This window comes from Symphodus melops (genome assembly GCF_947650265.1).
Source record: "Symphodus melops genome assembly, chromosome: 18".
Lineage (NCBI taxonomy): Eukaryota > Metazoa > Chordata > Actinopteri > Labriformes > Labridae > Symphodus > Symphodus melops.
In genome coordinates this window covers 5,529,593-5,644,501 of record NC_136708.1, presented here as the reverse complement: position 1 = coordinate 5,644,501, position 114,909 = coordinate 5,529,593, and the positions used below count along the sequence as shown (strand labels likewise).

Sequence of the window (114,909 nt, the reverse complement as noted above, 5' to 3'; positions counted from 1 at the left end):
TAAGACAATAAGACATAGCATCAAACATGCCACATCCGTTCTGTCTGCTCGTCAGAAGCCCTTTGGGAACAAAAAGTAAATAAAGCACAGATTCAAGGATTAAATATTATATTTGGGTTTCGTTCGATCACGGCTTGTAGTGGATATCAATGAAGTCAAAACTGGGAGATTATCATTTACTGTCAATGTCTCATTTGTTCCTGGCAGTCAGGTACTGCAATTAAAATGCCATCTGTCTTGGTTAAACAGAATAGGCTCTTGTCAAATAAGGGGGAGGGGAGGATTATGCAACTGCACATGAATAAAACGTCCATAAGCTGGGGCCCTGTGGTAACTGTGTGTTTAACAATTGTCAACAATAGTAAATGAGTTTTCTCTACCAGCCCCTTTATGTGGTATGTGTCCCTAATGGAAAAAGACAGAGCATGCAGGGAGAATTTTCTACATTTCCTTCTCTGTTCCCTGTTTCACCTTCTCAAAACCCAAAATCTGTTGCTGCTTTTCTCTCATGGCATTCCGCCATAAACTCCAAGTACTCTTGATTAAGACAGAAGTGCTATTGATTTTTTTTTTCTCCTTCAGATGGCTGTCAAAGCCCAGATGACCATTTTACAGTCTGTGAAGAAAAAAAAAAAGAACTGTCAGAAATCTCCACAAGGTTACTTCACAAGGGTAACAATTTTCACAGTTCCTTATCAAGCTTAAATGATCATTTTTGGTCTGTTTTAATTAGAGGCAAGAGGATAACTTTGGCTTGTGTTGTTTTACCCATGAAGTGATTTTGCTCATAATTTCATTTGGTTGAAAAATGCACTCTGTTGGTGTAATATGAAGAAATGATTTCGGCATGTCTGCTTGTCTCAGCACAAGCGATATACAGTAGTCAATAAGGGGGTGTGTGAAAAATAATGTACTGCACACACTTGGGACACTTGGGACAAGTGTGTGCAGTACACAAAATCTCAATAAATGAGTTGTGATGCTTCATCACAGCAAAGTTCTTGTCACCAAGCGGTTTGATGAGGCTGGAAAAGATTTGATTGCTGTGCTCCAGCTATCACAGTGAACAGACCTAATGGGATACAATCCACCTGTTTGTAACTGCATTTTAAATGTCAATCAAATCAACCAGACGTTAATTGGAAGGTACATGATTTGTCAAATCATCTTTTGAGCTAGGCTAACCTAAAAAATAATTTTTTAATTGTATTGGACCAATTCCTGACCCTTTACAAATAAAGCCCAAATAGAATATTCCCAGTGTGACATCATTAACAGATTTTCACACATCAGACCCTAAATCTGCCCCTAACATCGCCTGGTGTGCAGCCAACCTGAATCCACATTAACAGATTGTGATGCTAATTATTTTAGCACACTTGGCAATTTGCATTATGCATTAGCATCTAGCTAATTAACTAAGCTGGACATGGCCTATTGCTGTATACTGTATATATGAGAAATTGTGGAATAATACATTTATAGTTCAACTGCTGATCTTACACAGCTACAGCTTTGTGAAGCTGCACATTACCACACCGGACACTTCACTTGTCAGCTTTTCTGAAATCCAAAATCTACCTCGGTGCAAATTCAACATTTCCACATGACTTTAATATTGGATGGACCTGAGCAATGTGCTGTAGCTTTGTGACCATAACACTCCTGATTTGTTGTTCTGAGTTTTTATTCGAACAAAAGTATCAAGCTGTACTCTGACTGCAGGGCTTCATCGTCTGTGACTCCAGGTCACAAGTGTGCTAGTCATGGGGCCTGCCACATGGATGGATAATCACAAACTGTTTTCTCTTTCCCTCTGCCTGCTCGTTCATTGAAACCATGAGCTCTCAATTATCCAGGCTGGACACATAATCTGTGTGCCAGGTCTCTGAGGAGGCCCAGTCACTGTATCAGGTTTCCCTTACAGCTCTCCCACACCACCATTGTTGGGTAGATATAGAGCAGTCAAATTTAGCAATAGGATACAGTAACACGTAATCCTTTACCGTCATATTATTGGTTGCAGTAAACTGCAGAGTATCAGTTGACTTTATATTGAACTAGAATAGCATATTATATAGCAAGGACAACAATTGCCAGGATCAATAAACCAAGAAATCAGAATACACACACAGGAACAGTCTTAGGAATAGTTCCATGCTGTGGCAAGCGTCCTCATAACAATATAGCCAAGTCCAGGTGGTCATTACGCTCCTGGATAGCAGTTGTTATCTCTTTTTCAGACCACAGTTGCTTTCTTTTAAAGCAGCTGTGGCAGCCCTTTGTTGCACATTCATGCTTTGAAACACACAAAATGTCATTTACTTCTGGGAACTGGCAAATTGTTTCCTGTCACTCCGAAATGATTGGGGCCGAGAACCTTTTCGTGGACAAGAATCTTTAAGAAGCATCAAAATGTTTGCACAAGCCAGATAACGTCAGAACAATGCAGAGTATTAACTTTATTTATTGGGGTTAATGTGATATTGTCATAAGAACATGGGCCCATTCCATTTTGTTTTGCTCTCAGATCCTCTGAAGAGCAACCAAATCAACAGATCAAACGCCATAAAATCAATTACATAACATGCAGGATGCAGAAACAGCAGGTCTGCCTGAGGCCCTCCACCTAATAACAAGGCTTTCTTCATGTCAACACTGCAGGCCAACATGCATTCTTCACCCCCACTGATGAGTACAGATGATTATGAAATCCACATTTCATCACTTACTTGCTTTTTCTACCCTATTCCAACGATAATTATGAAGAGAATTACATACAGGCATACGTGTCATTAGGAGGCACCGTAAAGACAAGAAGCGGGGGGAAAGGGTGGGTTGGAGCTACACATGGAGGCCCGTGGGCTCCTGCATCTTTTTAAGTGTTGGTAATAAAATGTAGCCACCACCTCCATAACGGCTCTTAGCCAATAGGAAACCTTTGAACAAACTTTTATTTGTCCTCAGAAAATGCTTGAGCATCTCCTGTGCCGCTTCTCTGCCTCAGTCCTCAACATGCGCAGGTAGGACTGACTTCTTGGAGGGAAATTTTCATCTCTGTTGCTCCTTCTGCTCCTGTGAAATCACCGCTGTGCCTGGTTGCTGAGCCTGTCCGTCTCCCGTCACAGAGGGGATTGAAACATGGCCTTCAACCGCTCTGGTTCGACAAGGTAAAAAGGTTACATTTTCTTACAGGTCTCTTCATCAACAGAAGTTGGTCTTCCGGCATTGTATGGCATTTCCATGATAATGAAAACTCAATTCAAACTGTGTGCTCTCTAATTATGACATTTAAATATTCATATAAAAGAAGTGAACATCTACATTTTCATTCAAACTCAGCACTTTTGTGCGTGCAAAGTGATCTGCTTAACAGAGATTAAAGAAGATTGCTCTATGCCTTCAATGTGGCCTGAACATGTCCTCATGTTGCCTTTTAACATCAAACTGGTACCCTTTAACTAAGTAAAAGGGAAAAAAGCTCTTCAATGAAAAAAAAATAAAAACTTGGCATCTCATCTTTTTTCTTCAGTCTTAATTAACAAAAACATTGAATGGCTGAGAAAAAACTGATAACACCACTTCTTATCAGCTGAAGAGCCTTTCCTTTTGCATACTCTCTTTGTATGCACATTTTCTGTAATTGTCTAACATAACATGACCTGAAACAACACAAGATTGCTAGAAACTCCAAAGTGATCCATTTTGAGGTAATTGAGACAAATGAGAAAGCAAAAACCATGCCAGGAGTGTTGGCTCACTCTCACATCCTGGGAGCACCTCAGGGACATCACAACATGGGTGGCAGTGCAGGAAAACCCCCAACAAATGTTGATGAATGTCAGGGATTAAAGTAGATGGCATGTCATTAACTAATTGATTTGGCTGATTGATGTGCTGACGGGACATTTACTGGAATATATATATTTATTTTTAAAAACACTTTTGTTCATCTTTGAACCATGGCAGCATTCCATTTCTCTGTGTGAAACCAGAGACAGGACCTTTAATCTCAGAGGATGTACATTATACACTTTTATACTTACAGTAAATGGGATTTAGATTTACGTTTGACAGCACTGAATCTTCGTATGGGGGTGGTATAATTTAAGAAGCTGTGCCGGAAGCTCAAGGCCTTCATTAAGACAGCTTTCAGCTTTATAATCCATCAGTTTTGGATGGCTTTCATGTCATTATTTGCAGTAAAGAAAAAGGAAAAAAAAGATAAAACTAACCCGGTTGTGATCTAGGCCCCCCTTGGAGAGTCGCCAAAGATCTTGTCAAAATGAAAAGAAAAAAGGTTAGGAACCACTGCTTTAAACCAAGCAAATGAAAAATACACAATGCAGGGATTACATTTGTTCAAATTGTTCTTTGTTTTTATGTTTATATGAACATATTCATTCACGTTCTAGGTGAGAAATATATGAGAAGATTGATATCACCTTCACATCTTTCAGATATCTCAGACACGATGCTTTGAGACAAGTTAAGATCAAACTAAAAGTACAAATTCAGGTGTTTGAATTCATATTTCACTCCAAACAGAGTAGCTCTTGATTACTTGAAATTCCATTAATATACTGTGGTAGCTTATATTTAAAGTTGTTGTCTTTCTGGCAGCATTGTAGATCATTTACACATATCTGTGTTTTTTCTACTTCAACCCAGTGTAGATCTGTGTTAGAGCATGCAAAGCTTTTTCTGAGGATTGGCATGGTTAGCTCTCAGATGTCTAAGTTGCATTTGTAAACTTCATTAGGTGACCTATTATTAAACACCTGTTCATAATGTCTGAAACTACCTCAAGACATAGTTTAACTTAGAAAAAAAGGACATAGGAGGAACGACAGTTGTTTCTATGTAGCTAAGCAACAATCTACAACTTACACATATGATAAACAATGAGCAGTGAATCCAACACTTCCATCACCGTCAGCAGGCCTTAATTGTAGGTTTCCCTGTCAGCTAAAATAATGACAGCCACCTAAGTTTCAGTTGTATTTTTGTGTTTACGTAAATTGTGTATGTTGGTTTCTATACCCACAATCCACACAAAAAACACTGTAACTTCTGAATTTATTAGCATGCTATCATTACCATATTCCAGTATAATGATGGGTTTGTGAGTGAAAAAGGTTCGATAAAGCTTTGCTCTTGTCTGCCTTCACCATTGACATGTTGTTGCAAAAGTCAAGACTGTTGATGGATTTGTGTGACAGGTAGACAGCAAACCCCACTGAGGATTTGTAGATGCTCCTTTAACTTGAAGGGCATAAAGTTAGAGCAGAGTGCTTGTTCTTAAGAGACCTGGCTGCCTGAGCCATTAGTCATTTCTCTGACAGTGCACTCAAACACACACAGTCTCATCGAGCAATACACATTTGAAAGAGAGTTCAGACGCGGCAGATGGGCTACGCCCACAGAAACCTTACCTCCACCTTAATTTTTTTCTCAAATTGAAGGGCTGCAATCTTTGCCTTCCGACAAGTCTCTTGTCACTATCAGTCATGGGGATGATGGATTTCAGATTTCTGTAAAAGAGTGCTAATGCTAGTGAAAGTGTGGCAAAAATGTAGCATTGCTTTCACACTTGTTCTGCTGTGTAAGAGCACCTTGAAACAGTCGCAAAGCTTTTTTGGTCATCTATCATCTCCCTTTCCAGCATTTAAAAGTGCACAAAGAGATATGATCTGTCCCTGACTCAGAGTGAAAGCCGCAAAGTGCTGAAAAGTTATTGTTGGTTTAGTTTGACCTGAGTTATCAGAGCCAAGAACCCCCAGTTTGTCTGGCTGAAAAAAAAACAAGATAAAAAAGGTCAAGAGCATGAAGAGACGAGATGTCCTGGCCTCTAAACAAGTCCAACTTTATAGTTAACTTCCACATCTTCCACTTTTGTGAAGTCTGAAAGGAAAACACGGCTTGGAGACTTTTGGATATATTCAATCCCAGGATGAAGCTGCTGGTTTAAATATAATCACAACATGTCGTAGCATAGAAGAAGGAAGACAACAGGAGCGCTTCTCATATCCCTCAAACCACCGATGCTCATTGAAGGGAACAAACATCAAACTTCAAAAAAGGTGGAGGAAAAATTAAAACTTCAAAACATAGGTGTGCAATCCTGGTTACAGGTCGAATGTTATGTTTTTCTGACATTAATGTGTCAAGAGTCTGTCTACAACCCCCCCAATGATGAGAAAAGTTCATCCACTCCTTCAGTTGCTTGTTCCACTTTTCACAGAATGTGTGCTCAAACAGGCCATTTGAGATTTTCCCTTTATGACATCACAAAGGATAGTAACTGTGTGGTGACACTCCCACAGCTAGGTGTTTGTGCCGTTCTCTAAGTCTGCCTTTCCACCATGAACAGCTGGGTATGAAGAAAGCCCAAGCTATCTAAGCCCTTTACAGAGAGGGGCGTTAAGAATTTGGGTGAAGGAAATTTTGCCCACAGTCAAAAATGTGTGACTTTTTGCATCAACCAAGTTAGATAACCTAAAGCTACACCTGAGGCTTTCCCAAGTAATAGCTAATGGTAAAATTCCCTCTATAGTCTTTCAGTGCCGTGTTATATCATTACTGTCTCACTTGGAATTGACTGTTGGATGGAATTCACAGTTTCCACAACTTTTATATTTTCTCTGAAAAGCAAAGCAAACACTTTTGAAGTAACGATGTGAATATGCCCTTTCTATTTATGAGCGCAGAGGACACAGTTTAGTGCTTCATGTAATCCCGTTGGTGTCTTTATTGACTGAGGCTCAAAGAGACTGTCAACGAGAATTAGGTACATGACTAGATTCTGATTTTCTCAATCATTCCTCAACAGAACGCAACTGTCAGGTCTATTGATGTCGGCATACTCTCCTGTCTGTTTGGCTCTGCTGTCCCTCCTTCTCGCTCCAGCACTTGGCCGTAAGTCACCCACAGACAATGCACAACCAATGACTCATCACAAAATCCCCACACTGTGTATTGCATTATTGCCACCAATGCTGTAACACGTTTTTTTTTCCTTCCCTTCTTTCTTTCGTATAAATACACACACATGAGGAGAGATGATTATGTCTATGCTGCGTGCTGACTGGTGCAGGGTCATTCTCTGTATCAGGACTCAAAAAATAAGGGCCAGAAATAGCAGACACACTGCGGATCTGTTTTGTGGGATTAAATCAGATTAAATGCCCACTCTGATAATCACAACAAGCCTTTCTCTGCTGTTGTTTGGGGACATGATAAAGCTAGCATAAAGGCACACGGAGTGCCAGACACAGCGTGTGTACTGCTGTTTGAAATTTACCTCACTGTCAGGGCACACACACATGCAACTGCATGTGACATCTTAATTGTGGTTCATCTCCCGCTCATTGCACTAATGAGTGGCTTTCTAAGCGTAATGCTGCGGCAGGCAGTAACTTTAACAACTTGAGGCCCACATGCACAGTCAGATAAGTGTTTAGTGGTTGTAAATATGGGATGATAAATACCGTCTCACCACTTGATCTCATTTCTCAGCAGTTATGTGGGATCTGGGAACGGCTTCCAGATGTGTTTTGTTCACGCTGCTCACTCTAAATGAGCTGACTCAGGTTATTGACTAGGAGAGGCCCTCCAGCTGTCACCATCCTTGTTTCGTGGAGTTCTATGAGATGAGGCTTTTCCCCTTCAAAAAACAGCAGTCTGGGAAAGTCAGGGAAAGCGCCCCCTCCTGACACATCCCAGGAGTTGACTCTCCACAGAATTCAATCTTAGTTTCTCTAAAATTCCCAGACAGCCTCAGTTTGATAATAAAAACAAGGCACAGTAGAAAGGTGTCTTTTAAAAGCTGAGATGATGAAATCTGCAATGAAATAAGGAGTGATTTATAGGAGGTCACAGTTTTCTCCAAAGGAAGCTTCAATCCTGATATATCATAAATGTAAATAAAGAGGAAAGTATCTAACCTGCCATATTGACCCGTCACAGTACCATTAGTCTGATGATGGTTTGAGCTGCAGTCATGCAACATGAGCTGCCATATTTATCAACATTCTGTTTCCTTCTATGACAACCAATTTGGATCACAAAGACTGTCTGAGGGAGCCTGCATTGAAAATATCAAAGACATTATGTTAAGTTTTTGGGCATGCTTTGGAAAGTGGAAATATGTCAACAACCATAGTTGTAAGAACGCCTCACATTAAAAATGCACACAATGCATTGTGATATTAATAGGCTCTGACATTAAAGACCTTGTATTTTTCTTCAATCTGTCTCCTTGAGAGCTCTAACTGAATAAGAATGACTTGTTATATATTGTATTTGTCAGCTTCTGCAGGCATAACAAGATTAATGTGTTTTTTTGTGTCCTATCAGAGTTAGACCTCAACCGATTGGATGGCGATACCGTCTGCCCACCAATGAGAAGCGGACAGGATGACCTTCCAGGTAGCGACCCCGACGGTTTCTGCCAGACAAAAGTAAAATAAGCAGTCGAGGCTGTAGGAAAACCACAAATGTAACCATTAAAACACCAGTAGATCTTTTCAGAAGAATGTGGTGAGTTTAATGAGTTCATAGGGTTGGCCGCCTCATGCCTCAAGTCACCCCTTTAGATTTCAATGAGGCAAAAAAAATGTTCCGCTCGAGCCGATCAGAAGTTTAGGGGGAACGATTCAAACTCAGCAACATTGTTATTGCTCACCACAGGCCTGTTTTAAACAATAAACACATCTGTGCACATCCTGCTCTACAAGAACAGTGTGCATTGCGGAGGTAATTATCTTATCACACCTATTCTCATTTATTATTTTGACTCACTATATTGCAATGTAACCATAACTATGCTTTTTTTTATGTGAAAACTCGTCTCAGCTGGCTTTTTAGATAGATTCAATTGTTGTAATTTCTGCAAACGTCACCAGTAAATGTAGTTATCTCCTGACTTTCCCTCCCCATTGAATGCCATTCTATTGAGAAATGCTAAATGGACTCTTCCAACTGAGTCACAGCTTCACATGGTCATGAGTGATGGGTCTTAAAAACAGTTGTAATAATTGCGCATGGATTTCAGTACACACAACACATTAAATACTCCTGTCAGAAATAATTTTAAATGATAACAATACAATTTTAATCTTTTCTGTAATATTCTTCCCAAAATGTGTTAGCTGTTTTTTTTTACTTTGGGCCTGCATATGTTGCCCGGTTTGCTCAAGCCGGCATCAAGTCTGGTTCTGCCTAAGACCCATATGGGCAATTAGGCAGTCATTTTGGGACCAATGGACAAATCCATTCTGTGCGCATTTGTCAGCCTATTTAGTCCGCACAATGGCCCCGCATACAAAGGTTGGCTAGAGACATCAGCATGTGCATATGTCAGCAAGCTGAATTTATCATTCATCTCAAAGCACTGAGCCACAAGCATGGCTGTGAACTTTTTGTCTTGTTATTTGGCTACAAGAAGAATAGCGCATATGCTAGCACCTGAATTATATCATGGACTATTATGAATTATGAATCGTATAATGGAGCTAATTGTTTACATGTTTCATTGTAGGTTTTGATCTGATAACCCAGTTCCAGCTGGATGTGATTCCTCTGAAAGGTGTGAGGAAGGTGGACGGCTCTACTACGCTCCAGGTCGCCTACCGACTCGACAAGGAGGCTAACTTCCAAATTCCAACCATGTAAGTACAGTAAAGAAGCAAAACAGTTCAAATAAACACACACACACACACACATATGTTGAGGAGCAGCAGTGGTCTTCTGAGACAGGTGTTGCATTATTACAGGTCCGGCACAGATGTTACTGCATTGTGAGCAGCATATAATTGTAAAAGAAGAGCATGTCTGAACCTATTTGGCATCTCTGAGAGCCGAAGCTAGACTAAAGGCATTTTTTGTGTTTGTGTGAGGGAGTTTGGAGTTGGTAAAACACCCCCTGGACATGACTTGAAGTCCTTTGTATGTGCAGGAAATGCTCATTAAAGAGACATATTTCATGCAATGCATATGTCCACATAATGTGTATGTTCTGGGATGTACTCCTTTAAAGATTTAGAATGAAAAGTATAGTACTGGCTTCCTGTCAAGATTGTTCCTTTTTGTTTAATTAAAGGTTGGGTGTAGCAACATAGCCGGATTAACCCTCCTTTAGATATGGGCAGAATTAAGATGTGGTCCCCTATAGAGAGACCTACCACTTTGAAAAGATAAACATGTTCAGTGACAGTCTTTAATAAAGAAAATAACATCAAAAGCACCCCAACAAAAAAAATACAGCTATTTGGAATAGCCATTTTGAGAATAGTTAGGTTTAATTTAAGAGGGAAATTTTTCACTTACATTTAAATGTAAGTATCTTTGGTGTAAGTCATCCTTGCCACTGAATCTTCCTCTACTTACGATGTAACCAATTAAATGTTTTCCTATGGATTTCTATCCAAATCGTTAGAGTTCTTTGCAACAGAATTCACACGCTAAGCTAGAATATCTAATTTTGAGCCCAATTTCTTTGAATAGCTTTGACATCATCCAGGTCATTGAGTGATGAAGCTCCGAGGCCTGAAAGACGTTATACAAATGCAGAGGCTTAATCAAATCAAATCAAATCAAATCAAACTTTATTTATAAAGCGCTTTTCATACTTTTAAAAGTAGCACAAAGTGCTTTACATGTTAACATCACATTAAAATCACATTAAAATCATTCCCACCCTCCCCCCATCCCCCACGCATACAGACAGTATCACACTCACAGTCATACTCACAGTCACCCCACGCTCCAACACACACGCGCAGACCTAAACCCATACACACACATGCACACACACCAGCATCAATGATATGGACAGAAGGCTGAGTACGGATGAACCAGGTAAGTAAACGCCAAAGAGGAGCCGTCTGCATCGAGAGCGGCAGATCGGCCGCGGCCATCAGGGGCACCATCACAGGGTGCCCAGGGGAGGCGGGGCCGGGACCCCTGACCTCCACCCAGACACCGCAGGACGGCGCCCAGGCAGCCACAGCCCTCCACCGCTCCCGACACAGAGGGCTCCCTCGGAGGAAACACTGGCAAAAGACGTAAAATACATAAAACTTTTAAAATGAGGCCAAACAATAAACTGAATAAAGCTAAAACCAATAGAATGATGGTAAGATATAAGTAAACATAAAATGCTAAAATCATAACAGATAAAATGAATAAATATTATTTAAAAGCTAGACTAAAAAGGTGGGTCTTGAGCCTGCTCTTAAAAATATGAGCGTTCTCTGCGGCCCTTAGGTCCTCCGGCAGGCTGTTCCAGAGGCGAGGGCCGTAAAAACTGAAGGACGCCTCGCCGTGGGTGTGTGTCCTGACTTTTGGGATGACTAAAAGACCTCTGCCGGAGGAGCGCAGGGACCGCGAAGGCTCATATGGTAAAAGCAATTCTGACAGATAAGAAGGCCCAAGACCATTAATACACTTAAAAACCATTAAAAGAACCTTAAAATCGATCCTGAAAGACACGGGGAGCCAATGCAGTGATTCTAAAACCGGAGTAATGTGAGCCCGCCCTCTGGTCTTCGTCAGGACACGAGCTGCTGAATTTTGTAGGAGTTGTAGGCATGAAATATTCTTTTTAGGAAGACCAGAGAGCAGGGCATTACAATAGTCGATACGACTGGTGATAAAAGCATGCATTAGCGTCTCCGTGTTGGCCCGAGAGAGAATGGGGCGGACTCTGGCTATGTTCTTTAAATGATAAAAACCTATTTTGGTGATGTTCTTGATGTGTGGAATAAAAGTCAGCTCAGAGTCTAAAATCACCCCCAGGTTTTTCACCTGTGTGGATGGATTAAAAGATAGTGCCTGTAATTTGGGTAAAAGTTTCTCTCTCTGAGCCTCAGGACCGAGGACTAAAACTTCAGTTTTGTCCTGGTTAAGCTGGAGAAAGTTATCTGCCATCCAGGATTTGATGTCTAAAATGCAGTTAAAAAGTGCATCCATTGGCCTTGTGTCATCAGGAGACATGGAGATGTACAACTGTGTATCATCTGCGTAGCTGTGAAAGCTGACTCCATGTCTCCTGATGACACCGCCTAGAGGTAGCATATACAAGTTAAAAAGCACTGGGCCTAAAATCGAACCCTGGGGCACACCACATGTGACTTTATGGACCTTAGAGGAGCAAGTATCTAGACTTACCATGAATGTCCTGTCTGTGAGATAGGAGGTAAACCATTTGTGAACAGCACCGGACAGGCCAATGTGCTGCAAACGGGTTAAAAGGACAGTGTGATCTACTGTGTCGAAGGCGGCGCTCAGATCCAGTAGGATCAACACTGTCGGCTTCTGTGAGTCATTATTTAATCTAAAATCATTTAAAATCTTTAAAAGGGCCGTCTCGGTGCTGTGGTTTACCATAAAACCAGACTGAAATTTCTCCAGGACATTATGTGAGTTAATAAAATCATTCAACTGAATAAGAACAAGTTTTTCTAAAATTTTGCTTAAAAATGGTAAGTTAGATACTGGTCTAAAATTATTAAAATCATTAAAATCTAAATTGCTCTTCTTCAGCAGGGGCCTCACCACTGCCCTTTTAAAGGCAGCAGGAAAGACCCCCGTCTGAAGAGAGGAATTCATCATGTTTAAAAGCTCTTCTCTCAAGGATCCATAAAATAATTTAAAAAATGAGGTTGGGATTGGATCTAAAAGACATGTGGTGGGCCTCACTGAGGAGAAAACTTTATCAAGGGTCTCAGCATTAACCAGGACAAAACTGTTCAGTGTTTCCTCCGGTGAAGACAGACACCCAGATGTGCTTAAAACCATATTACTTTGGGAGGATAAAATGTTACATCTGATAGTGTCCGTCTTCCCCATGAAGTGGTCTGCAAACTCCTCACAAAGGGAGTCAGTGGCGTTAAAATGAGGTTTGTTAAAATCTGGATTGAGTAGATTGTCTATTGTTGAGAAGAGAATTTTGGTGTTATTTTTATGGTTATTGATAAGGTTTGAGAAATAATTATTGCGTGAGTTTCTTATTGCTTTATTGTATATTTTTTGCTGTTCGGCATACATTTGATGGTTTATTGTAATTTTGTTTCTTCTCCATTTTCTCTCTGCGACCCTACAATTACGTTTCAGTTTCAGTTCACCGTAACTCCAGTTCTATTGCCCTTAAAGTCATTTATCATGTGACAACTTTTTTTTAATATCCACTAGTTATACTGTCTGAATTGTGATTATGTGTTGTTTTTGTTATATAACGGTTATTTTAATACTTTCAGACATAATGTGAAACTTCAAAGCTGCAGAATCTGAGATAGTTAGACTGTGAGTCCTCAGTTAAAGTCAAGCTCTTAAAATAATAATTTTTTTCCCACTGTGCATCTTAACAGTATCATTAATCAAACACTTTAGGTGAAGAGATCATATCTTAAAAAAAAAAAAAAATGGTATGACATTTTCAAAATCTCCGCCAATAGACAAACTAACGCATTTGAAGAGTAAACCTAATGCCATTTTTAAAACTAGTAAAGTGCCCTTGCTTTTAAATTGATAAAATCAACGTGAAAAAAATTACACAGGAAGAGCTTTGAGCCCCTTGAGGTCTGTGTTTCTGGGGCAGCTTGCCACTTTTCACTTAACAACCAGATTCTCTCAATATAGCCATTAGCACTTAGTGACGCAAGTTAAAGACCTGCATTAGAAGACATCAAAAATTGGTTTCAGTATGTGTGTTTCAGAATGTGCAGGTTAGTGACTTTAACACTTTATATCTAGTGTTTCCAAGTATTCTTGCTTTTTGGGCTAATCGTGTTGCCTTGGGCCACCTTTCCTTTAGACCCTCTTATGTAACCTGCTGGCACCCTGAATCTACGCCACTCAGGCCTGTCAAACAGAGAGTAAATACATGTTCATTTCCTCATCAGATCCAGTGGCACAGCCTATGCTTTGATGTTGACACCCGCCAGTGAGCTTTATGCTTCACTTCTTCCCTTTTCTCTTCAGGGCAGGAGCAGCACATACTTTACACTTTCTCACCTCAGGCTAAAGCTACAGTGTGGTGTTCATTTGTTTTATTGGCTAACAGGAAACTCCTTTTATTGCCTCACCTTGATCGTTTACAAGATGGTAAAAGTCCAGCGGCAGCGCCCATCTATGAACGCACCACCTACTGAGAATACTGCTTGTAAAAAGCAGTCCAGACTGGGGATGCTAACCAGGACTGCATTTGGTCACTGAAGAAGTGGTTAATGAATTGAGGCTGCCTTTTACACAGCATCTCATTTGCAGTATAATGACATGCCTAAAATGTAGTTGTAGTCAACTATTAAAGACAAAGATGGGGCATCCTTTGAGTTGTCTGAATCCATACAGTAAATTAAACCTATTTTTTTCATAGTCTCATTGGCTGATGTTTATTTCATTGATACATTAATTGAAAAATATATATACTGTGAATCTTACTTCTGAACTTGCTGGCTGAGAGAAGTCTTTGAATCCATTTTAAGTGTTATTTAATGCAAGTTTGTAAAAATATTCCCTTGAAGTTTGACGGGCTGGAAAATTCTACCCCGATAACTCCGCTGAATTGAGCCCCTTTGCTTATCTTCCCTCTCAGGCTGAACTTTCCCCGTGGCTTCCCTGACGAATACTCCTTCATGGTGACCTTCCGCATGATCAAAAACACAGTGAATAAAGTGTGGAATGTCTGGCAAGTTGTGGATGAAGATGGCAACAAACAAGCCGGACTGAGGCTGAATGGTGACCAGCAGGCTCTGGAGTACTTCCTCATGGGCGCTGATGGCAACCTGCAGACTGTCACCTTCCCCGGCCTTTCTGTGCTCTTCAACACAAAGTGGCACAAAGTGATGATTGGAGTGGAGCGTGACCAGGTCACTCTGTACGTGGACTGCCAACCTGTGGATAAGAAACCCATCAAGGGCAAAGGCCCTATCAACACAGAGGGAGACACTCTTATTGGCAGACTTGATACTGATCCCGACACCTCTGTAGTGGTAAGAAAGGGATGGAGGGTTGTCTGCTGCATTTTATCACATTCACTTACTGTCCTTGCTTGCTCTTTGGTAAAGTGAAATAGTGCTTTCTGCACATAAACACATTCAGGTTTATATGTGTGCTGAGCTCTGCTATAATTCTGAAGTGCTGCTGTCACAGCAAAGCTGCTCAGCTGGGTTCCAGTGGGAAAAAAAATAAAAAACTTAATCCCTGCAGAAAATAGCATTGGTGGAAAATCAAGCTCAACATCTCACACACGGCATGGATTTAACTCCACACTGCCACATGGCAAAGCAGTTCAAGTTTATAATGCAAACATACAAAGCGTGCATACACTTATATTTTATGACATTAACAACTTTTTTTTCTTCTTACTTTCAGTTTGAGCTCCAGTGGATGTTGATTCACTGTGATCCAAAGAGAGCACAGAGAGAGAGCTGCAACGAGCTGCCTTCCACCGAGGTACAGTTACAAGAATCTGCTCAGCATCTGCTGTGGTTTGTGGTTTTACTCAGGTTGATAGGGTTCCCAGCATGCTGGAAGCAAACAAGGCAGAAATGCTGAGATGGAGTTGCAGAGGTGTAGCAAATAGCCGGACAAGCAGTTTTTCTTTCCTACAAGAGGGCAGAGGTTCATCCAAAACGATTTCCAAGTTGAACAATTCAACGTTTTTTTTTAAATTTCATGTCAACAGTAGACTGGAGTTACAGGTCTACAAGCATTTCTTAGAGGCTTAAGAACCCTGCAGACATTATCTCATTGGTTTTGTTAATGTGCTCCTTAATGCATGGAGCCAAAACGCAAATGCTAACTGGCCAGCTTTAGAGACAAAGAGGAAATCTTGTTCAAATTAATTATGAGAACCTTCCTTCCACCAGATGTTTGTGGTTACAATTTAATTTAATTTCAACACAGACTACAGCATGTGCCACATGTTGTGTAACATGAAAACAGCGCAGTACCTTATAAAACACAACAATATGATTTGCATGGTCCATTCCAAGCTGAACTTTTACTGCATTGACTTTCCTCCGACAAGAATAGGAATAGTACTGATAGTGATAAAACTGTCTTTTTATTATGATTTAAAACGCACTTAACCAGGAAAAAGTCATTGAGAATAAGAAGAGTGTCCTGGCAATGTTGGTTGATATCTACAGTATGTCTAAAGTTTGTTTTCCTACTGCAGAAACTTTACTTGCTGCTGCCTGATCATCAGCTGTCAGGAATGCAATGCAACACCTGCTGCCTGCTGTTTATGGCCATTACATTTAAGCAGAAACAGCATTTTCAGATGTTTTGCTATCATGAAGGTTTAGTGTGAAAACTGTATGGCATGGTAAGAAATCCCTCTGGGGAAACACTGACAGCTCCAAGATTGAGACAAAGTCCAACATAGTCTCCCTGTATAGTAGTCAAAAATCCAATGTATAAAATAATTTCAAATCCACAATAATATATCTCATCTCAATATCTCAATACCATCTCAGGTCACCTCATAACAGTTGTTTCTCAAAATGCTGTCAATAATAACAGATGCACATTAAAACGTTTTGCATTACAAACAGACACACAAGTTAACGTCACTGTTAATCCTTTCCAGAATAATGTTTTTGTAAACCTGTCCGTGTTGGTTCCCTGAGATCTCAGAGGTGGCTTGATGCTTTGTCTCCCCTGAGCTTGACCAAATTATTTTTGCAAATTAAAGTTTAATCATGAAAACAAACTCACAGGGTAGAAAAAAAAACATAGCCATGTGTTTACAGGCCTCTTCTGTTTGGAACTGTTTAAATGAGAAAACAATTGATGTTCATTTTTTTAACCAATGTTTCACTTTTTTTGTTGTGGGGATCCTCAGTGTTCTTATGCAGTACAAGCAAGGGGTTGCTGCATTGGAAAAAAAAGGATGGGAACCACTGGGTTCGGGGAAGTCCAAGGATTCTGGACCCATTTGTGACCCTTGAATAGCTGTTTGACTAGAAAAGGAGATTTTCTTTACCTTCAACATTTAAGGTTTCTGCTAGACTGTTTATCTAGTTTAAACAGCTTATACGAGACTGTAGGCCAACAGATGTTAGCGACAAGCTAGCTAAAACTGACACTGATGGTGTTATGGTTAACCTTGTCCTCCTCAAGTCTTCTTCTGAAGGATCTGAGATCTCACAGATCGCCACAAACAAATCATGTCATTTGATTTGCAGGCCCTTTTTGGTTTCTGTAGGTTAGCTGCCTATTGCTTCTTCTATTTCAAATGTGTTTATTAAACTTATGCCACACATAAACATTCAAAAATGCACAACAATGTCCCATCTTTTGATTTGGCCTCTGTCCCCTTACAGACAAAATGACAGTGCCCCCATTTGTTGTGTTTTTACCTTTTATAGAAAAAACAGAAGTTAAATAACCGCACTTGAACATTGGCTTGTTAAAATTAAGCATATTACACATGAGGGAATTATGTTGTGAATTTCAGCACTGCTGTGATAGGTTGGAGCTACCTTGTATAACAGGCTTTGTATCATTTTGCAATGCCTGGGACAAATTTGTACAAAATCCCTCACAGTCCCTTTCTGTCTCAACAATTTACCAATGTAAAGCCAAAACATAATTAAAGTAGATTTGCTTCATTCATGTGACATGTTATCGTAATAAGCAGTTTGGGATTCATTGAAAATGTTTTTGTTACTACATATATGAGATAAAAGGTAACCCTTTCATGTAAGCAACCTGGTTCCAGAGAAATGATTAAAATATGGATTTCTGAGGTCTGGGATTCAAACAATGGCATCCAAATATGCTCCCATAATTTCTGCAACCAGTTGGCTATAACTGTATGTCACTTTTATGTAAGATATCAAATGCAGCACAGGTAAAGGAGTGACAATCAAGCTTTCCGATGATAGCAAACACACTCACAAGCATGTGCACGCCACACACAAAAACATGCACAGAGAGACTTAGGCATACACACACGTGGTGTAAGTCTGTGTAAATTTAGTTGGCTTTCATGTTGGAGAAACGTGTTTTACATCAGTTTAGTTTTAATGAGATTTCTGCCTCTGAAAAATACTGTAGCCTATAATGGAAATGCCACTCTGCTGTCTACCATCTGAAAGTCTGCAGTACTCCTGTTTTTATTCAATCACTTCAAGATGCAAATGTTCCACTCACTATAGGCGGAAACATTTCCTGGCCTGGTGGGTTCTAGTAGATTTCAGGCTAACATTTCTGCATCCAGCTGTGAGGTGGTTCTGTAGATGGGGAGTGTTGGTACTTTGGGCTGTACATTTAAACGATAGCATGAAATACTCACTCCTATGATTATGAACTGATGCGCTTCTGCTGACTCTTATGGTGAGGGTGGTGTAACTACTTTCACTAACTCCTTTTTTTCTGATTTCTCTTGCTTCTTCAGATGTATGCCAATGCTGAGGTATTTATTTATCTTTTCTACTTCCCTTTGCTTTGAGATTTTAAGCCAATAATCTACTTCAGTGCTTTATTGCCTAATGACCTCATCTCTTTGTTCTTAATCTTATTTAGAAATGGTGTTTTTTTGTTTTTGTTTACTGTTATATGATTGTTCTTCTTTGTTCAAAAATCTGAAACATGTCTGCCTGTGAATTACCAATGTGTCCTTTTTTCAGCCTAATTCAACAAAAATGTGTTTTTAATAACCCTTTAAAGTAATAAATCATATTGATGTTTATAAAATAATTTCATTCTCATTTTCTGATTGGATGTCTCCTCTCTCAGCCTGACAGATCACTCCAAGGACCCCCAGGAGCCCCTGGCCCAGAGGGTCCTCGGGGACCTGCAGGAGAAAATGGCAGGGACGGAAGAGATGTAAGCAGAAACTTATTCTTCCCGCAAACCAGTACAGTCTTGTATTTTTTGAATCGTTTCAATCAACATGGAGAAAGTTTTATTTTCTTTAACTCTTTGGATTTGTGCTATCTCTTCAGGGTCTTCCAGGTTCTCCTGGTAGCACAGGGACTCCTGTAAGTATGAAATACATAAACACACTGGCAGAATACTATGCAAGCTGTTGATTTATTCTCCCTTTTTGTGGTCTTTTTTGGGGGGTTTTCTGCAGGATTCTGCAGGGAATTGATAACTATGTTAAGGCATTCACAAATATTCACAATGTTTTTTTTTACCAAGACAAGACTAATGGGAGTACTTATTTTAAGATTACACTTTAAAGGAACAATTGCAAGTTTCTCCAACATTACAAAAAATATTAGATACAAAGGCATATAGTTTTAAGAAAGCTGCTGCTTAGTTAGAAAGAATCCACTAAAAAGCAGGCTATTGCTTTAGTATTCGTAGTTAGGCTATAGACACTTTAGCCAACATACTGTAAAGTGGTACTTGTTTGTGTTTTAGATGTTTCTAAAGTTTTAAAGTAACCATCACATTCAATTCTCCACCTAAGTCCCAGTCAATGATGATCTACAACTTAGTTTTATCTGAAGTCAGTATATATCCTTACACTTTGTCACATCTCATATGGAAACACAATTCACCCATTTGTGTCTCACAAATATGCTCCTCCTCCATTGGCATCTGATTTCTTCTTTTGGGGTATAAATGAACCAATCTCATGTGGTTATATTTAGGCCAGACTTCATGTAAATTTAAGGAAAAAGTTGGCCAAAAACTTGCCTAGGATATCTGCACATCACAGAGTTATCAAGCCAGGCTTTGACCCAGATGCCTAAATGGGTATGCAAGCATGCTGTTTTAACTCCTGCCTTTGGATATCACCATCAGCACAAGTGAAAGTGTGTGTCTAATTTACACCAAAAGTCAAGTGTTGAGTGCATACAAAATGTTCAGAGTTGTAAAATTGTCCATGTTTTTACTATACAATATATTCGACCAGTTTTACAATTGTTAAGTTGATTGTTTGGAAAGTGACGTAATAATTCAACCAGTAGAAAGTCCAACAGAAACTAGCTAAAAGGGGACATATAGCTTCCTGTCATACAGAGTCTGTCAGTCAATCAAATACCCCCAGTGTTTTACTGGGACATACAGTAATGCAATTAATTGTCCAGATCCAGCATGAACCATTATTTGGGTTAATTGTGCATGTTAACATACCAAGTGAATTAAAGGTCATTTTAGAAGACATTTTTATAACACATAACACAAGCCACACAATTTATTTGCAATTATATGTTACAGAGGTCCGATTTCAAAATAGCTTTCACTGACTGAATTGAGGGTTAAATGGAGGCAACATGCTAACTGCACTCTCTGTCATCTATGGTTGCTATATTACTGTCCAACCCATTTGATATTTACACAGCCCTACACAAGCTTGGGTTGTTGTTGATCTAAGGAACAGTAAAGTGGCCCACCCTTTCATCTATGAAATGTTGACTACCACTTTGTATCTTAGCAACACAGTGCTGAAAGATGCAGGAAGAAGATAACGTTGTTTTACTCTTGTTGTGTCTGTTTCCCAGGGCAGCAAAGGGGAGCAGGGAGAGATCGGTCTTCCTGGACAGAGAGGTCTGCCCGGCCTTCCAGGATCTGCTGTAGGACACTTACCCTCGTATGCATACACAGAAAATGATCTTCCTGTATTGTCTGTTTGTGACTATTTGTTTGTTATCTTCAGGGTCAATCTGGTCCAATGGGTCCAAGAGGGCCTGTAGGAGAAAGAGTGAGTTACCAAGTGCATCACTTATAAATCAGTGATTTAAGCATACACCAATGTCAATGACTTGGTTCTTTCTTGACTGCAGGGGCTTCCTGGCTTTCCAGGACCTCCAGGTTCTCCTGTAAGTGGAAATGCATGATAACAAGATAAATGTATGGAGATTTCATGCAATGTAACTGAATATTACTATACTTTGGAATAATCATTTTTTTATGTAATTTCACAGGGCCCAGCAACTGAAGGACCTGCTGTACGTATTCATTATAGTTCAAATAAGTTTTATATATTTGTCTTTATTTCTTGAACAATCAACAGTGAACATAAATGTAGATAGTTGTTGGCTTTACACAAATACAACAACTTGCAGTCCATGGCAAATAAGTGTATTGTATCATATTGTAGCATAGCATAGCATAGCATACTAACTTTTCTGTGTCGTTATCTAAAGGGACCACCAGGGAAACCAGGAATCCCAGGAGATGAAGGAAACATTGGGCCTGAGGTGAGTCTTCGTACGGCACAAGATATGCTGCAATACAAAGAACCTTAATTCAAATAGATGTTTGAAAAGTCTGTTGTACATTGTTTTGTACTACTAGTACATGTAAAGGTCTTGTACATTACACAAGTTTAACCTTTTTACTGTATTTGATACTTTTCTGAAATGTGAAAGGTTTTTCAAGGAGAAAAAAATACATTTCTCGCCACTACATTTCTAACACCTTCTTTTAAGAGATCTTACATTAAAAAAACCTGTTACACTGCATTTAATGCACCCAAACCCAATGCTATTCCCTGAGGGTGTTGGGCAAAAAGCCCAGCAGCTCCATTTATTGACCAGGCGCATCAAGGGTCTGGCTCCAGAGTGAAGCGAAGGTTGGGAGTGAGTCACTGCCACAAGCAAAAGTGTTCAAGCATCTTGGGGTCTTGCCACAAGCAAAAGTGTTCAAGCATCTTGGGGTCTTATTCACAAGTAATGGTTAAAAAAAACAAGAGAATGACTAACATTTTGGTGTTACACGATACCATCAAATACAGAGGCAAGTGACCGACAAAGTAAAGCTTCTGAGTTAGACATACCCTGACCTTTGTCCATAAGCTATTGAAAGAGACACGATCTTAAAATTAATATTCAGCTATGTAATGGCTGGGCTCAGCCTAAAAGATGCAAGCTCGGAGCGAAGTTCAGACATCAAGAATAAGTATTGGTGTAGAGCTGGTTCCTGTGCCCCGGAGGGAACCTGATTTAGTGGTTCTGGCAACTGTTTAGGATGCCTCCGGGTACCTTTGACTCGCTTCTTTTTCTGCACAAATCTCATCTGGTAAGAGCTCCAAAGGTAGTCACAAAACACACTGGATAATTTATCTCACCTGGGACACCTTAGGGACACCTCAAGTTACCCAAGGACTATCTGGATGTCTGGATTTATTTGCTTACCCTGCATCCAACAAGACATGTCCAGAATGGGTGAATGACAAATGGAGGCATGGCTATATTCTTTCAAGAGAAACATCATAAGTGTTGCAGATTTTTCAAACAGGGAGAAGTTCCTTTACAATGAAACAAGAATCGACTTTTTGGAACTAAATCACCAAACAGACTTCATTCAGATTTTGACATTTTCTCAAGTGGTTTAAGTGTTATAATCCTTTCTATTTTTGTAGGGTGCACCTGGACCTCGAGGGGATGCGGGAATTGCAGGGCCTCCAGGCCCTCCTGGCCCACCAGGGCCTGTGGTAAGAACTAGAGAGCCATGTTTGGTATCATTTAAGTAACATAATACATCAACATTTCTTTCAGGATACATATTACGTTTGTATTTTTTACATATTCCTTAACAAGTGAATATGTTTTTTTGAAATTACACCTGCTAGTTTTCAATATTACCTGATATATCAGTGTGACTCTTTTCATGTCAAAACTTATTATCATATTGTAACCAAACAATAATTGTCTGGAGAAAAAAAAAGCCTCTGGAACAGATTTAAACATTGTGACTCCCCTCCATAGATTCTCCTGTTGTTTTTATCTACTCATATTTTGTACAGTGGCAACTCATTATAGCATACCAACGTTTTCCACGTGCTCAGTGTCCACATACTTAACAGTGACTATCTTCTGAATAGGTGTAACCCCTAAAGGACTCTCTCTAATCTTTCATCTCTATTTTTTGACACTTCTTCATCTTGAGAAATCTTGGGTGTACAAGACGATGCATGCTTGCTGTCTTTTCACATTATCTCTGTGGGAATTTCTGCTGTGGTGGATTCATGTGGACATCTAAAAAACCCCCATGGATATTTTGGATGTCACTCTGCTGTGTTTTAGGGACCGCCTGGTGCCAGCAATGAGGGAAGTGGGGAAGCTGTGAGTGTTTTACTGTCTCACACACTGCTGAATGTTTCCTGGCTGCATGGCAATTGGAGTGGTGACAGTGCATGTTTGATTAAACTGAGTCACTGAAGCTAAGAAGCTTTGCAGAAGCAGCTATGCTTATTGAGGATTTGTTTATTTATTCCATTTCTCATTCCAGTCCTTTCTGTCCGGTTCTCTGCATACTTTTTAGTGTCCTGCTGCCTGTCCTGCAGGACCCAGGGGGTTGGCCGGGCTACCCGGGATGAAGGTGAGGAATTTCAAACATACTGTATATTCATCTAAAAATCCAATCAGATTACATTATAATGATGCTTTGTTGGTTCCTCTCTCCATGAAGGTAATATGTCTTAAATATTTGGGTTCATAAATTGTACAAAGTGAAAAAAAAACTTATTTTGGTAAAACTAAGCCTTGCTGCAAAGCAAGGAATTTGTTTATGGCTTCATTAGTATCACACAACATTTTTTAGTATGCTGCACACATTTTATAGTCCTATACTTCATGATGCAAACAGTGACTTTATATTTAAAACAAACTAAATTTGATCATTTGTAATGCTTAAATATGTGAGGCTAATTATCTATTCTGTGCAAGTTGAATGGTGGTTTTTCATTCAGTCGCTTTATATCTTATTCACTAGCAAGGTCCATGTCACAACAATATTCTTTTACATATTTAATGTGAATACATATGATATATGTATACCTGAACTGATTACAGCTGAGACTTTACCCAGAATAAGAGAGAGTAGAAAGGGAATGAGGAGGGGATGGTGAACGGATGAGAGTGAGGGAAGGGAGGGTGGGTTGAAATGGAGTGGGGTGACCAGGATGTAAGTAGGCCTGTCAGGTACTTGAACGTGTGGGGTTTGGGCCTGGTTCTGTTCCTGAGCCTATGTTAAGATATGAACTTCATTTAAAACATAGCATGAAAACGATGTGTCTATCTTCCATGCCGTTGTTGGGCTTGGGAAGTGGAATAAAGGGAGATGCAGATAGTGAGAGATGGATAGAGACTAACAGACAGAGCAACAACAAGAAAGGAGTATCTTATCTTATTTGAACTGCTAATACAGACCTTTGGCTCTAATGCAACACATTACAGTAATGTTAATCTGCTGATGATCAAAGCCTCAGCAAGCTCACACTATGGATATGTTGTTGTCAATTTGCAACTATATTTCTTAATTCAGGGACACAAAGGTACAGATGGAGAGCCTGGAAAAGATGGAATACCTGGAGAGAAGGTATGTGATTTCTTTCCGACACATGCTCTGTGTTAACTAGTCAATTTGAAGATACCCAGAATGACCCGCAATGAAATCATTTGATTTTAGCCTCTTAACAGCATAACATGATTATGATGATTATCCAATAAGCACATACGCACGAATCAACTTAATTGTGTTTCTCCCACAGGGGGATGATGGAGCATCAGGACCTCAGGGGCCTCCAGGTCGCATGGGAGATGATGTAAGGAAACAGTTCTCACTCACCTTGTGTTGCAAGAAGTCCAAGAACCATCATGAATGATTTTCCTTTCAATGCTCTTATTTTGTTTTAGGGACAAAGAGGGCCCATTGGATTCCCTGGAGCCCACGGAGAAAAAGGAGACAAAGTCAGTTAAACATTAGTTACAACAAATGTGTGTGTGGAAGGGGGTTGGGGGGTGATGATGACAATTTAGAGCAACATATTTAAACTAACTTCTATTTGTTCATAGGGTCCTCCTGGATTCAACGGCGTCCCAGGACCAACTGGTCCACCTGGAGCTCCTGTAAGGAAATCCTAGTTTAATCACTTCTGTGTGTTTTGCAAAGAAAAAGGCAGCATGTGATCGAAAACCAACTCACCAGAAGTATCTTTGATTTAATCTCATGTCTCAGGGTGTGGAGGGAATCCGTGGACGTCAGGGTTTGGAGGGGCCTAAAGGTGAAGAGGTGAGTTCTGTTCTTTTAAGTCCCTTGATATTATTGCCACTTTACCTGAAAGACTTTCAATTAAAAACTTTAATTTGATTAGGGAGCAGTGGGTCCTCCAGGGGAGCAGGGTCCTAAAGGGGACAAAGGAGAAGTTGTGAGTATACTGATGGGATTGGATTAACTCTTATTGTGGTTGATGGAACACACGGATATAACAATGTGTGATGTTGCAGGGAGAGCCTGGTAAAGACGGTTTGGACGGACTTCCTGGAGTTGATGGAGCCAAGGTGACTTCTAACTATCAGCAGATTAAGAAATATCAGAAGTTCTTGTGTTCATTATATTTCCTTCTTCTAACCAGACATATCCACATATAGGCTGTAAAGTATGAGATACAGTGTTTTCACTATTACTGTGCACTAAACCTCAACAAGTAAACTAAATGTAAATATTGCAGCCTATACAACAGATGCTTCAGCCAGTTGTTAATTTATCTGGAATAGGAACATGGCCATACCAGACCATGACGAAATGAATTTGCAGAGATGTGTTATTTCTTTTAATTTAAAGTGAGTATAAAGATAAATGTCTGTAACATGGTCTTTCCTTTAAGGCATATACTTCTTCACATTTGTATGCAGTGTATATTACCTTCCACATATTAATCTATTCTTCTCATTAATATACTTTTTACATTTCTGCTCAACAGGGGGAGGCTGGTACTCCTGGAGCTGTTGGTGTCAGGGGGATTGTGGGTATTCCAGTAAGTCTCGCTACATTTTTTAATTCTCTTTTATTAAAAAAAAAAATATATATCTATTAAACTTAATAGCTATTGTTAACTTGGTAGTTATGACTCTCCAAAGTTATATTCAAAGTAAGTTGAGTCAAAGATAACTGATGCTGTACATGCTGTAGCTCCTCTCTGGTGCCACAGAGCAGGTCCATTAAATAAAACATAAAACCCAAACAGGATGGATCATCTAATGTCAAGAGTACCATTGTTTGTTAGACCAGGAAGTCTAATGCCAACTACTATAGCCTGTGTATGTGTGAGGGGAAAGTTAACAAATAAGACCTGTCAAACTGACTGTACAAACAACATGGTCGAAAAACAACCGTTTTTTTTATAGCCCACATTTCGATAGTTTATAAAATGCAAGTAGTAGCAAAACAGAAAAATGCAAAGCTAAAGAACTTCTAAGGATTTAAAAATGGTTGTTTGTTTTTTTTTTAGGGGGGTTTTTGCTTTTATTTAGACAAAACTGTGGACATAGCAGAGCATAAGGACAATAAGAGAGTCGGGAATGACATGCAGGGAAAGAGCAGCTGGTCAGATTTGAACCTGCACTGCACACTTGGAGGACTATAACCTCTGTAAGGGGGTGTGACCTAACCGCTAGGCAACGGATGTTAGCATTTGTTATACACAAAAATAAGTGTGTTCAATCCTTAGTAGTGCAGCAAAGACTGTTATGTAGAAAGTGGACATAGTCACTTGGTTTCAAAAGTGAAGCGTGTTTGAAGTGCCAAACATTCCCTCTAATGGCCTGCAGGGGTGACACATGGAAGAAGCCAGATTTACTGTAGACAAAAATGATGGTTTTCACAGCAATAATGCATGCACTTAGTAGGGCAACAACAGTGAGTGCGGTCAAATGGGACCCATTCGGAAGTTTCCTACTGTCATTGCCAAATTTGCAAGGCATTAGGGGCCCCCTGCTGGTCTGGGGTCCCAAGCAGATGTCTGCCTTGATAAGCAGCTTCTCTGACCATATCTCTTTACTTTGTTCCATAAACATGAAGATATTGGCAAAAGTGAGGAGTCAGTTGATTCCTGATACTTTTGTATAACTTATTGGTTTTGTTATAATTACTACATGGAAGTTGATGTAAAGCAATTCACAGTTAAGGAACTTCTTTATACAATAGATTTTATTTAACTTGAATGCAGCATATAGAAACTATTTATTGTTTTTATAGTATATATTCACAGAAGGGTGTAGATTATTTTATTTTCTAATTTCTTTTTATATGATGCGTTGTTGCTTTTAGGGTCTTCCAGGCAAACAGGGAGTAGCTGGACCCCCTGGTGAAAAGGTAATTGGATTCATCTTACATTTAATGAGGCATGCTGAAGAACATCCAAAATGTTTCGGGTGCACTATTGAACTTGAACAGAAAAACAGAAATTAGATTTCTAAACTTACAAAATTCCTGTTGTGCGCTTAGGGCGAAACAGGTGCTGAGGGACCGACCGGACCAGTTGGACTTCCTGGAAAAGCTGTAAGATCCCCTTTGCAAGCCTTTGATAACACATCATAATGATATTACTCTGTTTATTTGTTAGTTTGATGCCTCAAGTCAAACTAATGTACTCAACCGTTTGCAACAGGGTGAGCCTGGAACAGACGGAGAAGATGGGCAAACAGGAGCTAAAGGATCAACTGTGAGCTGACTTTCACTTTTCAATTAGCTTTCGGGGTTTCCTGCTCAAATAGTATTTTCATATTTCAGTGTTATTTTGGATCTAGCTTTCAGTTAAATCAGTATTTACTCATTTGATGTGCTAACTGTGTGTGTGATTATTCTGCAGGGTGAAACAGGAAAACAAGGACCTGTGGGGCCTGCAGGTCCTCCAGGCATACAGGTGAGACACTAATAATGTGTATGTGTAATAAAGTTTGTTTAGCTGCATACACGTATTTAGATCATATATTAACATTTGTATTCATTTTGTATCTGGACAAAGAAAAATAGAAAATGTGTTTATAAGTAAACATTAGTGTTTCATAATTGGACTCCATGGTATCTAAGTGAGCCCTGTCCTCGAGATGTATGATATATTGGGCACTAGTGTTGTATTACTCAAAATCTGGGTTTGGTCTTAAGACCTCTGGAAAAGAGACAACTTTTGAAAAGGTCTGGTCTCAGAAAAGAAAGCATTTATTACTCGGTCTCAGACTGGGTGGACTCTGGATTTAAATCAAGACCGCTTTAGACGACTACTGAATGGCTATTTTTCTACATTATTACTTTCATTCAAAGGAAAGGCCCATTTCTAAAATAAATGATAAGTTCATTGCATTCATAATGCAAATTTTTATCCCCTTGTTACACTTGCAATCTTCCCAGCTTTATGGTCTGATTAAGTGACACGGCCCCTAACAAAAGATAATGATTTTTCATTGATATTTATGGACTTGTCTTGGTCTCACCTTGCCTTGGTCTTGGTCTTGACTTAGTCGCAATCCCTAAATGTCTTGATCTTGTCTCGGTCTTGGCTTCAGTTAGTGAGGTCTTGACTACAACACTAGTAAATACTGGATCTTGATTTGTCCAGCTGAATAATAGTTATAATAGCTTGTTCTCACAAAGCTGCGATGTTTCACACATATGATCTGATAAAGTTGATGAACGTTTGACTACCCGCAAGTTTGTTTGTTTTTTAAGTTAGGTCATTGTTTAAAAAATCTACATGAGTACAGTAGGTACATAATACCTAAACAAAGGGGAAATATTTAAAATTAAGATGTGAAACTATAAATCTAGATTTAATGAATGTTCGTATCTAGGGCGATAAAGGAGACAAAGGTGACACTGGTGCCAAAGGAATGAAGGGTCACACCGGATACAAAGGTGACCAGGTTAGACAAATCTCATTTTATTTTATCAATGTTACTTCAACACATTTAAAACTATGAGAATATGTAGTCTGAGTGAAGTTCATACTCTGTGTTATGTGTTGTTCAGGGGCCTATGGGACCAGAGGGAGAAAAAGGAAGTCAGGTAAGAATTACAATCATTCCCATTTGTTCTTAATTCATCTGTGAGTTAGCTACAACCAGTCCAACGACATGCTACTGTTCTGAACAGGGTGACACAGGAGTAGCAGGAGACATCGGAGTGAAAGGAGACCAGGTAAATAGAGCTGATTTTGTTGAATCAAAGTGCATCAGCTTTTATTGTGAATCTTTTTTTTTAACTTATACAAATGTTTACAGGGCCCTCCTGGTGTTCCTGGAATCAAAGGAGAGGTATTGAAATACGTCTTTCTGTACTTCAACTCTCAATCTCTTCTTACTAAACAGTTGCCTGAGGACTCCTGTCTTCAACATGCTTTATTTGTTTTGATGGCGCGACAAGAGAAAATAAATGTGCATACTGTTGTACTCTTTTTAATGTCTGACTGGGATGATAATTCCTTTTCACAATAAGCGAGGGGAGAAGGGCATGAGGGGAGCTACAGGAGATGAAGGCAGACCAGGCCTGCCCGGACATGAAGGTTTGACTGGTCCAATAGGAGCTCGAGGGCTGGAGGGAGAACCGGGCCTTCCTGGAACACCGGGCCCCAGAGGTCTACCTGTAAGTGTGCAACACTATTTACGGACACAAGTAAGAATGAGTTCAGCCAAAAGTGAAGCTAGAAAACTGAGCAACATAGATCTTCAATAAACGAGAACACTCTGTACTGTCACACAATACCAAAACTATAGTCTGTGTAATTTGTAAGTGTTGAAGTAATTACCAGCATGATTACCCAATGGGAGTAAGGCCTCTCTAAACCAAAAGGAGGAGAATAGATGTAGGAAAGAGGCTGCAGTTCCCAGCAATGATGCACACAACCTTTCACTTGGACATTGTGTGTCGTTACACAAAGGCAAGAAAATAACTCTTGTTGAACTGACAGTGCCATGGAAGAAGGGAAGCAAATATGACCATGACAGAAAGACCATGACGTGTCATTACTTTTTTAACAAGTGCAGGGTAAGAGATTGGATAAATGGTTGTTCCCTGTGAAAATTAGTTGCAGAGGTTTCCCAGCCAATCCAGCATGGTAGCTGTTGTCAGCTCTTGGCCTTGATGAAATGAGCAAGAAACAAGCAGCTCACAGGATGAGGAGGAGGACGAGTCTCCTGCTAGATATGGAGTCGGCAGGATGATATTTGGCAAGCAATGCCCAGCCTGCCAATGCTCAGCCTGAGTGATGAGGTTTAAGGTAGAACAACACTTAGTGATGGTCTGGTACCACCTGATGACATGTGATCCTGGCCAAAGGCTCCCAGTACCTTGAAAAGTATCTAGAGATTGAACCCCAACTGGTGCAGTTTCTCTTAAGAAGACTGACAATCACTGACAGTAGTGTCAAAATCATAAAGGTTTTAATGATCTGTGCTGAGGCCACTTTGCCTTTATCCTCTTTTTTTTTGATTATATGTAGGGAGACAGGAAACTGGGGGTGAAGAGTTGAGGATGACATGCACCAAGCATCATCAGGATTGGAAGTTGAACCTGTAACCAGTGCAAAGAGAAATAGCCTCTGTACATGGAATACCTTTACTGTACAAACAAAGCAAAATGCCTCTTTGGTTTTTTTTTTGGTTTTTTTAATGTGATGCCTATAAAAACAGAGTTCTCATTTTTACCCTGGTAATAGGGCCTTCTGCCCCAAGAGGCTTCCGGACATTTTTTTGTTGCTTCCTCGCAGACACAAGTGACAGAAAGGCATCTAAAAGCAAACAATGAACAGTAAACTGTTCTGCCCCCATCGGGTTAATTATACTCAGTGCTATATAAAATAACTCTTAATAGGCCTTTGTTTAGCTGATCAATGTTGTAGTGGACATGTAAGTTTACATTTCAACCCCAAAATATTGATTTTGTCTCCGAAGAATTGGTTGTAGACCAATTAATTCATTTTATTCATTCTCCTTTTCCCGGCCTGGCCAATTTGTGAAACATTTTGGTGCTACCCCTTAAAACAGTTTTTTCTTCCCAATTCTAAATGCTGCTGCATGTTAAGCTCATGGTGGATCCGTGTTTGGTTTATGTAAATAATGTAATAAATGGTATGGTGTAGACATGCCCATCTTGTTAAGTGTCTTGAGAAAGTATTTGTCATGAATATTGGTTAATTACGCTGTTCGTCATTTCAATAAAACCTTTACATTGACATGTTAGCTTGTCACTGGAGCATGTTAGGAACCTGGCATTAGCATTTAGCTTGAAGCATTTCTGTGCAGACCCACACTGGGTCTTGCATGGAGGTAGATGAGATGCATGGTAACTGTGTTCGAGCAGTGCATCATGATATCATTTCATAGAGGATTATTTTGGTTTGTCTTTAAGCTTTGCAAATATTTACTTTATTTGCAATGTGTATTCATTTATTCACAGGGACCCAAAGTGACTGATGAGAAGCTTCGGATGATGTGCTCAGCTGTCGTTGAAGGTGCAGTTTGCCACTTTCACATCAATGTCTCTTCTGTTCAGACGACTATAGTAAAAACCCTTTCTCATGTTAAGCGGTTTGTTTTTCTCCAACCAGAACAATTAGCAGAGTTTATGAAAGAGTTCCTGAAGAAGCCAGCAGCCATTGGTGCACCTGGTACTCCTGGACCGTCAGGACCTCCCGGGCCCCCTGGACCAGCAGGAGCAGCAGGAGCAGCAGGAACCCCAGGGGCAACAGGTGCCAAAGGCCATCCTGGCTACTTTGGAATCCCAGGCACACCGGGCAAGAAGGGTCAGTTTACCTTTTTAAATCCTCTCTATGACACTCAATGGTGCACTCAAACAGTCTATCATAAGATTTCCAAAGCTGCTGACAGATAAGCTGTGCTGCTGTCACCATGTTCACCCTTTGTTTCTTGGTGAGTGTTTCACACCGTGGATGCAGTTAAACATTACGTTAAGCTTTACAGAAACAATGAAGTGGGCCCAGGCGGTATACATTTGTCTTATAGTGACAGAAGTAATGCACAGTGCAGCAGTGCTCCACAGATGGAAGGGATTCACCTATGCATAATATTATACAATTAATGACTCACTAAAAAGGGTGGAATAAGAATGGACTCATTAAGTTTCCTAACTTCATCCCTATAGCAGTGAATATCTGTGCCTCTCTATTTCACATTAACATTAAGTTGTGTTTCCTCTGCAGGTGATGCTGGAGAAAAGGGAGAGAAGGGAGACAAAGGAGAGGATGGGGTAGGAATCAAAGGGAGCCAAGGCGCACCAGGGGCACCAGGTAATGTCTTGACACGATGAGAACCATAGAATTACTAAATGTCTTGAGTACCCTGCAGTAACGTGGCCACTGAACATTGCATAATGACCTTTTTTAATAAGGAAACATAACCATAATGATGCTGCTATTTTTGAGCAACCTTTTAAATTTAAGAATAGAAAAAAAAATGCTCCAACGCTTGTAGATGATCGATAATGGGTTCTGGGATAGCACTACAAACCTGCAGTCTTTTGCTGGTACTGTTCTTATTAATACTGCCAAAGCCAGCTGAGTGGGCGATTGCAACAAATATAGATATCAGGCTATACACAGGTATATCTACACATTTGTCCATCTTAATTTCGTATACCAACTTCTAAATCTCCTCTGATAACTGTTATTGGACTATGCTGTAATTTTTGTTTACCTGCCATTACCTCCAGGATTTCACAGACTTTTTGGGGGATTGTTGCGGCCTAAAATGCCTGAATTCGCGGCAGCTTTTCCCAAAAAAATTGCAATGCATGTTGCGATTTTTGTGTGGCCACGCCAAGCTCTTTCATCTTTTCTGAAAGGCGCTGTTGACTTCACGTTTGCTCTTTTCAGTATGTCTGTATTCCCAGTATTTTATGTCTTCGTATCTTGTACCCAGATCGTCTATGCTCTGTGTCTCCTGGGTTAAAAACTGATCAAAAATATCAAACATGCAGTAAAAAGAGACTGAGCAGTTTCAGCTACACAGCGGCACTTTGTCAACAAAATGTTGTCATGGAGACAGGACGGTCCTGCAGCGCTTTTCTTTACAGCACACAAATGCTTCAGGCACACTCTCCTGAGTGCAGATAAACAGGGAAGTGAGTTTGGTCCGTTGTCACTAAACTTTGGTGATGTATTGCTCGCTTTGTTTTGTGGGGGACTACTCTGATTGGTGAAAGTCGTGGGAAAAAGTACTTTGATTGTTCAAATTTGCAGAAAAGTTGCGGTGATTGGACAAAATTGCAGGGTCGCCCAGAAATCACGGGGATTGGTTGAATTTGCGTGAATTGTTGTGATTGCAACATCACGACTTCCTGGAGGAACTGACCTGCGGGGCAGAGGCAAGACCCACCCTATTCTGTGTCCAATTGGCTTGTTGTTGTCTGTCTGGGTAAAGGCATGTTCACAAATATTCCATGTGCGCCACGGTCCGTCTGTCCACAGTTTTGTTCCGTCAGGTGGCGCGTGCCCATTCACACCGGATCTATTTCTGAAACATCAGAACTACAATATCATGCAGGAATAAAGAGGAAAAAAACATGCAGATGTTTCTTTGTCCTTCTGAGGATGATTTGTTCGTTTGCTGCTTGTTTTGATATTACGTGCTGGTGGCACGCTTCACCCCTAAAGTGCAGGGCCTAAACTCCAGGGCTTGTATTCACAGAAATTCTGAGAATCCTCTGAGAGCTCTTAAAGTAGCTTAAGCACTCCTAGCAAGGAGTTTTAGTTTAAGACTGATTTAGAAACCATTTCTTGAAACTTTTATCTTAGTGAGGAGGCGTGGTTGACCCCATTGCTAAGTATGACACATTTTTTCAGAAGCTGTTTTTGGTTAATCAAAAAATATGAGATAAAAAGTCAAACTTAGAATCGGGGGGGGGGTAAGCACGGTACAAGACAACATTGCTAGTGTAAGTAGGCCCTCAGTGTATTCAATCACAGGCAGAGGAGGGCGTCTTGCCAATGCCATCCTACGCAAAAAAAAATGTCACCTGTGGACAACCAGTCTGCTCGTTTAGATAATCAACTTACACAATATGGCCTTTTGCAGTATTCAAATGAATGGAAGAAGGCAGGAAAGATGAAGCACACAGCAAACAGAAAAGGCATTTCCTTGAATAAAAATCAACTATGAGATATGAATACTTTCATGGTGTAAAGGCTGTTCTTGTCTTTCCTGCCACCTTACTGGCTAAACAGTTTGTGTCAATGTGAACGTAAACAGGCATTGAAAACAAGAACATCAATTTTTTGCATTTTCAATTAATTCATCTTCTTAAGAGGCAATGATGACTCAGCATACTCAAAATTACACTTGTGTCTGTATGGAAATTCTAGAAATATTACACACTTTTGAAAATTGTTTTCCACCACTGTCTTCACTCAAGTGATGCTCTGAAAGTACCTCCATGTAGGTCAAGCAGCATTTCACAATAAAAGCACAGGGCGGGTATTGTGGCTTATTACTCAATAAGCTCCCACAAGTACAGGAATCAGTACTGAATGTTCTGCTCAGGATCTATCTTACTGTGAACAATAAGAAACAGAATCCTTCAAATTAAAGGTTTTTATGATCATTTTGAAATGAAAGTAAACTTAAAAATATAAGAGGTTCAAAGGGAATATTTTCAATAATTTGCTACAGGCAAACTGTACCTGTAGATTATTATATTCCTTTTCATTATGAAATCTCACATTTTGACTTCTCTCCCTTAGGTGCCGCAGGGGCTCCTGGCATCGGCAAGGATGGAAAAAATGGAGAACGAGGTGAAACAGGAAATCCTGGTGCCCCTGGAGCAGCCGGTCCGAGGGGACCTTCAGGGCCACCCGGACTTTGTGATCCATCCACCTGTAACAGACTTCCACCTCTCTATATGGTCAGCGGAAAGAAGTCTGCTGGATACAAATAACCATGAGACATCCCAGCTCATTGAAACAATCCAGATCTCATCCGGCAGAGACCACGTTTCAGGGCTTTTCATGAGTCCAGACGTGGTCAACTTTGGGAGTCTTCACATGTCTCCATCTGAACCACGGCTCTAAGAGGTGTAGAGGGAACAGAGACCATGCACAACTGTAGAATACTGTATAGACATTTTATCTTGTATGTGATTTATAGTGAAAGCTTATCTAATGTCCAAAGATAGCTGCTACTGATGCCAAAGAAACTTCTTCCAGCTGACGACAGGCAAAGAGGCCCACGAGTTGACCAAAAATCTCTGCGGTTATATCTGCAGAGCCCCTTCTTTCAGGAAAATACACCAGCAGGTTGTAAAGCATTCTAGATGTTCATCTCTAATTTTACTCCTTTGCATGTACTTTTCCACTACCTGGATAAGCTCCCTAACTTACTTCTACTCTTTTAGCCACATGTAAGACTTACAGAATGACAGGGGACATTTACGACCCAATAATTCACCACTGCAGTCATGTGCCAAATAAAAAAAAATAAAAATAAAATGAAACATGAATCTTTGATTAGTAAAAAACAACAAAAATATGAACGGACCTGAGCTGACATTTACAACAATTTGCCATATCATTTAGGATCATAATGTTTTGGTTGATTTTCTCACGATAATGTTCTCAAAAATGTAATAAAGTGATATGTTTTGGAAGTGTGGCTTAGTAATGTATTTAGAATTCTTGGATTTTCTGAAGCTCAAACTCTATATCAAACTGCTGTAGCTATGTCGTAGTTAAAATTAAACAAAACTTAAACATACACAAGTGACAGTCAGCCATATAATTTCATAGAATGATTAAAAGATTTTGGTGCATTCTGTGTACACATGGAAGGATCAATGAAATTCCACACGGAAATTGTTTTGAAACCTGTAATCAGGGGGACATGTCACTGTTGCCAGGAAACAAAGTGAATTCGACATCTTCCCCACCTGTGTCTTCACAGTACAAACACATTCACAGATCAAACATGACCTTTACCTCACAGCTGGAATGAGCAGACCTTCAAAAGACAGCTACTGAATAGATCTTATCTGGGCTTAGAGTCAGTGGGTTTAAAGCATAGGCATATAAATATATACATTAAGTCATCTACTCCTAGCGTCCAAAAGTCAAAATATCCCTGGACAGATACTAGCAAATATACCAAATATACTAAATTGAAAGTTCGATGACTCTTGCGTCAGTATTTTTTTCTTCTCTGCCTCCCTGCTCGACTTTGGTTGTTTTGTAAAGAATACTGCAGAGGCCACATTCGTCAACAGAGTTGTCAATCCTATTATCTGTTCTTTTTAATATCAAATCATTCATCAAAACCAAATTCATCAGGAATGTAATTTATCAGGAAAGAGTACTTGGACATTAGTCGGCATGATGATAACCTACATTTATGAAGGGTACCGTGTTTGAGTAAAGTTAATGTGACGTCTATTTGCTCAATGTGTTTGTTAAACATGTAAGAGGCAGTTTTTATGACCTATAGCAACCAATCTGCAGAGGGAGTTCTATATCTTTTGGCCTCACCTTTCACCTGTTTCTGTGCTGTCCATTTTTTTAAACGACCTGGTTAGAAATGGTTTGAAATTGTGTGAATAACAAGAAGTTGTTGGGATTATCAACCAATCCATCCATTCACTTCATCCAACCCTTTTCTTTAGCTTAGTCGAGGTCGGGTCACAGTGGCAGCAGACAAATTATTCAACCCAGACTTCCCTCTTCTTAGAAATGATTTCCAGGTTGTTACCAGGCCAGACAAGATTTACACGCTTGGCGCCCAGTAGGCATCCTAATCAGATGCCCAAACCACCTCAACTGGCTCCTTTCAATGCAAAGTAGTAGTAGCTCTACCTTTGGATTCTTCTCGAATGTGGATGAGAGAAAAAAATATATATACCTAATTTACATGTCGAGTGATATCATTATAGCAGACTAGGTTGGAAATGGACTTTTCAGAAACAGAACAAAGCAATTGTTATAAAATGAATCCATTCCAGTCTTTATTATACAGTACAGTACATGTCTCTTTCCCATACTTACAATATGTTACTAATTTAAAATATTCTAGCACCAATTCATCAGTAAAAGATAAGGAAAACAGCTTTACAAATGTGTGATAAGGCATTAAGACACATTTATTTTGGTTCAAATCCTGAATAATTTAGCACTATAACTTAAAAGATGTTTCAATGTCTTAAAATAGCTCATGAGTGATGAAAGATGTGTTTATGTTATATGCATAGAAAAGTTTTAAGCCGTTTAAAGCAACTTCGAAGCAACCTGTAGTGTATTTGTAACTGTAACATGTATGTACAAAGCAAGAAAGGGCAACACTGCAACGGTTTAAAAGCTCATTACTCAACCACTGACAAAGATATGACAATGACAAGAAAGCAGGTTATTTCTACCAATCACGCTTTGAAGAGCAGTTTGGTTCGACTCTACATTTGAACATTATTGCAATTATAGCAGTTTTCTGCTTTAAAGAACGGCACCAGTTTGTACTTTATAATTACAAACGCTTTTACAAAGGTTTAACAATAAGAATATTTCTCAAATGCTGAGCTACTTTAAAGGTAAAGGAATATATCATAAGTTGAGCTGAACCTCAGGGCCCATATTCACAAATATTCGGAGAATCCTCTCAGAGAGCTCTGAACTAAGCTTAAACACTCCTAGCGAGGAGTTCTAGCTTGAGGGTGATTTTGGAACATTCTCAGAGCAACTCTGAGCGAGGAAGATACAGAAACGTTAATCTTCGTGAGGAGGCCTGGTTCACCCACTTGCAAGGTATGACACATTTTTTCATAATGTGATAAATTTATCCAAAAAGACTGAGAAAAAATGTCAAACATAGACTCTAGTCAGACATTGTGTAATTATAAACATTTTGAAACAAGCATCTTTGGGATAATTTCATTTTTTTCAAGTTGTACTTTAAAAGTATACATCCTAAAAGATGTTTGAGATCACACGCTCACATGTGCAGCAGCTTCTTCACCTGCAGATCGTTACATCATCAGGTGAAGAGTAATTAGTGATTGGATACACCTGTGGAGCTGACCACATTCAGAGAAACACAACATGCACGTCTCACTTTGTGCTGAAAAAAGTCAGAGATGGATTGAAATGTCTGCACAAATCATTTGTGTCTGTTCAGCCCATGAGTGAAAAATACTCTTCATGTAGTGTCAGTTCATTTTCTTCTCAGCTTCAGAAACTCTTAAGTCTTGTCAAAGTCCTTCTTACTCCTCCTAACAGTTTTACACTTTAGGAGCTCTCTTAAGGGCTCACTTTGTAAACAACTTTAATATTTACAACTTTCATTTTTCCTAGAAAATGTCCTCATTCTAAGATTGACTTAGAATTTTGTACTTACGAGGCTTTGTGAATACGGGCCCACAAGTGTAGTAAAAGGGTCAGGTTTAGTTTTTTGATTTTGCCAAATTATATAACTGGGAAAGAAGCTAGTTAGCTTCTTTGCTAATTACAAACCATTAGTATTAACCTACTTGGTTAAGTGTGTTGGATGTTTAAGGCTTATTGCATGGACATCAATGGACAGCAATAAAGACTATAGTCATTTTCAGCTACGTGTTTTCCGTCTTCAGATCTCACCGTGGCTATGAGTCGGCCAACTTTTTTTAAAAGCAAAAAAACCGTAAATAGCAGGTCTAGTAACATTCTTACGTTAAAACCTACACATATAAGGGCCTGTGTCCTGTGTAGTTCACCGTTTTTAGGGCAACAACGCATCAGTTGTTTTTTGTCGGTGCCTTCACAGCACTCTCAGTTGAAAGAATTTCAACTTTTAGAACAGCCCCACCCTATTTAATTTCATTCCTCTCAGACAAATCCAAATCAAGAAGTTGTGAAACTTTTGAGATCAGCTTTGTCAACAACAATGGCGGAGGAGACGCCATTCTGACTAATCTTTTCAAGGGTATAATTTCCAGGTTTAGAGAGGCTGCTAATGCCATCGCTCCTTTACATTATTTTCATGTTTTCTTGCTGATACTGTAACAAATACTAAACACAGAGCTATCTTAATCACATCTAAAAGTAATTACCAAGGGAAGCAGAAGTTAACTCTGGTAACCTAGCAACAGTGAGCACTGGTAAGAAGGGCTCTGGATGAAAATTGTTCATACTGCCAGCACAAAAAGCCTTCTCTGTGGACGCAGGCCCTGTCTGCTGTTTAAGACATGCCACCGTCCACATCATGTAAAAATTGTCTGTTGTAATACTGGTCAACTTTAAATTGAACCTTTTGCCAACAAATTTTAATTTAGCCTCGAAATACTAATGGATATGCAAGAGCAAATGAAGTTGTACCAACAAAATGTCAGATAAATCTCATTAACAAAATGTGTATTTCATTTGATATGAATCCCATTTACAGGGGAACAGTGTTACTTCTCCTTAGAAAATGCACAGCCTTAAGAGTCTACTACCTTCAGAGCAACCATAAAAAAAGTTAAGCTTTAACCAATTTGCTGTACATACATTAGTTAATCTGAGAAAGACTGCTCATATCCATAATTGCACATATTGTGGATCTTAACTCCAGCTAATGGTGAATGTCTTGCCAACCTACTCTACTTTGAAGGATTGTCCTCTGACTTCCTTCTTGTCTATATGTGTATAAGGTTTTCTTCATGTTTTTTTTTGAAGAAGACAAATGTGTTCCCTTCTGTGGAGGGGCTAATAAATAGGTTCTCGGTGACCAGTAAGTTTGAGACTGGGGAGAGGTTTAATTGGTCCATGAGGGACGAAAGGCAAAACATCTTTGAAATGGTTTTCACAATGCTCGTGTCATCAGGATGCAGGGAAGCAGCTCTCTAATTTAAGGTTCCAAGGGACAAATAAGAAAGGCAATGTCTTTTCACAGCGGCACTGAGCTGCCCGGGCACTGCCACGGCGTAGGCACTTAATAAGCCTCAGCGAGCAGAAAGGAAATGGCACATTAAGAGAGAGCACCGTGAAACAGTCAGCTTTTCAGGAAAGGTGAACAAAGGCAGCAATTATACCACCTCCTTAAAGCTGTTTACTGCTCAAGTCTATGCATACCTCAACGACAGAATGACCAGAGCCACTTCATTAGAACATAAAAAGTAAAAATCAACGACATTTCTTCCTGCGTCCACTTCTCTCCTTTACACTGAATAAGCCTCAAGTGGTTGAGTTTCAAAGAATCAATCAATAGTATGTTAGATTTCTGTAAAGTTATTTCACATATTTTCAAAATATACTGTACTTCTGATAGACAGTTATTTCCAGAAAAAAGTCTGTTTTGCTGCTGACTAGATGTAACTGACAGTTTCACATTTAGCATTATTTGTAAAATTTGGTTAAGGGGGGATTTTCCTGAAGTGATTTTGTTCATCACAGTTTGAGATGCCAGGATAACACAAAACAGAGCTGCTTAAGAACACTACCTCCAGCTTGGAAGCATGGAAAGCACAAATGTAGTCATTCATCGCTCCCCACATTTACTCATTAACACTCGTCCCACATAAAATCACTATTGGTATTTTAAATTGTGCCTCACACTGTCAGCACCCACCGTTCCCATCAATGACAATACAACAGATAGTTCTCTTGACTGAGTAATTACCAATAGACTGGTAAAGGATCTCTGGAAGAAATCAATTTAGTGTGCAGCAACTCACATCTATTACTTCATGCAGGACAGTGTGGGCTGTGAACAGTAATTGATGCAAAATAAATGGAGGTGCAGACAAACCTTGGGAGAAATGCCCGGCTGAATTTTTAGATGATTATTGATGAAATGACACAATATCGAATTCCAAGTCTTTACTCCTGATGGGGTTGTTCAGGAGTAGAGAATTGCATCATCCTTGCTCTCTCCCCATATACTTTACAGGAAGCATGCAAGTGAAGAGAAAAAAAAAAAAAACGGTTTAGCTGCCCTCTTTACCGCATATTTAATCTGATAAAGTCCCTCAATGCTTAAAGCTATTATCCCAAACGTCATACCAAAAACAAACAAAACAATGAATCTGACCGGCAGCACATATTGCTTCAGCCCTCCATACTGAGGTGATATTGAAAAGTAAAAAGTTTTTGATTCAGACGGACACAACCGAGTTCATAAATACAGCTGGACTTCAAGCTTTTTTTTGTCTCTTCTGTTGTTTAAGTCCCCTTTACGTTTTTGGTGTGGGGTCTTTGTGCCAGGCTGGCATAGTAGGCACACTGGCTGGGGTCACATTGGCCAGCAGGACCTGAAGGTCCGGGCTGTCCGTGGGGGCCGGGGTTTCCTGGCTCTCCCTGGGTTCCAGCTTGTCCTGGGCTTCCATCTTTACCATAACCAGGTAGACCGGCTGGACCTGTTTTGAAAGAACAACAATTAGAGATGATTAAAAAAATACAAACCTTGGTGTTTTAACACATGCACAAAACTCCCTGAATGTTCCAAGTGGGCTGCATGTGTGCACCAAATCATCTTCTAGACATCAGCAAGTTTGACCCACCTCCGACACAGATTTCTTTCAACATTTGTTACAGCCACCTCAAGTCACATTTCTGTATGAAGTCTGGGCGAGCCAATGTGTAGCGCAGCAGGAATTATTACGAAGTGGCTGATGGCGTTATTCAAACGTAAATGCTATGATATTGCTTCAAACACTTTTCTACTAGTCAGTATGTTCTTTCCCACTTGTCCTGTGATACTGTGAATCCGTCCAATTGCACATTCCATTGATATAAAGGCCAAAGAAAAGGGACAGACTCTATTGCTTTGTCAACCATTTAGCCACGACGTGTGCATAAGAGCCCACATCCTGTTGGATACGGAAAAGCTCCTGCTGTGAGGGACGAGTGTAAACAAGCGACTCAGGAACATTCCAGGGGCTCGCAGTCCTGGAAAAAAAAACAATGTGTGAAGAAAGCTTAAAGGTGTTGTTACCTATGGGGCCTGGAGGTCCTTGCTCTCCTCTATCTCCGATGCCAGTGTCTCCCTTTTCTCCTTTCGTTCCTTTCTCACCTGAAAAGAAGCGGGGAAACAGAAAAATGATTTAGTTTTCATGGAACAAACAACATCTGTGTTCAATAAGTACAGAAAGAGCCTTTCCTGGCTGTGTTAACATCTTGAGTTAACTAGCGAACTAAAAGAACCCAACAGATATCACCTACAGAATAACAGCTACTGTACTCTACATAAACCAAGGTGTTCTATTAGAAAACTGTTTCACTGTTATTTTACATATACAATGTTTTGAAACTGGTTAGATGTATCAGCAGCACAAACGGATAAGCCTTGTATCGAGCTAAAGGCAATTGTTGAGAAAATTCTGTTTCTTTTAAACGCTTACTCTACTTTAATTACCAGAAACACAGACTGCACTTGTGCAGCAGGTTTCGAGGATTGAACCTCCAACTTTCTGGTTGAGCGATGACCAACTCTACCACTGAGTCACAGCCATTCATTCCAAATGAAACGTGACAAATACAATAGAGTTCGGAAGAAAGAAAAACCTAAACTGTCTTGATATGGTCCTACCTTTAGGACCCATGGGTCCTCTTTGTCCTTCTCCTCCATTCTGTCCGGGCATACCAGGCTCTCCAGGAGGCCCAGGTCGTCCAGAATTGCCATCTTTACCTGGAGGGCCTGGAGGTCCAGGACGACCTGCTGTGCTCTTCACGTGGGCCGGCTGGAACTGAGCCATGAGGTACGCCATTTTAGCTGGACATCAAGAAAAAGTTAGGTTAACCTCAAAGAAGCCCACTGATGTTAACCTATCAGACTCATTGAATTCAATTTGTATAGCACAAATGTAAACCCACTGTGCTTTACAGCAGGACAAAGATAAACACACAAACACAATACAATCTCATTAAACACAATAAACAAAACAGAAAAAGATCAATTAGCAGCCAAAGGCACGAGAGAAAAGCAATGTTTTATGAACACTTTTAAAAGAACTTAGATTTTCTACAGAACTCAGATCAGCAGGTCGTTTATTCCATAAAAATGCCCCATGGTGACTCAATGCACCTTCACCAGATTAATTACTGCCTTTTGTAAATTCAGCAGAACCGGCGCTGCTCATCTGAGGTTTCTTATTGGGCTTTATTCAGGAAGATATTGACTAAACCAAATTAAATTCTGAAAAGATGACACCCTCTTTACCATCTAATTGTTTTGACATCTCCTCCTGGATGAGCCGTCTCATCTGCTCCAGTGATACCGACTCTCCCTGAAACACAGAATGATTTTTTCAATTATTAAACAGGTAAATTCAGCATCTTTAGATTGGATAAAACTCAAACAAACAACAGAAGTTCATAGCCTTCCATGATATGACTCACCCTTTGTCCTGGGATACCAGGGTTTCCTGAGGGTCCTTGAGGACCTGGAGCTCCTTCTTCTCCTGGTGGTCCTGACATGCCCATCATCCCTGTGTGGCCCTTTCTGCCAGGGGGTCCAGGGTTTCCAGGAATCCCTGATTCTCCTTGATGTCCTTTATCTCCCTTTGTACCTGGATCTCCCTGGATAAGATGAAAGTGATAGTAAATGTTCCAGTTTTGAAGGACTCTCAAAAAAATGGAGGGATTAGAACATCTTAAATAAAGTGTGGCAAGTGTGAAAAGGAGTAGAGTAGATTTCCCACATTGCTGCTGCATATCCCAAATATGTCAAAATCACATCTGTATTTATATTTAGAATAAATCGTATTCTAGAAATGAAAGGCAGAAATATGATGCCTTTTTAAATAATGACTTTGATGAGTCTTTTGCTTTGCTGATGAAGCGGGGAAAGAAACAGAGAGGAGCAAAGTTCAACCTGCTGGTTTGTATTGAAAAAAAACCTGCTATGTATGTTTGTAGTCTTGTAATAGTGATCCTGCATGGAATGCATTTCTTCCAAAATTGGACGGTTGATTAATAAACTATAATTTCATATGGGAGGGTTTCAGACTTTTCAATCTCTCCAAGTGTTCAATTTATTTTCCAATGTGAGGACTTGGGGCAAAGAAAGGAAAGTACAAGGCGCTCATTCTTCAAATCTCAAAGATCAAGGACCTTTTTTGCCAGATATTTAAGAAAGAATGTGCAAGTAACGGGAGAAGAAGAAATCAAGTACATCCTTTGTGAAAGTCTCTCTGAGTGATGAATGTCTGCAATGAGTGAGAAGCGTGAGTCCTGCCTGTTGACGGATGTGTTTGCATGGACAAGCTACTTTAGTCTAGGACTAGAGAAAAGAAGACTAACAAAGCCCACTCGCTGGTTATTTGGCTGTCACAAAAGTGTCTTTAGATCACGCTCATTCCATGTCAATATCAAGCTATGCGTTTTCCTAAGAGTGCTAACATTCGCCTGCTAACACAACAATGCATGCGACAGGAAATTGCAGCTCGAGCAAAGAACAATATCCTCCTGTTGCTCTTAATGGTGCTTAATTACGGTGAGTTCTATTTGATAACTCTTTTGTGCGAACGCGAGTGGAAAGAGGTTTAGTTGGAGGTGTGTCACTGGAGGAGAGCTGTGGCTTCAGAGCAACGGAGATGTGGCCAAACTTCACTTTGTTTTGCTTTAAAGCTGGTGCTCAAGGGCGAAACATCTCCTGGATCAAAAAGGCAAAACGCTCTTCCTTTAAATGATTGGCATCACTGTCAATCAGGTGACATGTTAGCATCTATTGTGGTTACATTGTATTCAAATAATCCCTTGTGTTTTTATCTTTAGAAATCACCTTGTCTCCTTTGTTTCCACGATCACCAACTCTGCCTGGCATCCCCTATAAACACGCCAAGAAAGAGTCAACCTCAAGTCAGACATCTGTTTTTATTACATAATACTAGTCCTCTATTTTGTAAGTTGCTTACCTGTTTTCCCTCTGGGCCAATGGGACCAGGAGGACCCTGAAAATCGTAAATCGTAAAAATAGTAGTAATGTCAAATCAGCAACAGACGGTCATACGTGTGGGCTGCAATTCATCTTTAATGAAAATATGCCAAAGTTTGGCACTCACCGTGGGGCCTTTAGGCCCACTAAAGCCGGGTAATCCTGGGCTGCCCGGCTCTCCTTTGTCTCCCCTGAGACCCTGAATGACAACAGAGACATGGCGGTTCATCACATGGCACACACGCAGAGTTCTGCTTGTATTTTAAAAGCCTCACTCATTACTGAGGATTCAGCAGGATTAACGTTTCGTTCCAGTTCTTATCATCATGCGGCAGTGCGCTGGATCAAAATCTCACAAACCAATCTTGCCATGGAACATGCCAGCCTGAAGAGATTTAAATATATACTTACAAGGGACATGTGGGTATGAGGACTAGCTGCCAACAGTAGCTACAGAGTGAGGGAGTGTATTCATACTTGCATAAAGAGATGTATTCATCTTTACACTCATGAATGAAAACATTGTCTACTCTGCTTCTTTTCACTCTTGAAACCCTCCTTTCTCAGCGTGGTTAATTTGCCCACCTGATAGTGTTTTTGGCAAGATCTCATACTTTCACCCTCCTCTGAAATCTCCCTCTATCTCTGCTTCTAACCTTTCTGCATGGAGCTGCTGCCCTCCTCTGCACTGGAGGCTATTTCTGATAATCTGCTCCCTCTGCTGACTGATATCATCAGCTCCTCTCTGATAGCTGGCTGCATATCGTCTGCCCTCCTGTTAGCAACAGTTACTCCTCCTCCCAAGAAACCCTTCTTCAGCCTACGGACCAGTGCAGCTCAGTCTATTTCTTTCCAAAGCACATTGTGAAGCACTTTTAAGGTCTCATTTAGATACTTTCATCTTTCGTGGAGACCTCTCATTGCCTCACTTTCCTAATAATTCCCAGGCCAAAGAACCTGTCTCACCTGTAAAACTTAGTCATCAATGAACCCCTTATTAACCTAATTTATGTGCACAGCATATTATATAAGTATATGAAGTTAAAGGGCTTAAAGTGAGCTAAAGTATAAGGACAGCACTTTAAATACATCTTACTAGGGCAAGATGATTTACACAACAAATTACACAACTCATATAGCATGAAGGGCTTGGAGGTTATACCTTGTCATTGTAAACTTGGCCTCTATCATTACATATTTTGGGGTTTAAATGAAAAAAATGGGGAAAAAAGTTTTGGAATTGCTTTTCTAAAAGTGCTTGTTTTTTTTGTTTTTTTTCCACTGACTGGCACAGACTGCTAATTAAACCATCTGACCATAACAGATCGATGCTTTTTGTTAAAACCTGAAACAGCCACCGAGACTCCATTGACCAAAAAAAAAAAAAAAAAGTAATTTAAACAGTATTATTGTTTGTACTGCAGCTTGGCACAACCCAGTGATGTTTATAACCTTAAGGCAGCCACTCTTGTTGTTCCTGCAAGGAAAAGGGACCATTTTTGCCAATGGAGTCTGGTGGCTTTGATGAACGTTATCAAACGGAAGAAGAGATTATGAAACAAGGTTACTCAATTAAACCCAGGACACTTCAATAAAATTAACCCGGACATTGAATCTCTTTCATCAAAGAAGCACATCAGATGTTCTGAGCTAGATTGAGGATGTGAAATGCAGATAAAGAGCTAAGTATGGGAGCCCCGTGACTCAAGTGAGGGACAAAAGATCAACATGCTGTTAACAAGAGATTGAGCATTGATGTCATGTTTTCTTGTGGCTATAAATGTTTCGTGTTTGAATAACAGCTTTAAAATGAGCAGCAACTAATTTCAACTGTCATTGTCAGAAATGTGCCAACTCAAATATCATTGGTAGCTTTCTTTTGTTTGCACTTCCTGGAGATATATTCACACTTTCAGTCCTATCAAGAACACTGGATTGTTTTGCACTTCAGTCATTTGGGGGCAGAATAAGTATTACTGACATTTTTTTCATCAGCACAATGATAGCAAAAAGAATCCTGACAAGTCTTTTCAAACATCTGCTCTCACTCACTTATAAAAATACATAAACCGAGGAACTTCCTCCCACCTGGCAAAACTCTGAAGAGCACAGAAATATAATACTGCAACATCTATTTATTGACCTGTACTCAAGCTGTAAACAAAGAAAGGAAGATTTCCAAGACTAAAAACTACAGTTTTGCATTAAAAAATCCGATTGGTCGAAAAATATCAGAAATGCAGTTCAGGTTTATCTTTAAGGGAGATGTTGGTCGGTTCTGAGGCAAGACGAGTTGAGAATCACTGCTCTCGACCATGCATGTTCTTTTTCTCAATTGCCGCTTTTTTTTTCATTTCAACTTTTCAACCTAACTTGAATTAAATTTCAGAAACAAAAACAAACTAGACTTTAGAGATGACTCCGTAGGCGGATATGAGTTCAAAAAGATAATGAGATGGATACTGATGTGTTTTATGTCGGAATACACTCGTTGCTACGCAGAATTTTAAAAATATGTATGTTATGTGTTTCACTGTGATGACTGAGTTCATTCATCTGTAGTCCAGTCAAGAATACTTCATAATAAAAATAAAGTGACATGAGAGAGGTCAGCATCAACAATAGCACTTTTTCCATTTATTTCATCTGAATGAATCAAGATATTAATGCCAGTTATGAAATGACCTGAAAAATACTATGTCGTTTTCCACTAATCCTAAAACCCTTTATTCAACATGCAACTCTTGGCTTAAACCTTCAGATCAAGGTCAACCTTCACAAGTCTTTTTCTTCTTTTTTTTCATTGCAGCTTCAGCGCTCCAAATCCTTGGATGACCCTGTTTTCAATCTGCATCATCAATGATTCAGACATTTGTCACAGGGGATGTGATGTCAAGTACTTCTTTTCTAAAAGCACACAGACCTGCTTCGAGATATATTTATTTTTGTCACTCCATGTGACAGTTTACTACACTCTACTCCCTCTGCTTTGATCAAACGTAGCAATAGGTTTTGTTTTTTTTCTTGCAGCAACTTGGAGCATTATGTATAAACAGTGTGTACTGTACGCACTAAAATGTTGAGTATGCTGTGTTTCAAGCAAAGGTTGGGATGTTAAAAAGAAAGGTATGCACTGTTTTATACATGTGGACATTTCTGTGCATTAGTACTTCCTAATTTTGTGACAACACCATCTTTCAGTGGTCATTGGTTTCGAAGTAAATTTTGCCTCCATTTGATGGGACAGCTGAAGAGAGACAGGAAACGTTGAGAGAGCGGGGGACGACATGCAGCAAAGGGCAGAGGTTGAACCTGAAACCCACAGCCGCTGCATCGAGGACCACAACCTCCGCACATGGGGCAGAGTGAGGAGCAAGGGGGGGGGGGGGGGGGGGGGGGTTTCCACGAGACAAATGGTGCCATAAAAGTGCTGCACTCCTGATACGTGTGCGTGAGACAGATTTCAGGGTGTCATTTCAGAGAAGTTCAAAGTACAACCTCCGCACATGGGGCACGACATAACCGCATGGCCACTGAAGCCCCAACCACTGAAGCCCCAAGGCCACTGAAGCCCCAATCTAAAAGGTCAGCCTGATGTTCCCAACCCTGGTCAAGACAGTATTTATCATCCAAAATCTTTATCTAAATCTGACATCTCACGTCTTCTAGAACTATTTCACATCCTTCCCTCGCCTACAGTAACATCCCACACACTGGAACTGCTTTCTCTTTTAACTCCTAAAATGCTACTTTTTCAAAATGTTCCTTCCTGCCTCTTGTTTTTTTTTCATTTATGTCCTCCTTCTGTGAGAAAATGATATTAGTCACAGCTTTATCATTGAGTTTGAACAACATCTCTGTTGTTTGTTTGCACCGTTAGCCATCCAAGAGTCCATAGATAGTAAGATTAATCGTGCACAATGAAGAGATAACTTACTGGGGTTCCAGGGAGGCCAGCTTTTCCTGATGGTCCAGGCTCACCAGGCTGTCCCTAGGATGCAAAACAGAAGAATGAGAAATAGAATGAGACAACTTATTTGGAAGGATGGCAAGAGGAGTGGTTAGAGTGCTACGTTAGGTTTGCATCTTTCCTTCGCTTGACAGGGGAGCTTCATCTGTCTCACTGTTTCAGTCAGACATCGCAACAAGTGAAGGATAAAAAAAAAAGGCTAACCGTCTCGCCTCTATGCCCGCTGAGTCCTTCTCGGCCTGGAGGTCCAATTGGGCCCTGTGAAAACAAAACAATAAAAAGGCCATTTTATTATCTTGTCCATGCTGAAAACAAAAGGCTCTTAATCAAATCTCCTCTTTAGGATATCTTGAGAATTAAGCCTTGGGCAGAAAACAGCCTCAGCCGCATTGTAGTGGTGTATTTAATCTTAGCTCCCCTTTTTATGGGGGGAGTAGATTCTTCCTTTAAGAGACTAGCTGTGAAAACATTCTGTCTCCAGAAGCCAGATAATGAGTGAGGTAAAAAGACGGGTTTTGGTGAGGTGTTACTTCCGAGACAAATGGTGCTATAAAAGTGCTGCACTCCTTATACGCATATGTGAGACAGATTTCAGGGTGTCATTTTGGAGAAGTTCATAGCGATGAAACTCACACAATGTCCAAAGATATAAATGGTTTCAAACGTTTTGCTGCTAGTCCTGGACCACTTGATTTATATAACCAGGAGTAAAGATTCTTTGGCTTTCTGGAAGTTGAGCATTCTGTCCCCAACTTTCATTTTTAATCTAAGCAGCGTTCTATCTGCATTCTATCAATCAATGGAGGACTGGTTCCAGACAGCTGTAATGATCACTCGCAGGGACTGGAAGGTACTTTCAGAGTGGAAACTTTTCAAAAGTGGATCACTGAGCCAAGAGTGGAAACCTTATAAAGGGAATAATAAGGAGGCCTGCTTCCCATGTAAATCAGATGCATATTAATTGGCTCATTGTTAAAGGTATAATGTGTAACATCTTACACAATCATACAGCAGATGCTAAATATAACTAAACTTAATAAAACAGTAAATTATGACATCCTTAAGAGCAGTCTTTCTCTTTTTTTGCTCTCAGCTCTGTGTTCATACTGATGAGATGGCGCCTCCTTCAGTTTGTTTATGTTTCGCTCAGAGGCTCAAAGTTTCTCTGGCGTGAAGCCAGCTATGTCCAACTGCTAGCCCAGCCACCATGTAATGGAGGAGAGACGGCCCCAGCTAATCAGGGATGAGTTTTGGGGAGGTTTCATCACAAGGGAACAACTTAAGGAGAATCACTAGACTCTCCAAACCACAGAAGAACTTTTTTTTTCTGTATAAAATACTTAAAAGAAAAGACCGATGCACAAGTGTGGCATCTAATGGAAATCGACCCTGAAAGTCCTTTATTGACCTTTCAGTGATTTTTTAAGGTATTTCTTTGCAAATCATACAATATGTATGCCATAAATATATATGTATTATAGTCATTGTCTGAGAACCCTTGTGTCAGTGTTTAGTACTGAACATGGCTGCAAGTGTTGAACTTTTATTTTTACAGATCAGTGAAACTGAAATCAAATGCAAAAAAAAACAAAAACACTGTAACATTTAACCTGTAAGTTTAAACAAACCTCTTTCCCAGGTTTTCCGTCACGCCCAGGTAGTCCAGACTTTCCGTCTTCTCCCTGTTGGGCACACAAAAAGTACATTAAAAAGGACATAATGGACATAATAATACAGTTAAACTGTGGTTTACTGTTTAAGTCTTAAACATTCCAAATATTTCCATCCATTTAAATCACCACCTCCTGATGTCACCCATGTGTATCTGAAGAGGCGTTATGAAGCCTAACGATGCTGGTTGCCATGGAAATGCTATCTCCAACTAATTTTCAACCAATAACACACTCTCATCTGCTATCACATTCACAATTAATGTTGGGATATGAGAGCTCAGCCGTATACAGATTATTGTTAAATGCAATTGTCAATTTTCGATGACTGATGTCTTTGCTCAGTAACTCAGATGACCTTTAATTTCCAAAATCAATCAATCAATCAATTATTAAACAGTCAAACAGGTAAAGCTGAGGCAGGTCTTAAACCTCTTTGAAAACTACAAAGCCTCCATCTGTCAGTCAACACAGCCACACCTATTAACGTGCATATTGATAACTCTTAGCCTTCATCACACTCAATCACCTTTTCAAAAAAAGTATTTGAAAACAAGGTTGTCAACATATTTATTTCTCCCCTTAAAAATACAGCAGCCTCAAGTGGACACTCGATGAACTGCATATTTGTGAACTTCTGCATTGGCTCATTTGCATCACATTGTAAAACACTGTGTGGAGGGTCTACATCACTTGCCTACTTGTAGTTTGATTAACAGTTGCTAACCATTCATTTCTCATAATATCATTTAATTGAGCTTACATATGTGTTTGTTGCTGGGATTTATTTTTACTTAAGTTATCCTTTAAATGACTTTTTTTTTCCAATTTGATTCTTCACGTGCTTGAATTTCCCTCTGGATCAATAAAGTATTTATCTATTACCTCATGATCTATTGTGCAAAGGCCTTAAGACCTAAAGAAATCCTATTAAGAATCAGTATTACACTGCTGCATCATACTGAGGTAACTGGGCTCAATGAATGCTTCTTTTTGCATGCACAGGCTTTCCTTTCGCTGAATAACAATGAATATCATTTCCATATGAGTGACACTCAGCGAGTGTCATTATAAGCAGCGGAGGAGAATTCAGTGTGTCTGAGGAAACACTTCACAGTTCCTCTAATAAGTTGTCTCCTGTCTGTTGGGCTGGGAGGCTTCCTGCCTCTGTGCAGCTCAGTCAGCACTGTCTGTAATGAGCCCTGCTATTGGTCATGGCTCTGCAGCAGGAACTTTTCCTGCGGGTGTGTGCTGTGTGAGAGACAAAGCAGCGGGTGCAGTGATTCTCATGAAGAAGATGTGTGTACAGGGTGCTTGACATTGTATTGCAGCATGTGAAGCACTGTATGTGGCTGTGAGTTGAACTCCTGTAATGAATCAATCATGTGATCATTTAATTTGGAGCACTTATTTTTGTCAATTTTTGTTAATGGTAAATTGTAAATGGGCTTTCTAATCGACTCAAAGCGCTTTTACACTGCAGGTCACACCTACACATTCACACACTGATGACAGAGGTTGTTCTGTAAATTGACAAACAACAGAATCCTATTCATACACATGCATGTGCCGTCAACGAGGCGGTGGAAGCAGTTCGGGGTTAAGCGTCCTGCCCAAGGACATGTTGCTGTGTACATGTTCCTGTCGGAGACGGAACCCCAACCAACCAAAGCCACTTCCTCCCCGGCTATCTAGTGTTCCACACCAATCAGATGAATCAATTTTTATACATATATATATATATATTTTATTATTATTATATATTTTTTTTGACATAAGTTAAGTGAGACGTTCGTGGAGGAAATATGACCACAACAGGCCTGCATTGTATAGACACTTGTAGCTTCAAAGGTATACACTGCTTTCATAGACTGTAGTTGCATCGTCAAGTCGAACTGAAATAAGTCTTGATGCTGCTTATTGTCACTTAAAAGCTGTGTGTTCTTCATGACTATGCAATTAAATGTACGCTGCATTGCAACATTTGGGGCATAATATGATTGTAGAATGATGTGAAATATAAGCCCTTTGAGTGGTATGCCACATGTTGTCATGATTTTCTGTGTCTTTATTTTGTGTTCTTATTTTATATCTGTTGTTTCTTCCTGTTTCGTTTTGTAGTTCTTTCCCCTGTGTTACGTGTCTAGATTTACCTGCGGGCCTTGTGTGTGTTCCTTCCAGTTTGATTGCCCTCATTAGTTTCACCTGTCCTGTTTGACACACCTGGTTTTGAATAGCTCATGTCTATTTAGGTTCATTCCCTTCAGGGTCCTTCAACTTTTTTCTGTTTGGCCTGGCATGCACTGAAATATTTTTTTTAAATGTTTTTGAAAAAGTGAGAGACCCCAGACATCAGGTCATGTCAAATTAACGGCTCAGTTCCTAAAGTGTGTGATGTGCAACGAGACGACCAACTCAGCTTAACAAACACTAACCTATTCATTTAACATCAAGCAAAGTCTCAAGTATCAAAAATATGTAAGCTTACGTGGTCAAACCAGCTTAAAGGGGACATATTATGAAAAATACCCTTTGATATTGTTTTTTAACTTGAGTGTCTACTGACTCACCAAATGTGAAATAAATCCATCCAGTCCTTTGTTTGTAGTCTGCTTAAGTCTTACAATACAAAGAAAATTGCTCCATTTAACCCCTCCCAAAAAACCCTTCCCTCCCTTGGTATATCCAACCCCAGCCTAGAGAAAAAAACCTTTTTCCCCAGGTCTGCATTTAAAGAGACACACACCAGAACAGAGCTTTCTGAGAGAGCTGGTTTCTACAGAGTCACAAACCTCCACTGGGGCTTGATTTATGTTATATTCTTAACAAAGTACAGATGTTTCATTTAGACCACAGGGGACTGTTTGAAAAGATGAAAAATGGGTATAATGTCCTCTTAAAGAGTAAATGATGGTAATGGTCAAGTTAAATGTTGCTAGCTGTTAGCAAGTACATCCATAATAGTAAACATTTCGGTCCAACTCCTTTGGAGTGGGTTGTGGGTTATTTTTTTATTTGCCACGAATCAACATGTTGGTCCTAAATGTATGACAACCATGTACTGTAACTTTGTTTGTTGTACTTTTTCATTAAGTCAGCTTCTTCTTATCGGCCACTGTTCCATTTCACCTGACCATTCACAGAAGTCGTGCTTCCACACAGCAGGTTTCTGATCCTAAATATTTGACGTTTAATATTTTAATTCAGGGCGGTCAGATTGTCTTCCGAGCAGATTGGGGAGGTTAAAAGCATTATTACCAGGCCCTCCAGGATTTTACAGACTTTTTGGGGGATTGTTAAGGCCTAAAATACCTGATTTCGCTGCAACTTTCCAAAAAAATTGCAATGCATGTTGCAATGTTTTTTTTCTGCAATTAAATTGTGACGGGAAGCAAAACTTGTAAAACTAGTTGCAATTTTTTTCACATCAACTATTTTCTTGCACACACTTGACTTGACTTCACCAGAGCTCTTTTCAAAATGTGTGATCGTATCTTGTGCCCACATCGTCTTTACTCTGTCTGCTAGTTGAAAAATATCAAATATTAAAAGTGCAGTAACGGAGCAGTGTCTGCCATACAGCGGCCTAACAAACTGTTGTCATGAGACAGGATGGACCTGCAGCAGTTTTTTTCGTGCACTAAGTCCCAAGAGCAGATAAACAAGATAGTGAATTTGGTCAGTGGTCACTAAACTCTGGTGACGTGTAGCTCGCTGTTTTTGCAGGGTACTGCTATGATTGGTTGAATTTGCGTGGATTGTTGCAATTGCAACATCACAACATCATTGAGGGACTGATTAACACAAATCACACCATAAGAGAATCCCGCAAGATAATTTTTAGAACCAATAGCTGGACACCTTCACTGACTTTAATCGGAAGGGGGAATCTGGCCCAAAATGTACCCGTTGTGTACTCTGCTTAATGCATTGATGTTGGTTAGCTTACCACTGAATGCTTTGTTGAGGATTTTCTTGCGGCTCTTTTCATTTCTCCTTTTGGAATTTTTAGTTTGACTCTGTAGTAACTTGGACTTTTGGAAAATAAGCATTATTGTTAAAATGATTACTTTTTTGTTATCTGCAAATGGGATCAGTTCTTTCAATGATTCAAATAATTGGATGAAATAACAGATAAATAAAAATGCAAAATTATACCCCGAATTAAATTGCAGTGGACAAAACGTTAAATAAAGCTAACTGTAGGTCTGTTGTAAAGTAGAAAGTCTTTAAATACAAGAAATACAGAAAGTAGCAAACTAACCTTTGGGCCTGGAGCTCCAGATTCTCCTCTGTGGCCCTTAAAGCCCTGCAAAGGAGGAGAGATAATGATTAATCAGTCACACTAATTTGCCTCGCCAGACCTGTTTACTGGTGGTTGCTTACCGGGAGACCTCTAAGCCCCGAATTCCCTTGTGGTCCTGGTTCACCTTGTTTGCCCTGAAATGGAAGCACACTTAGTTTTATGCCCACATCACATGATACAATCAAATCTTTCTCACAATAAACAGTATCTTGCTGTTGTTGTTGTTCAACATGAAACCTTTAGATAATAACTATGTTCATCTACTTACAGGTTCTCCGATTTCACCAGGTCTTCCATCTTTCCCCATTTTTCCAGGCTGACCCTAGAAATCAGTAAAATAATAGATTTCTCAACTCAGATTGTTTACAGTGCTGTAATATTCCTGACACTGTACTTTTTATTATTTTTCTTACTATTAAACCAGGTAGTCCCGGTGGACCTTGGATTCCTTTGAGACCCTCTTTACCCTGGTGTAACAAACAAACATAAACAGGTCACAGTCACGGAAGAAAAAGAAATGATTAATGGCCACTATTACCACACAGGCTGGGTGACCTACATGGTAGCGCAAAGAGGTTTGTAAAATAATGACACATGGGTAATACGCTTTCTGAAGGGAGAATACATGAAGTGCAGCCTGACCTTTTCTCCAGGGGTCCCCGGGGGGCCAACAAGGCCAGGCTGGCCATCGTTACCCTGAGGAGGAAAGAGGCAGTGTCAGAGGAGGTCAACCGAAATAGAAAGTCTGTCTGTTTACAAAAAGCTGTCAGCACTTAGCTCAAAGACAAAATAAACCCAAAGTAGAGACGTACAGGTGCACCCATTAAGCCAGGTGTACCAGGATGACCAGGGGGTCCAGGGTGACCCTGTAAAAAAACAAGAAAATTATGAATATCAACTTATCCAATTCATATAAGGCAATGTTGTGATAAAAATGTCTGTAAGCATAGAGGACAAAATATATACCTTGTCTCCTTTGTCTCCAGGGTTGCCCGGAGTTCCTTTATCCCCTTTAAGACCCTGGGGTTATAATAAAAAAAGAGAAAACATCAAATGGTGCTGTAACTCTTGAGATAAAAGATTTATCAGAGGAACTACTTGCCAACTGAAACAATCATCTTAAATGTTCACAATGTTACTGTGGAGGAGAATGTGTAAATATCAACAGTGTTTTTAAAGTATGATTCAACCCCTTTTGCTGAGTGGTGTTTTGATAATTAACTTTGCCTCCAATTACCTGAACCCTGACAGGTAATAAAAAGGTTGACACAAGCAATCAATTAGCTTTAAGTCCTCTGGGAGCATTAAGAGTGCAGTTAGTGTACAAACTTGCCTTTCCTCCATCGGTTCCAGAGGGCCCTTGAGGTCCAGCCGGTCCCGGCGCTCCCTGTAATGACACCGGCAACGCATCAGTCTCTGTCCAGACAAACACCGTTACTGGGTCCTAATCGCTTACTGCTGCCCCCAGAGGAGGCAGAGCTAATGATGCAGAGAAAGCCGCTCCATCCGTCACACCAACTCTGATTGATGATGACTAACGTGTAGCCTTGGACCTCATGGCTCACTTAGGGGCTAACACATTAGAGGCAAATACTTTACAGTCCTTTAAAAATGAGCATGATAATAGCCTGCACATTACAAGTGAATTGATGTTAATAGCAGTGATTGTTTAATATTAGTTGCAGTGTTACCTGGAAACCATCTTGGCCATCTTTTCCTGGAGGTCCCGGGTGTCCTTTGTCTCCTGGGATTCCTGGGAGACCTGGTGGTCCAGAAGGACCTGCAGGGCAGTCTGAGCAAACATCCTAAAATACCATGGAAATATGTTTAGATTAAGCCATCCATATGTGCAGTCTATTCTGTTTAGGGAAGGATGGAAATGCTTCTTACCTTCAGATTCAGGTCAGAGATATCTGCAGCCTTGCCCTGAGACACAGAATGAAGGGTTTAATCAACAAGAGAACAAGAGATAGGAGTTCTTGATAGGCAACCTAGGCTTCAAATAAAAAATCATCAAGTTCATTTTTAGTTTGAAGACTAAAAAGGTCCAGCACAGGAATGTGGGGTGACTACACTTTGGCCATGGACCATCTTTCAAATCATCCAAAGATAGACAAGGTAGTTCTTTATGGGCCGGCTCTTCAATAGGTAGGCAAACACCTTATATTCGTAAGGTATCATGTGCACGCAATTTCAAAGTGTAATGTTGTGTTATTTGTACGCACACTGTGAGACTGGGTTGGTAAAAAGATAAAGACTCAACAGACTAATATTTTACTGCAAATCTTTACGATTATAGTTTTAAACAACTAAAAAACAACACTTTTTTGTTAAAAAGGATTCAATACAACTTAATGTCACAGACTTGCTTGCTATAATTGCCATTGTCAGTACTCACAGGCTCTCCTTGTGATCCCTTTTCTCCTGGCCTTCCTGGTAGACCCTGCATTTGGAAGAAAAGCAGGAATTTAAAAAACTCAAATCCATTTAAAAATATGAAATATTAAGACATTTAAGATTTGTATTCTCCATTTATAAGTATCATCACAGCTTCGACTTAATCCACTTAGTTATTGTTGCTGATTTGTTCTTTTCACAATAAAGACATTTGAACTAAGTATGTAAATGCCATTTGGTATGTATTTGATTATTATGATCATTCTAAGATGCCCGTCACAATTATGCAAAGGACTGCTGATTCAGACGAGTTATTTTGAACTAACTTTGACACATTTAACCAGCAAATGCTTTTAACTGACAAATTCATCTCATGGGGAGCATCGTGGCTCAGTTCTGGGTCCAACTCTATTTTACATGCTTTTACTCAGTAACATCATCTGTGAAAACAATGTCCATTTGCATTGTTTTTAGAGTTTCATTTTGGATTAGACCTGGTGACCAGTGAGATAAAACAACTCTCCTTAAATGTCTCACACAAGTTAAATCATCAGACAACTTCCTACCAATTAAATGACACAACATCGGAAGTTATCATAATTGGACCCAAAGATAAAAGAACTGCAATCATGGCAAAGCTATGTGATCAAATAAATAATGTTAAGCCCAATAACCTTTGTGTTCATTTAAACCATAGACGCTATATTAAGATAGACGGGAAAACATCCACCAGGGAATAAAGCCAAAGTATTTAGAGCTCCCCCTGCTGACTGACCACAGTATAAAACATAAACTCCTCCTCCTCTATATTAAGAGATAAAACCTGTGCCCATGCTTGTGCATGAACTGTGTTGAAGCACAGTTTGTGCTTGAGCACGAATTGGAGCACTCGCACGAGTCAAACAAACTGGACTTACAGGGTAAAGCATGCATAGGCACAGTACTGATTGCCTTGTGTAAGCGCCCCCTTACAGTCCTTGAATGTCAAGACCGACACAAGAATCTGTTCCACACCACTACCAAAAATGTAAGAGATATAGACATAAAGAGCGAGTCATGCTGATTCACTGGATCAGAGCTTAGGCTGGTCATTAAGGTACAATTTGTGAACCATTTAATGGGATTTGCAGTGTGTGTTAGCAGCAAGCTTACAAGCGATCTGTAAGACTCACGTTATGTCCAGCTGGGCCCTGAGGACCAGCTACTCCTGGTGGACCTCTCAAGCCCTAGAACCAAAACATACAGAAATTACAGAAACAGGTTTTAATGGAACAGACATAGTCAACATCAATCATTTGAAAATATTTTTACCGCAGCTCCTGGTTGCCCATTATTTCCGGGAGGCCCCTACAAAAAAAAACAAAAAAAACAAACAAAGGTTTTATAAGGCTTTGAATAAATTGCAAAAAAGGAATAAAATGAAACACCACTTGAAATGCAAATACCTGTGGTCCCACTTTTCCTTCTCCTGCAGGACCCATGTCTCCTGGTACCCCAGCTTCTCCTCTTGACCCTGGTTGGCCCTTGAAGGATAAAGTAAAACGTTTATTTTTTCTCTGTCATGCTCCTCAAATAATGTCAGTTCAGCCATAATGTTTGGTGAGGAGTCTCAGTTGGCAAAAAAAACCTGACACATTCAGCAATGCCTACTGATCCCAGAAATACCACTCCGTTTTTAATCTTTGATGGAGAAAAAAAAACACAATCTGCAGTTGACATTTTGGTACTCAGAAGGGAAAAAGTATCGATGATGAGGGTGAGTGATCTGACACCATAAATCCAGCAACGCCCCCTGTCCAGCCTCACCCAGTCTGGGCCCTCGACATCAAGCTCTTCACAACGGAAAAAAAAATCCGGTCATAATCAGAGCAGCGGTCACAGTGCAGTGGACATCGAAATTGCTTTTTCTGCTTTCAACAAAAATGAATTGTTTTTCTCAACGGTGTCAGAAAAAAAAAAAAAAAAGTTTTTCACATCAATGAAAGAGCACCTGTGCAAGATAAAAAAAAAACACCTCAGGCAACCTACATAAACACACACCCACACTTTCCTGCAAACTACTAAAATTACATTACCTTTAGCCCTGGGGGTCCTTGTATCCCCTGTGGTCCTGGGTCTCCCTGTAATGTCACAAATCACATCAATCAAATTGCTTGCTACGCAAACACTAGAATTAAGCCTCTTTAGAATAAACCATTTAGAGTTGCTGTTCATCATGCACATGACTGATTCGAGGCCTCAGGGCCGCACCTGGCAACTGTAAAAAAAAAAAAAAACACAACTGCTGTGTGCTGCTATAATGTGATATGTCTTAACAGTGTTTTTCCTGTTTGTTAACGCTTCGTCAGCAGGACGGCCACATGTCTGAGGTAAAAAATGATGATGTTGAGCTGCAAGCCCCAGTGTGCCTACTTAGGCTTGTTTGTTGCCCATGCAGACGGTCATATTGTACTGTTGCTCAACATGTGTTACAGGCAAGCAGATGTTTACAAGCAGAGCACATGTGGAATGAATGAGACTGATCAGAGGCTCAGGAAGGAGATTTCTATTACTGAAAGGGAGATTTCATTAAAACAATATTTAATGGTAGCTTACATAATACGCATCAATACCTAGTTAAAGGTGTACATAACTTAAAAAATGACCCCTGAAAACTTTCAAAGATCAGACTGAATATTTATAATACTGAAACTTTGATTATTTTTTCATGATTTTGGTAGAAATCCTGATATGCAAATTCAATTGATCTTTCTCCTTTCTCTCAAACTTTACAAGTGTTTCTGTTTTACCAGTCAGTACATAATCGTGACCCATGCAATTCATACAAAAGTAAAGCTACTTCAGGGACATTAAAGGAGTAAACCTGGAGGATTTGTAAGACAAATCAAACATCACCTCAGAACTAAAGCACACAGTTACGTTTTATAATTTAAAAACAGTGCTGACATAGCAAGGGCATTGTCACACTAATTGCTGGACCTTTAAATACCCTAATGATAAATAAATAGCAAATTAGAAAAAACTATAACATTGGCATAATGTTACCCTACAATTCCATTATACACTTAAGGTTTACCTGTTGTGAGATTAGAAAAAAACGTGTCTTACATTTTGGCCATCTTTCCCTTTCCCCGGTGGTCCAGGTGGTCCTAACATACCGGGCTCCCCGGATGGGCCTGCAGGACCTGCTTGTCCTGGTTTACCTGGTTCTCCCTTAAAATAAACGTTAATGGCAGTGATTGTAAAGAAAGTAAAATGGTGATGTTATTCTCTTGAGGCAAGTACAGTACATCATTAGGCACCTCAAAGGCTCATTTAACTTCTGTTGTTTATAACTCCATATTAGTTTCTACTTTCAAGGTTCATTTCAAGGATCTCTTTGCAGTCAAAGATTTAATGGTTACATTTGTAATGTACGTTTTCTATTATACGCCCCAAATTTGTAAGCCATTATCTTCAAGTCGGCAACATAGACTGTGAACAATAGCTAACAAAAAGTGAGTGATGTCACCCGTTGGTAACTTAAGAAAGCTTAAGAAGCTCATCGGTGGTGGTCGCCATGCTGGAAATGCAGTCACAAACTAAATTACAGTCAAATTAAAGTCATGCAAAGATCTGGAGCTGACAAACAGTTAGCTCGTTAGCTTCGTTAGCTGCAGTACCCACGTCCCTATAAATAACTCCTAAAGTCCTGTTTCTGAAGGACTGTAAAAATGTCAATGACTTTAGTGCTGAAACCCAAACCGAGCCCAGAAACCCAACCAAAGGAGTAAATATTTACTGTACTAATTTTGACAAAGTACTGACCTTGTCTCCTCTCTGCCCAGCTGGACCAGGAGGCCCAATGATCCCTGGTATGCCCTAGAAGAAAAACTGTTTTCAGTTTCATACAGAAATAGTATTTTTCATTTTTCTACAGATAAGTTACAGGAACTACTAGCAGGTGATCATATCAAATCCCTAAGTACATTTAGTGAAGAGACTTACCACATTCCCTGGTAATCCACGAGAACCTTGAGGACCAGCTATGCCAGGTGGACCCTAGGAGGAACCAATCAACAGTTAGACTACAGTTCCTCAACAATCATTCTTATTTGGCCTTAATTTATACATGACTTTATAACAGACAACTCACAGGGTCTCCAGCACGCCCTGTCTCGCCTGCAGGTCCACTGTCACCTTTTGGTCCCTATAATAAAAGGGTAATGAGTTTCAGTCTAATTACCCTACAGTATAGTGAATTTGGGGAAGAGGATCCTAAGCTTCTTACCACTGGTCCAGCTGGTCCCTTGAATCCTTGTTCACCAGGTAACCCTCGTTGACCCTTTTAGAGAGAGGATATTAATTATCATATGTATATAAGTAGAGTATCCTGCTTCTCAGAAAACTTTGTTTTTTAAATTAATGAGTTCAGATGGCTACTGACACTGATGAAGGTTGGGTTTCATAGAATAAGGTGTTCTACAATTTTCTGTGACACTATTGAAAAAGGATGCAATGACACACCCGACCCACGGTGCCATACGTACCGTAGCATGATAGTTGGTCCACAATACTGTACTATTGCGATACTCAGTTCAACTCCAAAGTTTGGTAATTACTACTGACTCTAACAATTTAATCCTCAGCCCAAATCCTAAAGCAGCAATGTCTTAGATTACTAAAATGGCTATGGCTCCCCTACGGTTCCCAAAGGGGCGTCAGGACACCCTAGGGAGTTGCTAGACACTCGGAGGGGAGTTGTGAGATGCCTTCCGAAAAAGAAATATAAATCTGAAAGGACTTTAGTTTGAATATTTTACCCTTTTATTGTGAAAAAGTCCTGGTGAGATTTGTGCTGAAATGAAAGTCCACATTTGTAATAATGTAGGGGCTGTATCTGTTGTGCTCGTTGTCACTAATAAGGCACACTGAAATAATTATGCTAAGGCTGTAGTGTTGTTCTAATGTCAGTGTTTGGATAGGCCTATTCCTGTGTGCTGCTGTGTGAAACGTGAAATGCTAACGACTTCCAGAGACAGACAGGGTCTCACAGTCTGTCACTTCATTATTTTTAAGGGTTGCGGGATGAAAAGTTTTGAACCCCTGGTTTGTGCAGGCGGGCACAAGATATTGCCATTTCTCACCCTATTTCTGATTTTTTCAAACAAAGACATACTTGCCCAAAGGTAAATTTATTTATTAAAAAGCCAATATTTTTAATCCATTCTGAATTGAATTGTGAGGTAGCTCTATTACTAAATGACATCAGCAGGTGAGGAACTCAAACACAGATGAAACACTTTTGAACGTTTTTTAAAAGTTTGCGATAGTAAATATCATAAGATAAGAATTATATACAGCTTCCAGGTCCACTTTAATTTAAATATGCCATGTATATTGCATTATACCCTTAAAATAATGTAGAGCTATAAACTTTGTTCCTATATGTCTCCAACAGTTGTATTTAAATGATCAATCTTAAGAAGTCCTTGGAGCATTTTCTCGTTGCAGGGTTGTGTCACAGACTTGCTTCCCACATCTGTGCTGACATCTAGTGGACTCTGCATCCTATTACAAGATGATGTTTGGCCTTACAGAGAAGAAAGCAAGAATAGCTTACCGGCTCTCCTGGATTCCCTTGATCGCCCTTATCTCCTTTTACTCCATGTAATCCCTTGAAGCGAGAACAGTAAATATAGGAGTTTTAATGAGAAAAAAATGAGATGGGAAAGACAAAGGGAGAGCAGAAGAAGGTTCAACTTTCATCTTGTAAAGAAAAAACTCATATTGTTTGCAGTATGATCTATGATCACAGTTTTTCGGAAATATTGCTGGAACGTGGCTCTACAGTGTGTGAACATTCAAAGAGAGCAGCAGGTATGTCACTTACATTTCCTGGCACGCCGGGCGGTCCCTCTGCTCCCACTTCACCCTGAGGCAAGAGACAATATGGTCACATTGTCTGCATGCTAATAACCTTATTACAGCTAATACAGCATGTCCATTACTGAGAAAGACGAACACGCTGTGATTACTGTAAAACAGTTGGAGAATATAGCATTTTAATATACATTAATAGGTGCCATATTTCTTATTTACCTTGTCACCCTTTTCCCCTTTTGGTCCAAATGGTCCAGCCTGTCCTCTTTCTCCCTATGAAAGGGGAACAAAATATATATTTAAAAAAGTCTACATACCTTATTAATAGTTATAAACATGAAGCCAGGCATATTTTCTAAGTGGAACTAGAAAGTAAAGACCAGTGTGTCTCAAAGTGGTCCCAGAAGCCTCTGGCTCCCATGTGGATACCCAGTCAATTAGGAACAGTTAGTTCTACTACAGTTTGTTTTAACAGAAGAATTATGTGGAACAGAAAATTCCACATATTATGAGGATGTCCCAACATGCACTGTTTTAGAAATAACACAATGCTTTCAAGCTTTATGGATGGAGTTGAGCTTGTAAAGTGCTGTCCTAGTCTTCTGACTATATTCACACACTGATGGCACAGGCGTCTGCGTAAAGTGACCATCAGTATTAGCTAATTCACTCCCACACTGCTGACCAAGCAGAAGAAGCAATTAGTGGTTCAGTGTCTTGCCCAAGGACTTTTCTATATGTGGTCCAACCCTTGACCCTTGGTTAAAAGACGACCGATTCTTCCACTGAGCGCTGCCTCCCATTAGGCTACTATCAGCAATACAGTATATTTTGTAAAATAATCCATAACCCTGAATGAACTACTGAATAAGTGGACAAAGTCTCCAACCGACAACGTAAAGCTTTCTAATCCCCAGGAGTGTACGATTTTTAGTGGTTGCATATGATGTCAAGTTGGAGGAGCAAATGAGAAATAATCACTTGATTCTTATATACTACGGTCGAGTTACTTTAATTACATTGCAGATAATTCAAAATTAATCTTACTTGCCAAATTAGGGTTATCCTTTTTATTCACCTATCACTCTTCCCTGGCTGCACAATATTGACAATATCATCATTAAAACGTAGGCTGTGACCGAAACCACATACTTTTCCTACAATTCATACTTTAATGTGATGTCACATTGAGTATGTGGTATGACCCCAAATCCTACTGAGCAATTTTGTGTATGTAAAAGATGTTTGAGTTTTAAACAGGAGCATACTGGTCATACTTAACAGCGTTGTTGTTAAATTATATTTACTGACCGGTGGTAGACCTAGCTTGATGCTAGCACATCGAAAGCAACTTGGACCAGAAGTACATTGGGTGACATGTATTTAAGTACACAGCCCTGGTCACTTCTAGCTAAAGACATAAGAAGATGGCGGACTTCAATACGTCAAATTCGAAGCTTTAAAAACGAATGATGTCACATTTGCTAGGTTAATTTTTCATACAGTCTAGGGTGGAAATTAACATAATTTTCATGGTTGTTAAAAAAATAACTCTGAGGGGTACAGTCACACTTACTGGAACACCCCTGTCTCCCCTTGATCCAACTGCACCTGCTGATCCAGGAGAACCAGCTTCCCCCTGTAAAAAGAAAAAAAACAAAGAGACATTGTACATAATAATCTTGCAATATATTAATCCAAAAAAGGTGAACAGCTGTTAACTCACTCTCTCCCCTGGAGGTCCTCTGGGTCCAGGAGGCCCATCGTCACCCTTAGTACAAAATACACAACCATTAAAATGTCAGATTTGCATATGGAAAATGCTCATGCTATCTCATAAGCCTCATATGTTTGCAGTAGTGTCGAGAGTGTTTCTGGGTAGGATTAAATGACAGTACCTTAGGCCCAGGCTTGCCAGGAAAACCATCTGCTCCACGCTCGCCACTGGGTCCCTGCAGAGACAAAAGATTTAAAATCGAGATGTCTAACCTGCAGAAATGTGTGTATGCTAGAAACATCTGCACAATTACTGCATGCAATTAAGTTAACTCCAAAGCACAGTGACACTGTACAAGCATACTTTTGATAAAATAAACCTGTCTTGAATAAGCTTTTTCTTCAGACAAAAAAACACAGCCTTATAAGGGGCTCCGCTTCACAGGGGGCCACATAGAAAAACACTGTCCATCATATAATTAAACAATGATAATGAAAATGTTCTTACATCCAAAATTCATACTTTACTTAGACAACTACATCATGTTTCTTGTTGTTTTAATAAATTATATCCTGTTTAAAAATACAGACCCTCTCTTCATAAAATGGCATAAGCCTTATTGTGATATCAATGTTGAAGACGGGCCTATTTAACTTAACTGTCCTGTGATTGGTCGACTGAATAGCATTGTGTTTTAAGGATTTATAACTGTTCTGATGCCACTGCCTTTTTCTAAGATAAAGATAAAATGCTCCAAGCCAGTTTAATAAAATGCTGCTTAATATTTATCAGCTCCTGCTCGAACATAATACAACATGATTCAGTCTGTACTCAAACAGGCAGATATATAGGAGATATAACCAGCATAAATAACCCAACAGCCTTTTAGTGGTTGTAGGCAGAGTATTAGAGAACTAACCATGTCAATTCATATGTATGTTTTGCTTACAATGACATGGACCATTGTGACACTGATTTTTTGAAAAAATATAAACCAGGCTTCAGGCCAGTAATGTCAGACTCATATAGCATATAAGCACCAGCTCCAAAAGCTGAATGGAGCCAGGCAGAGGAGGCCAATGTTAGCCCAGGACAAAGGGAAATAGGATTAAAAAAAGGAGTCATTCTCAAGACCAAACTGACCATTGCTCCATCATTTCCTTGAAGACCATCCAAACCGTCTTTACCAGGAAGACCCTTTGAAAATAAGAAGGAAATGGTTGACACTTCATTTACTTTTCAGAGAAAGGAAATTATATATTCAAATCCAATCACTAAAAGTACCAAGGGCCAACTCACTGGTTTTCCAGGTTCTCCAGGTTTTCCTGAAAATCCAATTTCACCAGGTAGACCCTACATGAAGGAACATGTATTTAAACATGTTGATTATTCTGTCACAGACAGTTGTTCATTGCAGAACAATTACAAGAGGTAAAAACTAGTATGTCCTGATGTGTCCTGATTTTTTTTACTTACAGGAGGTCCAGTGTGTCCTTGGTTTCCTGGTGTCCCAGATGGACCCTGAGGACCCTGCAAGAATTTTAAAAAATCACATCAGTGATGGATGAATTATAATGATTTAGCTGATAAAATATTAGTTATAATATTCTTGATTAAAAAAAAAAGCATTGCTCCATTCAGCACTGAATTAACAAAAATGTGTTGCCCTTTTTTCTTTTCTTTTTTTTTTTAAAAAGACCAAAAAAGTGATAGTAATAAAACAGATTATTACATGGACTAGTACCACAGATCAGCCACTAGAGGGAGATAGTGAAGCATCTTTTAAAGAAAATTCACCCTAGGATTCTCCTTCATACCGCTACACACGGCAGGTGTATTTCTATTTTGCTCTGGGGAGTAATTTGAAAAATTAATTACCATAACCTGTTGGTTTTGATCTGGCCTGTTTATTTTCCCTCCATTAAAACACACGCTAAAGACACCTCTGAGAGAGCAATAATTACATAGTTTATGGGTCACATCAATAATTGGGAAAACCACTCAAGTCGAACGTCAAATTAACTTTCCTTAGCTCTCAACAAGACTTCATTGAGCTCCAAGTATGAACAGAGCCGTACACTCTAAGGAGGTCATTTTAAAAAGGTGTATTCATAGTTTGCATAGACTGTACTGTCTGTACATTTAGCTTGCAACAACACTGAAAGTGTTCTTACAGGAGGTCCAGGAAGGCCGTCCACTCCAGGCAATCCACTTTCACCTTTTTTCCCCTGAAAGATAAAAGTTTTAGTTATTGATGAAAAAAATAAATACAAAAAGACAAATCCAATGCATAAAGTGAGCCGTTTCATCTGACCTCATCAGAGCATATCAAAGACACAGATATCCGTGCTAGCTTTTCACACTTTGGTTTCATCACTGCTTTCTTCTGGGTGTCCTATATCATTCAAATAGCTCTACAGTACTTACAGTAAACAATCAGACTCCCTAACACAGCAACACTTGCTTATCTGTATCTGTATTACTGTAGTGACAGTTTAATGTGCACATTTCTAATCTCTCTTTTAGTCACTTGCATAGGTGTATGGAAAGTTTTTGACACTAATGTTTGTTGTTGTTCGTTTGTTTGGTTGTGTTGTTTACAATAAGAACCGTATGTTCCCACCACCTATGCCCACATTTTCTGTTCACTTGTGACTTATTAACACTCAACCATACCAGCTTACCAATTAACCCAAATGTCAATTATCAATTATCACCAACTAGTGTCCAAAATAAGTAAATAAATAAAATTATAAACCAATCATATGAATACACATACACTCCTACAGTTACTGTCAATCAATCAGTGATTCACAGTCAAGGCTGTTGCATACCATTGAGTCAGTGCAGCTCCTTCTGTCAAAGCCTGACAGTATGCTAACAGCAAACAGTGTCTCTGCTAACAGATAGCTGAAATGCAACATCTCTTCAGAGCTCAGGGAGAATGTGGGGGTGCAAAGCCCTGAAACATGTACATATAGTCATGCATGAATGTATGGTGTGCTAAAGGGTTAGGTTTGAGGTTTGCAGATGTGGTCACCCTTTGATAAAATCCCTTTGAACAGTTAAAAGTGAACTGTCTAAATATAGGCTTTATTTTGTTTGACAAGCTAGTTAAAAATACATTGCCTGGTTTCATGTTATGCCCCATGCCCCAAGTTTGTTAATGCTGTCCAGTTCAACTGTTAAAGACTATTCAAACTGCAGTTCAGGCTGCCCTTTACTGTCATATTAGGGAAGAGGTGAATGGACTGTTCTCATCTTCAGTTACACGGATGACTGATAAGAGCTTTTCTGCCGCGGAAGTGAGATCGACTCAGTATAAACCAACTCAACCATAAAGCCAACTCTATCAACACTGGATGCAGTTTAAATCAAAGTATTAGCTCTTAATCTGACCTCACCCTTGCCCCTCTCCATCGCACGGTGCATCACTAGCTGAGGTATAAAAACCCAGAAGCTGCAGAAAAATGCTCAAGCATACATCATCTGTCTATTATTTTTTTTGACAGTCTTGCCTTGGAAAGCTTCCAACGGGACTTCAGCATGACCTCATATGGAATTATACAGCACATAAACAAAGTAGGATTTTCTAGATACAATCCACCTCAATGTTAGCCCTCTTTATATTTTAATAAAGTGAGAAAATCCTTGATTCCAGAGAAGCTCGTCAGGCTGAGAACAAAGGTCATTATGGTGACAGAAAAGTCTTTCATTTGCAGCCAGGAGAGGATTGTCTTGGCTCTGCTGAACAGCTGCAAATGTTGGATTCCAACACATTGCTGATTAGAAGTTAATTGCTCCCACTGGAGGGATGGTATGAAGGTCACTCTCTTTGTTAAGTGTTTTGGTCGAGCAATTATGTAGAACCTCTGTGACTGTTTTAATTACGAACTGCTGTGCATGATGGGACCACTGTGGTGTAAACAGGGGGGAACGAGACATGGGACGGTGTTTTTAGATTATTCTATGAACGAAAGCTACAGAATCAGCTCTCATTAGCACAAGGAATAAATGTGTGTCTTCTTCAATCTAGACAACCCCACTGGACTCTGATAAATATGGTAATAGGACGACAGTTTCAACTTCCAATTACTGTACATCAGAGTTTTGTTGTCCTAATAGAGCTTCTCTGGAGAAGAAGTTATTTAATTTGAGTTTTGTCGACAGCTTTAGTGCATTATGTAAAATGAGACTAAGCCAGTAGATAGCACATGATCCCAAGACTCTATGCAAGCAATCAATATCATAACCAATGTTATCTCAACACAGCAGCAGCTCTAGACTTATTTTGCATTAAAGCATTTTTTTATGTAGATTGTTTTTTCTCTCCCTTGTCATAAGAATTTTGGTTAATTGATTCAAGTAACATTAGGTGAGATTTAGTGTTATCAGTAAACTGGGGTTAACGGTAAATATACCTGAGGTTGTATAGCGCATTTCTAGTCTTTTGACTACTCAAAGTGCTTTTACACTTCACTAATTTTAAGAGGCAGAAACATTGAACAGGTATCTGCCCAAACTGCACTGGGTTTGAAAAAACTCAGAAGCACAAAAAGATATGACGAAAAACTATTTAGAAATGATTGCTACCAGGCAAAAAGCAGTAGCTTTCAGTAATGCCAGTATAAGATCATGGACTGCACTACAATTGTTTAAAAAATAAAAAGATTACATCTTGCGCTTTAAGTCACAGTTGACTTTTCAGTGTTTGACCAATACACAGATCGATATACTCAATAAGTGTGAGTGAATTTAAGGCAATTATTTACTTTGTTTAGCTAATCTTATTTTTGGTAAAAGACATGCGTAATGCAGAGGCAGCTACCAAACTTGGTCTGTGCCGGGACCTGAGCCGTCGGCCCTCCGGTTCCCAACCCAAGTCCCTACAGACTGAGCTACCGCTGCCCCATTACGAAGGGCAGTAACCTCTCCCCCAGGTGGGTGACACTCCCACAGCTCGGTAGAGTATCTATTTGGGTCACTCTGAGACTTATTTAAACGTGTTGACAAGGAGTAAAATATGTGACCTTTAGTAGTATTCATTTCTAATCAGTAGCCTATACAGCCCTTAAAATAATTTATACATCACAGCCCTACAGTAGCCTAATATTTATATTTTGATTAGGCTCTGTTACAACTGTTTACAACTTTGTAAATTTACAACAAAGTCCCCCAATATGTCTTCAATGGCCTTCCAATAGAGGAAGAGGCATATCTAACATGTCATTATGATGGAGAGATTGTAGCCCTGGATTAAACCTGAGCAAAGTTCAGAATTTAGCCTAAACTCAAAATGCCAGTTGCACAAGCAAAGCAAAATATATATGAATTGCAACTTCGGGTTTTACTTTGCCAGTCATGTTGCCAGTTAGAAAACATGCACATCTTTTTGTGTGCAATAAGCAATTCATTCAACATCAAATAACTTTCTATGCAGGAAAAATTAGAGTTTTCAAAAAAGTTCTACTTGAGTATTTGCTGCATCAAAGATGTCTGCAGGAATTCAACAACCAGTTATTGTGATGAACATGTGTAGGCACAGTTATCTTAGCATTAAAGTGGTAAACACATTTGGTGAGGACATTTTTTTTTTTTTTTGCAATAAGATTCTTACCCTCTGGCCAAACTCTCCAGGACTTCCAGGTAGCCCCTGAAGACCAGGAGGACCCTGAGGAAGAAAATATGTTCAGCTACAGGTCAAACAGCACAACTGGTGTTTTAATTAACTGTTCAGTGCAACATCTGAACAGAAGGCCTTTCAAAGACAACAAAAATGACATGAGCTGAACAACAGCAAAGAGGAACGTTGTAGGAAGGAAGAAATAAATCATGATTCTTACAGGAGGCCCTGGGGGACCATCAGCCCCTGGAGGCCCAGGAGGTCCAGAAACTCCCTAAAACAGGTCAAAAACAGAAGTATTCATTACATGTGTCAATATAACTACAATAGTAGCTTATGACTGTATTAAGAGATTGCAGTCAACATTGCTCTGTTTTATGTTTAAGACGAAAAATGTGCAGTAAATAAATGAGCACTGCATCAACAACTTGCAACAAGATTATTAGTTCCTTATAAACAGCATTTAAATTCTGATTGAACGATCACGTGGTATTTGAATATAAATGTACCTGTCCTAATGCAAACAAATCACAATGGAAAACAAAGTGTTAATTATGAAACGCTAACTCACCTTTTCACCCTGAAGGCCATCTTTTTGATACTGAAATAAATGAAAACGTTCATCAAATATCACACAATTTTTTTTAAAATCATAATATTCTCATCTCCTTTATGTCACGATCTAACAGAGGTTAAGAACACAGCATGGTAACCAGCCAATGTTAGTGTTTCATGTCTTATTTGACAACAAATACAACTGTAAGGATGCATCTATAAAAGATAGTGACCACTACCTCTGTCACATTATCTTGTCTTCTTATAGCTAAAGAATAAAAAAGGCATGGAACAGCATTTCATATATCAAACTATTATTTTGAACTTAGATCCACCTGTTCATTATGTTTACAACATTTTCAGTCCATTTTCCAAGAGACAACACATATATGATCTGCTAGTTTAAAAAAATAATCTAATTTTTACTTTGAAAACAACAGATCAATTGTGAAACAATATGACTGCTATAAGTAATGATTTGTAGTTTATTATTCACATGTAGCTCAAGGTTTCTCAAAGTGAGGAATGCATAACTTTTGAGGTACGATGGAGTACAGCAGGTTTTTTTTAAAAGTAATTATTACAAAATATGTATGTATTCTATAAGACTATAAGAATTTAAAAAAATTCTTATTTCTTATTCATCTACAAGATATTTAAAATTTAAAAATTCAAGCAATTGTTTACTGCAATAACTGTCAACTGTAACAAACAGTATTAATATTTAAGAAAACTTTAGTTCACAGCCAGTGTAAATCCAGATTAGATACTACATGACTGATGGATTTCAATAAAATGTAGTCGTCCTCTAAAAGTTGCAGCAATACGTCAGACTTAGAGGCTGTTTACTCTTTTACATTAACATCCCTCCTCTGTGCTCTGAGACATGTGACAGCCTAATGCTTGGTGTGAAGGCATTCTGAGGACAGACTGAGATAAGACAGCTTAGACCACGTACTGTACAAAGGACTTTTGGCCATAACTTATCCACTTTAGTTTTGCTGTCTGTGCCCTCATGTGTCCTAGGTGGCATTAAGGACCGTCCTCTGTTCATGGAGAACAATGAGGCCTCCCTCTAGGTGTTGATGCATTTAGTTTTCTTAAATGGACAGGTTACGCTTATTTTCTTGTAAAGCAGGGAGGTGAACTCTGATCTCAAGTACTTAGCGAAGATGCATTGTTAATGCAAAATGTAAATGCCGTACTGAAGTGCTGTCAACTTTTTATCCCATCACTAATGACGCACTATAATGCATGGTGTAAACAGCCGCTTACTACAACAATCTTTAACCCTCCACTGAGAAGCTCATGTTTTATTTTTATAGTTTCTAGGGTGTTGCTTGGTTAGATACCGATGGAGCATTGCTGCACTGTGCCTCTTTGTATTGTCTATTTTACAAGAAATAGTTTATGTCGCTTAGAACAGTACTTGCCAAAAAAAAAGTTTAGACAGAAGCAATAATAATGTATGTGATTCCATTTGATACAAAAGTTCAATCAGTTTTGTCCATTTTTACCAATTTCATTTCAAGTAATAATAAAAAATGAATAAAATACATCCAACTCCATTACTCCATAATGTTCCTCAACTAAACAAGCTTGTAATCTTTACAATATGTCTCTTTTATCCTTGTGGGATATTTTTAGTACTTACCACATCCCCAGGTAATCCGGGAAGGCCTCTCTCCCCCTGTGACACAGTGCACACAGCAAAGATGTAAACCCCTTCATTAGAATCAAGAGACTCTCAGGGTAAAGAGCCTCAGGTTATGTCATAATGATATGGCAAGAACCATAATTTATGAGATGACGTGTGCTTAAGTATGTACTTATTGTGAGCCTTCAGTGAAAACTTATGTGTAAAGTACCACAATGGCAATTCCTTGTGTATATGTTTGTATGCGTGCATCCTCGTGCATGCACATGGGTGTGGTGTAAGCATGTGTTCACCACTGGAACAATCATCAAAGTCGGTAATTATAGACAGACAAATTAACTCTGCATTTCATTTTCTCAGACAAATGAGTGGGCTGACTTTGATGGTACACAGAGGAGACAGAGGAATGTCTGGAGAGTGAAGAGCATGGGAAAATGACAATGCCACTGTGAAATGATTTATACATCATCATGCTTACGACAAAATCCTCATTAAATTGATTCTAAACAAGTGAACATTGTGTTTTGCTCAACACATACCTTGATGCCTTTAATGCCGCCGGCTCCGGGTGCACCAACCATTCCTCTCAACCCCTAATTGATTTTCGACAAGAGCTTAATTAGCAACAAGGTGACCCACTTATTCTGTTACAGTATGAATGTGAGGTCTGTTTGTGATGGCAAGGTGTTCAAAAGAAAACAACAACTTACATCTTTCCCAGGGACCCCAGGCTTGCCAGGTAATCCATCAATACCTGCCAAGCCCTAAAATGGAAACAAGTTTACAAAAAAGTATATATTATCAATTGTTGGATACCATAAAGATGTAATTATAATGGTTAGTTTATACAAAAAATTACAGTGTCTACACGTCATGTTTTTTTATTGTTGTGAAAACCAAACGTATTCAAGATTCAAGACTTTACTTTATTTAGTCCTGAAGGAAATTTGCCTTGGACGTACAGGCTGCTGCATAACACATAACACAACAGAATAGAAAAATAGTGCTGACTTGTTTTAAATTAGTTTGCAACAAAACTGGGCATATTGTTAGCATCTAAAGCTACCATACAAACAAAGGCAGTAACTATTTTGCTATCAGCAGAAAATCTGAGGCAAAAGACCACCTAGTGGGGAGGCAAATGCAAAAATAGAAGTAAATGAGATTTAGGTACCAACAGCTAAGTCTAAGGTCTCGGAGCCTGCAGAGTCACATAAGTCCTTCAACAGCTAACACAGTCAGTCAGGCCAAAACATGTGTTCTCACAAAACTCATTATTCACCCCTAGAATGATAGAATGGTGCAAAAGATACATTAAAAGGTACATGCCGCCTGTTGAAAGTTATGTAATTACTTCAGTGAACGGGAATACGTGGGGGTTTGATGTCACCCTCTGTGCCATATTTTCAAAACGTGTAACCCTACTAAGCAAGTTTGCTAACTAGTGATAGAAAATTAGGCCTTTTTCTGCTTATAATCAAAGTGTTTACTGCCATAATGTAGTGTTGAATAAAGGTTTGATCACCAAATACAAAGGAATGATTAGATATCCATTGTATGGATGATTGTTGTTCACATTTATATTATATCAGTTATTATATCATGTTTTACTCTAAGTGTTTTAATCTAATTGTTTGAGATTTTAGTTCAAAGGTTAAAGGTATTCTGTGAAGAGGGCTTGCAGAAGTGCACATTCCAACATGTGTTTGATGTGGCCCTTTAAACTGAATCACTCACCAAATCAAACATAGGTTTAGTTTAAGGCCCTGAATAGTTAATTACTCACCCACTTTTATAGGTTCAGTGGGCCTTGATAGATAATCACTCAAATAGTTTGTTGCTTAAAAAGAAATGACCCAGAGACTCTGTAACTTCTATTCTTGATTCATCCGGTTAATAAACTCTGTTAACCTGAAAGAGACGTCTTCAGTCATTCCTCTCATCCCATCAAAAGAATGCGCAGAGATTTGAGGTAATTATTTAGAGGAGTCAGATTTCTATTAACAACATTTAGGAAAAGGATTAAATAGCAACTTTTATCCTTCACTAGCTACTAGCTTACCTTGGACTTATATTATGGACTTCAAGTTTTCCAAAAGGAGTCAACCTAAGCCGCATTCAATGTTAAGTGCTTCAGCAGCAGACTGTTAATTGTCAACCTAATGTTGTCCACGGACTTGGACGTAGCCGGACGTAGCCTGCTTACATTAGCTTTGGTTGGATCTCAACATTGGCTTTTATGGGCCATTGTTAGCTCAACAGTTAGTGGTGTTAAGTTAATGTTTTTTTTTCTGATCTCCATGTACTATCTTAAGCTGTTTTAAATTAGGACAGAGAGTATATTTGGTACCAAAGAGTTGCCCAGAAAGAAACCACTGAACTTAGTGTCTTTTGGAAACGATTCTCTTCTCCAGCTTTTCTTTTTCTAGCAAGTTAAACATTATGGTCTGTATTTTAGAAAACCAAAGTCTTCGACTTCAGTTAGATCAATACAACAAAGACGAAGAAAGGAAGTGGGCTATGCTATCATCCAACACGCTCTTAGACAGAGCAGATTCATTTCTGTTTTTGATGACCCTAAAAACATAGCTATGCATAATATGTATACAAAAATATGCTAAAATTACTTTTTAAATTGAACAAAAAATGTCTAACAAGAATGTGCAGATAATGCTAACATTTTACATGTTAGTTGCACAGATAATATGGCCAGTAAGATGTTATTCTTTCAGCGCAGATATTATCTGAACTTAAGTTCTGTAATTGTGTGGCATGCATTACTAACAGACATTACTACTAGATGGCAATGCTTGTTTTTAATAGCACTGTGTTCTGTAACACATCCATAACATTTTAGTGTGTAAACATTGCCTTGACCTCCTCCAAAAGTGGATACGATAAATCACATATTCTCTTTGTCTCTCGACTGGGGTAAGTATGTTTCCAGATTTTACCTACAGGAAACTGTTTACTGAATGACTGACTGGCTGACTGACAGCTCCAAACCTGCGATGCATGTTTAAATGGAGCTTTGGGATGCCTAGATCCTGCAACATATAGACAAATCCCACGACAAATTAATCAATTTAATGAATCTGGATTTACCTGAACACATTTTTGAATATAAATCCAACTCAACATCTGAGCATGATAAAAGAGTTATGTTACAAATGTTTGGTACATCTTCCTTCTGTGGTTACATCTGTGTCTTGTTGTGTCACCAACGTTACGATCACAAAAACATCTTGAGAACTTGACTTGAGTGGGAAACTGTTTGATGCTTGATAACATTTCACTGACCTATTTGACTAAAATCAATGGCATGCCAGACGTAAAAAGGTGTTAGACGTTCATAGGATACTATAGACATCAACAAAGCTTCAGTTGACCTGAATAAGCTGCATTATAGCCAAAAGCCCCCACAGATTCCCAGACAGGAAGTGTGGAGAGTAAATCAAGGGAGCAACATCTGTTTGCACAATTACGCCTCTCAGTTCTCAGTTCCTCTGAGAAGAATGGTCTCTCTCAGAAGTTAACCCTGTCGTCAGGTCTTACATTATGAACTATTTATTACAGGTTAAATCTGACCACATGGTTCAAACGGAAAGGATGGTAAAACATGGGAAGTAAATAATAGACTTTCTCTTGTTTCTCAGCGACCACAATTTTCAATCACAAAAACATGATTTTGCAAAGTTGGACATGTTGCTGGATGATTGTTCTCATTCGTGTAGTTTAACCAATCACAGTCTCTGATGTCTTTGTGCTTCAACAAGTATTCCAATGTGGGGGCAGCACAAGAATGGAACAGAAATCCTCAGTGATACTAAAAATTATCAACTGCTGTAAGTCAATTATCTTTCATCATTATAGCCCTTAATGGTTAATGAGTTAGTTTGCTTACTAGGTGCTGTTTTTTTTTACTTACTTAATAACCCCTGAGGGGAAATTTCTGCATGCTTCACACATACAGGACTGAACACACACACTGACACTGACATGCATCAGTGGATAGATGTCAGAATGGGGTAGCGACACTGTTGAGGGTTCAGTGCCTTGCTCAAGGCAAGGGTGCCTAAGCAGTTCTCAGGCAGTGACCAGGCCATTCTCAAACGACCAGGCCAACTTCCATATTTTGGTCCACATCAGGACATAAACTGGCAACACTCCTGTTCCCAACCAAAGTATCTACGACTGAGTTTCCACTGGCCCAGTTCTGTATTCAAATATTTTTTAAAACATTACAATATCCGTTATTTTAATGATTGATAGTGTCAGCAAGTACTTAAACTTTAGGAAAAGTGCAAATTCCAGTCCTATTTTTAATAAAAAAGATGCCACTAGAAGAGACAGAGCACTGTCTTCACTGTTGTGGTATTTAAATACAAACAAAATACCCATTGGGTGCCTAATACAGTTGTTGTGGTGGTATCGAAACAGGTATTAATTTAATGTGATTTTCATTACTATCACATAAAAATGTGAATTGGAAAGGAGCAGTTTAGTCCAGCTTAATGATGATGTCAGAGAGCTGTCTGGTTGTTTGCACAGGTGTAGAACCAGTCCAGTTAACACATTGAGCAACTCACATGTGATCCCATATATGTCAATAAAACATCATGTTTCTGAATTCTTACCTTTTCCCCTGGTGTTCCCTTTTCACCTTTTGTACCAGCTTCACCCTACGACAAACAAACAACATCTTAATGTTTGTTCAAAAGTAACAAATATAAATGTTATTTCATTATATACTCACAGTAACTCCTTTAGGACCTGGCAGGCCCACCAATCCTGCATCCCCTTGAATTCCCTTTAATACAAATTGAACAACATCAGCTTGGAAGATGTTATGACTTGGGACTCTTTAAAAGTGTCACCCTTACTGACTCAGCACAGCAACAAAGGACAACTGGCAGACTGCTGAGTCAGAGCTGAATCAATGTAAGACATTGTAGTACCTGACTAAGGAACTTGAAACCTCCAAAAAAGCAACAGCAGTTGTCAGTGAACCCCCCCATGTAAGAGTCTTGAACTTTGACCTCTGACCTGGCTTTCATTCTTTGCTCCTGCGAGAATAAAGGAAGTCTGTCCTTTGAAATTCATTTTCAAGGTGTTTTTATTCACTTGTCTTTTTGAGATTCTTTTAGAGGGTGTTCACTCTGATGTAATACACCAGAGTGGGCGTTGTTGTTTTTAACTGCTATTAAGCCTAAGAATAGCTATTTCACTAGCTGTTATTTAAGGCCATTACTTCAAGCTGTAGAGACCAATGTTCTGAAAGTTTATGCTTCCTTTTTACTCATGCTATGGTTTTATCTCTGCCTCTTTACGGAGCTGCTTCTGTAACTAACCTGTTAATTGGATGACATATTAAAAGAACTAAACTACTAAATAGACCTTTATCACACGAGACAGTTTTATATTTCACATAAATGTAAATGATAAAGCTGTATAGTGTTACCCCAGCACTTTTCTAGTCTTACTCAAAGCGCTTTTTCAGACCTACACATTCACACACTGTTGATAGAGGTTGCTATGTAAAGTGACCATCTAAACTAGTATCTAATCCCATTCATTCGTTCATACACCAATGATGGTGGGTTAAGTGTTTTGCACAAGACATATTGATGCAGGGAATAGGCATTGGACTCCCAACCTTCCAATTGAAGGAAAACCAACTCAGCTGAGTCACAGCTGCCTAATGTTATTTACTGTAAGGCACCTATTTTTTTCCTGCTGCATAAAGGGACATCTGATTTGTATTTACTATATCTAAAATCAAAGCTGAGAAAAGGAGGGATCATTTTCCGTCTCATTTTCCCTTTGCTAAGAATGCAAGATTTCGTTTTAAGTTTTCTTGGTCAGTAATCTTTGTGTTTTATCATAAGGGGGCAATCATTTCCTTCAGTTCTGGGTAAAGCAGCCTGCCACAATCCTTCTGCCACACCCAAGCCAGCACTCCTGCTTTCTCCTCCATCCTGGCTCTTTCCCCAGCTGCAGCTTCATCCAAAGAAAAGTCAACTAAAACTCCTCTTTCTGGACAATTGTATTGTTAATTTTTTGGACCCAACTAACTATCTTAAAAGTAAATAAACAAGGCAAATGCATATGGATTGGATTTAAAATTAGGGCTCATTGTTACAAGTTAACACGTGATTAAAATAGAGCGCTAAATGTGTTTCATTTAATCATATGAGCCTCATTCAGCTTAACAATAATTTAAAAAGATTCCATGATGATAACAATATTGGGTGTAGTAGTGAGGCGGATTAGCTGGATGGGTTTCAGGTAGTTTTCCTTGGACAGCAGGGGCAGATCCGGCAGTGGCCTAATCCTCACCTAAAACCTGCCTTAAAGCTGCCTTAAAATCCTCAATCAACCATGTGGGCTGTGTTACAACAGGCCACCAGCAGCTGTCTATACCTTTCAGTGTGGTACATTTCAGAATTTATGGCAGAATTTAGGAAGTAAATTAGAGAACATTCAAACTGAGATTGACTTCTTGACACGCACGATTTATAATGCAAGACCTCATTACATACCTTTAATCCTGCTGGACCTGGCTTCCCTGGCTCTCCAGATACTCCAGTGGCACCCTATATCCAGGAAGACATACAGAGGACAGTTTTATTGCCATGGATGGATGGATGGATGGATGGATGGATGGATGGATGGATGGATGGATGGATGGATGGATGGATGGATGGATGGATGGATGGATGGATGGATGGATGGATGGATAGATAGATAGATAGATAGATAGATAGATAGATAGATAGATAGATAGATAGATAGATAGATAGATAGATAGATAGATAGATAGATAGATAGATAGATAGATAGATAGATAGATAGATAGATAGATAGATAGATAGATTTTTTGCAGCAAACAATGACTGAAATATCTAAAAATAGGCTTCTTACTTTGTCTCCTTTGTCTCCAGATAAGCCATCAATACCTGGTAAACCTCCAAGTCCCTGTCGGATGATTGGAAACACATAATTAATAACAGAAAGGGACCTTTTAAGATTGAACATATGAGAGAAATCCTGCAGATGTCCTCCAGTGCCACACCTTCTCTCCCTTTTCTCCAGGAGCACCTGTTAACCCTAATGTTCCTCTATCACCCTGTAAACAGAAGGCAATAATTAACAGAGTTTTCTGTAATATATAAGCATGCAAGAGGGCCGGCGTTACAGGGATTGGTGCCGTGCTGTCAGAGTATCAACCTGATAGCAACACAAAACTTGAATTAGTACATGACGAACGGAGAATTACAGTGGAACAAAGGAAAACATGTTACAGGTTATTATTGGACATGATTAATTGAACAGTAGTGCAGACATCTGGACAAAAGACAAATGTTACCATTAGACACAGAACAAAAGGGGTTACACACGTCGACATTGAAACAAAGACAAACAAACTTTTGAGTAAATGTTTAGGAGCCAGAATATGCTAAGAGCTGTCCACAGCTCCACAAAAACCGACTATGGTCGAGTTGCACATCCAAAGGTTCAAGGAACAATGGCTTCCCATTGTCTCCCGAGTGTTTCACTTTTGGTTTGTGCACTGATGTAGTATGACTTGCCAAGGAATCCCTTGGATTTCTGAAAGCAGGACTGAGTGAACAGTAACAGCAGTTTAATTGTACAGTCCCACAAGGTTTTGCCCACCACAAAACTCCCCTTTGCTTTAAAAACCACTTTACAAGTCACAGGCGGTTGCCCTTTAATTAGTGTAGGAGCTTGTATAGAGAGATTAGGGAAAAGGCCCGCTTGTGCCTTTAACAGAGAAGATATCATCTATGACACTGGCACATGGACAAGTGCCTGTTTCCATAAGGTTAAGATGCAATTAGAGGCAATCAGAGTGGTATATATTCACTTTCAGCCAATGCATCTGGATGACAGACCATCATTTATAACAACAGCTTTGAAAGTCTGCTTACGTCATGTCTTTTCATCAGCTTTACGAAAGTTTACAACAACAAAATTGCAGCCTTCAGTGGGAGGCGGTGAAGACAGATACCAAAACAGAGGGCAAGAAATAGAAAAGCAACAGGGATGCTCTGCATTAAATTTGATTTAATGCCTTTTTATCAAATCAGTTTGGGTTTTAGCAGCAAGAACAACAACAGAGAATTAGTTTATAAGAAAATGAGTTTGCTTGTGGTCTGACTTTAATACCAGCATTAGAATAATATTTCACAAAAAAATAGATGCATCTACTTTAGATTCTTTTATTCTCCAAAAGCATTTATGCATTCGTTCTCAGAACTATTACCGACAAAGTAAATAACATGAATTTAAAGACCATCTCTTTTCTCCCAGACTTCCTGCGGCCATTTTAAAAATGTCCCTTTTTGTTCAGCTCGAATGATTCTTGCCAAAGTTTTTAGTCTCTCGCAATAAATAATACTGCGAGGCTCCCAGCTGGCACTGCCAGGCAGCACACAGGCTGTGATTTGAACTGGGTGGGCATCTGCGTAGGCCTGCCTTCCAGCGACACATCCTCTGTGGTAACCTGTCCTGTAATTCTGACGATCACAGCAAAGTGCTTTTTCCTTTGGCCACTCCCTCACAAACGAGAGTTGAAATGTAAAATAGTATATAAAGGGAAAAACAGAAAGGAAAGATAGGGAAGACATGTTTTGTTTTTTCAGGATGAACAGGAGATTTACATGCAAATGAAATATGCACAGACTTGATGCTCATGCAGAGTCGGGAAGAGCAGCTTTACTTACCTTCTCACCTCTGTCACCTTTGACAGAGATAACTTTGCCCTGCAAATAATTAATCAATCAGGATCAATTATTGTCGAGGCAGGAAAATAAAAGCACATGAGATAATAGCTAGAAGGCATGCAATCTAAACTCTTTTTAAAAATGTACAATTTGATTTAAACTGATTTACACGTTTTCTGTAAATCTACAAGAACATATCTCTCCATAACGAGGTAAACAGTGGTTGTAAATATGCACACTTCAATTTTTCATACAGTTTCTCCCTTTTCTCCTTTGATTCCAGTTGGTCCCACGTCGCCCTTGAGGCCAGAGTCCCCCTGAAACCGTATGTTCACACAATGAAATAAAAGAACAAACAACTCTGGGGACACATTGAAGCTGTAGTTTTTGATTTCACACACAATACAGTGCTAAAAGGCAAAGGTAGATGACCTTTTCACCCTTAGGACCTGCTGCACCGGTCACACCAATCTCTCCCTGTTAGAAATGAAAATACAGAGGATGTTCCAGAGCCATCAAAGAATTGATTCCCACTCAACCGTTGAAATCATAGATAGGGATGAAGCCAGGGAAAATGAGGTAGCTTTACCTTCACTCCTTGAGGGCAAGAGCAGTTTACTTGAGGTCCTCTCTGTTGCTCTGCCACTGTAGGGGTTGGAGTGGGGATCTGCACAGGGGGGGCCTCTGTAACAACTTTCTTTGGGCACTGAAAGTACATATTTAAACCAACAGTCAGGAACCAAAAAACGAGACAATGATAGTGTGGTGGAGGGTGGATCTGGGGAGCATTATGCAGCTGGGGCACTTCCTCAAACAACTCCCTACACTCGCTCCCTGTAAATCTTTCCCTACATTTCCACGCATGCATGAGTCCTCCACAGGAAGAACTGTCCAAAGCTTTTGAGAAAAATGAGAAAAAATCAAACAAAAAAAGAAAAATTACAATTTCTTATAGCTTGTGCATCACTTAGGCACACTTGTTTTGTTGCAAGGTTTAGTTCACAAAAATACACGGGGCTAATATACGTTCAGGTGCAAGAAAGCCAAAAAGTTGTCCTGCTCCATGCAATTTGCCCTTAGTTTACATCTGACTGTCAAGAAAAACTTTATGCACCTCTGCTTTGTGCTCTCATACTAATAGAGCTGTGTTGATGATGCGATGAGAAGGGAAAACTTCTCAATGGTTTATTTTAATGCCAGACTGATTAATGCAATGTTTCAAGTTTAAAAACTAAACTTCCTTTCTGAGTGGAGCAAGATCAACTCAAAATAAAAAAATACAAAATGTGACTGCTCCAGAACATCTCAACAAACTTGGTTGAAGTGTCCACAGCCAGATGGATTTAGTCCCTTGTTATATTAATAATGTTAACTTTAAGATATAGAAACAGACTTTATATACAGATTTTTTTTTTCTTTAATCACACAGCAGTTTCATTATTTTTCTGAAAACTGGAAAGCTTGCACATGATATCTCTTAATAAACATTCGACCCAGTTACCACCTTGTCTCAAGACATTTTTCAACTTAATAGACATCAATTAAGACACGTTTTAGCAATGAAGCTTGGTTGCATATAGGGGACATCTTTTTCCTGTGTTTTGTGATTTAGTTGTTGTCTTAAGATGGCTTAATGGTTTGAAGAAGCCTAAAATTACTTTTCCGTGTACCTGCAGAGAACTGAAGCTTTTCTGCAAATTATAGTCATATCAAACTCATGGGTTGGTTTCTCTTGATTTATGAAAAGCTGGGCAGAAGCGGAAATGGTTTGCCCAAATTTGGCAGGAGACTTGGGACACTGCCTACAATACTCACAGGTCCATTGGGTAGATCGCAGCAGGTTTCTAACTCTGCATGCTTGGAGTCGCAGTAAATCATCATTCTTTGTAGATCAAACTGCATGAACAGAGGCAGACATTAGATAAAGCGATCTTAAACTTTAAATAATCTTCACTTATGCACATTGAAAATCCATTATGATGGACATGAGGAGGTTAAAAATGTAATAAAACGTACACAACTGCTGGTAAACACTCACATCTATTGGCACACTGTCATATAGCCTCTTCCCAATCACTGTCTTGCCCTGGATATCAATGTCCTCCCTTTCTTCAATAGGCAAAGTCTGGATGTGTTTGCAGTCCAGGTACAGAGACACAGACTTGGCCTCCACACTGAGGGCGATCTTGTGCCAGTTGCGATCAAACAGATTGTCGACTTCTTGGTTTTTGAACACAGCTCTGACAGCATCCTTGGTCAGTCCCACAGCGTTGTACTCCACAGCCTTGTTCTCACCATCCAGGCGGATGGACACCTGATAGGTCCGAGGCACATAATGCTAATGTTAGCTGCTGTAAAGGATTACACAACCCTCTTATGGGTTTAGGAGAATTATGATATTGATATAATTACACAAAGTGCTATAATTTAAGACTTCCTTTCAAAGACACTCAAGTCTGGGTTTGATTTTCTCTGTCTTCACAAAGTGAATCACTCTCAATCATGACATATTTCCAAATTTAACGCCCATTCATAATGACAGGCTCTGAATCAAAGTCAGCCTTTTTCTAACTTCATATTTGAACTGGCCAAATGCAGGCACCTATTAGTCATGTTTATAATGATTTCCTTTCCGTTAGCCCACCTGTGGGATGCCATATTTGTCGAAAATCTGCCAGAGGTACCAGTCCTCACGTCTCGAAGTTTTCCTGAATTTGAACGTTGTCACATAGGCGTATTCATCAGGCAGCCCTTGAGGAAACACGTCCCTGCAGAATAAAATGATATTGTTATTGTAAGCACAAATGCTGCTTATGTTATGAAGTTGCAGTGAACCCATTACAGTTAGTGAGCTAAGTAAAACCCCAAATCCAACAAAGACTCTATGTTTTACCTCATAGCTGCTTGTCTGTTTTTAAGGAAATTCCATTTCCTATTTGTTAATATCCACAGTAAGAAGTGCTAATGACTGACGACCAGCCCAGGGTGTACCCCACCTCTCACCCAATGACAGCTCGGGTAAGCTCCGGCCCCCCACCACTAGAAAAGTGGTTTAGATAATGGATGGCTGGATGTAAGAAGTGCTGATAACTTAGTTGGACAGTTTATATTAAAATCCATGGTGATTAAACTCTTTATATTCCATGGTGTTACAGACTTGATTGTGATTGATATAATTAAAAACGCAAAGCAATGCTCTGCTATCCTTGAGAGACGGCCGTAATTAAGTAGAACACAGTTATGAAAAAGCAGACAGTTGCTTAGAGATACTGGTGTGTTTAAAGATGGGTGAATAAAAAAGAAAATGACAACAGATGGACTAATTGTTAAGAGGAAGAAAAAAAACATTTTACTCAATAAAATAATTTCTAAATCATCATGAAGTTATTGACAATGATTGATTTCTTAAGTAAGTAGTCGTGTAAAAAGCTGAGCTCTCATGTCATGTTGGTTCCTCGGGAGCATTGGTGGGGATGGCCTGCTACTATGTATTCTCTTCTTTTTGTCCCTATCCTTCTTCCTGCATCTTATCGCTTATCCCCATCCCTGTTTTCAAATTAGTTTTGGTAGATGGCTGTTCATCATGAGCCTGGTTTTGCCCAAGTTTTCTGCCACTTAAAAAGACGTTTTTTTCTTCCCAGTCTTGTAACTTTGTTGTTTAGTGCTGGGCTCACAATATAGATAGACAGATAGACAGACAGACAGACAGATAGATAGATAGATAGATAGATAGATAGATAGATAGATAGATAGATAGATAGATAGATAGATAGATAGATAGATAGATAGATAGATAGATAGATAGATAGATAGATAGATAGATAGATAGATAGATAGATAGATAGATAGATAGATAGATAGATAGATAGATAGATAGATAGACAGACAGACAGACAGACAGACAGACAGACAGACAGACAGACAGACAGACAGACAGACAGACAGACAGACAGACAGACAGACAGACAGACAGACAGACAGACAGACAGACAGACAGACAGACAGACAGACAGACAGACAGACAGACAGATAGATAGATAGATAGATAGATAGATAGATAGATAGATAGATAGATAGATGACATAACTGCAAACATTCCTGCATCTCAACAAGCTTTAAACCCTGACTTTTGGTTCAATTTGTTTTTAAATGAATTGTGTGGCATCTGTCATGCCACTGTCTTTATCTATTTGCAGTATAACAGTCAGGTCACTTACTCTGTTTGCTGTACAATCGGCATGGTGCCAAGACGTACGTAAGAGCTCTGGCCATCATCATCTCTGGTTCCCAGAATATCTTTCACATTGAAGTACTCCATCAGGTCGAACCCTGCAGCGATAAAGTGAAACAGCCTAGTTGGAATCAAGACAATCTCTCACACACACGTACATCAACACAAGGGGCTCTTGAGTCATGGGGTTGAGTTATGGTTTTGTCACATTTTAGGATATACTGAAGTTTAATTGGGTCAGTAGCTCCACACCCTTCAGCAAGCGGCTGGTATAAGGTCCTCATGTTAGTCTGAGAGTGTACGCACGTGTGTGTGTATAGCCATGCAGCGAGTGATTTGAAGTGGTATAACCACAGACCATATTTAGGTGGTTTAGAAAGGACACTCCCTTGTACAACAAACAAGTGCTGCTGCTATGGCAATGCCAGCAGGATGAGAGCTTGTAAAGCACTAAAGCTGCCAGCTTGTCCAGCAGATCTTGCGGAAAAGCTGGTGGTCTCATTGTGAGGATTGGGCACTGAAAGCAGACTTACTGAGCCAACAGGGGGAAGACGGACTCAACATGTTCCTGTATGGCCTAGTTATGCAGGGAAATCTATGAGATTTGATGTTTCCAGTGGGAAAATTAACACCAGTGAACTAATCTGCTTAAGAAGAAAACCGGAACATTATTAAGGTGGTAATGTGAGAAGCTGGCAACAGATTAGTGGATGTTATTAGAAATAGCCTGGAAACAGGTGGTAAAGAGCGCAGGCTGCCCCATGTGCCATTAGCAACAGAGCAAAAAATATCAGTTAAAAAAAAACAAAAAAAACCTTTATATCTCATTGAATAAGTGAGGGGATTAACCACCAGCCACAGCTGTTTTATTCATTGGGAAAGGTCACCAAGTGTCTCCAGGCGTACTGTTATTTTTTGGCAACTTTTTTTAGACTCTGAAACCCTCATTTTGGCCATTTATTTTCCCCCTATCATCAGAGTATACATGCAGCTGATTGGAATGAGGCAGATAAAGTCGGATGATTAAGTCTACACTAAAAGGTTTGAGGATACTTTGAAATCAGAGCTTAAGTCCAGAATTTACAACGTGGCCATGTGGTAAAATTTTGGAGTGAAAAACAAATGTTTTTTTCAACACTCTCCAGCACTCCATATTTTCATACTATAGGCCTACTGTATAAAAACGTTTAAGGATTATAAGTATCACATTTTCTCAGGGAGGCATGCAGCTGTGTATTTTACCGGCTTTGAGTGTCTTTGTCACTGAGCTGAGTTCGTGCACAGTCCCTCACTGTGCCGTTCTGTGGCTGTTTGCAGGCCATCTCAGAGCAAAGCTATAATTTAGACTGGCTGTGTATAGTGTATAATCAAACTAAAAAGTTATTTTGGACAGCCAAAAAAACGACCAATGGGTCGATCTGCGGGAAAAGCCAGATGAGTTCACTGACTGGGAAAGGCAAAGCATGTGCACAGCATTCTTTTGATCAGAGCAGACGGCAACATATGTGCAGTAGATAGTGAGCTCAGACTTGCAAAGACACTCTGCAGCCTCCTGTGTGTGCTCAGTGCCCCGAGGGGTCAGACTAGACAGCCCCTGATAAATACAAGTCTGACTCAAACCACAGCTCTCTTGGCTGTCAATTCACAATCAGAGGCAGATAGACTTGACATTTCTCATGGAGCACGACACTCTTGCTGCAGCAGTGTGGAGAGTATTTATTGCTTATGTGTATGTGAAGGAACATATCTATGTGCTTCGAAACAATAAAAGGAAAATACTGCATGCTGCATGTCCTAAAGTAGTGGTTCTCAACTGGTGGGTTGGGACCCAGATGTGGGTCGCAGAGCCACTTTCAGTGGATTGCAAATTAAATGTGTGCCCACAAATAATTTTTCACATAATTTTTTGGTTGGTCCTGATTTTAGACAAGTTGAGAATCACCGTTCTGAAGCATTTCCATAGATACAGACTTAAGTAACTCCAGACATCAGGTCATGTCAGGGAGCTTCAGATATAAGAATGATGAGATAAGACTTTTTCCCAAGTCCAACCCGATACAGGTTTTAGCTTTTAGATCTGATCGTGACACAACTGTGTTATACAGCAGGTTGACAACACCCATAATCTCACACTGTGCAAACTTCAGATTTAAAATGAAAGCCTTAGTTTTCGGGAGTCCTGCTGTGTTGACCCTCTTCATGTGCCTGTGGTGGTCCTCACAACACTGTGGGAGCTGTTACAATATGAAATTACAGCTCCTGAATTAGAAATTCCTTAATATATGAATAACTGCAGAGGCGAAAATGATTATAGTGCAAAGTAGCTCTTAGGGGAAGACTTTTTAACTTGTGGTGCTGGCAGCTAAATGTAAAGGAAGTATAAATCCGCTCAGTGCACATATATTTATGGTGTATTGGTTTCAAGAAAAGATTGAGTCATATAATTTTCCATTTAAGCAGGACTTTGAATTGTGTAAACAAAACGGGGCCCAAAAGAATTTATTCCAATTAGAGTGCTCACAGCAGATCTACAACGCTGTGCACTGGAGACGTCTCCTTAAGAAAGCCTCAATGGCCTTCTGTGTTTTATCTAAAGTTTGTTCTAATTAGTTTGTGGCATTAATGGAAAATCATGACCACATAATTAGCACAGATCTGATACTCTGTGTTGACAGTGGAAAGTAGCCCTGCCAATTATGATCAGAAGCACACACTCATCGACTCTATGCAGCCAAATCTCCCTTGATATCTTGTTGGGTTTTTTTTTTGTTTTTTATATTGGTTTTGTGGGTGCATCAAATAGTAACATCGAACGTGGAGCTTTTTGTACCTCACAGTGGGAAAACTCTATCTTGGCAGTCATAGACAATCTGCAGTCTGGTGTTTTTCTGTTGTGAGTTGTATTGCAGTGCTGATTTCTTTTATGGTTCTTTTGTGTCTGCCTTTGTACAAAGGCTTGGAAGTTTAATTAGCTTAGCTAAACTGGCAGTTGGAGTAAATTAGCTAATTTGGGTTTGAAGCCCAGTGATGCTCTGGCAACATACCCTGGTTATATCCTGTGCATCATCACTCAAGAGGTCCTTATTCTTGACTTGTCGAACCCATGTTAGACAATTTGTTATCAAACCTCACACGGTGCCCTCTTGTTTGGCACAGCATTTAAGATTTGTGTGTGCCAGCCAAATGTGTTCGGAGTTCAACTTTGTAAAAATTGCTTTTACTGCTCTGACATCTCTCTTTCCATGAAGTTCAGCACAAGTAGTCCAAACAGGCATGCCTGGGCATCTGTTTTTCCTCTTAGTGTGATGGATGTGGGTGGGAGACATGGACAGGAACTCAGAGCTCCCAAAAGACTAACTTATAAAAACATCCTACCTTTCTGGATAAACGCTATTCAAGAGTCCAAAGAAACCTTTCACACAGCAGAATAAAATTAAAGCCACGGGATGAAGGATTAGTTACAATATGCCCTTCACTAATTAATGAAGTATTTGCATATTTGCACAACTTGAAAGGACATGTTCAGGTCTTATAGTATACACAACAACACAGATTACTCTTAATTCACCAAAAAAAACAGTGAAACTACACTTCAAAGTATCAGTGTAGGAATTTACATCTCACCAAGTTTTGTTCCTGATGAAAGTACCTCATATGTTTGACCCAACAGACTTCAACAATTCATCAAAACATGAAGCAAGAAGAGAGCACCAGATGAGAGCTCGACAACTTGTGTGACCCATTTCAATTTAGCAACAACCAAAATCATTTAAGCTTAGCTGGAAAACTGAGTGCTGGGGGAAACAACTGGCTTGGCTTCTTCTTTTTTATTTAAAAGGTTAAGAAACAAGATTTATAAAATAAGGTGCAAAAAAACTCCTGACAACTTACTGAAATTCTCTCTGCAAGCTGCATGTGGGAATGTAAAACATCCACATTGTTCACAACAAGCATTTTTCTCTGGAACCCCACAGAATAATATTCAGGAAAATTCATCATCAAATTCATACTGTGCAACTGATTGCAATCTTTGTGCAGGTAATGAAGCTGCTTTTTCCTGTTAGCCAGTAATGCTTGTCTCTGACATTTTCACAATATCATGAAAAAGCAAAGTAAACAAAACATTTATTTAAAGACAAACATTGTCATCCTGCACGCTGAGCATTGAAAATACGTCTAAAAGATATCTACCTCTTGTGTGAAAACATTTTTAAAGTTGTTTCAAAGTGCACATTTTTTTTCATGGTTAATTTGTCAACACAACAGCACCTATGTTCATCCATCCTCTTTTCAACACTTACAACTTCTCAAAATAAACAGGGTGACATGTGTGGCAATATTATAGCTGGTTGAAAATGTTTGAAAAAGACGTCTCAGACATTCAGATGACTGATGATTTCAACCTGTTTTCTTCTTTCTATGATGACATTACAGCTTGTGCTCATTGGGTAGCCTCCACTCTGTTTCTTCATTCACCACTTGTCACTGTTCTTTTTCCGTTGTGTCCTGCCTGAGAACCGTCATCTCCGGTTCAACAGGGAATGCTTCCCACTGTGAATTGCATGTGTGAACAAGGAACTCAGGAAGATAGCAGGGGTAGCGTGGTGGAAAATGTTTCAAGAGATGCATGTGTGAAAAAAGCTCCAGTGAGATTGTCTGCTCAAAAAAGCTAAAAGACCATCTTCCCAAAGTGTCAAACAAATACTCTCATTACGGCAATTGACCTTTTTCTCACCAGCTTACTTGATAATCAACATGATTTGATGCACAATAATAGCAAAATTAAAGAATCTTTGTCACTTAACAATACAAACAGATAGATGGAAGCCTGTAACAGGAGTCCATATTTTTTAAATGCAGGAAATTGTTATCCAAAATGGTTAGTTATGATTCAACTTAGTCCTTATTGGCTAATACAAACCAGATATTCTGCATTTTATTTTGTAAATAATGACTCTGTTTTGCAGCAGATAAACTAGAAAAAAATGAATGTGGCGAAAGAGTCAAAATTAAAAACAATTTTGATTCAAATTGGATAGAAAAAATAGAAATAGGCAAAATTGTGATGCATTGTGACTGTCTGTATCTTTGCATATAAAACACAACTCCTTTGTTTCTTCTAATGTAAAAAAAAAAAAAAAAAAGGAAAATGTGGAGGTGTAGGAAATGCTTTGAAAACAAAAGAGCTGACTTTGCTGTTGCAAGAATTTCCAATGCTGCATGTTGCTGTTGGAAAAGTAGCACTTAGCACATACCTGGAACCTCTTCAAGACCATAACTGGTGCTGTTGGGCTTAAAGCGATCAGGTTGGACCTTCATGTTTGGACACAGGACATCTGAGGAGAAAAGACAACAGTTATTTAGAATGTCTCTACATTATGATGAGGATTTTTTTGGGGAACACGGAGACAACTTGTTGAAACACTTCATGGCAACCTTTTACCTTCCTGTTGGAAACATAAGCATGTGCAATTGTTTCTTACAATGACAATTTAAAAGGAGTCGGACCCAAATAGTGTAAAGTCTTGTTTTAGGAAATGGTCTCACTGAAAAGGAGCCTTGGTCTGACATGTGATCTGAAAAGCCCTGAGCAGACAGACTGCTTTACATTTCTCCTGATGTCTGAGGAGTGGGGTGTGTATGGTGGCAGGGGAGCGACACATCAACAGGCCCCAGAAGCTGTTACAGTTTAAATTTCAATGCACACACACACACGAGTGAAGGTGATGAAAGTGAGCAAAGTGACAAGGTCAGGAAAAGTTTTTATTAGTAGGAGAGGTATTCTTGTCAGGAAGCCAGCTTCACAACTACTTAACACAGATATGGATCCTATTTAGTTTCTTTGATGTGAAAGTTGGTTCATAGATGAAAATTTGATTTTTTTAAAGGGTTATTTTTTCTTAGAAACCAGAAAACAGTGATAGACAGAATTAGTTTTCAATAGTTTTTGTTAAAAGTCCTTTTAGCAGAGATAAACGTTGTATGTAAACTCATTTTGGTCGATACAATGAAATGTATGCTAGAAATAGGAGCAGGTAACCAAAAGAAATGAATCAGTGTTTTCAGACAAAAAAGTGTTGGAGACATTTTAAAACTATCAACAATAGGGAGTTCCCTGAGAATGACCCACCATGGGGACTTTTTTTCTGTCTGCACTGCCATGGTGCTGAGAGAGTATCTTTTCTGAAGAAAGACTTTCAAAAAGGTTCCTCTAAACTGGGATCTATAGGATCTGAAATAGTCCATAATTCCTGTGGTGGGCAAGCCATTAGAAAGAGGGAACTTTAGATTAGACGCTATAGATTATAAATCATGGTCTTGATTAGAAGTATTAAAAAACGTAGGAGTTGATAACACTAAAAACTGGCATATTTAACATAAGCACTGCGAGGTGAGGGAACACCTTGTTATTGTTAGTTGTGCTAGCTTGTTGTAAAAGAGATCATATACTGATATATAACTAGTAACTAGTATGACACCATACTAGTCAGCCTGTCAGAAAAGCTCCAGTATGTCCATGATTATTTCTGCAGTTAGTATTGTCACGCCCTGCCCTCTGTCTGCATGTGTTTGGCTTCCTGGTTTGGCAGACAGTAGGCGGAGTCAGGAAGGCCATTAGTGTAACTGGGTACACCTGAGTCCAGCAGGACTCTGTTATATAAGTGACTTCCTCTTATATAACTGATAACTTGTGCTCCTTTCTTCCTCCCAGGCCTCCACCAGCAGGTTTGCACTTTTCAATGCTACAGCTATCCATACATTGCACTCATGACTGGTTCACATAATTATGATTGTTTTAACTTTCAAGCTTAATAATAAATTCATTTCCTTTAAACATTGTATTATGTGTGATGCCCTTCTTTTGTCACTTACTTTGAACCAGTTGGTGAATGAATAAAATGAGGGCTCGTCCAGTATTGGACCCAGGACCTCTCACACCCAAAGCAGGAATTATACCCCTCAACCCAGCTCAAAGTAAGTGACAATATACAACACTGTTTTCTACAGAGTGGTTAGCATGTCTATAAACTCTCTCGTAAAGCTACTATGACAAAGTTTCACTTTGTGTGGACCCTGGAGGCCTCTATGGACTAAGTAGATATGTCTTATTTGTTTGCTGTCTTTTAATGTGAACTGAAACACTGGGATTATTTTTCATGTCAAATGTAAATAAAGACATTGCGTGCTGAAAGAGGCTTTGACAACACCCAGATGACAGCTGTTGCAGGAATGTATAAATACTGCACTTAATTCTTCGTGCTTCAGGTATTAGTATTTGAAGTCAGTCTTTTTATAACCAACTAAAAACTCCAAACAGAAACTTTTAAGTGTAAAGTTTTAATACGAGTAAATTCTAGGAGGAAGACTGTTTATATTCTTCCAGACATTGATTATTCTACATTCAACTCCATCTCTCTTCCTGGTCTGCTGATCAGCTGGCTATGACCGTTTACACTTTAATGACTGAACCAGCCAGATAAAACCAATCCTGTTGCTGTCAGTTTTTAAAATATGTTCTCTCAGCAGGCAGTTTGTCATTTCATTCCATTCAATAACTGTGACCGTCCTCCATCCCAAGTCACACTGATCAGAGATGTTCAAGAGGGTCCAGCTGCTCAGAAACCCACCCCCTGCATTCTTACATCCTAAACACTATCAGCACCAGCAGTGTCTAGACTTCATTAATCCATCCTTCTGTCTGCCTCACCAATCACTTGAGTACATGAAGTCTGATGGCCAAAAACATTGCAAGTTCATCTCGATAGAAAAGCCATACCCTGTAGCAAATTCTGGTGCAGTATAAACCCTAAAGCCATGAACATGTTAAATAACAGAACCAGACTCATTTTGAATGGCAATCTGCTGCAAGTTGTCTAAATACAAAAAAAATACCTAATCTCATCCTCTCTAACTACAGCTGCAGACTGATGTATCCAAATAAATGAAAGCTTGAAGTTCATCAAAATAAGTTCTCCATGAATAAAACCTCCCATCATTCCCAGTTGGCAATGTACATATTAATTTTGATTATTAGGTATGACAGCCAGCCAGGGTCTTGTCACCAGCATGTAATCCATCTGTTTAAATGGCTTCCTCATTTAACCTAAAAATAGCTGAACAAATAGTCTGTGTCCGGGCTGTCAGCCCTAAATATGATCTGAGAAAAATATATCAGTGTTGCCCTCCGACTTCCCGAATAAATCAAGACTAAACATACCATCTAATGCTAGTTGTCTTAAATCACAGATAATATAATCATCCTTTCAGATTGCAATATGTGAAGCATTTGCTTTGACTACAGGGTTGTTGACATGGCTTAGGTTTCAGTATCATGTAAAACCCAAAGCATGCGCATGAAGCAACTCTAAGTCAATCTCTGATTGTGTCTTTCTACAGTTTGATGAAGGAGAATTGAAGGGACTAAAACTCTTCATTGTTATCAGTGTGTTCAAGCAATGTTTAAAAAGCTATATAAAAATTATTGGTTTATGTTTAAAAGGTCAGGGGGGCATACCAAAAGAAAGACCCTTCCTTTAAATGTATAGCAATGAGTCACTTTTTTTCCCTCTCTTTTAAAGACAAAGTTTTTGCACAACCCTGAGACTTTACAGGCTTCACCAGCTGAGTTACTCCCTGCACTTGTGGCCCTAAAGCTATAATTTAGGGCTCTAACTGTGAGTTAAAATGGAAGCAATGTCAAACCTGACTTTGGAAATAATGTCTCGCACAGATTCATCATCGTATCAGCTTGACCTTAACGCTGCACACCTAACTGCCTTATTTGTTTTAACAATGACTGATAAATTTTAAATTCATAATATTACTAGTGTTACCAGTCCACTACATTTATACATACTCTCGCTGTTTGCCAAGAGCTTTGATATTTGAGTACTTTGTCCCTGGAGCCATGTAAGGTCAAGTGTGTGATCCTATAGGTAGGTGAGGCCACACATGATCCCATGAATCAGTATGGCAGATAATAAGTAGTGCCCATTTTTAAACCTATAGATTACAAGGTGAAAACATCTGACATGGACACTGGAAACTGTTCTGGACCCACTTGAAACATTAGGGCTATAATTTTCTGGGTGAATATAACTGAGGCTTCTCAGTGAACCAGTCGTACTGACCACTGATATACTTAGAGACTCTCTTGAGATTACAGAAAGAAAACACTGGAGCGAGGATTCTGCACACATTTAGCCTTTGGTTAGTTCTGTGGAGCATTGAGCACTAAACTTGTATGTGCAGTATTTTCTTTTTAATAAATAAAACCTACATTAACAGCTGACAAGCTGAAAGTCTAAGTCAAGGAGGAAGGTCAAAGATCAGTGGCTTTAAAATGAATCACCATGGCAGTCTTGTACGAGTTTCACTCTGAACTATGATATGCCTTTCAAAATATTCAATTCTAGTGAGTCAACACTTTCTTCACGGTAATCTTTACTTCTTTACAATTTACTGGAAGATTAAAGCGAGAATTGGTATTGCTCGTCTGTGTGCTGAACCATGCAATCGTGTCATTGCCGTTTTTGTATTTACTGTTTGCGGTGAAGGCTTATGGCATCCTTTTCTTTCCTGTCTGCCTAATTTTAGGCTGGAATTTAAAGCGTTGGAGTGCAAAGCATCCATCTTCTCCATAAAAACACTCACAAGCAGATAGTTTCCTACATAGCTACCCAACATCATGACACTGCTACCTTAGTTTTAAGCTTTTTTTCACCCATTTATTTGGCTTTGTAGGTAATTGTTCATGCCTGTGTAGTGTAGCTGAAAGATTTTCTCAACACACATGAGTAGAAAAACTCTTGAGGTTAGCTCAAGACACGCTTTCCAGCGCTAAACACCTCCACAACGAAACAGCAGTCAAAAAGACAGCCACACGACAGAAATGTCGTGGTTAAAAAAACTGTCATTTACAAGCCAATTTCTGCAACAGCCCCTTAACATGCTTCATATTCAGTCAAAAAGAGGCCACGATAGCAGTGCCTGCTAGTGCAGCTGCTTTTTGTGGTTGGGGTGGGGTTTTTGTGGTTCGAGTCTTTCCTCAATGTAGTGCTTAAAGGTTAAAATAAGAGTCTAGTTTGATTAAGTGCACATTCAGGGTGAGGCAGCGTCTTCAAAGTGAGGCTTGACGGAGAAGCCGTGTGACATGCAGTGTGAGCTTCCTTTTGGCATTGAGCCTGATGACTTGACTTACTTTCACACAGCCTCCTCCGCAACCTGCCCCTGATCTTGTCAATGGCATTAAAGTCCGTCACATGGAAGACGTGGGCATTCTTTGGCTCGGCTGCAATTTCCTCCAGCTCGACCTTTAAAGCCTCCCCGATACCAACAGCAAACATCCGGATGCCAGCTTTGGCAGCTTCCTTGGAGGGCTCAAGAACATAATCCTGGCTCCGGCCATCTGTGAGAAGGATGGCCACTTTCTGGATACCTCTGGCTGCTGGTCTTGCTCCGTTTTGCTCTGTGAAGATGTTGGTGGTGGTGTAGCTGATAGCATCCCCAGTCATTGTATTTCCCCCCAGGTAGCGTATGTTACGGGCGGCTCGCTTCACATCCTCCAGGGTCCTGTGTCTATCCAGGTTGAACTCAGTGGTGGGTCTGTCACTGTAGCGCACCACGGCGACTCTTGTCTTGTCAGGGGCCACATCAAAAGACTCCACGAGGTTGGCCACCCATTGTCGGATCTTCTCAAAATTGTCTTTTCCAACACTGGATGAGGTGTCCAGGATGAATGCTAAGTCATAGTGGACGTTTTTACATCCTGACATAGGTAGATACAGAAGGATTTAGTCACATACAGACAAATTGAGATCTTCCACTTGTAACAGAGTAAACGATCTTAATGGTCTTACCTGCCCTCTGTGCTTCCACCGTCTCACCGGAAAGAGTCAAAACCAGGATGACAAAGACCAGGGTGATCCTTAATCCCAGTCGTAATTCCATCTCGGCCTTGCTTTCAGTCTGTTTTTTTGTTTTTTAATTTATGACCACCATCAAGCTGTCCCAAGTCTGTGGAAGGGTTAGAGGAGACAACAATTCTTCATTACACACTCACTCATTCTAACAAACACTACAGTCAAAAAGCCTACATTTCAAAAACATAACTGAACTAGATGTATATGGCATTTAGGAGTGTGTGCAAAGAGTTGTTTAAACTACTGTTAAACCAAAATTGGTGAAGTACTTCCTTTTGTGCAAGGACATTTGTGTACTAAAGAAAGCCTCCTACAGTGGCTGCTGAATATTGACAACAGGCTGGTGGCAAGCTGAGTCAAGACAGGCACTTTATAAAGACATGTTAACTTCTCCAAGAAAATATTTTTCTATCTTATATCCCCTTGTGTCTTATATTTCTTTTGTCCCCTGTTGGGATTGCTTTCTGCTATGGAAACTGGCAGGAAATGCTTTCCATTCTCAGGATGTGATAATTGAAGCCTAAGACTGAAAAACACACATCTCTAATCAGCAAGTGAATATTGCATCCAGAGCAACTGTGCAAAGCAAAGACTGTCGTAACTTACTGCCAAACTGTGATTTTACCAACTCCACATAAAAGAAGAAGTAAAAGAACAACACTGAGAGAGTGCATGGGGATGTTTTCAAACTCACACAGGGACCTTAAGTTTTGAGCTCTTAGAATTTGGACAGCTTTGATTCTGCAGCATTTCTGTAGTTAATCTCTGTAAGGTTCATTGATGAAGGTGTTGTGCCTTGCTGGCACTGATAGAAACCTGTCATATATACACAAATCTATTCCTGCTCTTATTGTACACACATGGTTGCGATGCCTACTATTAGGGCTGATATGTGGCTGAGCACAGCCATAACAAGGACTCATCCTGACTGTAAGAGTGTCTCACTGCGGGGGGTCTCTGGGGGAGGCTGAGGAATATCTGAGCGCTCAACTTGGAAAGTAATTCGAGGTTTTATTCATGTATTTATTTATGTAGAAAATTCTGAATGTACTGTATTACCACAGAAGTTATTGGAACGTTACAGCTTGAAGTAAAGTAAACAGAGTGTAGTATGGGTCAGTATCTGCTTATATCCTTTAGAAACAAAAAGTGGTTTTAGCAGCAAATTATTTCAGGGAAAGGTTGTGGGACAAATTCAGTAGCAGCTTGTTTATTGTGAGTTGGCCCTATATAGCTTGTAAAATAGAGAGTGCATTATTCACAGTGGGTATTGCAAAGTGCTTGGCCCCGAGGCACAAGTTTCCTTATCTGATTCTCCATTAGACTATTTCTGCTACTTGGTTTCACTGGCACTATGAATGAGCAGAAACGGCATGCCAGCTCAATCAATCTAATGGCCCAATTAGTGCATATTTAAAATCCCAGAAATTCAGCCCAGCAAGACAGAAATCACAGCAACACTATGAAGGCAACTAAACAAGATTTGTATTCATACTCCTTATCTTCTTTCCCCAAGTTTTGTACAAGTCTTTGCATTTTCTAATTTGTCTCCCTTTCATCACTGATTACATTTCAGTATTGCATGGAATTGATCTGTGATGTAAAAAAAAATGGAGCCAAGATAAAGCTGAAAACAAGCTGGTTTGTCTCTGTCAACATGGGAACCTGAGACCAGATTCTTTACAAACTGTGGGTCATCAGGCCTGTTTCCACTTCCTCTTCTCAATGGCAGACCTGGGAATGCGATGTAGATGTGTATAACAGAAGCACTACATTTATCATTCCCGAAATGATAAAAACAGAACATTTGCAACCCAAGAATAGGAAGGGGGAAAAAAAGAGGAAGCCAGTTGTCTGGTTAATCATCTGAACAGCAAGTGCAAAAAACAACACCACTTGCCAACAATTCCTAAGTACTAAAGAATAAATACAAATTTAAAGTCAGTTATTCAAGGACGGTTGCAATGACAGATGGCGGTTTAAATGATATCTGGGTTTTTTTCTTACCTGGCCTGTCACTCAGTCAGTCAGTGTTACCAAAGTGTCTGTCAACTCTCCAGCACTCACACCTTGAATCAACACCGGGGCAGCATCATTATCAGGTGATAATAATTCCAGATATCTCTCCTGCAGGCCCCAGGATTCAAAGTGGGTATTATACAGTATAATCCAGAGTGACAATCCAGTGTACAACGATTTTTGGAAAGTGAGGTGAGGTGAGCTTCAGAGACCTTGTGGATGGTTGGACAGAGTGGGAGGGAGCTGCAAGGGGAGAAAGTGTAGGGTTTCACTCGTGGTTCTACCATTCTTAACTGTGCTGTGCTTACACAGAAAAAAAAAAAAAGACTGTGAGGCACAGCAGCCAATTATAGACCCAACATTCTGGATATTTTTGTCCCTTTTTTTTCCTCTTCTTTATTGCTGCACCCATCTAAAGTGTTGCACTCAAAGAAAAAGCACATGCTTCTTGGCAACCGCTTCAACTGTCCAGCCTTTGCCACTTGCGAGAGCCACAGCGGAGCCGCCCTGGAGCTGGTGGTGGTGGGCTGGGCCGCATTGGTTTCAACCAGCCACACACTTATGGAGACGGGGTGTATTTAAGTTGGAGAAATGATTACAGAATACTTGTGCTTACAGCTTTGTGTAAAATGTATGTCATCGCTCTGACTTCCAGCGAAGCTCTGTGATCTTTATTACTCATCACGTGCTGTTATGACAAGTTTACAATCATGTCTTCCCGCACAACTTTCATTTCTGCATGTAGTTTTTTTTTAATTATTAACATAAATCTTACATTTTTAATCTGTTGTTGTTGTTGTTGTTGTAAGTTCTTTCTGCTAATCTTAAATTATCTTTACACATGCTCTCCTGAAAATTTCTTGAAAATTTCAGGAACTATAATTCCGTCCCAATGTTATAAAAAAGGTACTAAGGGAATCCAAATTGGCAGACAAAGGAACAGTTTATTTATCCACTGCAATAGGACATAGAGTATTACCAGTATCAACAAATGAAATAAAATGAACATGCTAGGGCAGAAAAGAGTAAATACTGCAGCTGCTCTTCTGACTTGAAAAAGCTTTATAACACAGCATTTACCCTGTCGCTCACTGGTCACACGGCTCATACGTCATGACTGACACTTGTTCAAGGTGATTTTCTTTTTTCCACAATATTTTCTGATGTCTTCACACATTGGCTAGACCCAAATTTACCTGAGGTCTGGCAGGAAAAATTATGTGAAAAATCACTTTGAATAATGTGTTGGCTTGCGTTGATACCATAAATTGTATATTAATATAAATATCAATAAACAAAGCCTTAAGTGATGTCACCCATCTGTTGCTGCAGGGGGCTTTGGAGTCCCATCGGTGGCTGTCACCATGCTGGAAATGCTGTCTCCTAACTTTCAGTCAACCTAATGAGAGGTTGTGTCCTCAAGCGGAGGCATGTTTTAAGCCTTGGCAATCCGATACCGTGCATGCCTGTCTCACCATGTTTCTTTATAAGGAAAAAAACCTGATAAAATGTGACCTAATCAGACTTATTTTGTTTTGGACCAGGCTGTAAAAACGGGCTTTTTTGAATCAGGTGTACACTGTAAGTTAGTTTTTGTGCTTCTGCAGCCTCAAGTGGACACTCGTCAACCTGTAGGATTTTGCTCTTCCACATTGGCCACATTTTACAACAACTCTCTATTTAAACATCAATTCTACTTTGTAAAACAGATTTTTTTTTAAGCAAACACAGACAAAACATGCAATGAAATGATTCATGAATGAAAAGTCAGCTTCCATAATTCATTGTGCAATTCCTTCTAACCTGCCGTAACCCATCGTCCTCGATAAGAAAAAGTCAGTAGTGTTTGCCAAGCTGTAAATCTGCATATCTCCTGATTTGATAAACATGACTAGGATGACTGTAATTCACATTTTACAGTATGTTGATGTGCTTATCATGTGCGGTCATGCTTCTTGGCAGAGAATGCTGCACTGAGACACAGCAGCCCTCTGTCTCAGTCTGTGTCAGACATCCTGCCTGGCAGACGTTCTGTGTGTTTCTCCTCTAAAGTTCACTGCATGTGAACGTGAATGTGTGGTGAACTTTCCCCTTTAAACCGCTCCTACATCTGTCCCCGTATGCTTCTGCTGCAACAAACGGTACATGCAATTCTACTGTGGAGATTTTAAGGTGCCAATTGTTCAGAGTCAAAATTTGAATGTCATGGACAACAAACAAGTTAGCCATTGCATCCAGGCCTATTTACAGGGCCTTTGTAGCCAAGGAGAGAGAGCTCAGGCCAGGCTATGTATAGGCTCTGTGTGAAGTGGATGGGAAGTGGGCTGACGATTCATGGCAGATGCACAATATGAGTGATGGTGTCAGTCTGAGGAACCGTCTGTCGCCTCATGTGAGAGGGCTAAAGAGGTGACCGGCATGTATGGTGAGCACCGTGTTGCATTTTAGAAAGCCATCTGTCGTCTGATTGACAGCCAGCTTTCACCCTCCCACACCAGAGAGATTGTCTTACAAAATATGTTGAAAACAATAATGTGTGAATTAGTGCTGAAGCCGAAGAGAGAATGCATGTTTTGAAGATATAGCTTATTTTCAACCTTTAGTTAGCATTCTCATCGTGTGAAATTTACAGCTACATTAGTGCGAATGCATTCATTTGACCTTCGTGCCTTTAGATGCCACCCACTCAGCTAGATGGGAGATCTCTGCCTTGCTTTCAGTTTTGCCTTGTGGGGTCTTGCTTGCAGCTTATCAAACATTTCCTCTCTTGGGGGCTGCTATGGGTCAGTGGTAGAGTTGGTTGTTTCTCAACAGGATGACTGGGGGGTTCGATCCCCAGCTAATGAAGCCACATGTCAATTGTCTTCTTGGGCAAGACACTTAACCCCAAGTTACTCCCACTGTTTCTTTGGCAGCATTTTATTTATTTTTTTAATTCATATTTTATTAATCCCGCAAGGGGTAGTTTGGTTTACACTCTGTTTAATGAACATGAACACGCACACGCACACGCACATGCACACGCATACGCACACATTAAGGACTCAGAAGGAGGGGGCTGCCCACAGCGAGTGCTCCAAAGCAGTTTTAGGGTTTGGTGCCTTGCTCAAGGGAACCTTGGCAGTGCTCAGGAAGTGGACTGGCAACCCTCTGGTTCCCAGCACAAGTCCCTACAGACTGAGCTAATGCTGCCCCACTTTACACATTAACCTCTACCATCAGTGTGTGAATTAGTAGGTGGGATCTGCGGTGTAAACACACTTTGAGTGAGTCTGAAGACTAGAAAAGTGCCTCACATCATAAGTGCATATACAATCATTTACCTTTTAGCATTTACCCTGTAGACCACCACAATATAATGTGTTCAAACAACATATGTATCTCTTTTTGTATTTCTCATCTATAGTTTATTTGCCTGCCACTGAGAAAAGCAAGTTGAAAACTGTGACATCTTAACCATGTAAACCGTTTGGACCGAGTCAGGTGGAGAAACATTCCTGTGCATCTTCAGTTTCCTCTGCAGCCCAGTAATCTGCTATAGGTATGAAAATATAAATGGACTGTATTGGCACAGTTTTTTGGACCCTGAATTCTGTTCTGAATTCAGAATTCAGGGCAATACATGCACAATTCAATGTAGCAGCCAGTAGACAGAGTAATCATTCACCATTTCCCTCCCCTGGTGAATTGGATCATTTTTTAAATGTTGTATTTTAACAATAAATAGTTCATCTATTCACCAAGATGACCTGCTCATGTCTCAGAATATACTTCGACTTCATGTCCCAAGTCATAGCGGTAACACAATCACCACATTTCTCCACCGTGCTACATACATTTTATCAGCTTTTAGATCCTTTTTGGTTGGACAACGTAACTGCTTGTGGTTCAAATAGTGTGCTCTTGTCAATGTCTATCTGCTTTGCATCAAGAAGTGAAACTTTATTCTAGGAGTTGGCCAAAAAATCTTTACTTCCTTAAGTTCACCGATTTAAGTAGCAGAAAAATTAACAAAATATTTGATTATGTATAACAATAATAGTAGTATTTGTGTTACTGCTACACTTTATTTAACAAACTTGTGTGCCAACAGAATTAGAGGACTTCTTGGGTTGGTTTTGCAGTTTCCTTTTTAGCTTAAATTTAGCTTTGAATTGCAGAATGAACAGTGAAAATGGCAACACAGAGGATGTCATGGACAGAGGAAGCATTTTCCAAGAAAGAGCTCAGAGAAGAAGAAATGCATCGAAGGAAACTAATGCTGTAGCTGCTGGCCCAAAATGCCTCCAGGTACATGGAGGTACGAGTGGCAGACATAAAGTGACCATTGATTACTTTATTACCCAGCCACATCTCAACTCATGTGTGACTTACTGCTATTAAAACATGTTTTAATATTTTTCCTTTGATCATTGCTGTAACCTGCAACTGCACCACATCTTGTCATAGGTGAGGTACATTCAGTTCGGATCATACTAATGATAATAAACCTCTTACATTTAAATTAGCTGGTATTTGATATGTTATATTTTAATTTGTTGATTTCTTTAACTAAAAAGGATCTCCTGGCTATGTGTATGTGTATCCATGTTTGCCTCACAGGTTCACATGCAGCTTGTGTTCTGTTCTGATGACTTCATTTTACCATAAAGTTCAGATGTGAAGAGGCAAGTAACAACAACAACAAACTATTTTGCATCAAGACACATCTTTTGTCAAGGATAAATTGAGAAATAAATCAGGCATTGTGTTAATGACACAGACAGTGAGATCATAATGAACTATTTTAAGCCTGGATATAACTAATGCTGACCGTCTGGCTAACGACCAAAGGTCTGGTGAAGCATCCTTCATGGAGAACTTTGAGCGTCGGCCAAATCTTTCGCAGAGATCATGGTGGGGGCGGAGAGCAATCACACAACAGAGACGGATGGTTTTTTTTAAAGAAAGGAAATAAGTAAACCACCACAGTACCGACTTTTAAAAAATCACATTGTAGGACCGAATGTCTTTGTAACTTGTTTTTATTAAAGTTATCATTTAAGACCTCAGATAAAAAATAAGCATGAATTACAATAGGAAGAACAGACTTGTCATTGGTTAAATATTCAAACACAAACATGTATGGGGGAGGTTGGGGATCAGCTGGCAAAGTCGGTCTTCTCTCCTCCAGAAGGCAGAGGCATCGTTCCCCAGCTCCTGAAGCCACATGTCCAACGTGTCCTTGGGGAAGATGCTTAACCCTAGGTTGCTCCATCTGCTTTGTAGGCCGTGTATGAATGTGTATGAAAGGGATAAGTTATAGTCATAGCAGTCCCTACCATCAGTGTGTGAATAGGTAGGTGTGACCTGCGGTGAAAAAGTGCTTTGACGTGAAAAAGTGCTTTGACGAGTAAAAGTGTTAAATACTGTAAGCTCAAGTCCATTTACCATTTCCATCACAGTATTTGTTTGTTAATGCCCTATTCACCTAACAGGTTTTGTATTTATTAAACACACAGTATTAACAGTTGGTCAGTCTAAATAATCATCATTCGAATTTCATTTTATGAGGACTTTTCATTCTGTTGTATTATTTATTTTGGATCATCTTTGAACTCACTTGTTGTGATGTGCAAGCAGCCTTGCTTTGTGTTTTGTCTGTTTCACATAATTGAATTAGTGGGAACTCAGATCAGGGGAATAGCTTTTGGAATTGGAACAATCCATATCTTAGAGCGACACGAAATTATGCACATTTTTTATTTTCTATTTTTAGAGCACAATTGAAAGTCTGTTACAGAACGCTGAGATGTATGCTGGTTAAAGACACCTCAGCTACACCTAATAGATCCAGAGTGATAAGCTATTTTTCATTAAAATAATGGAAAATATAGTGCAAATATTTTAGACTTAATGTGACAGACTGGTCCATTTTAACTTAGAAAACATTTCCCATTTTTTTGTTTTCATTGTCTTTGAAAGGCTCAATCTGTACAGCAGTGAGTAATGGCACAAGGCTTGAGAATATTACCATACTCCAACATTTACTTTATCTGCTGAGAAAATATCAGCACTACTGTATACAGTATATTTCATTCTATTAAAAGCATCCATAAATGTTATAAACATGTTTCTATCTGTCTCCTATTGTAACATGTATGACATCACTGCGCAAAGTCCTAAGCAGCAAAAGTGAATTAATGAATTAAATCACTGCTGGAGACGTTCCAGAGGGACTTCATTGTTGTGCTTGGTCATCAAGGGTTTTTTCCTCTTTAATCTCCAGTTAGCAGCACTTGGCTTAACACCCTCCAGAGCGTGTTCTCTGCTTGCACCATCAGCCGACTGGCAGGTCATAGTGCATCTCGCAGATTGATGACTGCAATCTTCTTGATTGCTTTTCATGATGCTTCCTAACTTTGCGAGAGGCTCTTTCTTGCTTTTGTCGGCAGTCGGCTGAGCTTTCATAACCCTCTCTGCCCGTTGCCCTTTGCCTTGAACACCTTGGGCCAGCTTGACTTTATCCACACATAATCCCACTGTTGACATGTTTGAATTACACTGATCCTCTTCAAGAAGGCATTTCGCCCTCCTCAGCCTCAACCGCCTCGTCCCAGTCTCCTGCTGGAGTGGATTGGGGTTTTGTCTCACCACCTCTGTGCCACGCTCAGCCCGCGCTTTAACACAGGATGAAAGGGAGGGAGGGGCAGGCTTGCTGCACAGAGGAGCTGGGGTACCTTGACACACCACGCCCTCCAGAAGACTGTTTCCATGCTGCTCTATGGGACTGGAGCGAATCAGCTGTGGCCGTGTGGATCGATTTTCCTGTTGAGCCTTAAGTTGTGTAAAAGAAGCAGTGGGGCATTCTGCAGCTTTCACCGGTCTCTGCCTTACACATGATTTAGCTTTCCTTGTACAGGGTTCAATCACTGTTCCATCCAGTTTACAGGAAACAGGTTTGGCCTCCTGATGGACAAACTTTAGTTTCTGCCTCTGAGCCTCCCTCACTTCCTCTGGCAGCTCCAGAGGGGCGAGCTTCAGAGGGCGCCTCACCAGTCGATTCTCAGCCTCCCTCTCAAGCTCAGGCCTGGGTGACTTTAGTAGCAACAAGTCCAACTGTGTCATGCCCTCCTGGGACGGCAAGCAGCTCGTAAGCTGACCCACTGCTTCCCTTTCATATGTTGATGACAGATGGTGGCCAGGTGTTTTTGAATTGCGGCCACTTTTAGCTTCCAGTCGGAGGTTTTGACCATTCAGATGCAGCGTGGTATTTTTAACCTGGATGCTCAACATTTCTTCTCGTGGGAGAGCCCCCTGAACAAAAGCACATTGATTAACTCTTTGAAAGAAATCCCTGACTGATAATGTGGCCTGTGCTTCTTTGAAAAGAAATACCACAACGTTGAATAATAAGCTAGTGCAGGTTGTCTTACTTTTCAAAATAAATCAAGGACTTTCAGGAAATACCTACCACACTTTAATTCAAACAGAGCCTCTACATTATTTGCTTTGTTTGTTTTTTAATTGTTTATTTATTTAAATGTAATGGATGATGTGTAGAATTTCAAATAGCTTTGTGAGAACATAATGTAACCTCACACCAAGGACTACCTGGACCTTTGGAAGAGTTGTTTCTCCTGGGCTCAATCTAATGAGGATCTTATTCAACGTATAAACAAACATTAGCTTAATGAGTAGTGTAGTAATCCAATTCAATTAGTGTCGTATTTCTGGAAAGATTTATGTTTACAAGTTACCTTTACCTTAATACTGGCTCTTACCTTAAATACAGCCTGTAGTTTAGTAAATTAACCCTTCACTAAAGCTTTATAGACTTGTAATAAGCCAATAATAAGGCCAACAACACTTGGTTACCAAGGAAGGAAGATCCTTTTAGCGTGCATTTGTATTTTAATCGCTCTTCAATTAGTTTAGAAAATCCCTCTGAGAAACAGCTTGCCTTCTAGAAAAGGTTACTGCAGAGCATCAGGGCCATAGTACCTTTAAGAAGCTTTCATTCATATATTTACATGAGTGAAACGTGACCAATGCAGGAAGCCTGTTGCCTTCTTGCATGTAGGGCTGAACACTTCATTGCACATTTAAATGAAGTCATCACTAAAGGGTCAACATTTTCTAAATGTATTTTATTTATTTATTTGAAATACAATAATGTCTTTACTCAGAATATATCCGTAAAGATTCTGCTACCATCATCCAAGTCTTATCCATCAAGTCTTAAGATGTGAATCTTAACAAAAAGTAAGCGTATAAATCGCTTAGTACAAAAACTTTTTGCATTGCATTGATTTGATTTTTGCTCATGGAGCTCCTTTCTTGAAAGTGCAAATCTGCTCATCACGAAAGACGTGGAAATAGACAAAGGCCAAAAAAAAGTGTGGGAACTAAAGCTCTGTAGTGGTTCATCAATCTGTTGTAAGGCTCTGAGAGAGCTTGTAAATGAAAACAAGTTAGGCGCAACTCAATCCAGAGGGCTCCAGCTGCACTTGCAAACTGCTTATTGCTGTTTTATTCAGCATTTGTGAGGGATTTATTCACCCTGGCTAAAGCCATCAGTTACCACCTACAAACTCTTTATAACAGCTTTTTACTTTACTTCTGGAAATATTCACTGGTTGAGCATCAACTTATTATCAGTTCCTTATAGCTTGTAATGCCTTATATTATACAGCTGTACACACTGCACTACTACGTCACTTTCATTGCACGTTACTGAAAAAAATCAGCTAATAGCTGATAACAAACAATTTAAAACTTTTAACTATCTGTCGGTGAAATGCTAAAATATACTCACAGGTTTGGTAAACATCTCCAGTTAAAAAAGTGTAAAATCCCTCCTCGCAGGTAGAACAGCCGTTTGACCCTGTGTTTATTTTGTGCATGCCACCTTGTCAGAAACAGTGACAACGCACTGGGCTTTTAGAAGCCATAATGTTATTAGGCAGATTAGGGTCAAGCAGCAGTGCAGTGCAGCGCAGCACATGGATCTCTGGTTATATCCAGCTTAAAGGCAGTCAATATGCACACCCAATACTTTGCTTTGTTTACAGGAGTTTGTCTTCATCTTCTGCAGATCAGTTGTGTAAATTGACATACAATGACTGAATGCAGATCACTGCTCAAGTAAAAACAATGAAGTCAAACGCAGCAAGATTTTTATTTTTATTCGGCAGTACACTCGCCACTAGATGGTGCCAGAGACCTCTTTTCACTGTCCTTTTGACTGGCCCTGTCATAATGATTATGTAGAGCTTATAACAAAACCTCATGATGCATTCTTTAACAAACAATGGATGACATTAGAATTTACATATAGCTGTTTCTCCTGGTCCCTTTTTATATGAATTTTAAATTTTCATTTCAGTAATAAAATCATTGTCACAAAATTTGAAAGACAATACAAAATTCGTATACCTGTTATTTCTATTAAAATATAATTATGGTTTGCTATCTTAGGGCTCAGATCCCAAATCACAGATATTTCTAAAGCAGTGGTTAAAGTTGGCAAACTTAATATCAGTGAGATGTACTTAAAACTTACTGGAATCCAGGGTCCTAGTGGCTGTGGTCCACATGTTTTTTCCTGCTATCTCTCTCTCTCTCTCTCCTTTTTCTGACTTTATCAACTATCGATTCTCAATAGAGGCATAAAAAAGCCCAAAAATAAACCTAAAAACTGTCTGGCGTTAAACTTCTTCTGAGCTGGTCATATTTTCTTTGAAAGTCTGGCTCTGCGACAAGTTTATTTAAATCTCTTCAGGATGACACAATTCTATGATTTGTGTTGCCGGCAGGAAGGTCTGGAGATTTTAATCACTTTCAAACAACAGATTGTTGTAAAGTTTGAGCTCCATCATTCCCATGTCAGCTTCATTCATTATGTTCAGAGGCAGATTATCGCAGAGTTTTCTTGCGATGGATGAGACTTGTTTTGGCAGGGTGTTGTGCCCCCTATAGTTGCACCATTTTTCATCAGACAGACAGACTCAATCATTGTCGAAAATTTCCTGTTTTCTATCGTCTGCTTCTCCTGCCTCGAGCCCCCCCCAAAAAAGCAACATGTCAGCACCTGCTTATTGCAAAGCTTCATCATATTGTTGGTGTGGTGGAGATGATCCCGCTGCAGAACAACTTGGCTCAGTTTACATGATCATTTGAGATGCAAAATTACAGGCTTGACGCCAAGAGATGGCCTTGACGCCCCTTTGCCACTGTTCTTATTGTGTCGCCCTCTGCTTTGCCTGACGTCCACAGCTGACAGTATAATTACCGCGGTGTGGGAGGGATAAAAAGGGATGTTGCCGTCTCATTCTCCCACATGCTGAACACCCAGCTGCACTACATGGGCCACTTGGAGAGAAGAAAAAGAGTGGATAGCAGAAATCCTTTACAGGTCACATTCTGCTAGAATTGGTGATAATGTAGGTAGCATTTTATGTCACAAGTTGCTGGTGAATGCTTTTGGACACCTATCTACCAATAGTTTGCACCTTTTACAGTATATTGCAATTCCTCAGTCACTGGACTATTTTCAGGCCCAAATGTACAATTTAAAGGCTCCAAAGGTATTTCAAATATATCACAGACAATAAAAAAACAATGACATACACAGCTTAGGGTTCCTTAAAGTTTGTTATCTGATGGATCAAATGATGCTTCCCCCCACATATGGTGTTTGTTTTGTTCCGCTTCAGAGAATAAAGTGATACATTCCCCCTGGGGTCTTTTTGTGTTCATGCTGCAATATTGGAAAGTGGGCCAATGCACACACCAACGCAGGGCTGTCCTTATACAGTTGTGTTACAACCTCTTTTTCCCCACTGTGTAGGTAAGCAAATGCCCTGTGCACTGGTCATTATGGGACCGCTTCAGAACTAATGTTAGCCAGTTAACTAGCAACAAAATGAGTCATGGTGTGGTGATTCAGTTCAGTTTTGTTTCAGTCCTCGGTTGGTTTGTGTTTGTTCTCCCCCTCCCCTTTCTGTTTTCTGCTCTCCTGCAGGTATCTGAGTGGCATGAGGTGTGGCTGGCTTCTCCACTCAGCAGGCAAGGCACACCTGACGCCAAACAGTAATCATCTCCTCTATAAGAACCTGGTCTTCACTCTACTACTCTGCCAGATAAATCTGTCATGTGTAGGTAGAATCTCCTCACGCAGCCACGTCGTCCAGCTGGAAAACTTCAGTTTTCCTTGCCAAAACTTCTCGTGTGAAATTTTGTGTTTTCTGGCCAGCCAGCTACCTGCCATCACTGCCTGCTTATTTTTGTGTTTTTGGAACATTAAACTTGTTGAATTTTATTTTATTTTATTTTTTTAAGTTATATTTTCGGGCTTTTATTGTCAACAGAGAGGAAGGTGGATATGGTCAGAAAGGGAGAAAGAGACATCGAGGGTCTGCCACAGGCCGGACGCGAGCCCGGGCTGCCCGCGTGAGAACTGTGCCTCGGTACATGGGGAGACGCGTAGTACTACTGCGCTACCGCCGACCCCTGAGTTGAACTTTTTAAGTCCTGTTGTCAGTCTCTGTAATTTGGGGTCCAACTAACTGAAATCCTAACACATGGAGCATCAAGGAGGTAGAAAGGGCTCATTGAAATTTTGACAGATGAGCATTTTTGTGAGAAGTGAAACAACTTGTGAGAGGGGCTATTTATGCCTGCTGAGCAATGTTGAGAAAAGACCAAGAAACTCTGACAGCTAGCTTTTGTGAGGTTCTGCTTCTGTTGAACTGACTGGAGACGGAAAGTAAAGTTAGACTGTCTGTTTTTTATGCTGGTTATCAGATATAATCCATATTACCTCGTAATAGGCAGTAAACTGGTGGCCGAAGTCATACGTATGTTTTTGGTATAACTTGGGTTCTTATTACTTATGCAAATCAGCACATTTACCAAAATCCATTCCAATACATTATTGATTTAACACTAAGAATCAGGGGAACTAAAGCAATGGTTGAATCAGTAAAACAGAAGGAGCAATTGGAATAGCAGAGATTATGTTTTGTTGTTGGAGCTAAAGTTGACCTCAAAGTGGTCTTTGCCTGAGGTTTGCATGTTTCTTACTCAGAATATTCAGCTTCCAAAGTTTCTTTGTATTCTGAGCGGACTCTATTAGTCGTCAGGCACCTCTTTGCTTGAAATGTTAGAAGGCCACACTTCACTGAACCTTGACTTTAAACAGTCTTTTGATTAGGAAATAAAGACAATATGTTCCCAACTTTGTAGATGAAATTTATCCAATAGTTTTTTTTAATAAATACTTTCAGTAAGAGTAAATTCAAATGTGATCTTAAATCAGTTCAGCTTGAGAAATCAGCCACAGGCACATTTTGAAATCACTAAACCTATTTTGTTTTTTAATGAATAAGTAACACTTTAAACCTCAGGCCTGCATTACATTATGTTCAACAGTGAAACACTATGCTGTGTAGTCTTAGTTGTTGGGGAACTAGAAGAAGACAGAAGCTTTCAGAAGGAGGCTCATCATTTTTATTCAAGTGTGTTATGGCTTCACCCAGGCTGTGTAACCCAGTGAGTCATCCACACCAAATCATGCACACACAGAAAACGTACAAATGTAAAATGTTATGTAAAATGTTCATTTCACTCTGAACGATGTTCAACAATCACTTCTCTGTGTGGTGAAAACAGAGGAGACCCATACTGGAGTGTACTGTACAGACATCAGTTTTAGAATTGTGACAGAGGACATCAGTCGGTACAACATGACCATCAGACCACATGGATGCCAATGAGCCAGGATGTAATCTCCTGTTATAGGATATGATACATATTTGTTCATCAGACCTACAGAAGAACTTATATTGCAAATGATATTTTTCTTAAATAGAAGTTATGAAACACAGCCTTTCTATTGTCTTGTATTACACAGATAGTAGTGCAATTTGTGTCTCTGAGTCCCTGTCATAGGAAAACATGGCACTTTGGCCAGCACATACTGCCACATGCAGTAAAGGACGTCTGGTAGCCAAGCCCAGGTAAGTACAAAGTGCCAGGGAAAAAAACAAAGACAGCCAATAACCATCAGCAAATTAATTTTACGTTTGTGTCGTTTGATGCAACGTGGAAGGAAAAAAAGCGAAATGGTGCGGTGCACGTATGTTGATGGCAATGGTTTGTGTTGCTGTGTCTCTGCACCATCTGTGTTATAGGGTAACATTCAGTCGAGGACCATCAATATGACGTGACATGATGCCAGAAATATCTAAGTAATATGTGTGCATGTGGGACGGCTATGAAAAACGACAGCTCATGAAAAGCAAATGAGTTCCTTTGTTTGCTGCTTCCTATCAAAAATCCATTATGGCTGATACATTCCCCAAAAATGTTACATGGAAAAATTTGACTGTGAAGTAAATGGAAGGCAGACGACACTGATTACCGTCAGTGGCATTATTATAGGTAGATATTGGTTCAAACTCCATCAGTATTAGACATGTTTAAAGGATAATTCCAATTTGTATCAACTTGGGTCTCTTTTTAAACTTCTGCCCAATTTTAGGGAACGAGAATAAAATTGGCCATTACCACCAACGACAATTAGACTTTTGATAAGCTTATTGTCTTACCGGGGCTTTTATTTTATTTTTTTATTTGTTTTCAAAAGTTACCAAATAGGATTAAAACTATTGGATAGGATTATACAAATCAGGTTGTATGAAGAATAAAAAGTAATGTATTCAGATAAGTTCAGCTAATTTAATCCTAGTTTTTGTCCCGGTACAAACTGCAATTTGTGTTGTTTAAAACTTTTGAGTAGTAGGCTACAAGAATAAAAAATCCAGATTATCCTGATCCCAGCAGACAGCTAGATTCGGATTGGATAAGAGGGGAAAATAAGACAGGAAAAATTGAATTGGTCAAATAAAGAAAACCTTTTCAAAAGGTGGTTGATAGTTAAAGACATTTTCTAAAATGAACTTTGCATTAGAATGACATTGTGGCTAACCTACACATAAAGGTTGTTGAAAAATATTAGTATTTTGTCTCCTAAACAGCCTTAAATACAAACAATAGATATTTTATGAAAACACCCTGATGAAACCTTTGTTTTGTGTGGATTTTGGCACCCCCTGTGGACAAAGTATGAAGTGTTACATCCCCTTTAGAGCACAATATATTGGATTCGGTAATCCTAAAATGGGTGTATCACAATAAGCTACAGACAATCAGTTTTTTCTTTCAACAGCCAGCATAAAAGTTGACTTGATTATGTTACCTTGGGTGGGACAAAAAGTTGAATACCATATCCAAATCATCATCATCAGGATAAAACCTTTTGAACAGCCCAACCAAAACTATCAAAGCCCTGATATTTAAGGAACACTGTGCCCAAAGTGGGTCCCAGAAAACAGTTTGGATAATACTTTTGTCTTTAGTTTAGGTTTCGCTTGATGTAAATCTAATCATTGAGTGTGGATGAAGCCGTTGGGATATATTTAGAGTTATTTTAAAAAATCACTCCACTTACATGTCAATTGTCGACAAAGACAATTATGCAGCTTTAAAGACTGGAACATTTGTCCTGAAATTACAAAAAAAAACCTGGGTTTCTGTTTGTGTAAGCATATGGCATTCAAGCAGGAGAGAAAAGCAAATTGCCTTTAATGCTTTTACCACCAGAGGATTTTATACACCAGATGATCTCAAAATAAACTGCAGTATCCATGTTCATCTTAATAATGTAAAATGTCAGGCAATGCAACAGTGTGCTCATCCATGTGTGTTTAAGAGGTTGGGATAACAATAAAGCTTATCTAGCCCATGAATAAGCTGTTTCAGACTTTTGCTTCACAGGACATTCTTATAATGAGGATATATTTATTGTTGGTTTTGGTCTTTTTATGGGGTTTGGTTGTATAAAAATATCCGACATGACATTTAAACCAGTCAGAGCTTGTCTTATAAGCAATGTTGGGGCATTTGCTAATCCAAGCCATTACATCTGAGACTTTAGTATTCTTTTAACAGAGGAGATTGAACGTTAAAAAAAAAAAAGATACCCAAGTTCCTACACATGAATTTGAATTATCTTTTAAATATTTGATTTTGTCTTTTCAGAGGGAGTGAATCTTCTGGCACAGGGTTTGTACAAGGTTATAGAACAAAGGTGTCCGATCAGATGTGACATAGTTTGTATTGACTTAGATGTGTTGATACATTTATCACATCTATGGTGCAATGAGCCCCACAGCCAGACGTCCATAATCATCCAACAGGCTTGCTAAAGCGCAAACAGGTCCGCACCCACAATAGTTAAATGTGCCCACTTCAACAGAAACACTGACTGCTGTTTCTTCAAGGCACGTATGCTAATGTGTAAAAATACATATGCATCTCAGCCATGAAAAGGCCTTTTTATTCCAAAGGTTGTTATAAACATATTTTACAGGATATTTAGATAAGTCGGTATAATTCCAATAATGGAACAATGCTTTTTAGGCCTTATCTCGGACTCCACGCATGGTGATGTTTTTCATGACTGAATAGGATCCCTGGCATTTTAACTCTTGCCAAAACAGAGTGGCATTTGCCTTCAGAGGCATGTTAAGCTTCCAAGGAAATTAATAGAAGTCTGTGAAACACTAAGACACAAAGAATACTGCAGGTAATGAAAGTAAAAAAATTGGTGCAAGAATTGATAAATTAACCATTTGTAGAATGGAAGTCAGTGAGGGAATAAAATAGCTTCCAGCCTTATGAAACTTTTAAAAAAGCCTCTTTTAATATATACTTGACATAGAGTTTAAATCATGCTAATTTAGGAGCTTTGACAGTAAATCTGTTTTCTCTTACATATATCCTTGGGCAATCTGTGACGGAAAGTGTGCATATGGCTTTAAAACAGGTCAATATTAAGCATGTAGCTCCTACAAGTAATGCTTTAATGCAAAGGGAATTTAAGTCAGAAGAAGCACTGACATTTTTGTGATTATTTATCTTGGTCCCACTTCTTAGAAACTTTTGGAAAGGGGGATTTGATAAGTTCATATGTTTGGCCAGCTCCTCTGCATTCATGTTTAAATCGTAAAAAACAGGGGGGCATTCAAAACTGAGGTCAAAAAAAAGATATCAAGTCAGATCAAGTTTTTGCCATTAAGAACATTGTGACTTTGGAAAAACAAAACAGCTGATGTTGTGGATCATTTTTTAAGACGGTGTGCCATAATGAATTTGAAATAATTTCCCCATTCATCATATAAAGGTCATGCACTTATCAAATCTTTTAAAAAGAAATAAAACACCCATATCCCTTTTCTTTACTTATTATCTTACAGAAACTGAAAGGATCATACTGTTGTTATTCAGGTTTTTTTTAATCTGTCATCTTTAACTATCCGCTCGCGTTAATCGCACTCACTAATTCTGCTTCTTTTTATGATGATGCCTTTATCAGGTTGTTTTCCACGAAGGGCTCCAAAGTGCAACCAAATCGCAAGAGCTGTCGGTTTGGCTCTGCACGCTTTTCAGTCACAGTTAACTGTTGTGCTTTCAGTGCTGCGTGGTTGAATGTGTGCAGAATCAGGGTCACCTGCTGCAAGAATCCATCATGTATAATGCAAGACTTTAGCATATGATCATGCACGTCCCCGGATTGAACTTCTTATGAGTTTAGCACGACCTATTTAATTGCAGTTTGAGGTCATAC

General features: G+C 39.5%; 3 protein-coding genes and 1 long non-coding RNA gene across 4 annotated transcripts; 2 read left to right on the top strand and 2 right to left on the bottom strand.

The window, feature by feature from the left end:
* Positions 1-2,968: 2,968 nt before the first annotated feature.
* On the top strand, positions 2,969-35,346 carry col9a1c (collagen, type IX, alpha 1c). Its single transcript, XM_079368382.1, has 38 exons — positions 2,969-3,170; positions 6,833-6,918; positions 8,359-8,430; positions 9,542-9,671; positions 14,597-14,993; positions 15,376-15,456; positions 18,410-18,427; positions 18,751-18,840; positions 18,960-18,995; positions 20,472-20,543; positions 20,627-20,671; positions 20,754-20,789; positions 20,895-20,918; positions 21,117-21,170; positions 22,334-22,405; positions 22,998-23,036; positions 23,236-23,292; positions 24,238-24,291; positions 24,464-24,517; positions 24,609-24,662; positions 24,768-24,821; positions 24,931-24,984; positions 25,067-25,120; positions 25,200-25,253; positions 25,676-25,729; positions 27,022-27,066; positions 27,199-27,252; positions 27,362-27,415; positions 27,563-27,616; positions 28,542-28,613; positions 28,720-28,755; positions 28,843-28,887; positions 28,971-29,003; positions 29,185-29,331; positions 31,144-31,198; positions 31,295-31,489; positions 31,907-31,993; positions 34,445-35,346. Exons 1-38 carry the CDS (start codon positions 3,142-3,144, stop codon positions 34,636-34,638), a joined length of 2,841 nt encoding a protein of 946 aa, XP_079224508.1. The 5' UTR covers positions 2,969-3,141; the 3' UTR covers positions 34,639-35,346.
* A 5,490-nt stretch (positions 35,347-40,836) lies between these two features.
* col22a1 (collagen, type XXII, alpha 1) lies at positions 40,837-99,012 on the bottom strand. Its single transcript, XM_079368499.1, has 64 exons — positions 98,226-99,012; positions 96,156-96,312; positions 95,498-96,064; positions 90,552-90,632; positions 85,283-85,394; positions 83,710-83,833; positions 83,104-83,379; positions 82,881-82,961; positions 81,655-81,771; positions 81,498-81,542; positions 81,320-81,382; positions 81,066-81,104; positions 79,394-79,447; positions 79,243-79,296; positions 78,861-78,914; positions 77,075-77,128; positions 76,956-77,000; positions 73,029-73,082; positions 72,858-72,911; positions 72,316-72,351; positions 70,678-70,707; positions 70,327-70,380; positions 70,101-70,154; positions 66,658-66,711; positions 65,960-66,013; positions 65,783-65,836; positions 65,627-65,680; positions 64,665-64,718; positions 64,493-64,537; positions 64,343-64,405; positions 62,986-63,039; positions 62,777-62,818; positions 62,507-62,560; positions 61,175-61,228; positions 61,040-61,093; positions 60,892-60,945; positions 60,712-60,765; positions 60,013-60,117; positions 58,980-59,024; positions 58,350-58,427; positions 58,216-58,251; positions 58,077-58,130; positions 56,906-56,950; positions 56,398-56,433; positions 56,199-56,312; positions 55,841-55,894; positions 55,474-55,527; positions 55,320-55,373; positions 55,150-55,203; positions 54,921-54,974; positions 54,776-54,829; positions 54,588-54,641; positions 54,466-54,510; positions 50,160-50,213; positions 48,736-48,789; positions 48,499-48,552; positions 44,689-44,760; positions 44,542-44,577; positions 44,409-44,453; positions 43,025-43,204; positions 42,846-42,912; positions 42,216-42,398; positions 41,622-41,699; positions 40,837-41,043 (listed from the first exon to the last, which is right to left on the bottom strand). The coding sequence occupies exons 2-64, from the start codon at positions 96,244-96,246 to the stop codon at positions 40,850-40,852; spliced, it is 4,836 nt and encodes a 1,611-aa protein (XP_079224625.1). The 5' UTR covers positions 96,247-96,312; positions 98,226-99,012; the 3' UTR covers positions 40,837-40,849.
* LOC306839712 lies at positions 91,993-95,596 on the top strand. Its single transcript, XR_013781235.1, has 3 exons — positions 91,993-92,022; positions 92,180-92,271; positions 95,508-95,596. It is a non-coding gene; the product is annotated as an uncharacterized lncRNA (long non-coding RNA).
* Positions 99,013-103,292: 4,280 nt separating the features above from the next.
* On the bottom strand, positions 103,293-107,139 carry LOC306839047 (uncharacterized protein). The gene is made up of 2 exons (XM_079367521.1): positions 107,035-107,139; positions 103,293-105,533 (listed from the first exon to the last, which is right to left on the bottom strand). The coding sequence occupies exons 1-2, from the start codon at positions 107,047-107,049 to the stop codon at positions 104,430-104,432; spliced, it is 1,119 nt and encodes a 372-aa protein (XP_079223647.1). The 5' UTR covers positions 107,050-107,139; the 3' UTR covers positions 103,293-104,429.
* Between the last annotated feature and the right edge of the window lie 7,770 nt (positions 107,140-114,909).

Bases quoted from the DNA above. Each gene is read 5' to 3' on its own strand.
- col9a1c (XM_079368382.1), top strand. From the start codon at position 3,142: ATGGCCTTCAACCGCTCTGGTTCGACAAG. The intron at 3,171-6,832 runs GTAAAAAGGTTA...ATTCCTCAACAG, and splicing joins AACCGCTCTGGTTCGACAAG to AACGCAACTGTCAGGTCTAT. The intron at 28,756-28,842 runs GTAAGAATTACA...TGTTCTGAACAG, and splicing joins AGGGAGAAAAAGGAAGTCAG to GGTGACACAGGAGTAGCAGG.
- col22a1 (XM_079368499.1), bottom strand. From the start codon at position 96,246: ATGGAATTACGACTGGGATTAAGGATCACCCTGGTCTTTGTCATCCTG. The intron at 81,772-82,880 runs GTGAGTATTGTA...ATGTACTTTCAG, and splicing joins GCGATCTACCCAATGGACCT to TGCCCAAAGAAAGTTGTTAC. The intron at 41,044-41,621 runs GTAACAACACCT...CTTTCAAAACAG, and splicing joins AGGACCTCCAGGCCCCATAG to GTCCAGCCGGTCTACCTGGT.